The sequence below is a fragment of the Sus scrofa genome, chromosome 2 (genome assembly GCF_000003025.6).
Source record: "Sus scrofa isolate TJ Tabasco breed Duroc chromosome 2, Sscrofa11.1, whole genome shotgun sequence".
NCBI classification, from domain to species: Eukaryota; Metazoa; Chordata; class Mammalia; order Artiodactyla; family Suidae; genus Sus; species Sus scrofa.
The window spans coordinates 62,671,658-62,815,836 of NC_010444.4; the positions used below are offsets into that span (position 1 = coordinate 62,671,658).

The 144,179-nt window shown below is 37.0% G+C and overlaps 4 protein-coding genes and 5 pseudogenes across 4 annotated transcripts; 1 reads left to right on the top strand and 8 right to left on the bottom strand.

The window, feature by feature from the left end:
- LOC100522064 lies at positions 14,983-15,598 on the bottom strand (annotated as a pseudogene).
- On the bottom strand, positions 26,421-27,156 carry LOC110259620 (annotated as a pseudogene).
- LOC110259621 (olfactory receptor 7C2-like) lies at positions 40,614-41,570 on the bottom strand. The gene has a single exon (XM_021085101.1). The coding sequence runs from the start codon at positions 41,568-41,570 to the stop codon at positions 40,614-40,616; it is 957 nt and encodes a 318-aa protein (XP_020940760.1).
- Positions 51,852-52,808, top strand: LOC100521001 (annotated as a pseudogene).
- On the bottom strand, positions 69,769-79,994 carry LOC100520664 (annotated as a pseudogene).
- On the bottom strand, positions 85,363-90,203 carry LOC100520481 (olfactory receptor-like protein OLF4). Its single transcript, XM_021085102.1, has 2 exons — positions 90,125-90,203; positions 85,363-86,108 (listed from the first exon to the last, which is right to left on the bottom strand). Exons 1-2 carry the CDS (start codon positions 90,201-90,203, stop codon positions 85,363-85,365), a joined length of 825 nt encoding a protein of 274 aa, XP_020940761.1.
- Positions 95,803-96,822, bottom strand: LOC100520295 (annotated as a pseudogene).
- On the bottom strand, positions 113,228-113,815 carry LOC100520124 (olfactory receptor 7A17-like). The gene has a single exon (XM_021085103.1). It carries the CDS (start codon positions 113,813-113,815, stop codon positions 113,228-113,230), a length of 588 nt encoding a protein of 195 aa, XP_020940762.1.
- On the bottom strand, positions 122,907-123,707 carry LOC110259622 (olfactory receptor 7A10-like; the record flags this gene model as incomplete). The annotated part of the gene is made up of 1 exon (XM_021085104.1): positions 122,907-123,707. A coding segment is annotated over one exon (801 nt), but the record flags the coding sequence as incomplete, so codon positions are not given.

Genomic DNA, 144,179 nt, shown 5'->3' on the forward strand with positions numbered 1-144,179 from the left:
TGGTTTTTGTTTCTCAGGATTGCTTTGGCGATTCTGGGTCTTTTGTTGTTCCATATAAATGTTTGGATTGTTTGTTCTAGTTCTGTGAAAAATGTCATGGGTAATTTGATAGAGATTGCATTGAATCTGTAGATTGCGTTGGGTAGGATGGCCATTTTCACAATATTGATTTTTCCAATCCAGGAACATGGAATATCTTTCCATTTCTTTACATCTTCTTTGATTTCTTTGATTAAGGTTTTATACTTCTCGGCATATAGGTCCTTTACCTCTTAGGTCAGGTGTATTCCGAGGTATTTGATTTTGTGTGGTACAATTGTAAAAGGTATCGTGTTTTTCTCTTTTTTTTTTTTTTTTTTTTTGTCTTTTGTCTTTTGTTGTTGTTGCTATTTCTTGGGCCGCTCCCGCGGCACATGGAGGTTCCCAGGCCAGGGGTTGAATCGGAGCTGTAGCCACCGGCCTACGCCAGAGACACAGCAACGCTGGATCCGAGCCGCGTCTGCAACCTACACCACAGCTCACGGCAACGCCGGATCATTAACCCACTGAGCAAGGGCAGGGACCGAACCCGCAACTTCATGGTTCCTAGTCGGATTCGTTAACCACAGCGCCACGACGGGAACTCCGTATCGTGTTTTTGTATTCCTTTTCTAATGTTTCATTGCTGGTATACAGAAATGCAACTGACTTCTGAATGTTAATCTTATATCCTGCCACTTTGCTGAATTTATGAATCAGTTCAAGTAGTTTTGGGGTTGAGTCCTTAGGGTTTTCTAGGTATAGAATCATGTCATCTGCATACAGTGACAGTTTGATCTCTTCTCTTCCTATATGGATGCCTTTGATTTCTTTTGTTTGTCTAATTGCTGTGGCTAAGACTTCCAAAACGATGTTGAAGAGCAGTGGTGAGAGTGGGCATCCCTGTCTTGTTCCAGATTTGAGGGAGAAGGCTTTCAGTTTTTCCCCATTGAGGATTATATTTGCTGTGGGTTTATCATAAATGGCTTTGATTATGTTCAGGAATGTTCCCTCTATACCCACTTTGGCGAGGGTCTTGATCATGAATGGATGTTGAACTTTGTCAAATGCTTTTTCTGCATCTATTGAGATGATCATATGATTTTTGACTTTTTTTTTGTTAATGTGGTGTATGATGCTGATTGATTTGCGTATGTTGAACCATCCTTGTGAACCTGGGATGAACCCAACCTGGTCATGGTGTATAATTTTTTTGGTATGTTGTTGGATTCAGTTGGCTAAGATTTTGTTGAGAATTTTTGCATCTATATTCATCAATGATATTGGCCAATAGTTTTCTTTTTTGGTAGTATCTCTGCCTGATTTTGGAATGAGGGTGATGGTGGCCTCATAGAGTGTCTTTGGGAGTATTCCTTCCTCTTCAACCTTTTGAAAGAGTTTAAGGAGGATGGGCACCAATTCCTCTTTGTATGTTTGATAGAATTCACCTGTGAAGCCATCTGGTCCTGGACTTTTATTTGTAGGGAGTGATTTTATGACCTCTTCAATTTCATTTCTAGTGATCGGTCTGTTCAGTTGGTTTGTTTCTACTTGATTCAGTTTTGGCAGGCTGTAAGATTCTAGAAAATTGTCCATTTCTTCCAGATTGTCAAACTTGTTGCCGTATAGTTGTTCATAGTATTCTCTTATGGTTTTTTGTATTTCTGCTGTATCCGCTGTGATTTCTCCTTTTTCATTTCTAATTTTGGTGATTTGGGTTCTTTCTCTCCTCTTTTTAGTGAGTCTGGCCAGGGGTTTGTCAATTTTGTTGACCTTTTCAAAGAACCAGCTCTTGGTTTTATTAATTTTCTCTATTGTTTTTTGAGTCTCTATTTTATTGATTTCTTCTTTGATCTTTATCATTTCCTTCCTTCTGCTGACTTTAGGACTTTTTTGTTCTTCTTTTTCTAATTCGTTTAGGTGGAGGGTTAAGTTGTCAATTTGGGATCTTTCTTCTTTTTTGAGAAAGGCCTGGATGGCTATAAATTTCCCTCTGAGCACTGCTTTCACAGCATCCCATAGATTTTGAGAGGTTGTGTCTTCATTATCATTTGTTTCAAGGTAGTTTTTAATTTCCTTCTTGATTTCCTCATTGACCCATTGGTTTTTTAGTAGCATGTTGTTTAGTCTCCATGGAGTAGGTTTTTTCTCTTTGCTTTTCCCATGGTTGATTTCTAATTTCATGGCATTGTGGTCAGAGAAGATACTTGAGATAATTTCTATGCTCCTAAATCTGTTGAGGTTCGCTTTGTGTCCCAATATGTGGTCGATTCTTGAGAATGTTCCATGAGCATTTGAGAAGAATGTGTATTCTGCTTTTTTTGGATGTAGTGTCCTGAAGATATCAATTAAGTCTACCTTTTCTATGGTTTCCTTTAGGATCTCTGTTGCTTTATTGGTTTTCTGTCTAGAGGATCTGTCCATTGATGTGAGGGGGGCATTAAGGTCTCCTACCATGATTGTATTCTCATCAATATCTCCCTTTATGTCTGTTAATATTTGTTGTATGTATCTGGGTGCTCCTATATTTGGGGCATATATGTTGATGACAGTAACATCCTCTCCTTGGATGGATCCCTTAATCATTAAGTAGTGTCCTTCTTTGTCTTTCTTTATGTCTTTTGTTTTAAAGTCTATTTTGTCTGATATGAGCGTTGCGACTCCTGCTTTTCTGTCATGTCTATTGGCGTGAAATATTTTTCCCCACCCTTTCACTTTCAATCTATATGTATCTTTTGTCCTAAGGTGAGTTTCTTGTAGGCAGCATATTGAAGGGTTTTGCCTTTTTATCCACTCAGCCACTCTGTGTCTTTTGATTGGGGTTCAGTCCATTGACATTTAAGGTGATAATTGAGAGATGATTATTTATTGCCATTTGCACCTCGTGTTCCAGTTGATTCTATGCTTCTCCATTCTCCCTTCCTTTTTTTTTTTGGTTGGATGGTCTTCTGTTATTATCTGCTTGAGTGTTTTTTTTTTTCATTTTTTGCAAATGCAATATTTGGTTTTGGCTTGTGGTTGCCCTGTTTTTTAAATGTGCTAACCCCTTCCCGTAATTGTGTGTTTTAGCCTGATGGTCCTGTAAGTTCAAACACTTCATTACTATATTAAAATTAAGGAGAGAGACATACATACAAACAAAAAGGGTTATTTACCTCCTAACATCCCTTGCCCACATTTTATGATTTTGATGACTCTTTTTTATTTTTTTCTTTTTAATTTTATTTTGTTTGAAGCATGTTCATGATTAAATCTGTATGCTGGCTTATTTGAGTGACTGCTCTCTGATTGCGGTTTCCTCAGTCCTAGTTCTTCCTCTTCTTCTTCTTCTTCTTTTTTTTCTTTTCTTTTTTCTTCCCTTTCCTTCCTTTCTTTTTGGTTTAGAGAAGCCCTTTCAATATTTCCTTTAACCTGGGTTTTGTGTTGCTGTATTCTTTAAGTTTTTGTTTGTTGGGAAAATTTTTTATTTCCCCTTCTATTTTAAATGATATTCTTGCTGGATAGAGTATTCTAGGTTGCATATTTTTTCCTTTGAGCACTTTAAATATCTCTTGCCATTCCCTCCTGGCCTGTAGTGTTTCTGTAGAGAAATCAGCTGATATTCTTATGGGGGTTCCCTTGTAGGTAACATTCTGTTTTTCTCTTGCTGCCTTGAGGATCCTCTCTTTATCACTAACTTTTGCCATTTTTATTATGATGTGTCTTGGTGTGGGTCTGTTTGGGTTCAGTTTGTTTGGGGCCCTCTGTGCTTCTTGTATCTTCAATCCAGTATCCTTTAGATTTGGGAAGTTTCCAGCGATAATTTCTTCAAATATATTTTCCATTCCCTTATCTTTTTCTACTCCTTCTGGAATTCCTATTATGCGTAGATTGGCCCGCTTTATATTATCCCATAGGTCTCTTATATTGCTTTCCAGTTTTTTGATTTGGTTTTCTGTCTGTTGACCGGATTGAGTGATTTCCATTATTCTATCTTCCATATCACTGATTCGTTCTTCTGCATTATTCATTCTGGTTTTTACTGCCCCTAGTTCAGTTTGCATCTCTGCAAATGAATGTTCTAGTTTTTCTTGGCTCCTCCTTATATTTTCTAGTTCCTTTCTGAGGGTATCTGCATTACTGTTCATATCTTCTCTGAATTCCTTCAGTATTTTCACTATTTCTCTTTTGAACTCCAGGTCTGTCAGAGTGCAGAGGTCTGTTTCATTGTTGACTGTTTTAGGTGAGTTCTCCTGTTGGTTTGACTGGGGGTGGTTTCTCAGCTTCTTCATCTTGCTTGTTGTTTTCTTTCTCCTGAGGGAGTTGTACTCTCCGTGATCGGGTAGTGTTTGCCTTGTCACTGCCGTGGAATATTTCCTGAGGGCTGGCGTTGTTGGTCAATCTCTTTTGAGGCAGTGTGGCTTTTCTGGAGTGTTGATGGGGCTAACAGTGTTTCTTTGAAGCAAAGGAGGACTTCCTGAGGGCAGACAGGACTGGGAGGTCCACACCACGATGGTAGCAGATTTCACTGGGTCATGCAGAGCTTGCTCTGGTGTTTTTAGGCTGTGGGGTTCTTGCAGGGAGTTGGCGGTGTTGGGCAGCTGCTCTTCAGGGGTGCATCACTCCCTGGGGGCTGGAGCAGCTATCTGGGTCACTGAGAACCTAAGAAGCTGAAGGACAGCCTGAGAATGTAGGCGGATCTTTTCACAGTCTGGCCGAGCTTGTTGCAGCTTTTCTGGTCTGCAGGGGCTCTTCCAGGGGGCTGGTGGTGCTGAGCAGGTATTCCGCGGGAGTGGGGCACCCCCTGGGAGCTTGGACAGGTAGCAGGGCCCTTGGAGACCCAAGAGGCTCCTCCCCAGGGCAGCCCGACTCAGAAAGACCATCTGAGATCTTTTCCCGACTCGGCCAGGCTTGTTGCAGCTTTTCTGGGCTGCAGGGGGTCCTGCCTGGAGCTGGCAGTCCTATGCAGCTGGTCCACTAGGTCTCAGCACCCCCTGGGGGCTTGGGCGGGTAGCAAGGCCCTTGGAGACCCAAGAGGCTCCTCCCTGGGGCAGCCCGTCTCAGAAAAACCGTCAGAGAATTAGGCCGATCTATTCACGGCCTGGCTAGGCTTGTTCTAGCTTTTCTGGGCTGCAGGCCTTTTCTAGGGGGCTGGTGGTGTTTGGTGCTGCTCTGTGGAAGTGTAGCCCCTCCAAAGGGCAAGCAGGCCTATGCAGGGACAGCCCCTGCGGTGGTAGGCTTCAGGCAATTGTTGAGGCCAGCCCTCCTGGATGGCAGGCAGCCCCAGGTCCGGTGAGAGCATAGGGGGTGGTGGGGGTGGGGGGAGGGGATGCACTGGGAAGCACAGCTTTCTGCTAGCTAGCGGGCCTGTAAGCTTGCTGTGGTGTGGGGGGTATTCTAGGGGACCCACCCCTTCTTCTCTCCCCTCCCCAGCACGGGCGCAGGCCAGGCTCTTCTCCCAGCTTCCCTCTGAGGCGGCTTTCCACTTCCCCATCCCTAGAGTGTTGTTCCCTTCCTCTGCGACAGCTTTGTTTTCTAGTCTCCCAGGCAGTCTCTGCCCCGTCAAATGGTTTAGAGACCTCCCAAGCAGTTTCCGCTCTGCCCTGCCCCCCTAGCCCGGGGACTAATCTCTGGAGCCGAGGTCTCGGTGCCCAGCCCCCCCCAGATGTCCCCCGGCCCTTTCTCAGGGATTAACCTTTGGAGGTGAGGTCTCGGTGCCCAGCCCCCACCCAGGCGTCCCCCGGCCCTTTCTCGGGGACTAACCTTCCGAGGCGAGGTCTCGGTGCCCAGCCCCCACCCAGGCGTCCCCCGGCCCTTTCTCGGGACTAACCTTCCGAGGCGAGGTCTCGGTGCCAGCCCCACCCAGGCGTCCCCCGGCCCTTTCTCGGGGACTAACCTTCGGAGGTGAGGTCTCGGTGCCCAGCCCCCACCCAGGCGTCTCAATTTTTGGTGAATGTGCCCGTAGTTCAGATGGTCCGTTGGGTTCTTGATCGGCTTTTCCATACTCCAACTTACTGCTACACTCTTCTCTGCATCTGGGGATTCCTCCGGTTCACTTGATCTTTCCCCCGGTAGGTGACTTTCCAGGGTGTGGGATCCCTTTCTCCTCCGCAGTTACCTTTCTCCTCCGCAGTTCCCTTTCGGGAGCGCCCGTCCTGCTCGGATTCACCTTCTCTCACTCTCCTCTTTTCTCCCGTTCTGCCCAATAATGTCACGAACTTCTTGCCGTTATTGGAGTTTAGGTTCCTCTGCCAGCGATTGGTTGCTGTTCTGTGCGAGTCATTTATTCTGTAGATGTGCTTTTTTTTGTTGTGTTTGTGGGAGAGGGCGAGCGTGTCCCCCTACTCCTCCGCCATCCTGTCCTCCCTCCTGATTGACCTTTTTAACTTAGCATAATGCCCTCAAGCTCCATCCATGTTGTTGCAAATGGCAAAATTTCCTTCTTTTATTATGGATGAATAGTATTCCATTATATCTATATCTATACATACACTAACTGTTTTTTATCTATTCATCTGTTGATAGATGCTTATGATGCTTCCATATTTTGGCAGTGTAAATAGTGTTGCTATGAACACTGAAGTGCATGTATCTTCCCCAATTAGTGTTTTCATTTTTTCCCAAATATATCCCCAAAAGTGGAATTGCTGGCCTATATGGTAATTCTGTTTTCAGTTTTTTTTAGGAACCTCCCTACTATTTCCATAGTGGCTGCATCAGTTTACATTCCCACAATGTCCAAGTGTTCCTTTTTCCCCACATTCTCACCAATATTTGTTATTTGTGTTCTTTTTGATGATAGCCATTCTGACAGGTGTGAAATGATATCTCATTGAGCTTTAAATTTGTATTTCTCTGATGATTACTCTTGAGCTTCTTTCATGTGTTATTGTCCATCTGTATGTCTTCTTTAGAAAGATGTCTATTTAGATCTTCTCATTTTTTTTTTTTTTTTTTTTTTTTTTTTTTTTTTTTTTTTTTTTTTTTTTTGTTTTTTGCTATTTTTCGTCCGCGCATATGGGTTCCAGTAGTTAATCGGAGCTGTACCACCCCCCAGAGCCACACCAGACCACCGCCCTGCAACCTACACCACAGCCACGCACCCGATCGTCACCCACTGAGCAAGCCAGGATCGACCCGCAACCTCATGGTTCCTAGTCGATCGTTACCTGCGCCACGACGGAATCTTCTGCTCATTTTTTAATTGTTTTTTTGAATGTTGAGTTGTATGAGTTGTTTATGTATTTCATTAATATTAACACCTATTGGTCATATATCCTTTGCAAATATTTTCGACCTCATTCAGTAGGTTCTCTTTTTGTTTTGTTACATTCCCTTTTCTGTGCAAAATCTTTTAAGTTTAATTATGTCCCAATTGTCTATTTTTTTGCTTTTCTTTCCTTTGGTTTAGGGGGAAGATCCCCCAAAAATATTGCTATGATTTTCATAAAAGAGTGTTCTGCTTATGTTTTCTTCTATGAGTTTTATGATTTTTGGTATTACATTAAGGTCTTTAATCTCTTTTGAGTTTATTTTTGTATATAGTTTTAGAGAATGTTCTAATTTCATTCTTTTACATGTAGTAGTCAAATTTCCACAGCACCACTTACTGAAGAGATTGTTTCATCCACATTACATATTTTTGCTTCTTTGTCATAAATTAATTGACCTTAAGCACATGGGTTTATTGCTGGGCTATCTATTCTTTTCCATTGATCTTTATGTCTGCCCTTGTGCCAGTAAAACTCTCTCATGTTTATTGTGGCTTTGTAATATAGTGTGAAGTCAGGGAGTGTGATTCCTCTAGATTTGTTCTTCTTTCTCAAGATTGACTTTCCTTTTTTTTTTTGTCATTTTTTAGGGTGATTTTTATGGTCACACCATGGCATAAGGAGGTTTTCAGGCTAGAGGTTGAATCAGCTGTAGCTGCCAGCATATGAAGCAGCCACAGTAATGCAGAATCTGAGCCTCATCTGTGACCTACACCACAGGTTCCCTGGCTAGGGGTCAAATCAGAGCTATAGCTGCCAGCCTAAGCCACAGCTCACGGCAATGCCAGATCCTTAACCCACTGAGTGAGGCCAGAGATTGAACCTGTATCCTCATGGATACTAGTCATGGATACTTGTTTCTGCTGAGCCACATTGTGAACTCCAAGATTAGCTTTCTATTTGGTGTCCTTTTTATTTCCATACAAATTTTAAAACTATTTGTTTTAGTTCTGTGAAAAATATCAGTAGTATTTTGATAGGAATTGCATTAAACTAGTAGATTGTCTTGCAAAGTATTGTCATTTCAATAGTTAATCCATCAACATAGCATGTCTTTCTACCTGTGTCACCATCAATTTCTTTCATCAATGCCCTGTAATTTTCTGAGTAAAGGTCTTTTATCTACGTTAGTGGGATTAGTCTAGGTATTTTATTCTTTATGATGAGGTAGTAAATGGGATTGTTTCCTTAATTTCTCTTTCTGGTAGTTCATTATAAGAATATAAACAAAAAGGAAAATCCCATTAGGAAAGACAAATATACAGTCTGTATTGAAGATCAATTAAATGAATCTCTACATAGAATAAAATATAAAAATTGTTGGAGTTCCTGTTTTGGTTCATCAGGTTAAGAACCTGACATAATTTCTGTGAGGATGCAAGTTCAATCCTTGGTCTTGCTCAGTGGGCTAAGGATCTGGCATTGCTGTAAGCTGTGGTGTAAATCACAGATTTGGCTTGGATATGGCATTGCTGTGGCTGTGGCATAGGTCAGCAGCTGCAACTATGATTTGACTTCTAGTCCAGGAACTTCCATATGCCACAGGTGTGGCCTTAAAAACACAAAAAATTGTGAAAGCAACTACAACTATACTACTTGGTAAGAGACATCAAAGCCACAAAATGTGGTGAAGGGAAGTAAAAAATATAGATCTATTAGAATATGTTTGAGGTTAAATCACTACCAGTTTAAAAGAAGTAGATGTAATTAATGATTCAACATATAGGAACACCATGGTAACTACAAGTAAAAAACCTCCAATAGATACACAAAACCCAAAAAGAATGTAACAAAAGCAACATATCAATGAAAATCATCCACCCATAATGGAATAAGAAAAAAGAAAAAAAGAAGTAAGGAACACATTAAAAACTACAAAACAACCAGAAAACAAGTACTATAATAGCATCAGGAACAGACATATAGCTGACTTGATGAAAAAACAAGACCTTTCAATGTGCTGCCTACAAAGCACTCACTTTAGGGCTAAAATTCCAAAGATCCTGAAAGTGTGGGGATGGAAAATGATATTTTATGGAGAAGGAACTGGTGAGACAGTGAGGGTAGCAAAACTCATATCAGACAAAACAGACTTTAAAATAAAGGCTATAACAAAAACAAAAGAAAGCTTATATATAGAGAGATAGTAGATAGATAGATAATCTTACCAAAATAAGAAGAATGAGTTCCTGTCATGGCTCAGTGGTTAATGAACATGACTAGTATCCATGAGGATGTAGTTTGGATCCTGGCCTCGCTCAGTGGGTTACGGATCTGGCATTGCCGTGAGCTGTAGCTTAGGCTGGCAGCTACAGCTCTGATTTGACCCCTAGCCTGGGAACCTCCATATGCCATGGGTATGGTCCTAAAAAGACAAAAAACACAACAAAACAAAACAACAAACTAAAAACAAGAAGAAGGTGTTACACACACACTATTATATATATATATATGCACTCAATAGAGGAGTATGTAAATATATAAAGTAAATACTCATAGACATTAAAAAAGAAATTTTCAATAATACAATGATAGGGGACTTTAACATTTAACTTACATCCATGGGCAGATTACTGAAATAGAAAATCAATAAGGCAACTGTTGTCTTAAATGGCACAACAGACCTGCTGAACTTGGTGTATATAAACAAGACATTACTTCCAAAATCTGCATAATATACATTCTTTTCAAGAGCAAATGGAATCTTTTCCAGGATAGATCACATGCTAGTCCACAAAACAAGCCTCAATGAATTTGAGATGACAGAAATTATATCAAGCATTTTTTTCTATGAGCACAACATTATGAAACTAGAAAACAGCTACAGAAAGAGCAACGTGAAAAGAATAAACATGTGGGACCTAAATATCATGCTCCTAAAAAACTAATATGTCAATGAGGAAATCCTAAAGAAAATCAGAAAATACCTTGAGAAAAATTAAAGTGGAAACACAAACTCCAAAATCCACAGGATACACAAAAACATTTCTGAGAGGAAAGATTATAGTGATATAAGATTGTCTCAAGAAATAAGTAAAACTCAAAAAAAAAAAAAGAAATAAGTAAAACTCAAATTAACAATCTAACCTATTGAATATAAGAAATAGATGAAGGAGAAACAAAGCCCACTGTCAGCTAAAGGAAGAAAATAATAAAGATCAGAGAGGAGATAAATACAATAATGATTTAAAAATAATAGAAAAGATGAAGGAAACCAAGTGCTGGTTTTTTATAAAAGATAAACAAAGTACATAAATCTTCAACCAGACTCACCAAGAAAAATAGAAAGAGGATCCAAATAAACCAAAGGAGAAATGAAAGAGGAGAAATAACAACATTACAGATACAAAAAAATCATTAGACAATACAGGGAACATATGTCAAAAAATTGGACAAACTAGAAAAAATGGACACATTTCTAGACACATGCAACTTGCCAAGACTGAATAAAGAAGAAATAGACAGTGGAATTGAATTTGTAGTAAAAAAATCAGAGCATCTCTGTTTACAGCAGCACTATTTATAGTAGCCAAGATGTGGAAACAACCTAAATGTCTATTGACAGATGAATGGATGAAGAAGATGTGATTCATATACGCAATGGAATATTACTCAGCCATAAAAAGAACCAAATAATGCCATTCACAGCAACATCGATGTAAGTGAAGATTCTCATACTAAGTGAAATAAGTCAGAAAGAGAAAGATAAATACCATATTATACCGCTTATAGGTGGAATCTAAAATATGCCACAAATGAACCTACCCATAAAACAGAAATAGACTTACCAACATAGAAAACAGACTGTGGTTGCCAAGGGGGAGAGGTAGAGAGGGATGGACTGGGAGTTTGAGGTTAGTAGATGCAAACTATATTACATTTAGAAAGGATAAGCAATGAGGTCATACTGTACAGCACAGGGAACTATATCTAATCACTTGGGATAGAACATGATGGAAGATAACATGAGAAAAAGTACATATACATATATATGACTGGGACTCTTTGCTGTACAGCAGAAATTGGCACAACATTGTAAATCAACTATATTTTAATAAAAAAATTTTAAAAAAGGACAAAAAAATCACAGCAAACGAAAATTCAGAATCAGATTCCTTGACAGGGAGTTCTGCAAAACACATAAAGAATCTTTCTATCCTTCTCAAACAATTCCAAAAATTTGAAGAGGAGGAACACTCCCAAATTAATTTCTGTGAGGCCATTACTCTGATACCAGAACCAATGAAATTATGGAAAAGTTACAAATCAATAACTTTGATGAATATATATGCACAAATCCTCAACAAAATATTAGTAAGCCAACTCCAACAATATATAAAAAGGATCATACCCTATAAACAAATAGGATTTATTCTGCCATCACAGGATGGTTCAACATTCACAAATTAATCAGTGTGATACATCACAATAACAAAAGGAAAGCACAGCAAAGGAAACCATAAACAAAATGAAAAGACAACCCACAGAATGGGAGAAAATACTTGCAAATGAAGCCACCAAAACTGGATTCATATCCAAAATATACAACTAACTCATGCAGCTCAATATCAGAAAGTGAATAACCCAATCAAAAATAGATAATATCTAAATATACATTTCTCCAAAGAAGACAGACAGATGACCAAAAAGCACATGAAAATATGCTTAACATCAATAATTATTAGAGAAATGTAAATCAAAACTACAATGAAATATCACCCCACACCAGTGAGAATTACCATTATGAAAATGTTTAAAAGCAATAAAGGCTGGAGAGGGTGTAGAGAAAAGGAAATCCTCCTATACTATTGATTGGAATGTAAGCTGGTGCAAGCACTATGGAAAAGTGTATGGAGATACATCAAAAAACTAAATATAGAACTACTGTATGATCCAGCAATCCCACTCCCAGGCATATATCCAGGGAAAACCATAATTTGAAAAAATATATGAACCCCAATGGTCTTTGCAGCCACTATTTACATTAGCCAAGACATGGAAACAACCTAAATGGCCATCAACAGAGGAATGGACAAAGAAAATGCGGTATATGTGTACAATAGAATAGTTTTAGAACATAAAAATGAATGGAATAATGTCCTTTGCAACAACATGGATGGACCTAGACATTATCACACTAGTTGGAGTAACTCAGACAGAGAAAGACAAATATGTGAGATCATTAATACCTGGCACCTAATAAAAATGATACAAAGAGATCTTATTTACCAAACAGAAACAGACTCAAAGATTTCAAAACCAAACTTACAGTTACCAAAGGTGAAACATTAGGGGGAGGGTTGGATTGGCAGGTTGGAATTGTATACACGTGTTTTTCAATGTTTCAGTGAAGCACATCTATGAGGAAGTAGAGTCAGTTTCCTGTTCCATCTGGGCTGGATGTGGGATTTTGAAATTTGCTTTGGCCCATGGAATATGGTAAAAATGATGAGGTATCTTAAGGGGACTTGATGCATTTCTTCTGATCTCTTCTGGAACTCTGCTGGAGAAATGTGAACCAATCCAAGTGGGCCACCTGGAGGATGAGAGGACACATGGAGCAGAGCCTGAATGTCCCAGCAAAGGCCATGACATATCAGCCTACAGATAGCTGAGCCCTCAGTATGTTAGAATTCTCACCCAATATCAAGATCTCTCCTGCTTACCTACAGGTGAATAAAGGCACATGAGGATCTCAGCAGAGATCAGAACAATTCGACAGCGTATAATTCGATTTATAATAAAGGCATAATATTACATTACATCATTTATTTTGGGGATGGCCTGTAATGCAGCAATAGCTTACTGATTCAGCAATAAGAATAAAGAAATTCAAAGGCAATTACGATAATATCCTCTTTCTTATTTTTGGCATCTGTTTTGATACTTGAGACAACATTCATAATCATTTGTTTTTTCAAGTTTATTTCAAAAATTTATTTTAAAATGTAACTTGAGACAACATTCATAGTCATTTGTTTTTTCAAGTTTATTTCAAGAATTTATTTTAATATGTAAGCCCATTGACGTTCCCTACCAGATAACCAGGATAGTTTATAAGAAACTGTATGTTAGTTGAGAAAAATTGGTGAATATGAATCACATATTGGGGAAAAATTAAATGCCCTTGTGTGTCACCCTTTGATCATAACCAATAAGAGAGTCCTGGTCATAAAGAACAGATATTATGGATGATATTTTATTTTTAAATTTTTTTATTAAGGTATGATTGATTTACAGTGTTCCTTCAATTTCAGCTGTGCAGCTATATACATTCTTTTTTTTTTTTCATACTATCTTCCATCATGTTCTAACTCAAGAGATTGGGCATAGCTCCCTGTTCTGTATAGTATGACCTCATTGCTTATCCATTTTATTTTATTTTTTTGTTATTATTTTTTATCATCTTTTCTAGGGCCGCTCCCATGGTGTATGGAGGTTCCCAGGCTAGGGGTCTAATCAGAGCTGTAGCCGCTGGCCTAAACCAGAGCCACAGCAACACAGGATCCGAGTCATGTCTGTGACCTACACCACAGCTCAAGGCAACGCCTGATCCTTAACCCACTGAGGAAGGCCAGGGATCAAACCCGCAACCTCATGGTTCCTAGTTGGATTCATTAACCACTGAGCCATGGTAGGAGCTCCCTGCTTATTCATTTTCAATGCAATATTTTTTCATCTACCAACTTCAAAGTCCCTGACCATCCCACTGCCGCCCACCACCACCCCTGACAACCAATTCAAGGCTCCTTTTATTATTGTAACAAATGTTAGGAAAGAGGGAGATATGTCATTTAGAGCAACGGAAGGATTCACAAAGTCAGCAGCACTGGAAGTTTTCAAGCAGAAACAGGAAGATAATCCAGTAAAAACCACTAAAATAAGTCATCAACTCCTTCACTCCAAAGTATAAACCCCTTTTTACATGAACATTGATATCCATAATTAAAGGAGATATACAGCATGAAAAAGAAATGTTTTGCACATTAATTCTAAATGTGCTTTAGAAATTTGTTACATTATATTTAAGACATATTATGTCAAACTGTGTATTTACATTTGTGTTACTTTGCAGACTCCACATGGTGACATGTATTACATAATCTATTTTTGCCAGTGACCATGGCATGAATTGTGGATACAGATCTGCACAATAGGAAGAATAACTTTCAATGACACATTACAAAATATACCCTATGTTAAAGTCCAGATGTCATCAAGAGCAGTTAATGTAGTGATAAACAAAGGAATTATAAAACAACTTGAAATTCTGTGGTCTGAGATTTTCCTTATAATTAACATATAAACAGTCATGGGTGCCTAGAGTAGTTTGTTCCAGAGAAGCACAACAACTCATGACTATTCTTGTAATAAAACAGAACAAAAAATAATGGTATTATATATTTTATTTAAGAATAAGATTCTCAAGAAATCCATCAAGTCCTATGAAAAAAATAGCATTTCTCAAATTTTCAGATTGAAGAAAGAATAAATTTGAGAGTGTGGGAAAACCATGAAATGGGAAAAAACACTCGATTATGAGCGAGATCACAGGAGAATCAAGTGAGTGACGTAATTGTACAGAGAGTTGGGAGTCAAGGAATGAAAATTCCAGGCAATAAATAGAAGGAGCAAGTTCTATTTCCACAATGTGATAAAAAAATTGTAGCTTTCTGGCTTCGTGGCTTTGAACCCTTCAGCCATGTGTCCTTCCTCAGCCAAAGGCAAGTGGCCCTTTTATAGCTATGGTTCCAAAGAATGCTTTCAGAGCCCTGTGTATGTTTTTGTTCCTCAGACTGTAGATGAAGGGGTTCATCATGGGTGTGACCACAGTGTACATCACCGAGGCAATTACACCTGAGTGTGAACCTTGGGTGTCTCAGAGCTAAGGTACACTCCTAACATCGTGCAATAAAATAAGGAGACAACTGAGAGGTGAGATGCACAGGTGGAAAAGGCTTTATACTTGCCCTGAGCTGATGAGATTCTACGTATGGAGGAAACTATTTTAGAGTAAGAGTAAATGATACCAGCAAAGGGACCACCCCCCAGCAGGACAGCTGCAAAATACATCACTATGGTATTAAGAAAGGTGTCAGAACAGGCAAGTTGGACCATATGATTGAGTTCACAGAAAAAGTGGGGGATTTCAAAGTTTTGCAGAAGGAAAGTCGCAACATCATCAAGCTTTGTAATAAGGAATTTAAGATATTTATGATCCACGACATCAGGACCAGCAGTCCACAGAGCCGAGGGTTCATGATGACTGTGTAGTGTAGGGGGTGGCAGATGGCCACAAAGCGGTCATAGGCCAACAAGAGAAGTGACATGCAACAAATTTTCAACCAGCCGCCTGGAAATTTACTCACACATTTGAAATATTGCAACCTTATATTTTGTAGTCATTAAAACAAAATATTTTACACTATGAATATGGTCTCCATGAACACCACCAATATAGAATTTTTGTCCTATCAACTCTTTCCCTAAAGGGTGATGTATTCTTTAGATTTTTTAGACATTTTTCATGTATTTAGGAATAAAATTGAGATTTGACCATGATACCAATGTCTAGGCAATGAGTGTAGACTGCTGAAGAGCAAAACAGGGAGAAAGAAAATACAAGAAATAATGAATTCATAGCATTTCAGATGGTGACAGGTATGTAGAAAATGTGAGCTGGTATAAAGGAGAGGGTGACTATGGCTTCCGTTTTTTTATGGATATTTGCAATGCTATCTGCAGACAAGGTGACATTTCTACATTGACCTCAAGTAAAAGAGGGAGGGAGATGCAGGATTATGTGAGGTAGTGTGTTCCCAGCAGGGGGTAATGTCCAGTGCAAGGAAGATGGTCATTTTCAATGTTCAAGTCAAAAAAGTGAAGCAGGTGTTGCAAGGTGATAGAACATGAGAAAGTGATGAGAGATAGTGTCACACAAATTGAGGATGGAAATGCTTTGCTACTGCTGAACCAGGACAGGACTTCTATTTCATACTACATATTGCCTTATTAATCTTTTGTAATCAAGATTGATACTGATTAAGACTTTGATTGATTCTGGTTCCAGCTTTTAAGAGTCACCTGGAATATGTGAGACTGATATCTCTGTTCTTATGATGCTTATGCCCCTACAAGTAATCAACACACACACAGAGTGCACTGTGCCTCCTGCATTGTTATTTCCATGTCTTTCTCAGCGTAGTCTTATTGTTACACTAAGAATGTCTAAACCCAAGTTGTCTCATAATGATCTTTCCTTTGTACACTGCAAAAATAGTTCACAGAAATTCCAATTCTTAAGCTTCTCATGGACAAAAAAACCTGGAGCCTTATACTGAGATGGCCATTTTTTTGTGTTTAAGCAAACATAAAATATCTGTTCAATAAAAGAGAGAGAGTGGGTGAAAGAGAGAGGGAGAGGGAGAAAGAGAGAAAGTGGGAGAGAGAGAGATGGGGAGAGAGAGAGAGAAAGAGGGAGAGAGAGACTGTGAGAGAGAAAGGGAGAAGGAGATAATGAAGAGGAGGAAAAAGATCCAACAAGCTCAGGTGGTCCCTAAGATGCTATGAAGAGGACAAATTTTTGTTATTCCTGGCAACATTCCAACCCTGATTACATTCCCTTGATGCCCAGCAAAAATAATGAGAACAAAAATTAATTTGTCCAAAAGACAAAAATAGTGATATCTTTGTGGTGTCAAACATCTTACATATTGTATATCAAGGATAAAATGAGCAAAGGGGCTAACCAACACTTCACAAAATAAAACATATAAGGTATCACTCAAAGTGGGTACTTTTAGTATCAAGCAACAGAAAGACTTGTTTTTCCTATGTCTACCCATAATTATATGACAGTTCCTTTTTTATATGGTCAGATAGGGGATATGATTAGTTTCCTTTCTCACTTTTCTTCTGTAGAATCTTGCCTTTGCTGTTCTTGGGCTTTGGGTTTTTATCTCTCTCACTCTCTTTTTTTCTTTTTTGGCTGCACCTGTGGCATGTGGAAGTTCCCAGGCCAGGGATCTAACTTAAACCTCAGCAGTGACAATGCCAGATCCTTAAGCTGCTGTGCCACCAGGGGATTCCTTGGATCTCTTTTTTGACAAACATGATGGGCTCACTCTAATCCTGATTCTGGACTTCATATGACATGCAAAGTCATCCCAGGACCGTGTTCTATCAATCCTTCCCACACTGTGACAATTCTGTATTCTTATACTGGTTTTCTCATATGATTGTGCCTGAAGACATGGTCAGAGCACATCTATCTCACTGTATTCTGTTCTCATTGTTAGTTTGGATGAACCAAAAGGTCAGGGACCTCACCTGCTCTGTTTACTTTTGTACTCTTCACAAAACTATGGGGCTATATGTGCTCTTGTATAGAAACACATCTTAGAGTATGAAAAGTTATAAAAAGAGACTAAAGAAAAATTAAAGCAGATAAAAATTAAAAAAAAACTAGTGAGCAAAATTGACTAAAGAACCAACACTAACTGAAACATGATATAACATAAAAATAATGATATCAACATGGGTTAATATTTAATTCAGCAAAGACCTTGATAGAAGAGAATATCACATGTAATGTACCTAGAAACTTCTGACGCATTTCAGATGTTCCATTATTTTTTTATGGAATGATCAGGAGTTAGGTCTCAGTAGTTATGAATGATTACCACATGGCATATTTGTGTTTCCTTTTAGTTGGAAAAATTTGAATTGTTAAGTAAAATCTGGCATAGATGGGTATTTACCCAAAAGAATATGAAATTGGTTTCCTCGGTTACCCAGCTTACCCAAAAGAACAGAGGTAGTAGGTCAGTGTAAGAGTAACCAGTACATTTTAGATGGACATCTGGAAAACTACATATATAATTTACAAGTTGCAAGACCCTCTCCAATAAAGCAAGAAGCTCAGAAGTAGGAAGATAAATATATTTAAATAAAATAAATATGTAATATTTTATATAAAAATATCCTCCAAAACTCAAATAAGAAACAATAATCTGTAGAAATTTTTGAAATGTTTATAATTGTGGAAAATTGGCAAATAATACAGGGGCTTATAATAATAATACTTACAATAAGCAAATCAAAATGGTGATCAAATACGCAAAATTTGCTGAAACTGAAAAAGAGTTTAAGAAAACAAGAAATGTCCTTCACACCCATCAAACTGAGAAATAAATGTAAAGAGCGGACACACTGATTGGGCTTCACATTTTTAAACTGGTAGCAAGAAGAGCATTCTTAATTTTGTCACCAGAAAAATAAAGTCTTACAAGTTTGGGAAACAACCCAAAGACAGCTATCAAAATTATGATAGAGACATTCTCTTAAGTTTTCTCAGTCTCAGTGCTACTGACATTCTGAGCCACACCATTCTCTCTTGATGGTCTGTCCTGTGCCTTGCAAGATGTTTAGTTCATGTCTGGCCTCCACCCACTCCTCTCCAGTATGACAGTCAAATGTCCCTGAACATTGCTTTGTGGCTTCTGGGAGAAAATCCCCCCGATCTGAACCGCAATTTAAACTTAAAATCTCAACATATTTTTCTATCATTGATATAATAGCAATTTAAAAGATAGACTATGAAATACTATCAACAGTGTGAGTAGTACAGCCACACTGAATATTATGTAGCCACTGATATAATACTTTAATTAATCAAGCAAACAAGCAAACACAGTGATCTCTTGTCTCTGGACTGAGTTGAATTGGCCTCTCTGATCTTCTCGCACATGGTCATCTGGGTTACCGGACTCACCTGGATGGGAATTATGAGAGAAAGGCCACTGATGGGAGTCTGAATTCTTCCCCAGATGGCTGATGATGGAGACTAAAGCCTTATTCCAAGACAAGACAGCAGGAAGGAGTGAAGCATCAGTCCCCTAGCCAGAGTTAGGGCTTGAAACAAAGAAAAAAAAAAAAAAAAAGGCCCTTCCAGCCCAAGACTACACACATGGAGATAGGCAGACATGGAGCTATTTATAGCTCTCTATATCTGTTCATTAGGCACGTTTTCCTCTTGTTATTACAACCTCTAAGCACATAATTCCCCTGTGGAAAACTGTCTGGAAGGAAGGAAAATTTCCTAATTATTCTCTATTCACAAGGGACCAGGGTTGAAGTCAAGAGAATCCAATTTTTTCCCCACTTCTCCATGAAATTGTCTCCCATGCAGATTTCATGAAGATTTCTAAATATCCCAGCACCTTGTCTCAACTCTGAGTTAGAGTTTTCTCAAAGTCTAACTGAGGAGTCTGTCTGGATTAGATTTATTGTATCTTCAAATCTTTGACTTGTGACAATCCAAACTCTGAATCTCCAGAAAATTTCTCTTCCTTTCAACAAGGGAGGAGAAATGAATTTTTTTTCTTAATAAACCTTGGGCACTACACCTATTGTCTCCATGACACTTTTCCCATAACATTTAGGAATTCCATGCTTACATCTCTAGTTCAGAGCTTCCATTTAGTCCTTCATTACAAAATGTTTTTAATGCAAAGGGATATATTGAGATTTTAAAAAAATACTTAAACTTAAGCTTAGCACCTTATAGGGACTGATTTAATATTTACAAATGTCTTTATGGAAATACATTGAAGAACTCTGTCCTCAATACCAGAAATGGGGCTTGGAGTGGTTTATTGATCTGGTCAAAGTTAATAGCTGACCTGCTATGGGCCTTATGTTATGGGCCTTAATCTATCAGGGTGCTTCTAGTTTTCAAACTCTAGGCCAGTATTTCTCAACCAGAAATGATTTTTCCCCTGGGATGTTTGTCAGTGTCTGAAATGATGCTGCTAAATATCTAAAATCCATAGAAAGCAACCTCATGATAATATAATCCTGCCCCAAATTTCAACATTAAAGAGTAGGAAACATCTCATAGATCAGCTCTTCTTTAACCTCAGTGTACCTACAAATCAATAACAATCCTACTATAAATGAAGACTAATTCAGCAGGTCCTGGTGGGCCCAGGGATTCTTTATTTCTAACAAGCTCCTGGGTGACATTGATGCTGGAGGTTCTGGTCTTTGAGTAGTAGGGTTGTGATCCTGTGATATAGTTAGTTGTAGATAGTTTTAAGTATTCTGAACCAAAAGCTGTCTTTTTATTAATTTTGTGGGAATATTTCCTTATTTCAGAGGTTATGGAAAATTCTTTTTTAAAAAAATATGCATACTTTATTTGCATTAAAATATGGTTGATTTTTATTGTTGTGTCAATTTCTGCTATAGAGCATAGTGACTGTCATGTATATATTATTTGCCTTTCCTATAAGGGAATATACACTTTATAAGAGAGGGAATATATTATATTCCCTTATATATTAATATTCCCTTATAATTATAATTATGTAATATATCATTTTACCTTATAAGAATAAGTCTAAACTACCTACCCTTAACTCTATCACAGGATCACAGCCTTGCTACTCAAAGAGTGATCCACTCTGTTCTCTATGAGAGTCTGTTTCTATTTTGTAGGTAGATTCATTTTTGCCATATTTTAGATTCCACATATAAGTGATATCATATGGTATTTGTCTTTTTTCTTTCTGACTGACTTCACTTTAGTGTGAGAATCTCTAATTGCATCTATGTTGCTGCAAGTGCCATTATTTTGTTCTTTATTATGGTTGTGTAGTATTCCATTTTCTATATGTACCACCTCTTCTTAAACCATTCATCTGTTGATGGTAACTCTATTTTTAGTTTTTTTAAGGAATAGCCATACTTTTTTCCATAGTGTCTATACCATTTATTTCTGTCTTCTTCATTTTCTTTCATTAGTGTTTTATAATTTTCAATGTATAGGTATTTCCCCTCTTTGGTAAATTATACCAAGATATTTTGTTATTTTATGCCATTGTAAATGAGATTTCAAAAAAATATTCCCTTTCAGATAATTCATTATTAGAGTATATAAATGACAGAGATTTCAGTATATTGATTTTGTATTTGTAATTTTGTGAAATTAATTTATTAGTTCAATTAATTAAATAAGTTCAAAAAGTTCTTTGGTATAATCTTTAGGATTTTAAAAATATAGAGTATCATTTTATCTGTAAATAGGGACAGTTTTACTTTTCCTTTCTAATTTTGACTTTTTAAATTGCTTTTTTTTGCCTAATTGCTGTGGCTAAACTTCCACTACTATGTCGAATGAAAGTGGCATGAGGGGCATCCTTTTCTTTTCCCTGATCTTAGAGGAAAAGCTTTCACCTTTTTCACCATTGAGGATGATGTATCTGTGGCCTTGTCCTATATAGCCTTTGTTATGTGGCAGTACATTTCCTCTATGCCCACATTATAAACAAATACTGAATTTTCTCAAGTGCTTCTTCTGCATTTATTGAAATGATCATAGATGTTTATCCTTCATTTTGTTAATTTGGTGTATCACTTTGATTGATTTGAGGATGTTTAACCATCTTTGCATCCCCAGAATTGTGTGGGTGTGAGGCAAGTTCTCCAGTTTTTGTGTTGCATGAGAATATGCAAGTTCAAGGAAAGCCTTCTGGCTCCACAAGGCCAAGGAGAAGCACTGGGTTATGGCATTCCTGTGAGGTCTAGAAAGGTAGTGGAAGTGCAATAATGGCATCTACCAGTGGCAGTGGTAGCACAAGGTGGATTGAGAGCACGAAATGTTGCCTACTAGTGCCCTGTTCACTGAGAAAAACTTAACGAGCCCCTGCACCCCAGAAGATGCCTTAAAACTAATTAGTATCCTTTATGTATGGTCTATTTACAAACTGCTGCTTTTTGCTGGGTCCTGGGAGTCAATCTGTGCATGAGCTCTTTCAGAGAGTACTTTCCCCTCCCCACTGGCTTTGAGCTTTCCTGTATATAAGCCCCACTGGTTTTCACATCCTCACATTTTGGTGACTTGTCTCTCTGGCACAGGTCCCAAGGGTTGGTGTGCCTGATGTAAAAAGGGCAGACCTATTGTTCCTCAGGGAAAAATCTCTGTAAATGTGAGATCCTGCCCATTGGTGGGTCACTGATGCCAGGAGTGTGGTTTTTTGGAGAGACCTTTTCTCTGCCTCTCCTACAATCTTCTTGTGGTTCTATCATCCTTTGCTGTGGAGGAGATGTTGAGCTAGTTTTTCTTTTTCAGAGTAAATTCATCCATATATAGCTATAGATTTGGTATGTCCATGGTCAAAGTAAGTTGAGGATCTTATGCTTCTACTTGAACTGTTGCCCTATTTGATGTTAGCCAGGTAAGACTCATTTATATCAAGCTTCTGTTGTCTGGGAATGTAAGGGCATACATATTTTTTTTTACTTTAAGCAAATAGTGTGTGGGAATATTTTACAACTACAGCAATAGAAATATAATATAGATATTTATGTAATGAAATTTGCAAAAAATTGAGTTTAAACTTCTCAATTTATTCATTAGCTGACCTTAAATAAGGGTTTTTTATGTTGAAAACCAACAAAGTGGAAAAAAGCTTCAGTTAATTTGAAGATATTCCATCTTGTTAGCAGATAGAGTGATTTCCTCATTGCATACATGTGAATGTTGCCTATGACACTTCGTGACATTAAGTTAGGAAAAGTAATTCATTATCAAAATTGAGGTCACTTACTCTGTTTAAAATGTTTGTGTCCATATTTCTCTATTCATTTATTTCATGTTAATTGAAATTTTCGTTCTTTTTATTTCTATTCCCTCCAAATTTCTCTTAAGTTTCCTTTCAATATAAAAGATGTCTCTGTGTGTACATATATGTATGACTGTGCTTATTTGAAGGAAAAAATGTATATTAACACACACAAATAAATATATACAACTTTTACCCTTCAATGTTTTCTTTGGATTGAAAAATGAATTTCCATGCGTTTTATTTATTTCTCACAGCATCCCTATGAAGTTTTGTTTAACCCCATATTACCTTCATACATAATGAAATTAAGGCCCAGGAAGCTTAAATTTTTCACAATTACATAACAAAGCATTTAAAGATATGTGCATTGTCAATTGTACACAACTTGAATTATGGTGTATTATCTTAGTTTTTCTATAGCTTATTTCATCAAATTGTACACTTTAAATATGCAGTTTATTGTGTGTAATTTTACTCAGGTAATTAAATGGAAAATACCTAATGGTTCATGGCTAAGGGCAGAATCTAGAGGACAGGTAGTTGATTCCCACTTAACTTGGGAAGAAGAAGTGTTATTTATGGATGTAGGGCCAGTGAAATTAATTTTAAGTAATTCATATGATAAACTCTTTTCTTGTGTAAGTAGAAGATAAACCTAGATACAGAAATGACCATAAATTGATTCAAGACAGAAAAGCACTACAGCCTTACCCAACATCATGGATAAGACAAAGAAACACAATGTAGAGACTGAGAGCTGACTACACATTCATGAGGAGGACAATAGAATCAGTACAACTTCCCATTAAATAATTTCATTTGGTAATAAATGCATTAGGTTATGCCATTTGCCATAGAATGACTTATTACGCAGTAATAGCTAACTGATACAAGAACCCAAATAAACAGAACTGAGGGCAGTTATAACAATCTGTACATTTTAATTTTTGACATTTGTTCTGATATTTGAGGAGAACATTCATAATCAAGTATATTTAGGGTAACTATAGTAATGAGTGACCACCTTGAGGCTCCCTATTAAGTCGGAGAGGTAGATGGACATACATGTTTGTGCAGAAAACTGGTGACCCTGAATCTCATGACTGGGCAGGATATCAGGCTCTCTTGTCAATCATCCTCTGATCACCAAGAACGAAGTGATTCCTGAACATGAAGGAGATGTGAAATTGATAAATTGGCATTTTTCATTCACCACTCCTTTTGTATTTATTATATATGTATATTAGGAAAAGGGAGTTTTTTTTTTTTTTTTGTAGAACAATAGAAGGAGTCATGTTTGTAGGGAGTCTTAGAGGTTTTCAAGCAGAAATGGGAAGATACTTCAGTAACAAAATATAAAATACAGTAACCAGGATTCCCATCATGGCGCAGTGGAATGAATCTGACTAGTACTCATGAGGACCTAGGTTTGACACCTGGCCTTGCTCATTGGATTAAGGATCTGGTGTTGTTGTGAGCTGTGGTATATGTTGCAGACACAGCTCGGATCCGACGTTGATTTGGCTCTGGTGTAGGCTGGTAGCTACAGCTCTGATTTGTTCCCTAGCCTGGGAACCTCCATATGCCACGGGTGGGTCCTAAAAAGACAAAAAAAAAAATACAGTAACCAATATTTACACCAATGAATAAATCCCTCACCTGTGGGCACTGATCTTCCATGTTTTAATAAATAGATGTATAGCATGAAAAATATCTTCCATAGTAACAAATATGTGATTTGATATTTTGCTTCCTCATATTCATAGTCTTCTCTGACATTAAGATCATATTAGGTCAATTTATTCCAATTTGTCTTTCTATGTAGACTTCACTGGAGATATATATTTGATAATCAGGTTTTGCCAGTCACTATGGTAGGCATTCTGGACACCAAAGTGAATAGTAAAATAAACCAACAAAACTAGAAGAACAGTTATGAAACTGTGGCATGTTTGCAGTGTAATTATCTGACATTAAACTTTTTGCTTGTGATGTAAGTGACTGAAATTCAACTTTGGTTTTTTGAAGCATCCACTTCAAGATAATCATGTCAAATAACCGAATTTCCAGTTGTATGAACAGATAATATGTAAGTACCAAGGGCCACTCCCACCCATAAAGTTCTTGTTTTAGAAGCCTTGAGTAAACAGATACCAGGTCACCTGTGTGAACCTACTACCTACTTTCCCCTTGCCATACCCTAATTCCATGCATATATATTTTTTAATTTTTGTAAAACTATAGTTGATTTATAATATTCATTCAATTTCTGCCATACAACACAGCAACTCAGTCATATATGTATATATATACATTTTTAATTTCTTTTTTTTCATACTTTCTTCCATCATGTTCTAACCCAAGAGATTGGACATAGTGTTTTAAATTCACCAATAAAGAGAGAAAGAGGAGTTCCTATTGCAGCTCAGCAGTAATGAACCTGACTAGTATCCATGAGGATGTGGGTTCAATCCTTTGCTTTGCTCAGTGGGTTAAGGATCTGGCATTGCCATGAGCTGTTGTGTAGGTCACAGATGTGGCTCAGATATGGTATTGCTGTGACTGTGGTATAGGCTGGCAGCTACAGCTCTGATTCAACCCCTAGCCTGAGAACCTCCATATACCATAGGTGCGGCCCTAAAATGACAACAACAACAAAAAAGAGTGAACTAGCAGAATCCTAGCCTTCACACCTGCACAACTCAATAAAGGCAGAACCCCCAGTTGGTTCTCTCTTTTCTCTCTCTCTACCAGAGACCTACCTGCATGGCCCATGGACATGCTGTGTACCCTCTAGGACTTGTGAATTTATTTTTTTGAAGTTCCCAAATAAATACGCATTCATAATAAGAACCAGAGGGCCAATCCAGCTATAGCATAGATTTAGGAAAATGTCTGTGAGATCTTGCCATGTCCAGGTGAGTGCTTCAGATATTCCTAGCCAATAGCATTACTATCAATACACTAAGAATTAAATGGAGCAATGTTACAGTCTTCATTGTGAAGAACAGAAGTTAAAATAATAATGAAAGAAGTGATAGACTAAAGTAAAATCTGAGCTTCGTATTTTCTTCTGCAATGAAATTACATAAATGGCCTTAGCTGTCAAGTCTATCTTCCCCCCCATATGAGTAAAATACCTAATGATCATTGCTTCAGAAAAACTAGGGGAAAACTACTTGGCATGATGTATGTCATTTGAGAAGTTATTTTTAAGAAACTCCAGTTGTCCGATGTAAGATATGGACATTTTCAAATATTTCTGATTCCAGCCTGGAAAATCTTTGGGAATATATGAATGTGGACATAGGGAAAAACTATCTATAGATTAGGCACAGCAGAGCTTAATAAAGTGAGATCCTTAAATTTTGTGGAGGAGTTGAATCCAAGAATATGGGAATTACAGTAAATAAAGAGGGGGAAAAAGTTTTTCAACAATCTGATTAAAGATTAGCAATTTCTGGCCCTGAGGCTTTGAGTCCTAAAGTCATGAGTATATTTTTGGCCCCAGAACAATGGGCTCTTACATAGCTGCCATCCCAGTGATTCTTCTCAGAGCCCTCTTTATGTCTTTGTTCTTCAGGTTGTAGATGAAGGGGTTCAGCATGGGTGTGACCACAGTGTACATCACTGAGGCAACTGCACTCGAGTGTGAGCTGTGGGTAGCAGAAGCACTAAGGTATACGCCTAAGACTGTGCAATAAAATAAGGAGACAACTGAGAGGTGAGATGCACAGGTGGAAAATGCTTTATACTTTCCCTGCACTGATGAGATTCTTCTTATGGAGGAAACTATCTTAGAATATGAGTAAAGAATTCCAGTGAGGGAAGCTCCAGCATACACCCCAGCTGCAAAATACATCACTTTGTCATTAAGAGAGGTGTCAGAACAGGCAAGTTGGACCACCTGATTAATTTCACAGAAAAAGTGGGGGATTTCAAAGTCTGTACAGAAGGACAGCCACAACACCATTATGCTTTGGAACAAGGAATTCAGGGCAGTCATGATCCAGGATGCCAGAACCAGTAGTCCACAGAACAAGGGTTTCATGATGACTGTGTAGTGTAGGGGGTGGCAGATGGCCACAAAGCAGTCATAGGCCATCACTGTCAGGAAGAGCATGTCCAATGTTGCAAAGAGTATGAAAAATACATTTGGATGATGCAACTTCATATGCGATAACTTTGTTCTGTGTCCAGATGTTCTGTAGCATCTTTGGGATGGTAGTGGTGGTGAAACAGATGTCTACAAAGGACAAGTTGGAGAGGAAGAAGTACATGGGTGTTTGGAGATGGGAGTCTAGGCTGACAGCCAGGATGATGAGCAGGTTTCCAAACACAGTGATCAGGTACATGGAGAGGAAAAGCCCCAAAATGAGAGGCTGCAATGCTGGTTCATTTGATAATCCCAGAAGATAAAATTCTGAAATGCTTGTATATTCTCTGCTTCCATGCGGTAGAGGTGACTACCAGGAAATGAAAAAAACAATAGTATGACTAGTTTCTTAAAAATTGGCATTGCATGGATTTCCCCTGTGGTGCAGTGGGTTAAGTGTCTGGCATTGTCACTGCAGTGGCCCCGGTCACTGCTGTGCTGCAGGTTTGATCCCTGGCCAGGAACTTCCACATGCTATGGGCATGGCAACAAAATTGGCATGCAAATTTGCTGAAATTCTACAATTTGTATTTTGCATTCAAAATCGATACAGTAATTTTCCTATGGAAATTTCTCTTTCAAGTAATCCACCGAGCCATCTCTGAATAGAACGTCTATCCCACATTCAGCTTTTTCCCTGCATTGTCATGCATTCTACACTTTTAATAAGGAATTTATCTTACATTTGGGAACATAATTGAAGAATGACCAACTCGTGGACAGAGTAGAGGGTTTTGAGGGACAGTAGTCCCTGTAGTCTTTATAGAAGAGTATCAGTAAGTAAAAAACATACAATTATTAGATGGTAATGGATGCTATGAGAAAAATAAGTCAAGTATGAAGAACAGAGTTAGCAGGGGCATTCTTTTTAACTGCATCTTTAAGTAGACTGAAAAACACTTGAACGGAGACTGTGTGGAAAGAGAACAGGAGACATGAGTCTATCTGGGTTAATACATTCTCGCCAGAGGGACAACAGGGAAAATGCATTTCAGAAAATCAGGCCTGAAATGAGCCACTGAGTCTAGAAGAAAGTACAGAGGGAGAGTGATGATAGATGGTGTCAGAGAATTTAGAGAATGAGGAGGCTCTCTGTCAAGCTGAACTTCAATTCACAGTGGCCCTAGTTCCCATGTCCCTCTAACTTTATTAATTTTGTTTCCAAGAAGTATCATAGCCATGAATCCATTACAGGAAACTATATCCAGTCTCTTGGATAGACCATGATTGAAGACATGTAAGAATGGAATGTGTATGTGTGTACATGTATATGAATACATATGACTGGGTCACAATGCTATGCAGCAGAAATTGACATAACACTGTAAATCAAGTATACTCTAGTAACAAGAGAACAATAAATAAAACATAAAAAGTAAGTCCTGTGGATAGAAATGTGTCCTTCCTTATTTTTATTTGTTGATTAATATTCTGGCAATGTATTTTAAGGGTCTCACACTGGAGAATATGGGCTCAGTTGCTCTTCCTTGCCTTGAGACTTATCATGTCTCACAACCACGACACACAGTCACAGACAGATGGACAGACAGACACACACCCACACACCCCCCACACTCACCCCACACACACACCCATACTGTGGCCTCCTGGGTGATGCTGCTACTACTGGGGTATCTCACCCTCATTCACATAGTTAGGAAATAAGGATACAAGACAGTATTAACATTAGATTACTTTTGTCTAAAAATGGAGAAGCAGTACCTAATTCCAACTGTTAATTCTCCTATGACATGTAACATGTGGTTCTATCTTAATATGACCATTTCATGCTCAGTATTAAAAGAAAAAATAAAATGCCAATTAAAAACTGGAGCAAACCAAGCAGGCCTGTGGGTTCCTGGTACACACGCTTCCTATGTCCCATTTCTTGTTTTTAGGGAATAATTTCAGCCTCCATGACTTTCCTGAGTTTCAAGGGCAGGTTCAACAGTTGCTAATCAGGGAAGGGAGGGGGTACAGTGACCAGGGAGGGACAGTCCAGAGATAACTGCAGCCTTGGGGCAGTGTCCTCATTCCTTCTTAAGGATAGATATCATATCTTTGAGTTTTTCTGCAGCACTAAACTCACAAAAAATGGAAGATGTTAATGAAGCATTCTTCATTATGGAAGAAGCCATCAACACTGAATACCAGTTTGAAAAATGCCTTTACCCTGATCCTATCTGAGGCCCTATTTTTCACTCCCCAACATAAAACCACCTCCCATCTTACCTAATGGGGGGACATTCTTAGTCATTAGCTTGATGGACCCTCCTTTGCCTGGCAAAGCAAATGAATCTGTTTTTTCTACTTTTCCCAATACTGTTTCCAAGTTTCTATTTGGCCAAGTTCTGGACACAAGAGGGAAAAAAGACCATGTGGGGAAAAATATCTAATAAGCTCTGTGATCCCTAGAGTTTTGTGATGAGGATAAAACTTCCTAGGTTCTGGCAACTCTTAAGCCTAGTTATATCCCATGATGCCCAGAGTAGTAAAGCAGCAAAAAGCATTTTATCCAGAAGAGCTAGGATGGATATATTTACTTATCAGCTACTGAAAGATGGAACATCCTACTAGGAAAAGGGCAAGCAAACATAAATCAAAACCCAAAAGGGAAACACACAAAATAAAAAAAATGGAGGTATAAAATGATTTGATAAAGATATGTTATTTAGATATACAATATAAACTGGTAGTTTGAAATGCTGGCTTTGAATTTTGGATCTGCTCACTTTATTGTTTGAACTTGGAGAACAAATGAAACTTTTGGAATATTATATCCTCCCCAAATGTAGCTGTATCATCTCTCAGGTGGTTGATGCAGTCATTACATATAAAATCTTTTTTTTTTTTTTTTGTCTTTTTGTTGTTGTTGTTGTATTTCTTGGGCCGCTCCGGCATATGGAGGTTCCAGGCTAGGGTCAAATTGGAGCTGTAGCCACGGCCTACCCGAGCCACAGCAACGGGGATCCGAGCCGCGTCGCAACCACACCACAGCTCACGGCACGCGGTCGTCAACCACTGAGCAAGGGCAGGGACCGAACCGCAACCTCATGGTTCCTAGTCGGATTGTTAACCACTGCGCACGATGGGAATCCTAAAATCTTAACATAGTTTCTTCCTGTTAGTAAATGAATGGTTACCTTGGGCAATGAGATTTCACTGATGTTTTTCTTCTTCCTCTTAACTGTTCCACTGTTTTCCCACCCTTGGTCCCAGTTCCACATACTTATTTCAGTTCTTGTCCTCTTGCCATCTATGATACCTGGCACCCTCTTGACAATATTCATAATGACCAAGAGAATATTTCTTATTAAAAGCAGGTTGTCAACTCCTTAGCATAACCATCTCCGGCTGGAGAATGAGCCCAAATTCCACAGCTTTGATTCCTAGGCTTGATTTTCCTGATTGTGAGGCAGGATAATAACTTGCTAGTTAGTGTAGGAGCATGGGCTTTGATGTATTCTTTGATATGGCTATTTATTACATTTGTGGCTTAAGGCTCCAGGAATATCATCCCACAGGCCTTGTTTACTATTTGTATCTGTGTCAGGTGGACATTAATCTCTAACCATCCTCAACTGATAGAAAAAGAATGAGAGGAATGGTGACTCTCAGTCTAAGGAAGAGAAGGGCAAAGAAACATAAATTATGGGGCATTTCCACTCCTAAGACCCTACTGGAGAAAGATAGGATGGAGTAGGCACAGGTAGTTGTAGAAGTCCGATAAAGGACATACTTAAAGAGGGAAACTTAGGGACATTGGGAGGTCACTGTAAGTTAACCCTGCTCAGAAAGCATCAACACAAGGCAGCTTGCTTGGCTAGTGGAGGCATGAGTCTTGCTCAGGTCATTGGGTGGGGGATGGGATTAGGCCTACATCAGATTCTGACCAAGGGCAAGATTTGAGGATCACCCTTCTGCTGATTTGATAACACTTATGGGATACAAGGAGCAGCTATTATTCCGAAAGAATAGGCAGGTTGTTCCAACCCCCATTCCTTGGATGATAAACTGTAGCCACCAACCTGGGCAGAGCTTTGGTACCTGCCAGCTTGCACTCTCACAAGTGTCCATCTAATACACGATTTCTTGCTTATTTCTTTGTCTCTCACTGAATTCCTTCTGCATGGAGGCATGAAGAACTTGAACTCCAGTAAGTCCAGAGATAGGGTGAGTGATTCTAATTTAAACATGGGTTTAAGTCCATTTTGAGTTTAGGCTATGTTTGAGTCCAGCATGTGGGTTAAGTCCAATCTGGTTTAGGCTGGGTTCGAGCCACTTTTGGGTTCAAGTCCAGTCTGAGTTTTGGTGATTTGAGTCTGGCACTTGGGTTCAATCCAGTTCAGGTTTGCTAGGTTCAGGCATTAGCGCTATGTACAGAGAGTTTAAAGAAAGAAATTGAGAGATAACTGAGAGGTAAGTTGTCATGTGAGATTAAGATATTGAGCCATTATAGACAGATAAAAACTCGGCCCTTTAAGGTAAAGTGGAAATGGAGATTTCTTTCCCTTCCAGTAGTCTGGGAGCTGTTAGTTTTCCTATAATGAAGCTTTGCTTGCTTGCTGCCTATGTGTTCTTGAGTTCATTCTCAGCTCCGTGAACAAGAACCTGGATTCGATAACATCTTTCTGGCATCAATTGAACATAATTTACCTCATGCTACCTCATCCACAGCAATCTCAAAAATATTGACCTTGAGTCTCAGCTTTACTTGTTGCCTCAGCACAAGACTCAGGATATATACACTACTTGCCTCTGCTTTCCAAGTCAACATGGCTTATTTTGAATTTTTCACCTTCTCTACCTTTAAAACTCCATCTTACTTTTCAGATTGCTTAGGTCATCTCCTTATGACCCTCCTTTTAACATTCACAGAAAACATTTTTCTTATAATAATTTATTATAGTGCTATCATGTGTAATTTTAATTCATACTTTTATTCTTGCTAGACTGTGAATGCTTGAGGCATGTGTCAATATTATACACACCCCAACCTCAGACTTTTTTTGGAAGAGTATAAAAATATATATTTGCTGAATGGATGACAAATGTTTTCACAGAATGCTATGATGAGAAACAAATGAACAGAGAATATTAACATAGGTTGGAGAATGCGGAGGATGTTTTCCTATTCTGAATCAAGACTATTTGAAGATCAGGAATGTGCTTTGTAAGAATAAATAGATAAAATAAAACACAAATGCAAATATCAGAGTGATATGCCAGAGGAAGGTTTTTTTTGTTCTTTTGATTTAGCTGGTGTGTTTGTGTATGTGCACATGCAATGTGTGTATTTTAAATTGCAATGACCATTTGGATCAATGTAAGAAGTATTTAAAGTAAAAAGTTTTATCATTGCATACTCAGTAAGTTTTTTTTTTTATTTTTCTGTATGGAGAATCAAGATTCAGAAGGTTAAATGCTAGTTCGGCATCTGATGCATTTTCTGCCTTCCATAATCATTATGTGAATTTTTTTATATATCTATTTGCTATTTTTTTTATTTCTGATTGGTAGTTGTCTTTTCATTTTTTTGTGTTTTTTTAATAGCGTTCTGAGCTGGCAAGCTTTGCCCATTTTTGTTTAATGGTCGGTTCCGCTTGACTTCTGATTCGGAGTTAGGTTGTTTAAGAAGGAAGGGGATGCAAAAAAAGAAAAGTAAGAGAAGTCATCCTTGTCAAGATCTGGTTCTTTGAGGGATCACTATAATAGACTTATGCTAAGAGAAATTATATTAAGGTTTTTAGAAATGAATAATTAATTGAAAGTTAGAGCCTTCCTGTCCCCCTCACAATACAGTAAAGATACGAATACTTCCTGTGTTAAGATTATTAGCACTGATATTTAGGAACTTCCTTGTTTATTTGTCATTTTTTCAAGGCTTATCAGGCAATACTGGGAGACCACATAATATAGGATTCTGATCAGTTGATGAAAATCCAAAAAAGAAATCTGTCTTTGATTCATCTGAAATGTTTTCCTTTTGCTGTAAAACCTTACAATTATTCCAAAGAGGGCTAGTCTTCAGGCATTGCCTGCTATGACCTCCTTGCTGCAAAGCAGTAAAGTTATTTGTTCTCTTTACCAACATTGTCTTGATTTCACTCGCACAGCAACAGAAGTTGAATTTAAGCAACATTATTTTGGCTGAGGTATTTTTGTTTGTTTGTTTTGGTCAAAGCTGGTCACACTATTGTTTGATTTTGTCTCATGCATGGCTCCATAATATATCTATAAATCCTACATGCACAAAACTTACCTCTCCTTCTTATTTATAGAGGATATTTTGCCCAATTGCATTTATTTATTTAATCTTTTTTATTAAAATTTAGGTCCAAATGGACAGGGACTACTTTTTTTTTCTTATGTTCAAAAGGTGTGAATTATTTGAAAAATAAGAAAATGGATTTAAAATGAAAGATAGGAAATACAGCAGATTAAGCAGTGATTCAAAAAAAATTTTGAATGAATAAAAATTTAAAGAAAAAAAAAAAATAGTCATTGCATTATTTAAATATAAAAAATGCAAAATTAAAAAATAGGAAGAATTTTAAAAATAGTTAAGCAATTATAAAATAATTTCATACAAAATATCAACAGCTAAAAATTTTAAGACAAAATTTAAGTTAATGCAATCAGGTTCACAATGGCAGAATTTCCATTTAGAAGATGGTCAGAAAGAAAAGTAGAAAGAAAGGATAAGATATATCATTATGTATATATGGGCAGAAGATTTAGTGAAATGAGAGGAAAATACAACTGATGATTTGACCCTCAGATTTATAACTTTCACGCAAAATGCATATATACACACTACATAATACATGATACATATAAGAATTAAATGGCAATAGAAACTCATCAAATATAATTATTTGTTTGGAATAATGCAATAAATAAAAATAGAATAGAATAGAATAGAGGTTGGGAAGGAATGGTTGTAGTAGGATTTTGGGAATGGGACAAAGGGCTGAAGATGAAGTCCTGACTGGAAGCTTCTGTGTTTTAGGTGACCTAGTATGTTTAAGTTTCATTTCTGACTTCCCTGAGTCTATTGGGTTTATTCACAGATGAGAACTGAGGGGTTTGTGTGGATTCCAATCTCTTGTAGTTAAAGAAACGAATTTTGGCAAAACAGGAATACTGAAGAATGGGTCCTGGGCTAGACTAGGTACAAATAATACCTTGCCCTCTAGCTAGCATGCAGGCATGACAGCGGGTATTAATTCATATATTGCTGATCTCTCACACATTTCTGTTAGGCCCACAATTGAACAATCAGGGAATTGCTGTAGAAAATATCTGCTGATTGTATCCAGGGCAGGATAGATTAGGTGTATCCAATTTATCTATCAGAGTCAAGTCTAATTTCAACCATAAAGTTTTTTCAACTTAAGCGAGAAGCTGTCTTGAAAGTTATTGAAGAGTTGAATATATAGACTTGGCTAGGAATTCGAACATTTCTAAGTTCTGACCACCACTCATGCTACAGTTTACAATCCAGCATAGATGCAGGGAAATATGTGACTGCAGGCTGCATCTGATAGGAGCCAAAGATGCCTACATAGTTAGAGCATCAGAACCTTTGTTACACACATGTTCTCCTCTTGCTTCAGTGCTTCTCTTTTTTTTTTGGACACAGACCCCAGGAGTGGAAAAAAGAAAAACACACTGAAGGGAAAAAAGTCACCTCTAGCCTGAGGCTCAGGGGTTCCAGTGCAGCAACTTGGGAGCAGACCCTAACCCTGACAGAGTGGTGATGGCCACGGAGCAGAGATGAGGTCTTGCCTCACATCCTATGTAGGTGTTAGGTCCTCCAGCACAGCCAACCTACTACCAAACGACTGTAGTCAGCTTCTCCATTTGGAAAGATGTGACTGGCATCCACATCAAATCCAGCCCTCCCATAAAGGCACATGAATTCTACATAGAGGCACTGCAATATGAACATTCCTTCAAGACTACAATAGGTAACTGTTTCACCTAAATCGAGACGGAGAATTTAAGTAAAATAAAAGGTGGAGGAGTACTTTTAATTGAAAGAGCAACATAAAACATTTAAAATATAATGAACATAGGTAAATGTCATCAGCCAAAAAATTCGAAACATTGGTAATAAAGTGCTAACTGAATTAGGGAAGAGAATTGATCTAAACAGAGATCATTGAAACTAGAAAATATAAAAAAAACACAATAAAAAATAGACATATCTGAAATAAAAGCACTGTAGTAGCAATAACTAGCAGGCAAAATGACTGAAAATAAGGAATAAATTATCCAAAGGATAGAACAATGGAATCATCCAATCAGAAGAGTAGACGAAAGACACATTTAAAAAATCAAGTGGGAGGGGGAGGGAGTGGGAAAGATTGGGAGCTTGGCATTAATAGATGCAGACTATTGCTTTGGAATGGATTAGCAATGAGATCCTGTTGTGTAGCACTGGGAACTATGTCTAGTCACTTATGACAGGCACAATAATGTGAGAAAAAGAATGTATACATGTATGTGTAACTGGGTCACCATGCTGTACAATAGAAAAAAATAATGTATTGGGGAAATAAAAAAAAATTAAAAAATAAATTTCACATGTAAGTGATAGCAAAAAAAAAAAGAAGATGTTATTGTTGCCTTGAAGATTTCATAATTACTGGCATGTATAAATGAGAAAGTTGAATTATATAATACATATAGGTCATTCTAATTTTAAGATTGTGTGATTGTAATATGGATCACCCAAGTTATTTAATTCATTATTTTTAATAAAACATTAGTATTCCAGAAACTTTAAAAATAAAAAAAATTTAAAAAATCAGTGCAACACATGAGATTGCTGGGCTACTATCAATGTGCAATATTTATATTATAGTGTTTACAGAATTAAAGGGAGAGAAGTAGATCAAAATGTATAAGAAGGAATTATGGCTAAATACTTTTCAAACCTAAGGAAGCAAACAGATATCCAAGTGTGGGAAGTACAGAGAGTCCCAAACAAGTAGAACCAAATAATCCCAGGACAAGATATATAATAATTAAAATGGCAAAACTTAAAGAGATAATCCTAAAGGCAGTAAGAGAAAAAGCAGGGTCATATATGTGGGAATCTCCATAAGGCTATCAACAAATTTCTCTACAGAATTTTTGCAGGCCAGAAGGGAGTGACATGATATATCCAAAGTGCTGACAGGGAAAAGCCTACAACCTAGGATATTCTACCCAGCAAAATTGTCATGTAGAATAGAAACAGATATAAAGAACTTCTCAGATAAGCAAAAATTAAAGAGCTCAGTCATACTAAATCTACCCTAAAATAAAATTTGAAAGATCTTCTCTAAATGGAAAAGAAGTAAGAATCTATAAATCTATAAATAACAAGTGCTGGAGGGGCTGTGGAGAAAAGGGAACCCTCCTGCACTGTTGGTGGGAATGTAAACTGGTACAGCCACTATGGACAACAGTTTGGAGATACCTTAGAAATCTATCCATAGAACTTCCATATGACCCCACAATCCCACTCTTGGGCATCTATCCGGACAAAACTCTACTTAAAAGAGACACATGCACCTGCATGTTCATTGCAGCACTCTTCACAATAGCCAGGACATGGAAACAACCCAAATGTCCATCAACAGATGATCAGATTAGGAAGATGTGGTATATATACACAATGGAATACGACTCAGCCATAAAAAAAGAATGACATCATGCCATTTGCAGCAACATGGATGGAACTAGAGAATCTCATCCTGAGTGAAATGAGCCGGAAAGACAAAGACAAATACCATATGATATCACTTATAACTGGAATCTAATATCTAGCACAAATGAACATCTCCACAGAAAAGAAAATCATGGACTTGGAGAAGAGACTTGTGGCTGCCTGATGGGAGGGGGAGGGAGTGGGAGGGATCAGGAGCTTGGGGTTATCAGGCACAACTTCGAATAGATATACAAGGAGATCCTACTGAGTAGCATTGAGAACTTTGTTTAGATACTCATGTTGCAACAGAACAAAGGGTGGGGGAAAAATGTATACATGTAAGGATAACTTGATCCCCTTGCTGTACAGTGGGAAAAAAATAAATTAAAAAAAAAGAATCTCTAGAAAAGGGAAAATCCCACTGTGAAAGACCAATATACAGTAAGGATTAAAGATCACTGAAATAAGCCAGTACCTAGATTAAAAGAAAAACATTGTAAAAGCAAACATAACTACAGTAAACAGAAAGGATATAATCATGAAGATATAAAATATGACAGCAGAAACACAAAATGAGGGGATATAAAATATAGATATTTTAGAGTGTATTTGAATGTAGATGACTATCAGTTTATTCAAGTAGAATAAAAAAAGTAACATAAAAAATTTTTTTAAAAATCTATGGTAACCACAAATGAAAAACATACAACAGATAAAAATAAAAAAGAAAGGAACCCAAGCATACTACTAAAGAAAATCAGCAAGTGAAAACAGGTGAAACACAAAGAAGAAATTACCAAAGAGCTACAAAAACAACTGAAAAACATTGAATAAATTGGCAATAAGGATGTACCAATCAATATTTACTTACCTATCAATGGTATAAGTGTTCCAATCAAAAGGCACAGGTGGCCGATTGGATTAAAAAAAAAAAACAAAAAACCTTCAATATGCTGCCTACAGAGTTTCTTTTTTTGGGCTAAAAAAACAGACAAAGTGTAGGGATGGAAAAAGATACTTAATGAAAATCAAAACAACAAGAAAGCAGAGGTAGCCATACTCATGTAAGACAAAACAGACTTTAAAACAAAGGCTATAACAAAAGACAGAGAAGGGCATTCTATAATGATAAAAGGATCAATACAAGAAGAGGATATTATATTCATCAACACATATGCACTCCATTGATGATTTTCTAAATATGTAAAGCAAATGTTAGCAGATACTAAGAGAGAAATTGAGGTGAATAAAATAATAGGGGACTTTAACACCCCACTTACCTCAACTGAGAGATCATCCAGACAGAAAATCAATGGTACTAACTGACAAAATGGATCAGTTGAACTAAGTTGATATCTACAGGTCTTTATCTCCCAAAACTAGCAGAATATATATACTTTTCAAAAATATATGGGATGATCTCCAGGACATATCACATACTAGGCCATAAAACACCCACAACAAATTTAAAAGGATAGAAATTATATTGAGCATTTTTCCATACTATGATGATATAAAACTAGAAAACTGCAGAAAGGAAAGCGGGAAGAGAACAAACAAGTGGAGACTAAAGAACATGCTATGAAAAGAAGCAAAGAGGAAATAAAAATACTTAAGCAAATCGGGAAACACAACACTCCAAAAGCTATGGGATGCAGCAAAAGAAGTTCCAAGAAAGGAATTTGTAAAAATACAGGGCTTCCTCAAGAAACTGAAAAAAAAAAAAAAACCCAAAAAACAAACCCTCAAGTAAGCAATCTTTTGTACTTCTAAATAGGATTAGAAAGAAGAATAAAACCAAAAATTATCAGAGGGAAGGAAATAACAAATATTAGAGAGGAAATAAACAACTATAGGTAAAAAGAGAAAAGATCAATGAAACCAAGAGTTGGTTTTTTTTGAAAGGATAAATAAAATCAATAAATGTTTATCCAACCTCATAATAAAAGAGAGAGGATACAAATTAAGAAAGTAAGAAATGAAAGAGGAGAAATAACTGATGCAACAGTAATAGAAAAAATCATAAGAGTATATGATGAATAGTTTAGAAAACCTAGAAGAAACACAAATATTTCTAGAAAGATACAACCTGCCAAGACTAAGCCAAGAAAAAGAGATAATTTGAACAGACCAATCACTATAAGTGAAATTGTATTTGTAATTTAAAAAATCTCTTAGCAAACAAAATTCAAGGACTGGATAGCTTCACATGGCAATTCTAAAAAATATATATATAATGGAGAACTATTAATTATCCTTCTCAAATTGTCCAAGAAACTCAACACTCCAGAGTTCATTCTATGAGGCTGCCATCACCCTGATATTCAAATCAGACAAAGACATTACACAAAAAAGAATATTACCAGCCAATATCCATGCCTTCAAAAGAACTAAACCAACCATGGGCATTGTAGAATTAGAATAAATAAATATCATTTTAATATTGAGAATTGTCCAACAATGGAATGGATTCCCCAATCACTCTTTCTGGTAGAGATAGTAGGATCATTTCCAGGTCACATAAAATGTTGACATATATAGCCAATCATTCCCATCATAAACAAGTCCACTTAGAGCTGATAAAATAGCCTTTGCCTTAACGTGTGCACAATGGCAAGTTCATAATATTTCAATAAAGCTTTCACATATTAGCATTACTCCTAATCAGTAAAGTTTAAGTACACAATACCTAAGAGCTTTACTAGGTTCAGGACCTTATTAATTCCACTTATTTATTCAGTATTTGCATAGACTAGTTTAGAACTATTTATTCAAAGGTTTATTGCACTTTCCTTCTATGTAAGATTTCTTTTCTAGGCAGGCTCGGAGATACATAGACTAAGAAAATCACTGTTTATATTATTAGGAAGAGGCTCACTTACATTTGATTAACATCTCATTTAAAAAATCCAACTTCTAAACTAAAATAACAGCAATAAGGTAGTTTTGTGGAGAATTTCATGTTAACATTAGGGAATTCTTAATGGTGTGCTGAGATGCCTACACATCTAGCTACTGAACTGAAGTGAAAGTAATAATTTAATTCAGGGACAAGTGAATTTTTTACAGTGAAAGGCCAGGTAATAAATATTTTAGGCTTTTTCTATAACTACTCAAATCTACTTTTGCAGCATGAAAGTGACTATGGAAACTATGTACACAAATGAGTATGGCTATATTCCAATAAAACTTGATTAAAAAAAAAACAGAAAAATTTCCTAGTATGTTGGTTGACCATACATTGCATTTGAAGCTAGCCTTGATGTAGCTCTTTTTTAATGGGTCGATTTTGCTTCCCAGGAATTCATATGCTAAACTCCTAACTTCCAGAACTTTAGAATTTGCCCTTATTTGGTAATAGGTTTATTATGGATATAATTGGTCAAGTTAAGATTAGGTTTACAGTAGAGTAGATTATTCCTTTAAATAATATGATTGGCATCCTTGTGAAATGGGGAAATTTGCACATTGTCACACACAGACATGCACAGGTGGATCAATTCTGGGATCAGGGTGATGCTTCTATTTGCTAAGGAATGCCAGAGATGACCAGCAAGCCAAAAGAAACTAGATATTGAACAGATTTTTCTTCACATCCCTCAAAAAGAACCAATCCTCCTAGCACCTTGATTTCCAAATTCTAGTCTCTAGAGCTGTGAGACAAGAAAGATGTTTTATTTAAGCCACCTGGCTTGTGATTCTTTGTCATGGCAGCCCTAGAAAAATAATACAGTGTATTTAAACATGATCAAATCAAGGCACAGTAAGATATTTTGATTACAGGAGTAGGAGAGAATAATGTTTGGAAGAATTCTAGATCCATGAGGAATACCTATCAATCCTTTGAGGCTTGCTCCTTATGAGAATCCTGCTACGACCCCATCACTGAGAGATGCTACTCTGCTGAGGAGTCTTCCCAGGGCCCTCTTCATGTCCCTGTTCCTCAGACTGTAGATGAAGGGGTTCAGCATGGGGGTGATCATGGTGTACATCACCGAGGCCACCAGACTTGTCCTAGAGGATGAAGTTGCTGCCGAACTGAGGTAGACCCCAAGGCTTGTGCCGTAGAACAAGGAAACAACTGAGAGGTGAGACCCACAGGTGGAAAAGGCTTTGTGCTTGCCCTTGGATGATGAAATTCTCAGGATGGAGGAGAAAATCTGAGAATAAGAAAAGAGGATCCCAGAGAGAGGAAAAACAGCTAGAACAACAACAACAAAATATACTACTATGTTATTGATGAGGGTGTCTGAACAGGCAAGCTTTAGGACTTCAGGAAGATCACAAAAGAAGTGTGGAATGTTCATGTTCATGCAGAAGGACAGCCTCAAGAGGGTCAAAGTATCAAGCAGGGAGCCTGTGACACTGATGCACCAGGACCCCAGAGCCAGCATCCTACACACCTGGGGGTTCATGATGACTGTGTAGTATAGGGGGTGACAGATGGCTACAAAGCGGTCATAGGCCATCACAGTCAGGATTAAATTGTCCAGGCATCCAAACACAAAGAAAAAAAATACCTGGCTGAGGCAGCCTGCATAGGTGATAACTTTGCTCTGTGTCTGTATATTCATCAGCATCTTTGGGATGGTAGTGGAGGTGAAACAGATATCAGCAAAGGACAGGTTGGAGAGGAAGAAGTACATTGGCATGTGGAGGTGAGAGTCTGAGATAATGGCCAAGATAATGAGCAAGTTTCCAGTGAATGTGGTCAGGTACATGGACAGAAACAACCCAAAGAGGAGAGGCTGCATATCTGGCTCTTCTGTGAATCCCAGGAGGAGAAAGTATCTTGTTTGGTTTCTTATTTCCATGTAGCTGTTGTGTTTGTCTAGAATGCAGTAAAAAAAAAATCAGCATTTACTCCAAATAAGAATTCATCAGAATGATAGAAATATCCTTAATCCAAACCCAGGGAATTCATTAAGTCATTCATGTGAGCTAACGCTTTTTATCCCTCAATGACAAATTGTGGTTACATTGGGTACCTGGAAAATCTTTTTCTAGGTTCAGTGGTTGTCTCTGAATAAAAAAATGTTTGGTAGATATAAGGAAAGAAAAGATAATTGATTGGGCCATATGAGAAAATGTGCCATGTAGAAAAGTATGGCTTAAAAATGATCTACTTCATTGATAAAAATTAATGTTTTTAATCTATAAAGACTTAATTGTAACTCATAGCAAGACTAACACCTTAACTTAGAAAAAGGCATAAGATAATAAAGGGTAATGACTGAGAAAATTTTGTTCCTGCTACTTATCTATGCTGCAATTAAAACCTTTTAAAAACTATTAAGTATGCAGATTTCCAACATGTGGAAAGAAAAATGAAACCTCAAAATCTTATAGAGAAGGTAATTTACTTGGTTTTTAGAATGGAGAAATTAAATCAGCATACCTGTCCTTTATAATCTGACACATATTTGCAGAAATCCAAGGGAAAATTGCCCATAACAACATGCACCTAAACATGGACAGGGGTCATCTTTGTGTGTTAACATGAATTCTGATTTTTAGATTCATTTTTTTCTACTGTATCTTTCAGAAAGTGTGACTGGACATACATGTAATCTATCCTTAAGAAACCAACCCTTAAAATTTGAAAATATTGTTAATAAAAGTTCTATAAAACATAACTATTTAAAACAGAAAATTGAGCTAAATCAGGGTTAATGAATGAAAAAGAAGGATGGGGAGTTTGATTTAGGTAGATTCAAATTATTACATTTAGAATGGATAGGCGAAGTGACTCTACTGTATAGTACAGGGAACTGAATACAATCTACAGTCTCTTGGGATAGACCATAATGGAAATATTATGAGAAAAAGAGTATACTGTAATAAAAATAAGTAGAAGTATACAGGAATAAAAATAAAAAAGAGAATAAAAAATTATAACTGAGAAATACATTTCAGAGCTAATTCTTTGACAAAAGTCAAATAGAGAGAATCATATATTTAATGGAAACAAGAAAGAAAAAGAACAGATGCCTAAAATTAGGAAAGAGAACAATGAAAAATATATATAAGAAAATACCTTGCAAGACAATATTTCCAACTTCATGTTAAAAATCTGAAAATCTCTAAGAAATGAATTTATTGATTGTTTCACTGGTTGGTTCCGCATAGGGGACAACAGATCAATAATTAAGGAAGGAATTAAATAAACACCAAAACGTATTTCCAAAAGTGCCATGGTGGAAACACAGTAAGTGGCAGGAACATTAGAAGACTTTTTTAAGTATTCCAGAAGAAAGGAACATCTGCCATCAGTAACATTTATTTATCAACATCCTGGAAGTTCTAACCAAAATAGCCAGAGAAAAAGAATTATGAGTTCTAAATTCCCATGTTTGAAGATGGTAGATTGGGCTGCAGATAATGAATTGTTAGCTGAAAATCTCTTGTCACTGGATATAATTTTTGTAAGGCAGTTGATATAAAACACATGTATAAAAAAACCCATAGTGATCTAAAAGTGACATTCAGCCATTTCGTCTACCTAGTTTTAAAAAGTTTTCATCACTACAGGATTTCCCTGTACCATCTTTGTAGCTTTTCTGTAAATCTCAAATTATTCAAAAATTAAAATTAAAAAAGTGTGTGCAAGAGCAAAGAACAGTAGTGTTCATACATAGAGTTAATCTCTTAGAAAAAAGATCACGATCAATTCAAGTTTTAACAAAAATAGAAATCTCTAGGGACAGTGACAGGAAAACTGCCAATACCCAGTTAGTGAGTGATAAATTTACTAAATAAGCTAAGATTTATTCCTTTTGACCCCCTTAAATCACTTCACTCATCACTTCTGGCAGCGACTGAATATCACGTTTTTTTTTTTTTTTTTTTTGCCATTTCTTGGGCTGCTCCCATGGCATATGGAGGTTCCCAGTCTATGGGTCAAATTGGAGCTGTAGCTGCTGGCCTACATCACAGCCACAGGAATGCAGGATCCAAGCTGCAACTGCAACCTACACCTCAGCTCATGGCAATGCCAGATCCTTAACCCACTGAGCAAGGCCAGGGATTGAACCTGCAACCTCATGATTCCTAGTTGGATTCATTAACCACTGAGCCATGACAGGAACTCCCAGTCTTTTTAAAATTTAAATAATGAATATGAGTTTGCAGTAATGCAGTGATAATGATTAATATGTGTAGATGCTCTTTAGCTCTTAGGACCAATTAAAAACTTAAAATACATTATCTCCTTAAATTTAACCCTCATGCTAATGCTATCAAGGATACTACCATTTCCCCCATTTTATAAAAGTTGAAGCTGAGATACAGAATCATTAACTAATATCAGAAGATGTATGAATGAACTTGTAAGTGATAATTTTGTGGAATCCCAGGGAATATTGCTTGTTTGAATGAATGAATAAATAACACTTGATAGGTAAAGGAATAAGGAGCATCTTTAATAGAGAATAGAGGCACCAGCATGGCTCCCGAAGAATGACTAAGATGTCTGTATACTGGATAAGAAACTCTGGAGAGATGTTGGGGTCTGAGAGGTCAGTTTCCCTTAGGAAGATGAGAGCTCCTCAGAATTTGGTTTAAGAAGAGAGGGGAAGAAGCTGAGAGGAAGAGTGATTGAAAGAGACTCAGGAATTGAAGTCTGTAGAATGCTTTAGCAGATAGAATCTCACCATCACACTATCCCCATTTGTGCCATTGAAGTTAATACTCTGAGAGTTCTGCCTGCCTCCATACCTGTTTCCTGTAGCAGTACGGTAATGTTACCAGTGAACCTCTAGTTCCATGGGTGTTTTCTTCATTGGGTGATAGATGTTCAACTCAGCTCCAAGGAAGGGCAGGGAGGTGGCACCAGGCATCAAGTCTCTGAAATGGCAGAGTTGAACTCCTTTCTTCCTGGAAAAGTGGAGATGTAGACAAGAGGAGTAAGGGGCATATTTACCATTTCTGTGTCTTCAGAGGTTGAAGTCTCACAAATATTCATTAAATTAATTATTCCATTGATACTTGAGTCTCTGAGCAATTTGGTTCCCATGAGTGGGGGAGCCAAAATAGAAATGAAATTTCTTTCTGCTACTTTTGTACCCATAGGAGCATCTTGAATGTGAGATATGTGCTTCCCTTCCCAGGCCCCTTAATCATGATGTGCTTTTCTCCATGGATATCATCTCCACTGTCCTCTCCCATGAGCATTTCCTTGACATTTCAGATGGAATTTCTTTGACTATCAAGGACATGATGACATGTTGTTCAGTACTTTGTGAGTCTCAAAGACTCAGAGTTGTTATTAGGGATCTGGGACACAACCAACTCCCAACAAAACCATTTCCAGTGACAGCTATTCACACTCAGGAGGGTGCAATCTACAGAAAGTTCCAGTCATGTAGTGAGAGAAATATGGTGGGACATGGATTGCTGGCTCTACAAGCAGGACTCTACAGGTATTTATAGTTTTACAGGGTCAAAACAAGTGCATTGAGCAGTCCACAGTACTCTAGTTCAGAGGAACAACCCATCCTTACTAATTCAGAAGAGACTGATTTTAAAGTAATAATCAACATTATAAAAGCTCTGTCAGAAAATAAGAACAGACAAGCACTTAGTTTGACTGATTTTTTTTTATGTACTCCCCATGGCATTTGGAAGTTCCCAGACCAGGAATTAAATTTGAATCCTGATACCAAACCCAAGTTCTAACCTTCACAGTGGATTCTTTTCTTTTTTTACATTTATTTTTATTAAAATTTACTTGATTTACAATGTTTCATCAAGTTCTGTTGTACAGCAAAGTGATCCAATCACACACATTTCCCTGTACTGTGCAGTAGGATCCCATTGCCCATCCATTCCAAATATAAGAGTTTGCTTCCAAAAACCCCACAAAATGCCCATCCATCCCAACCCCTCCCCATTCCCCCTGGTGAACCCCAAGTCTGCTCTCCTTGGCCATGATCTGTTTGTTTGTTTGTTTGTTTTTAGATAGGATCATCTATTCCACATTTTAGATTTCACAAATAAGTGATACATGGTATTTGTCTTTTTCTTTCTGGCTCATTTCACTTAGTTGAGAAACTCTAGTTCCATCCATGTTGCTGCAAATGGCATTAGTTTGTCTTTTTATGGCTGAGTACTATTCTATTGTGTATAAGTACTATATCTTAATAATTTATCTATCAATAGACATCTAGTCTGCTTCCATGTCTTGGATTTTGTGAATAATGCTGCTATGCCCATAGGGGTGCATGTATCTTTTGCAATGAAGGTTTTGTCTGGATATGTGCCCAGTAGTGGAATTGTTGGATCACATGGTAACTCTATATTGAGTTTCCTGATACTGATTTCCATACTGATTTCCATAGTAGTTTTACCAATTTACATTCCCACTAACAGTGATGAGGGTACATTTTTCTCTACACCCTCTCCAGCATTTGCTATTTGTTGAACTTGTTAATGATGTCAATTCTGACTGGTGTAAGGTTGTACCTCATTGTAGTTTTGATTTGAATTTCTCTAATAATTAATGATATTGAGCATTTTTTTCATATGTTTCTTGGCCATCTGTATGTCTTCTTTGGAGAAATGTCTATTTAGGTCTTCTGCCCATTTTTTGATTGGGTTTTTTTTTGTTGTTGTTGACTGACATGGGTTCTTTGTATATTTTGGAGATTAGGGCCTTGTTTGTTGCATCATTGGGGGAGATTTTGTCCCATTCTGTGGGTTGTATTTTCTTTTTTTTTAAAAATGTTTTCCTTTAGAAGAAAATGCTCTTCCTTGCAGGAGAAATCTAATCAGTAAAGTCAAAAATACTGATGGAATTAAAAAAACAACATTTTGGCAGCCACTACAATAATAGGTGTTTTAGGCAAAAATCACCAATGACTCAAAACCAGAGGGTGAACGTATGATGTAAAATGAAATATTCACCTAGTTTCAAAATATCTCCTTATGATATACTTATTAATTTCAAAGAAAAAAATAGTGTCTTGACAGTGGAGAAACCTGACAGAAATCATCTTAACCACACAAAGTTAACAGGCTTACAAATGGGACACATGGATGCCCTGTGCCTTTTGAGAAAGACATAACATGTACATGATATTTCTACAAGAATGCTTAACTGGACTCTAATCATGAGGGAATATCACATACAAAAGAATAAAATACCTAGGAATAAACCTACCTAAAGAGGAAGAAGAGCTTTACTCTGAAAACTATAAGATGCTGAGGAAGGAATTAAAAGACACAGAAGGACACAGAGGGAATGATACACCATATTCTTGGCTGGGAAGAATCAGTACTGTCAAAATTACTATACTAATCAAGTCAATCTATAGATTTGGTGCAATCTCTATCAAATTACCAATTCACAGAACTAGAAATTTTTTTTTTGCAAATTTGTATGGAAACAGAAAAGACCCCCAAATTGTCAAATCTTGAGAAAGAAAAATGGAGCTGGACGGATCAGGTTCCCTGACTTTAGACTATACTGCAGCTACATCAAAAACCATATGGTACCAGCAAAGAAGGAGAAATATAGATGAATGAAACAGCATAGAAAGCCCAGAAATAAATCTATGCACATACAGTCAACTAATCTATGACAAAGGAGGCAAGAATATAAATGGAGTAAAGATAGTCTCTTCAATAAGTGGTGCTGGGTAAACTGGACAGCTTCATGTAAAAGAATGAAATTAGAACACTCTATAACACCATACACAAAAATAAACTCAAAGTGGATTAAAGACCTAAATGTTAGACAAGATACAATAAAATTTCTGGAGTAAAACAGTATACTTTTTGATGTAAATCACAGCAATATATTTTGGATCAAACTCTTAAGAGTAATAAAGTAAAAAAAATAAATAAGGGGGACCCAATTAAACTTAACAGATTTTGCAGAACAAAGGAAACTATTAATGAAATGAAAAGACAACCCACAAAATGTGACTAAATCTTTGAAAATCACGCAACTAACATTATATGAATCACTAAAATATACAAACCTACCAAACATATTTATATAAAAAACCAACCCGATTAAAAAATGGTCAGGTGATCTAAACCAACGTTTCTCCAAAGTAGACATACAGATGTCCAAAAACACTTGAAAAAATGCTCATCACTAATTATTAGAGAAATATAAATCACAGCTACAATGAAGTATCACTCACTCCAGTCAGAATGCCTATCATCAAAAAAGCTACAAACATTAATGCTGGGGAGGGTGTGGAGAGAAGGGAACCCTCCTACACTGTTGGTGGGAATGTAATCACTATGGAGAACAGTATGGAGATTCCTTAATAACACTAAATATAGACTAACATATGATCCAGCAATTCCAATTTTGGGCATCTATCTGGAGAATGCCATAATTTGAAAAGATGCATGTACCCCAGTGTTCACTGCAGCACCATTAACAATAGCCAAGATGTAGAGGCAACCAAAATTTCCATCGACAGAAGACTAAATAAAGAAGATGTGGTACATATACACAATGGAACATAACTTATTCATAAACAGCATGAAATAATGTTTGCAGCATCATGGATAGACTTAGAAATCATCATACTAAATAAAGTATTGTCAGAAAGAGAAAGACAAATTTTATATTTGATCAATGATATGTGAAATCTAATAGAAATGATAAAATGGAACTTAAAAAACAAAAAAGGCTTAAAGATTTCAAAACCAAACATTTTTATCAAATAGGAAATGTGGGGGAGATTGTAAATTATGGGGTTGGGATTGATATATACACACTGCTTTATATGGTATAGATGGTAATGGGGACCTACCGTTTAGCACAGGGAAATTTACTCAGTACTGTGTGGTAGCTTGTATGGGAAAAGAATCTGAAAAAGAATGGCTATAGGTACATGCAATAATGATTTACTTTGTAGTATACCTGAGATTAACAAAAATTTGTGAGACAAAAGTATTCGGATACAATTTAAAAAATTTAAGTATTGTTTAAAAAATATATACATATATAAAGGAATTCAATCACTAGAAACTTGTTTAATTAAAACTTGCATTTGAACTACAAACCTTGATGATTTGTATGCATAATGAAGTTGGACAAGTGCTTGTCTAGAACAGGTTTTTCTTACCTTCTCAATGTTGACATTTGGGGCAGGACAATTATTTCTGTTGGGTGTGGTCCCACGGTTTAAATGAAATTAGCCACATTTCTTCAGGCATGGACAAATATTCCTGGGGAAAATCATTTCCAGTTGAGAGAACCATTGCTCCAGATTCAAGCACTGGGAGCATCCTGACAGATTCCAATCAAGATCCCATCCCTTCCTGGGTGAATACCTTACAACGTTAAGTAACTCTAAGTCTCATTTCTATAATAGAGAATGGAGTCCATAAAAGCAGTACCTCTCTAAAAGAATTCCAAAGGAATGCATTATTTTAAAATTAAATTCGTCAATCCCTATCATATGCTAAGCTCATTTATGGTGTATAAAAATATCTAAATAGGTCTCTTTAATTACAAGCATTTAACTTTCTCACTTATAATTAGAGACCAAATGGCAGTCAACTTGTGTAAGTATGAAATCCCTGATTGGCTTGGAAAAAAATGTCATAAGTCCAAGTAGTAAAGAACACATGCTTTTATATTAATGTAAGAGCAAATAATAAGAGCAAAGTTACCCTCCTTTTTGAAGAGGAGAGCATTTTTTTTAAAGAGATTTCAGGGGTTGTGACCTCCATAACCAAAGCTTTGAATATCCAAGGAACATATTCAAGACCAATCCTCAATATACTTTTGAAAAAGTTTGAACTCAATAATGAGATGATGTGATGGGAGGCTTAACGCTTTGGAACCAGGAAAGTTCATGGAGAAGGGGCAATACAAACTGAATTCACTAGCTTATAGTGTAGTCTCCTAGGGATAGAGAATTAGCAGAAAAATTCCATTCTGTCCAGACCAGTGTCTCTAATGGAACTCATATAGTTAGTGGTTGGAATAATAACAGGAAAACAGGCCTAATGAGCAGATGTAGGAAGCTGTAGATATACAAGCTGCTGCAGTCCCTCAGCCTCTGCAACTTTTGCTTAGATAGGACATGGCCTTTAATGTTGCAGTCAAAATCTGTACGGGAGACCAATACTTGATCTCCTCCTATTGTCTCATTTTAAGGGAAAACATGGTCTGCATCATCAGACAAATTCAACGAGAAATTTTGACTTCTGCATGGAAGGCTTCCTTTCAAAGTCTGCATGTAGGTGAGTCCAAGAGCTGAGCAGACACTGTAGGACAGGATCAGAGAGGATGGAAGCCAAGAACATGTACTTGAGGTCTCCTGAGCACCACCCCAGCATAGCCCAGAAGCCAGAGGTCACTAGTTGTTTTACTTTTCTAATTATGTATTTATTTATGATGCTGAAAAAGTGAACATTGCACTCGGTGATGTAAGCATCAGCATAGACAATTAAATGGTATTCATGGAAGCTCAATTTGAAAAAGGAATGAGAGGCATACCTTGCTTCCAGTAAAAGTGGAACCTAAGTCCAAGGATCTTATTAATTAACTGGAACAGACAAATAGGGAAAAGGCTCAGGAGAAAAGGAGACTTCTAACATCATCATATCCCTGATTTCAACTTTTCTCAAAAGTGTGTTGAGAAAATATACCCAGTATTATTGTATTTTGTATCTTTCCATTCTGAGTTGTTAGTTTATACCTGTGATTATTTTTCTCTTGGGATATTCTATCTGCAGAAAAAATTTTCTATGTGTAGAAAAAAATTTCATTATTATTTTTTTCTAGGCATCAAGAAGATGTCACTGGAGTTGGAATGCTGTCAAACTAAGGAAGCTTTTCTTCATCACACTCTGTCGAGGGTCATATGAGGTTATTCACTTTATTTAGATAATTATCTCCCCCCCCCAAGTCCATACGTTCATTTTGTGCCTCTCTCTCTCTTTCTCTTTCTTGCTCACACTTAATTTTTCTTCTTTCTATACTGAGCAGAAAGTGTCACTACCAAAAAGTAACAAGTTTATTGCTGCATGAGGACCTTGTGAACTGGAACTTTTATGTACCATTTATACATTCTTTAGGAGTAAAGTAATATGATATGACCAGTTGGAGCTGTAAACTTTCATGGCCTAAGGAGGGTGTTTCTGGATGAGAAATGAGTGGTACTAACACAGCCCAGGAGGCCATGCTGTTTGGTTGTGTGCCTTGTGGGTGTTAGTGCAATTCTCCAAGCAGAGGCACCTGTATTCATATATTAAGGTGAGTTCCGAGGTCTGAATTCAATCAACAGATGGTACTGAAGGATGGGAACTGCTTTAGCTCATACAATGACTTTGCACCAGAATTAATAAATTACAGGGGACATCATGTGAACAAGGGATTCTCTTTGTACTGAAGTTGAGGCTGTAGCAGGGAGGCCACAGTGTCTCTCAACATCCTCTGACACCATCTCTCATCACTCCTCTTCTTGCTCATTCCTCTGTCCCACTGGCTTCTTTGCTTGTATTTGAATGTATGAAATAAGTCTCTTTCTCATGTCCTTTGCAGCAACCATTCGCTCTACTAAGCACATATGTCTCCTGACATCATACTAGCTCTCTCTCTCTCTTTCCTGAAGTCTGTGTTCAACTATCACCTTGTTTTTTGGCCTTACCTGAATGTTCAGCACAAATAATATCTCCAAACACTCTCTCCTCTACACCTGGTTTTGTATTCTTCATAGCATCTGTCACCTTCTGACACAGTGTGTCAATTTTTATTTGCAGGTCATTTTTCATTAACCTTGCATTTCAGGAGATTTTTTTTTGAGTACTATATTTATTACCTATATGTTCTTGGAACATGGTTTATAACTCAATATATATTTCTCAAGTGTATGGAAGAATTTCTCATTAAAATTACAAACACATCAATAATTCTGGCATATGTTGGGAATGGGACAAAAATTCCTAGTCAGAGATGAAATGGGACATAACTCAAGGGGAACTTATCTGTATACAAAATGTTAAAATCAAATTCTTGATGGCAATAGGGACATTTCCCTACTTCAGCTTTGTGAGTTAGGCCCAGCTGTGCAAAAATTAGTCATGTTATTTTCCTTTCTCCTGGCAGTCACATCCACCATATGGAACCAGGGAACAACAATACACACATTTCAACATTTCTTCTTCTGGGACTTTCAGAGGAACCAAAACTGCAGCCTCTTCTCTTTGGATTTTTTCTCTCCATGTACCTGATCACTGTGTTTGGGAACCTGCTCATCATCCTGGCCGTCAGCTCTGACTCCCACCTCCACACACCCATGTACTTCTTCCTCTCTAATTTGTCCTTTACAGACATCTGTTTCACCTCTACCACCATCCCAAAGATGCTTTTGAACATTCAGAATAAGAGCAAAGTCATAACCTTTGATGGCTGCATCACCCAGATATATTTTTACATACTCTTTGCAGGATTAGATGACATTCTCCTGAGTGTGATGGCCTATGACAGGTTTGTGGCCATTTGCCACCCCCTGCACTACTCAGTTATCATGAATCCCTGACTCTGTGGGCTGTTGGTTCTGCTGTGCTGGATATTGATGGCCAGGTATTCCTTGTTACACACCTTAATGGTATCAGGATTGTCCTTCTGTCCAGATTTGGAAATCCCACACTTTTTCTGTGAACTCAATCAGGTGGTACAACTTGCCAGTTCTGACACATTTCTCAATAACATGGTGGTGTATTTTTCAACTGTCCTGCTGGCTGGTGGTCCTTTTACTGGTATCCTTTATTCTTACTCTAAAATAGTCTCCTGCATACATAGAATCTCATCAGCTCAGGGGAAGTTCACAGCCTTTTCTACATGTGTATCTCACCTCTTGGTTGTCTCCTTATTGTATTGTACAAGCCTAGGGTTATACCTCAGCTCTTCTCCTACCCAGAGCTCACACTCAAGTGTGATTGCCTCAGTGATGTACACTGTGGTCATGCCCTTGCTGAACCCCTTCATCTATAGTCTGAGGAATAAAGACATAAAGAGGGCTCTGAAGAGATTCTGTTTGATGCCAGATACAAAGGCCCAGTTTTCCCGGGGGTGATGTAGTGCTCTTGCTGAATGGCTTAAAGTTTTGGAAAAAGCAATTGTGATTCTTTGATCATTGTGGAATAAAATTTGCTCCTTTTATTTATTTCCTGGGATATTCATCTTTTTAGTATTCCACTTCTCTATACAACTTCAGTATTTCACTTATTAAGTTTTATTTTTCTGTTTGATATTTTAGGCAGCTCGTACTTTTTCCTACCTCAAAGTTTTCCTAACTTTGGTTTAGAAATGTTTGTAAATTCCTTTTCTTTGGTAGGACATCCTAGATTTATGTGGAATAATTACTTTTGAAAAAAAATTCATCCCAAATACCTTTCTCTTGTTTTTATGAAAGAACAATCATGAGTTGCATTACCCATATGAAGAACTTACAGATGACAACCAAGGCAATTTATTTATTTTTAATAAGATTGGTTGTATCAGTGGATATGGAGAAATGACTGTAAAGTTATATGAGGATTTTTGCTTATGCAATGGGTTGATATCCCAATTCTTTGTATTTTTTAATGGTCAAGTTTATATGTATATATAATTTTATCATCCAAGGATGGCTCACGGGAGAGTTTGAATGCTTGTCCACTCATGTAGTTCAGGGTCACAATTTATACCAAAAAACAGGTCTTCCAATTTCATGCTTACCTGGAAGGCAACGTCAGTAGAGTCACTTTTTAACTCAATTATCTGAAATTAGTTGTTTGGGGTTTGTAGATGCAAACTGTTGAATTTGGAGTAGATAAGCAATGAGATCCTGCTTTATAGCACAGGGAAGTCTACCTAGCCACTTGTGATGGAACATGATGTAGGATAATGTGAGGAAAAGAATATGTGTATACACACAGACACACAGACACACAGACACACAGACACACACACACACACACACGTATATGTTCATGTCACTTTGTTGAATAGAAGAAATTGACAGAACACTATAAATTGACTATAATAAAAATTTAAAAAGTTAAAAAATAGAGTAATCATGAATGTTTACTTTAAATATGAGAATAAGTGCCTAGAATGAGTAGCAAATTCTTGTAATTGCTCTCAGTTCTGTTGACTTTTATTTTATAATAGTTAGCTATTGCTGCATTTGAACTTATCCTAATAATAAATATTTTATTATAAGGCATCTACTATCAAGTGAGACTGTGCTGAGGAGTTGTTCTGATCTTTGTTGGGTTGGGTGCCTCATTAATCTATATGTACCTGTAATCCTCTATGTTTTAATTCTAAAATTCATCTCTGATGTTGGATACAGCTTTTTTTATTTCTTTCTTCACCACTATATGATGGTTGGCTCCACTTATATATGTTTAACTTAGATTTTATGGAATAAATAGTTTACCATTTATGCTCATGGTGGAGTAAAACTCCCTTTAATCTCACACCTTCAATATACTATTAGTAAAATATTCACTAGTAAAGAAGAGCTTCTCTGACCAACACCTAAGGACACCAGAGATTCATACAGTTATGCATCTGAATATGGGTGGGTTGTAACAGATAGATAAGGTGGAATCAGGAGAACAGCAGAAACAGTGCCCCTAGGCTCAGATCCACAGCTGAGAAAGGTGAGCTAATAGCACCAGAGAATGTGATCATACCAGTAGAAGTGGCACACATGACTCTGGCCTCCTGGATGCAGCAGCTTCTACAGCCACGGGGAGTCATGCAGAAGGGGTGTTGTTGCCTTCAACGCAATTCATCCTGTATTCAGCAATATTGCCCACTATCCTGGCAGTCCCTTCTCTACTCCCAGAAGAGATGCCAGCCACAGTATGGACTCTGACAGACAGGCTGAGACTTGGGACCTGGGACCCTTTGCTGCAGTGCTTACACCTGGATGGAAGTCTCCTCCAGCAACAAAATGCAAAGACACTATAAGGGACTAAAAATAACTGAGTGTCTGAATATTTGGGGCAAATTTTGAACAAGATACAAAAAGACCAAAAAACCCACTGCCACTTCTGAAGACCTGAGAGGTAAAGCAGGGCGCTGTGCATGAACTTTGCATACAGCACCACCAAGGGGGTGAAAAGACCACCTAAGTCACCCAACAGGCCCAACACCTAGATCTGTCCCTATCCTCATCCTATATAAGGAATCAGCTCATGCTCCAACCCACACAGTGAGTGAGAAAGGGAAAGTTTTACTTTCTTTTGCTCTCTCTTGGTGCAGCAGGAGCCCTAATAATGACTTGCCTGAATTTCCTGTTTGTCCACTTGTCAATTTCTATTTATTAATGAGGCCAAGAACCCTGGTTGGTAACAGCAGTAGCAAGTCTCCAGTGAGCCTGGAGTCACAAACCATGATGCAAAGGTCACTGGCAACACATTTGGCAGAGGCCATGAAATGCAAAAAATGTACTTTCTCAAATAGAGACAGCTGCAGCTCAGGTAAGAGAAAACAAAAATTTGTTCTACAGAGTCATCTAACTGAATCCTAGAAAGGCCTCTAGTTATCAATATGTTATTATTAGAATTAAAATAAACAAGGATTTACATAAATAAAAATGGCATTCGTTATTTCAAATGCACTGGGAGAGGAGCATTGATCATTATGAAAAAAAACACATTAACATGAAATCACAAAAAAGAAAGGGCAATTATCCAGAAACCCATTTTAAAGTCACAGAGGATTGTGATCAAACACGTAGAGAATTCAAAATAGTGTCAGAATGGAGTTCCCGTCGTGGCGCAGTGGTTAACGAATCCGACTAGGAACCATGAGGTCGCGGGTTCGGTCCCTGCCCTTGCTCAGTGGGTTAACGATCCGGCGTTGCCGTGAGCTGTGGTGTAGGTTGCAGACGCGGCTCGGATCTCTCGTTGCTGTGGCTCTGGCGTAGGCCGGTGGCTACAGCTCCGATTCAACCCCTAGCCTGGGAACCTCCATATGCCCCGGAAGCGGCCCAAGAGATAGCAACAACAACAACAACAAAAGACAAAGGACAAAAAGCCAAAAAAAAAAAAAAATAGTGTCAGAATGAAACTTGACAAGCGATAAGAAACCTCACAAAGGGACTTAAATAAGCTCAGGGATAAAAATAATGAACATAAGAAAAATTTCCCAAAGAGATAAAAACAAATAATGAAACAAATTCTGGAGCTGAATAACTCAATAAATGAGATGAAGAATGCATTTGAAATCACTGGAGGGAATTCCCTTTGTGGCTCAGCCACAAAAGAAAATAAAGCACTGGAAGTGAGTAGCATAAAGTTGGCCAACAAGTACATGAAAAGAGGTTCAACATCTTTAGTCTATTTTGAATTTATTTTTATGTATGGTGTTAGTGAGTGTTCTAATTTCACTCTTTTGCATGTAGCTGTCCAGTGTTCTCAGCACCACTTACTGAAGAGACTTTTTCCATTGCATATTCTTGCCTCCTTTGTCATAGATTAGTTGGCTACAGGTGTATGGTTTTCTTTCTGGTCTTTTACCTTTTCCTACTGATCTGCATCTCTGGTTTTGTACCAGCACCAAACTGTTTTGATGACAGTAGCTTTATACTAGTCTGATGTAAGGAAGCCTGAGTCCCCCAGTTCCATTTTTCTCTCTCAGGATTGTTTTGGCTATTTGGGGTGTTTTGTGTTTCCATACAAATTTTAATTTTTTTTGTTCCAGTCTTTGAAAAAAATGCCTTTGGTCATTTGTTAAGGATTGCGATGAGTCTGTAAATCACCTTGGGTAATACAGTCACCTTGAAAATATTGATTCTTCCAATCCAAGAGCATGGTATATCTTTCCATTTGTTTGTATCATCTTTGATCTCTTTTATCAATGCCTTACAGACCTAAATATAAGAACAAATAGCGTAAAACTCCTAGAAGAAAGCATAGGCAGAACATGCTCTGATATAAAATGCAGCTATATATTCTCAGATACACCTGCTAGAGGAATGAAAATAATAACAAAAATAAACAAATGGTGACATAATTATACTTAAAAATATTTGTATAGCAAAGGAAACCATAAATAAGCCTCAAAAGTCAATAGACAGACTGAGAGAAAATATTTCAAATGAAGTGACTGACAAGGAATAATCTCCAAGATACACAAACATCTTATGCAGCTCAATACCAAAAAGACAAACCACCCCATCAAAAAATGGGCGGAAGATCTAAACAGACAGTTCTCCAAAGAAGACATACAGATGGCCGAGAAACACATGAAAAGATGTTCAGCATCACTCATTATTAGAGAATGCACATCAAAACCACGATGAGGTACCTCCTTACACCAGCCAGAATGGCCATCATCCAAAAGTCTACAAACAACAAGTTCTGAGAGGGTGTGGAGAAAAAGGAACCCTAGTACACTGTTGGTGGGATTGTAAATTGGTGCAACCACTGTGGAAAGCAGTATGGAGATTCCTCAGAAAACTAAACATAGAACTACCATTTGATCCAGCAATCCCACTCCTGGGCATCTATCCAGAGAAAACCCAACTCGCAAAGACACATGTACTCCAATGTTCATTGCAGCACTATTTATAATAGCCAAAACATGGAAACAACCTAAATGTCCATTGACAGAGGAGAGGATCCAGAAGATGTGGTACACATAAACAATGGAATATTACTCAGCCATCAAAAAGAATGAAATACCAGTACTTTTAGCAACATGGATGGGCCTAGAAACTATCATGCTAAGTGAAGTCAGCCATACAATGAGACACCAACATCCAATGCTTTCACTGACATGTGGAATCTGAAAAAAGTACAGACGGAACTTCTTTGCAGAATAGATGCTGACTCACAGACATTGAAAAACTTATGGTCTCTGGAGGAGACAGTTTGGGGGGTGGGGGGAATGTGCCTGGGCTGTGGGATGGAAATCCTGTGAAATCAGATTGTTATGATCATTATACAACTACAGATGTGTTAAATTCATTTGAGTAATAAAAAAATGAATTTCCTCCCCCCAAAAATGAATTCCCCCCCAAAAAAAGCACATGAAAAGACACTCAGAATTGTTTGCTTGCTCTTCTATATGCTAACAGATAGAGAAGTTAGGGAAACAATTCCATTTATCATCACATTGAAAAGAATAAACTACCTGAGAATAAACCTACCTTAAGAGACAAAAGAACTGTACCCTGAAAAATATAATACCCCAATGAAAGAAATCAAAGACAACATAAACAGATGGAAAAATATACAATGCTCTTGGATTGGAAGAATAAATATTTTCAAAATGGCAAGCAGTTCTGAGAGGGAAGTTTGTAGGAATACAATCTTCTCTTAGGTAAGAAGAAAAAACTCAAATAAACAACCTAACTTTACACCTAAAACAACTAGAGAAGAAAAGACAAAGTGCAAAATTAGTAGACAAAAAGAAATCATAAAAATAGAGCAGAAACTACTGACATGGGGGAGAGATCAAGATGGCAGAAGAGTAAGATGTGGCACTCAACTTTTCCCACAACACATAAAAAAAAAATCTACCTGTAGAACAATTTGCACAGAATATCTATTGCATGCTGGCAGAAGACCTTAAAACTCCAAAAGGGGCAAGAAACCCTCAACATAACTGGGTAGGACAAAAGAAGAAAAAGAGAGAGAGAGAGAGAGAGAGAGAGAGAGAGAGAGAGAGAGAGAGAGAGAGAGAGAGAAAAGGAATCAGGATGAGACTAGCACTCCTGAAAGGGAGCTGTTAAAGAGGAAAGGAACCCACACCCTGGGAAGCCACCTAACTGATGGGGAAATCAGCCAGGATGGAGGGACCTCAACATCGCTGAGAAAAGCACAGCAGCTGGACTGAGGAGGGCAAAGCAGGGGGAAAGCTGCACAGATCATCTGCACCACTGTTCTGGACACCACATATTGAGTTGCTGGGGTGGGGCTGGGTGATGAGACTCAGGCTCCAGACGTCAGTTCTAGGGAGAGTACTAGGGTTGGCCATGAGGAGACAGCCTGGGCAGCTAGGGAGCAGTGTGCCATGGGCTGGGGAGCAGAACACCACAGCTGAGGGAACCTGGGAGGAGGTCTGGGCCCATAGGTGGAGCAAGGTACCATTGTTGGGGAGGGAAAGAGGAGGAGGGGAAGACCACCATAGCAATCTCTTTCCCTGTGCACATGGGAACTCTCAGATAGGGGAGCACCTCTGGTGCAGGCACCACTTGTTTGGGCTATGGGAGACCCGACTCCTCTTGTGTGGCCTAAGCAAGTGGGGGGCTAAGCATGACATGGTGTCTCTTGTGTGATCTACAGGTGGTGGGGACAAACCACAGAAGTCCTCTCAGAAACCAAAAGATGGCATGGCCCACCACCACTAGAGGTCTATGAACAGCTTCCACCTGCAGCCCCAGGCACCTCAGAAGACAGAGAAGAAGAGGAACTGCAAACAAGCACCAGCTGTTGTTGCTCTCACTACTCAAGGAACACACTTGCCCTGCTGCAGACATTGCTAAACACTCCAGGCACCATCTAAATCTGCCTGAGGTTCGTTACCACTTCCCAAGGCCCTGAAACTAGGAATAGACTGTGCCACCTTCTGTCAGATCCTTGCTACTGTTAAGAGCCAGTAACTAAGCACTGACTACTAGCCCAGCCCATTGCCTCCTTTTCCTTGGAAACACAAGCAGCATCCTATCACAGCCTATCAGTTCAGCAAAACTGAATCAAAGAAATAGATCAATTGAACAGATAGATCGCTAGAAATGAAATTGAATGTAATAAAATACTCCCTACAAACAAAGCCCAGGACCAGATGGCTTCACAGGTGAATTCTACCAAACCTTCAAAGAAGAAATTATACCCATCCTTCTTAAATTTTACCCAAAGTTTGAAGACGAGAGGAACACTCCCCCCAAATTCCATGAAGCCACTATCACCCAAATAACAAAACCAGACAAAGATACTACTAAAAACAAAAATTGCAGGCCATTATATTTGATGAATACAGATGCAAAAATTCTCAACAAAATTTTAGCCAACCTAATCCAACAACATATAAAAAAGATCATACACCATGACCAAGTGGGAACCACCCCAGATTCACAAGGATGATTCAATATATGCAAGTCAATCAACAGCATACACCTCATTAACAAAAGTGAAAAACCACATGATCATCACAATAGATGCAGAAAAAGCATTTGAAAAAGTCCAACATCCATTTATGATAAAAACTCTAACCAAAGTGGGTGTAGAGGGAACACACCTTAACATAATAAAAGCCATTTATGACAAACCCACGGAAAATATAATACTCCATGGAGAAAAGCTGAAAACCTTGCTAAAATCTGGAACAAGACAAGGATGCCCACTCTCACCAATTTTATTCAGCATAGTATTGCAAGTCCTAGCCACAGAAATCAGACAAACCAAAGAAATAAAATGTATCCAAATTGGAAAAGAAGAGGTAAAATTGTCACTCTATGCAGATGACATGATGATATATACATATAAAACCCTAAGGTCTCCACCCCAAACTATTCAAACCAATCAATGAATTCAGCAAAGTAGCAGGATACAAGATTAACATTCAGAAATTGGCTGCATTTCTGTATACTAACAATGAAATACTGGACAAAGATTATAAAAAATATCTTTGAAAATTTCACCCCCCAAAATTAAATACCTGGGACTAAACATGACTAAGGAGGTGAAAGACTTGTATGCTGAGAACTATAAAACATAAATAAAGGAAATTAAAGATGATTCAAAGAAATGGAAAGATATTTCTTGCTCCTGGGCTTGAGGAATTAATATCATAAAAATGGCTACACTACCCATGGCAATCTGCAGATTCAATGCAATTCTTATTAAATTACCCATGACATTGTTCACAGAAGTAGAATAAACAATCCAAAAATTTATATGGAACCATAAAAGACCCAGAATTGCTGAAGCAATCCTGAGGAACAAAAACCAAGCAGGAGAAACCAAGCAGAAAACAGTATAGAGTTACATTAGAAAACTAAATATAGAACAACCATATGACCCAGCAATCCCACTCTTGGGCATATATCTGGACAAAACTTTCATTGAAAGAGATACATGCACCCCTATATTCATTGCAGCACTATTCACAATAGCCAAGACATGGAAACAACTTAAATATCCATCAACAGATGAATGGGTTAAGAAGACGTGGTGTACATATGCAATGGAATACTACTCAGTCTTAAAAAAGAACAAAATAATGCCATTTGCCTCAACATGGATGGAACTAGAGACTCTGTGAAGTAAATCAGAAAGGGAAAAACAAATACCATATGACATCACTTATATCTGGAATCTAATATATGGCACAAATGAAACTTTCCAAAAAAAGAAAATCATGGACTTTGAGAATAGACTTGTGGTTGCCAAGGGGTAGGGGGAGGGAGAGGGACTGGGATGGACTGGGAGTCTGGGGTTAATATATACAAACTATTGCATTTGGAGTGGATAAGCAATGAAATCCTGCTGTATAGCACCGGGAACTAAATCTAGTCATTTATGATGGAACATGATGGAGGATAATGTGAGAACAAGAATGTATGTATATATGTGTGACTGGGTCAGTTTGCTGTACAGTACAAATTGACAGAACACTGTAAACTAATTATAATGGAAAAAATAAAAATCATTAAAAAAGAAAGATCTTATACATTTCAAAAACACCAATTGAGGAACAACTCATCAAACACTGGCAAGAACCAGTCTAAGGGTTCATCTCTCATGAGCAGATTTTAAAAATATTTTTAGCTATAAAAAGACATAAATCCTGCTATATGTGACAAAATAGACAGACTTTGAGGACATTATGCAAAATGAAAGAATTTAGACACTGAAAAACTAATAATATATTTTCTCATACATATGTAGAATCTAAAGAAGGCAAACCTTAAAAACAGATAGTAGAATGGTGGTTTCCAGGGGCTGGTACACTGGGATACTGCACAGTAACACTACCACAAGAAAAGAAACCAACAGCTTTTTTAGAAACTAAAACTAAAAGCATGGAATCTTTCAGTCTAACTGATAGATAATTCAAAAGAGATTTTGTGAAGAAACTCAATGGAAGAAAACTAAGAAGGGCAAGGACCTAGGAATAAAATTAATGAACAGAGGAATGCTTTACCTAAATATTGAAACTTTAAGATTGAACCAAACAGAAATTCTGGAACTGAAAAAAAATCAATAAGCCGGATGAAACATGCACTAGAAATCACTGGCAACAAAGAAGAGAGAAAATATGATACTGGTAGAGGGGAGAGAAATGTGATATTTTTGAAATGAGGAACTTTAACAAGAACTCTCTCTCTCTCTTTTAGGAAGGTCAATGTTGGGGTAATGGGCATCTTAGGAGGAGAAGAAGAGAATAAAAATGTGGGGAGTTTACTTAAATTATAAACTTCCCAAACTTGGGGAAGAAACTGGATTATGAGTCCATTGAACTAAAAAACAACTAATTACCTAAATGTAAAACAATTTTCTCCAAGATGTATTAAATAAAATAGTCAAAAGTCAATTAAAAAGAAAGAATTTTAAGGCAATAAGAAATTTTTTAGAATGGTATCATACAAAGAAACCCCCATTAGAATTTTAGGAGAATGCTTAGAAAAAACTATATAGCCAAGAGGGTAAGGAAAGACTTTCTCAAGTTATCGAAAGAGAAAAACTGTCTAGAATATTCTATCTAGCAAAATTACAATTCAGATCTGAAGGAGAAATAAAAGGCTTTGCCAGATTGCTCCTGGGCAAATGGTGAAGGGGCCCATCATTGCTAGACATATCTTGAAAGATCTTCTGCCAGAAACCGAGTGAAAAACACAAAACTTTGGGTATTATGATAAATAGTAAGAATCAAACAACTGCAAAACCCTATCAGAAGAGTTTAGAAATATTTTGTTATAGCATAAAGTTTAAAGGGAAGATAAAAAATATGGCTACTTCAATTTAGTACCAAACTCAGAACATAAAAAGGATAATTTGAAGAAATGAAAATACAAAAGGGAAAAAATGGAACCCATATATAAATGAAGATAAAATGCTATCAGCAGAAAAAAAGGACTATTTTTATCTGTTAGATGCTTAATATGAACCCCTTGGTAAGCTTAAAACATAAATCTAGATGAGAGGCTCACAATACCAAAAAAGAGGAAACAGAGAACAACTCAGAAAACCACAGAGAGAATCAAAAAGCAAAGGAAAAACAGAGGAATAAAGTGACAGAATAAAAAGAAAAAATGGCAAATCTATCTCATCTATTAATAATTACCATAAATTTAAATGGATTATATATATCAATCAATAAATCAATAGATACAGAGTGCCAAGATGGATTGAAATACAAGATCAAATTGCATACTGCCTCCAGGAGAATCACTTCAGTTTTTTTCAAAAAAAATTTTGTCATTTTGTCTTTTTAGGGCTGCATACAGAGCATATGGAGGTTCCCAGGCTATGGGTTCAGTCAGAGGTGTAGCTGCCAGGCTACACTGTGCCACAGCAATGCAGGAACTGAGCAGTGTCTGAAACCTACACCACAGCACACGGCAACACCAGATCCTTAACCCACTGAGTGAAGCTAGGGATCAAACCCATGTCCAGATCCTTAACCCACTGAGTGAAGCTAAGGATCAAACCCATGTCCTCATGGATGCTAGTTGGGTTCTTTAACCGCTGAGCCACAATGGAAATCCCATTTTAGCTTTTCTAAAAAAAATCAGCTTTAAGCTGTTTCTATTTTGTAGGGTTTTTTTTGGTGTCATTTTCATTAGTTTCTACATATTAGTGATATTGTTTGATATTTGTCTTTGATTTCTTTAGGATAATAATTTCTAGATCCATCTATGTTGCTGCAAGTGGAATTATTGCATTCTTTTTTTATGGCCAAATAATACCCCATTGTACCACATCTTCTTTATCCAATCCTCTGTTGATGAACATGCAGGTTGCTTCCATGTATTGGCTATTGTAAATGGTGCTTCAATGAATAATAGGGTGCATATACCTTTTGGTATTATGGTTTTCTCCATATACACACTACTATATATAATAGATGTGTAACAAGGACCTACTGCATAGCACAGGGAAATCTTAATATTGTGTGATAACCTATATGGGAAAAGAATCTGAAAATGAAAGTCAGATATTTGTATATGTTCATCTTATTTATTTTTTTCATCCCTGAAACTAATACAACTTTATAAGCCAACTATGTTCCAATAAAATTTATTTTAAAAACATAGACTTAAAATGAAGTGATGGAAAAAGATACTCCAAAAATGGCAAACAAAAAGGGTATAGCCATATTCATATCCCCCCAAAATATATTTCATGTCAAAAGGGAAACAAAAGACAAAGATTAACAGAATATAATGATAGAGGGAAATATTCATCAAGAAGACATAATAGTTTTTAATGTATATGCACCTACTATACAAGCACCAAAACATATAAAACTTTGATTAAAAATTAAAGGGTGATTCCCTTTTAACCACACCCTCTCCAGCATTTTTTATTGGTAGACTTATTAGCGATGGCCATTCTGACAGGTGTGAGGTGGTACCTCATTGTAGGTTTGATTTGCATTTCTCTAATAATTAGTGATATGGAGCATCTTTTCATGAGCCAATTGGCTATCCATATGTCTTCTTTGGAGAAATATATATTTAGGTCCTCTACACTGTTGGTTGAAATGTAAATTGGTACAACCACTATGGAAAACAGTATGGAGGTTTATCAGAAAACTAAATCTAGAACTACCATATGATCCATAAATCTCATTCTTGGGCATATATCTGGACAAAAATATCATTAAAAAAGATGCATGCACCCTTATGTTCATAACAGCACTATTCACAATAGCCAAGACGTGGAAACAACCTAAATGTCCATTGATGGATGAATGGATTAAAAAGATACGGTACATATATACAATGGAACTACTCACCCATAATAATGAAAAACTAATGCCATTTGCAGCAACAGGGCTGCAATTAGAGTACTCATCCTAAGTGAAAGTGAAGGAAATCAGAAAGAGAAGGACAAACACCATATGCTATCACTTATATGTGGAATCTAAAACATGGCACAAAGGAACCTATCTACAAAACAGAAACAGACACAGAGACATAGAGAAGAGAATTGTGGTTGCTAAGGGCAAGAGGGGGAAGGAAGTAAGATGACTTGGGGGTTTGGGGTTGGTAGATGCAAACTATTACATTTAGAATGAATAAGCAATGGGTTCCTATTGATTAGCACAGGGAACTACATCCAGTCTCTTGGTATAGACCATGAGGGAAGATCATGTGAGAAAAAGATTGTACTATGCTGTGCAGCAGAAATTGGCACAATTCTGTAAATCAACTACACTTTAATGAAAATAAAATTTAAAAAATTAAAAAAATTTAAAAGACTAAAGGGAGAAAGTGACAGCAAGAAAATAATAGCTCATGAATTTAACACACCTGTTACCAATGGCTAGATCATCTGCACAAAGTAAACAAATACACAGCAGGTACATGAAACATAAGACCAGTTGGATTTGATATATTTTTACAAAACATTCCATCCAAATGCAGCAGAATACATTTCCTCAAGTGCACATGGAAGAGTCTCAAGAATAGATCATATTTTGGAACACAAAGCAAGCCTCATAAATTTAAGAAGATTGAAATTACATCAAGCATCTCTTCTGATCACTAGGGTGTGAAACTACAAATCAAATAAAAGAAGAAAGCTGTAAAATACAAAAATACATGGACACTGAACAATATGTAAGAAAATGGCAATTATGTAAAGAAGACACCAAAGGAAAAATGGAAAAGTACCTGAAGACAAACAAAAATTAAAAGTATTATATACCAAAATCTATGGGATGCAGAAAATCTGAACTAGGTCAGAAGTTTATGGCAGTAAATGCCTACCTAAGAAACCAAGAAAAACACAAATAAACACCTTACACTTAAAAGAACTAGAAAAAAAGGACAAAGTCTAAAGTAAGTAGGAGTAAGGAAATAATAAATATCAGAAAAAAATAGGTGAAAAAGAGACTAAAAAACAACTAAAAAGATTAATAAACAAAGAGCTAGTTCTTAAAAAATAAACATAATTCTCACATTTTTAGTCATACTCACTAAGCAAAAAATAGAAATGACTGAAAAATAAAATCAGAAATTAGAGAGGGTAAATAACAAGATATGAGAGAAATACAAAGATTATAATAGAATATTGTGAATAACTACACACTAACAATTTGGAAAACCTAGAAGAAATGGATAAATCCTTAATCATATGAACTCAGAAGATTGAATCATAAAGTAACAGATATTATGAGTAGGTGACCACCAAAACAAAGATTGTAACAGTTATCAAAAATAACTCTAGAAAAAATGTACAGTTCCAGATAAGTTTACAGGCAAATTTTTATAAAACATTCAAAGAATTTAATACTTACCTCCTCAAAAATCTTCCACAAAACTGAAGAGGAGGTAATGCCTCTGAATATATTTTCTGAGGGAAATGTCATCCTGATTAAAAAAAAAAACAGAGAAGGACAATACACACAAGAAATGAAAATTTCCGGCCAATGTCTCTGAGGAACATAGATGGCAAACCCAATTTAGCAATATATTACAAGGCTCATACACCATGATCAAGTCAGATTCATTTCAGGGATGCAGCATTAACACTCCCAAGAGAGGGATGCTAATTTTTTGAAGGACCTCTATAATATTTTCCAGAGTAGTTGCACCTGTTTAAATTCCTGCCAACCTAAGGCACATATTTTTGTCCCACTGTCTTTTCTGAGATCATTCATCTGCTGAAAGTGAAAGGAGACATACAACCTAATTAAAAGTTTTACTTGTATTAGACTCTCTGTAAACCTGGCTCCAATTCAGCACTTTTCTCTGTATCCATGTATTTGGCAATATGACACTGAAACACCTTCCATCATTTCCTGGAATCTGTTTCTCCACTTTTGCATCTATTCTGGGCTCAGGAGTTTTTATTTCCTCTGGCCCATGATATATGGTGAAAATGATGATGTGCCTTTAGAAGACTTGCTCCATTTCTGTTGATGTCTCCTCAAACTCTGCCTCAGAAATATGAAAAAACCCAGAACTAACCAGAGGACAAGATAACATCTGGAGCAGAGCCCAACTGTCTCAGCCTAGGCTGCGATATGCAGCCTACAGGTAGTTGAGAACCCAGAATATTTGAATATTTCAATATGTGAATGAATTAGAGGTGAATAAAGACACACGAGGATCCCAGCAGAGATCAGAACAATTCAGCTCCATATTATCCATTTCAATTATTAAATCAATGTCAAATCATTGGCTGGCAGGATGGCTTGTTGTGCATCAATAGCTTACTAATACAAAAATCGAAATGAATAGATTTGAAGGCAATTATAATTTGCTATTTCTTTTTTTTTCTGCCTTTTCGTCTTTTCTAGGGCTGTACATGCGGCATATGGAGGTTCCCAGGCTAGGGGTCTAATCAGAGCTGTAGCCTGTGGCCTATGCCAGAGCCACAGCAACTCAGGATCTGAGCCACGTCTGTGACCTACACCACAGCTCACCACAATGCCAGAGCCTTAACCAACTAAGCGAGGCCAGGGATTGAACCCGCAACCTCATGGTTCCTAGTTGGATTCGTTAACCACTGAGCCACGATGGGAACTCCTATTTCTTATTTTTGACATTTGCTTTGATATTGAGACATTAGTGATCACTCTATTATTCAAGTTTATTTCAGAAAAAATGTATTAACATGTGACTCTATGGAGGTTCTCTTCTAGGTAACCAAGAGGGTTTGGAAGGAAATGAATGTTTACAGAGAAAAATTTCTGACCCTTGACCAGAGGAATAGATAGCGATTCTACTTCTCTTATGAGTCTCCCTTTGATTATACTCATTTAAGTGACTTGATTACAAAGAGGACATATAATGGATGGTATTTATTTATTTATTTGTTTGTTTATTTATTGTCCTTTTAGGTCTGAACCTATGGTATATGGAGGTTCCCAGGCTAGGGGTTGAATCAGAGCTGCAGCTGCTGGCCTATGCCACAGCCACAGCAATGCAGGATCTAAGCCATGTCTGAGACCCATACCACAGCTCAAAGCAATGCTGGATCCCTAACCCACTGAGCAAGGCCAGGAATTGAACCTGCAACCTCATGGTTCCTGGTTGGGTTTGTTTACTACTGATCCATTACAGGAACTCCCTAATGGATGATATTTATGTACATTCATCTATCTTTTTATTTTTTTTTGGCTAACTTTAGAAAAGAGGGAGACATTTCTTTAGGCAAATGTAGAATTCATGTGTAGGTAACACTGTAAATTTTCAAGCAGAAACAGGTGATAATCCAATAAAAACACATGAAACAAACTATCAACTCCTTCACTCTAATGGATCAACCTCCTTTCACATAAATGTTGATCTCCCATAATTGAAAAAGTAACTGTATAGCATGTAAAACACTATCTTGCTCAGTAACATAAGGCATATTTAAGGTTTTTTCTACTTCCTATTTCACTTTATTATATCAAACTTTTTATTCTTATTTGTTTTACCTGTTATCTGATTTATTTAAACAACTGGTATCATCTAAGATCAGCATTCCCTTATTGATTTTCTGTATGGATGACTCATCCACTGATGTAAGAGGGAATGTAAATTGTTACAGCCACTATTGAAAACAGTATGGAGGTTTCTCAAAGAAATAAAAGTAAAACTACCATATGATCCAGGAATCTACTCCTTGGAATATATCTAAAAAAACCTCAAACAGAAATTTCAAAATATATATGCACCTAACTGTTCATTGAAGCACTATTTACAATAGCCAAAATATGGAAGCAACCCAGATGTACATCAAGATTAATACATAAATAAGATGTGGTATAAATATCAACAACAAAATATGACTCCTTTTCCAAAAAAACAGTCATTTTCAGCAACATGGATGACCAAGAGGTTATTATGCTTAGTAAAATAAGTCAGGGAGAGAAATATAAATACTGTATTACATAATTTCTATGTGGAATCTTCAAATAATATGAATAAAAGTATATGCAAAACAGAGATTTACAGATAGAGAAAACAAAGTAGAAGTTACCAGAGAGTTGAGGGAATTGACGATGTGCAAAATAGGGGTATAGGATTAAGAAATACAAACCACTCTGTATAAATTAGACAAGCAACAGGGATATATTGTATTGCACCGTGAATTATAGCCACTGTTTCATGATAATATTTAACGGAGTATAATCGGTAAAAATAGTGAACTGTTATTCTATGACCTGAAACTAATAAAACAATAAGGAAAAAATTCAAATATCGTGCTACCTTGGAGTTGCCACAGGGACATGTATTTGATGATCTGTTTTTGTAAGTGAATATGGTAGGTATTGCGGACACAGAGCTGAATAAGACAGTAGGATCCCAAGAGGAGAAAAAAATTCAATGGCACATTACAAAATACACAGTAAGTTAAAATCCAGAACACCAGGAAGAGCAGTTAAGGGAGTGACATTCAAAGGGATGATATAACAACTTGAAATTCTGTGCTCTTAGATTTTTACTGTTAGGTACATATAAATAGCCAGGGATGCCTAGTTTTTCCATAGCAGCAGTACAACTCATGACCATACTTTATCAAGACAAAAGAAAAAGTACTTGGTACTGTCTGTGTTATTTGAGAATAAATTATCCTTAAGAAATCCATCCATTCCTATTTAAAAAAATGGCAATTCTCCTATTTTTCAGATCCAAGGCTGAGAATAAATGTGAGAGTGGGAAAATGGTTAAAGGGGAAAACACTTGCATATGAGAAGATCATGAGGCTAATCTCAAGTGAGTTCCATAAATTATATCAAGAAGCAGATGTCGAAGAAATGAAAATCCCAGAAAATAAATAGAAGCTCAGATTCAAATTCCAAAATCTGGTCAAAGGTTTGCAGTGTATGGCCACGAGGCTGTGAACCCTTCAGTCATGTGCTCTTCTTCAGCCCAGGTCAACTGGGCTTCTGATGGCTGCCATATGAAAGAAAGCTTTCAGAGCTCTCTTAATGTGTTTGTTTCTCAGACTATAGATGAAGGGTTTCAGTATGGGTGTGACCACTGTGTACATCACTGAGTTGATCTCAATTAAGTAGGAGCTGTGGGTAGCTGAAGAGCTAAGGTATACTCCCAGGCTTGTAGAAAAAAATAGGGAGACAACTGAGAGGTGAGATGCACAGGTGGAAAAGGCTTTATTCTTCCCCTGAGCTGATGAGATTCGACGTATGGAGGCAACTATCTTATAGTAAGAGTAGAGTATACCAGCAAGGGGAACACCACCCAGCAACCCAGCTGCAAAATTCATCACCATGTTATTAAGACATTTGTCTGAACAGACAAGCTGGATTAATTGTTTGAGTTCACAGAAATAGTGAGGCATTTTCACCTCTCTACAGAACGACAGCCTCAATGTCATTAATGTTTGCAACAAAGAATGCAGAACACTGATAATCCAGCTAACCATAACCAGAATTCCAGAGAGTTGGGGTTCCATAATGACCCTGTAGTGCAAGGGGTGGCAGATGGCCACAAAGCGGTCATAGGCCATCACATTCAGGAGGAGGTCATCCAACCCTGCAAATAGTAGGAAAAAATACATCTGGGTTATGCAGCCTGCATAGGTTATAACTTGTCTCTTGCTGTAGATGTTCCACAGCATCTTTGGGATGGTGGTGGAGATGAAACAGATGTCTACAGAGGACAGGTTGGAGAGGAAGAAGTACATGGGTATGTGGAGGCGGGAGTCTGAGCTGACAGCCAGGATGAGGAGCAGGTTTCCAAACACTGTGATCAGGTACATGGAGAGGAAGAGCCCAAATATGAGGGGCTGCATGGCTGCTCCCTCTGAAAATCCCAAAAGAAAGAATTCTGAAATTCCTGTTATGTCTTGGTGCCATGTGTTGAAGGTGACTAGGAGGAAAGGGGAAGAAAACATGACTCATTTTCACATAATCAGAAATAGCTCACATTGTTTTCATTGGCTGTCAAAAATTAATTTCAATATTTTGTGAATGGATTTGGCTCCCTTCAGTACATTCCCTCTGTCATACCTAATTAGCAAGTTTATTCTACTTTCATCTTGTTCCCCAGTATGCCATGGGTTCCACCTATTTAATGAGAAAATTTTTCATTCATGTAGGGAATATAAATTGAATGCTAATAATGTTTTAGTTTCTCTCCAGGCAATGACTATAGCATACCAGAAAACAAAAGCTCCTAAATTCCAGTTATGAAGAAAAAAATGTAAGAAAATAAAAAATTGTACACATGTCAGACAGTAAGTGGTACTACAAAGAAAACGAAAGCAAGAATGAGAGAAAGAGTAAAGAGGAGTGCTACTTTTTATTGGCCTTGAGGAAAGACACACAAATAAGTTAATATTTGAACAGAGACTTCAAGGAAGAGACGGCATGAGTCATGAACATATCAGGAAAAATGAATCCCTGGCAGGGAGACAGCCAGTGCAAAGATTCTAAGAAGGTGCTTGTTTAAGATAATTCAAATTTTTTTTTAAAAGAAGTCAGTGTGGGGAGGGTAATGGACCGGAAGGAGAGTGAGGAGCGATGGTATCCAGGATTGTTGAGGAATAAGGTGACCTCCGTGATCCCGCTGAAACTTAAAGTCAAAATGATTCCCTCATCCATATTACGTTCCTCTAGCACATCATGAAATTGTTGCAAAGGACATCTGAATGTTTAAATGAATTCTTTCAGTTGATTGAGTTCTGGCCTCTGAATATAAGAGTCACCCTGGAATATATCATAGCTCAGTACCCATTCTCTGATGACTTCTCATAGTGCACAATCCATAGACAGACACAGACACAGACACGGACATGGACACAGACACACAGACACACAGACACACACACAGAAATCCTGTTTTCTTATACTGTATTTTTTCCATGTCTTTTCCACCCCAACCCATCCTGATTAAGTTACAATTGATAAAACTCAGATTGATCAGATTATATTATGTACAAAGGTCACTCAGAAATTCCAATTTGAAAGTACCCTGGGTACCAAGAGGCTTTTTGTATAGCCACTTGATGTCTCACAAGTAAAGAACTAAGCTTAAGGTAAGCTCATTACCACCTCCCCCCTTGCACATCTTAATTTCTTTCTTATTTTTCACAGAAAATAGTGCAAAAAATATATCTTTTGCTACTGCTGTTTCTAGGACATATTTGTAGTTATTCATTGGTGTGGATCTTTTTCATCAATATGGAAACATGGTCAAACATGCCCCCCCCCCTTTTTTTTACATTTTTAGGGCCACAACTGCAGCACATGGAGGTTCCCAGGGAAGGGGTCCAATTGGAGCTATAGCTGCCAGCCTACGCCAGAGCCACAGCAACCCCCGCCAGATCTGAGCCACGACCGTGACCCACACCACAGCTCATGGCAACGTCGGATCTTCAACCCACCGAGCGAGGCCAGGGATCCACCGAGCGAGGCCAGGGATCCAACCCGTAACCCCATGGCTCCTAGTCGGATCTGCCTCCGCTGTGCCATGGCGGGAACTCCACATGCCCCTTCTTAAGTGTTAGAAAGAAATACCTTCTTTTCATTTTATATCCCTTTGTAAGGAATATCCTATCTACTCCAATTAATAAGATACTTCTACATACGTTCAACTTTTAATGGGAGCATTTTATGCCTCTCATTCTTCTTCTGATAGAGCTTCCATTTTTATCATCACTGGCATCCCCACATCCTGCGGAACTTTCAAATTGGAATTTCTGGGTAGCTTTTATACAAAATCTGATCTGATCTATTTAAGTTTTATCAACTCTAACTTAATCAAGATGGGTTAGGGGTGCAAAATACATCGAAAAAAAGAGTAGAGTAAGACAAGACTACTCTGTGTGTGTGTGTTGCCTTACTGAGTTCAGTGTTCACTTCTCTTTTTGGCATCATAACAATACATTGACACTTTAACCAAGCAAGCAAAACACCACTGTGGTCTCTAGGCTCTGGACTAGGCTGAGTTGTTTCTGACATTACCGCAATTAATGTTCTTAGAGTTCCTTCTTTCTGACCTTTTTATGCAGTAGTTTTTGGGCTCTTGGACTTACCTGGATAAGAACTCTGAGAGGAAGTTCTCTCTGTGAAAGTCTGAATCCCTTCCTGGGTGGTTGATGGTGGAGACCATCTGTTTCCCCAGACAAATGAATAGGAATGGGTCAAACACTGGTCCTTTAGCCAGATTTAGGACTCCAAAAGCAAGAACCTGTCTCATCCCATGTCCACTTTGTACAAGCTCAGGGACTGAGCAGAGGAGATATTTACAGCTCCCTATGTCTGTTCGTTAGGTACACTTCCCTCAGGGTACAATGACCAAAAAGCACCTGATTTCCCTGTGCGACTTGGTCTGGACAGGAGGATTTTTTCCCAGCTGACTGTGTTCTCGGGAGATCAGGTTAAAAGTCAGGTGAATTTAGTTTTTATTAACTGTTCTTCATTAATTCTTTGGCCTTCCAAACACATTGTCCCAAACCTCCAATCCATCCTTCCATGCCTTTCCCCCTTTAGTAACCATAAATTTGTTTTCAAAGCCTCTGAGCCTGTTTCTGTTCTGCAGATAAGTTCATTTGTGTCACATTTTAAGATTCTGTGTATGAGTGATATCTTATGCTGTTTACTTTCTCTGTCTGATTTACTTCACTTAGTATGATAATCTCTGGGTCCATTCACGTTGCTGCAAAAAGTGGTTGAGTAGCATCCCATTGTATATATGTAACACATCTTTATCCAGTCCTCTGTTGATGGACATTTAGGTTGCTTCCATGTCTTGGCTATTTTAAAGAGTGCTGCGATGAATATTGAGGTACATGTATCATTTCAAATTATGATTTTTCTCTAGGTATATGTCCCAAGTAGGATTACGAGATCATATGGTAGTTTTATATTTAGTTTTGTAAAGAATCTCCATACTGTACTTCATAGTAGTTGTACCAATTTGCATTCCCACCAACAGTGTAAGAAGGATCCCTTATCTCCACATCCTTTTCAGCATTTATTGTTTGTTCATATTTTGATGATGGCCATTCTGACTGGTGTTAAGTGATACCTCATTATAGTTATGATTTGCATTTCTCTACTTATTAGTGAGGATGATCATATTTTCAAGTGTTTTTTGGCCATCTATATGTCTTTGGAGGAATGTCTATTTAGATCTTCTGAACATTTTTGATTGGTTTTATTTTTAAATAAAAATCTGCATGAAATGTTTGTATATTTGGAGGATTAATCCCTTGTTGGTTGCTTTGTTTTCAAAGATTTTCCCCCATTGTTTGGGTTGACTTTTGTTTTTGTTATGATTACCTTTGCTGTGCAAAAGCTTTGAAGTTTAAATAGGTCCTATTTTTAAAATATTTGTTTTTATTTTTATTACTCCAAGAGGTGGATCCAAAAATATATTGCTGCAGTTTATGTCAAAGTGTTCTGCCCATATTTTACTACAATAATTTTATATTATCCAGCCTTATATTTAGAGTTTCATTTTGAGTTTATTTCTGGGTGTGGTTTTAGAGAATTTTTTTTTTTTTTGCTTTTTAGGGCAACACTTGTGGCATATGGAGGTTCCCAGGCTAGGGGATGAATCAGAGCTGTAGCCACCAGACTATGCCAGAGCCTCATGCCATATCAATGGGGGATCCCATGTCTGCAACCTACACCACAGCTCACAGCAACACCAGATTCTTAACCCACTGTGCAAGACCAGGGATTGAACCAGCAACCTTGTGGTTCCTAGTTGGATTCATTAACCACTGAGCCACAAAGGGAACTCCTAGAGAATGTTCTAATTTAATTCTTTTATATGTACCTGTCCAGTGTTCCCAGCATCACTTATTAGAGAAACTATCTTTTCTTCATTGTATATTCTTGCCTCATTTGTCATTGTTTAAATGGACACAGATGTGAGGGTTTATCTTTGGGCTTTCTATCCTGTTTCATAGATCTATTTCTGTTTTTGTGCCTGTACCATACCATTTGGAAACTGTAGCTGTGTAGTAGAGTTTGAAGTCAAGAGATTCCTCCAGTTCTGTTTTTCTCTTTCCAGATTAATTTTGCTTTTTGTAATCTTTTGTGTTTCCACGTGAATTTTATTTTTGGTGTGTGTTTTTATTCTATGAAAAATGCCATTTGTAATTTGCTAGGAATTGCATTTAATGTGTACATTGCCATGGGTATTAGAGTCATTTTGACAATATTGATTCTTCCAACCCAATAACATGGTATATCACTCTATTGTTTGTGTCATCTTTGGTTTCTATCATCAGTGACTTATAGTTTTCATAGTACAGTCATTCTTGCTGTTTTGGTAGGTGTATTCCTAGGTATTTTATTCTTTTTGATGTGATGGTAAATGGAATAGTTCCATAATTCCTCTTTTTGATCATTTATTGTTAGTGTATAAGACATCAGGAGATTTCCATGTATTAATTTTTTTATGCTGAAAATTTACTGAATTTATTTATCAGTTCTAGTAGCTTTCTAGTATCATCTTTAGGATTTTCTAGGCATAGTACCATGTCATCTGCAAACAGTAATAGTTTTACTTCTTTTCTGATTTGGATTCATTTTATTCCCTTTTCTTCTCTGATTGCATTGGCTAGGACTTCCCAAACTATGTTGAATAACAGTGGTGAAAGTGGACATCATTGTCTTATTCCTGATCTTAGTGGAAATGTTTTCAGTTTTTCAGCATTGAGAATGATGTTAGTTGTGGGTTTGTTATATACAGCTTTTATTATGTTGAGGTAAGTTCCCTTTATGCCCACTTTCTGGAGAATTTTTTCATAAATAGGTGTTGAATTTCATCAAAATGTTATTCTATATCTATTGAGAAGATCTTATGATTTTTATTCTTCAGTTTACAATGTGGTGTGTCTCATTGATTGTTTGCAAATATTGAAGAATTCTTGCATCCCTGGGATAAATTCCACTTGGTCATGGTATATGATCTTTCCTTTTAATTTATTGCAGGATTCATTCTGATATTTTGTTGAGGATTTTTATGTCTATGTTCCTCAGTGATATTGTCCTTTAGTGTTCTTTTTTGTAGTTTCTTTTTCTGGTTTTATATGAGAATGACAGGGGCCTCATAGAATTAGATTATGTGTTCCTTCTGCTGCACTTTTTTTCAAAGAGTTTCAAAAGAGTAGGTGTCAACACTACTCTAAACATATGATGGAAATCACCTGTGAAGCGATCGTCCTGGACTTTTGTTTGGTGGAATTTTTAAAATCACAGTTTCAATTTCAGTACTCATGATTCATCTGTATTTTCTAATTATTCTTGATTCAGTCTTAGAAGGTTGTACCTTTGTAAGAATTTTCCATTTCTTCTAGTTTGTCCATTTCATTGGCATATAGATGAATATAGTAGTCTCATATGATCCTTTGTATTTCTCTGGGGTCAATTGTACTTTTTCTTTTTGCATCTAATTTTATTGATTCAAACCCTCTCCCTTTTATTTTTGATGAGTCTGGCTAAAGCTTTATCAAACATGTTTGTATTTTCAAAGAATCAGCTTTTAGTTTCACTGACCTTCATTGTTTTCTTCATCTCTATTTCATTTATTTCTGCTCTGATCTTTATGATTTCTTTCCTTATACTAACTTTGGGTTTTTTTTTCTTTCTCTATTTGCTTTAGGTGTAGGGTTATGTGTTGTTGGTTTATGACATTTCTTGCTTCCTGCAGTGAGACAGTACAGCATAAACTTCCCTCTTATAAGAGGTTTTACTGTGACCCATATCTTTTGGATTGGTTGTTTTCATTGTCATTTTTCTCTAGGCATATATTTTTTAAACATGTGCATTTATTTATTCTTCAGTTATATTGAACTAGGAAGATTTGTATCTCTCAATCCTTAGCAAATAAAACAAATAAATCATTACATATATACAATTGTAGAAGCATTTGTATAAAATTGAATGTGCATGATTTTAAATTTTACAAATATTGTCAGGTAAAATGCTGACTGTCATACTGAGTTGACCTCTCATTCAATGTTCAACCTGAAATATGTTTTACATAAGACTCTAACAAAAAGGGTTATATAAATATGTCACTAACACTGCAAATCTGACCACTTGATTAGATTGAGGTGGAACAGAATAATATCTAATACCATATGGTGAAACAAGCAATCAAACACAGAATTCATGTCTGAAAAAAAACTGGTTTAGTCTTAATTGGTCAATACCAGCACTTAAAGGGAGGCAATTCTGTCACTTCTCTTTAAAGCAAATTACTCTTTCAAGCACACTGTATCTCTCTCAAATAAATAATTCTTCAAGGGACATTTGTTTAAGCAGATCCTCTTGTACTAAAACAAAACAAAACAAAACAAATCCTTGCACTCAGTAAAAGTGCAAATGCATGGTAAAATTATCCACACTGCTATTGTAAAAGTCAGGACAGAAAAATTTTGCACAACCAACCAGGGATTGTGGATGGCAGAGAAATCAGTGCCTGAGACTTGGAAAAACCAATAGGAAGAATGATTTTTATGTTAGGGTGAAAACACAGTCCTTATTTATTTGATGTCTCTATATCCCTCACAACCATCATACTGGATATTTTGTGCAACAGGAACACTTTTAACTTGCAAGAGGCCAGTAAGATAACACAATGCCTATTTGTCAAAAAAGCTTTTAAATACTGGTTAAAATGGAAAATAACCTACCGGGCTAAATTTTTATGTGTTTTATGTCAATATCATAGAAAAGAGTAATTTTTCTAAAATTGCAATATTTTACATATGCTAAATTGAATGTCAAAATTAGATAAGATCTTTGAAACTGTGGTGTCAAAAATATGATAGCAAATTTGTTGCTCCATCCCACCTGTACCATTATACGACTTGATGAAGCATTCCAGTCATGGATATGCACTAATTTTTACTCCTATAGGACAAAACATATCCATAATCATATCCATAATTTGCTGAAGATTATCATTGACTAGGACTTATGAAGCTGGAATCTGGAAGAATTTTTCAGAATCCATGATATAAACTTCCTATATTCCTGTTCCATCATCATACCTAATACTTCTGCCACAGAAGACAGAATCCACGATGTTTTATCAGTCAGGGAATTTAGCTTTTGTATTGATCTCAAACTAGAACACTGTTTACATCCATAATTATGAATTTTTCCTTGTCTAAGAAATGGTGTTGAAAGTTCGAGAAATTCCAGTTCTTAGCCAGATCTCACAGGCCAAGTCTTTCCAGTCTCACTACTTGTTTGAGAGTTTCCAATTTCATTGAGTGTACCTCCTTCTATCAAAATTAAGCAATCAGGAGTTCCCGTCGTGGCACAGTGGTTAATGAATCCGACTAGGAGCCATGAGGTTGCGGGTTCGATCCCTGCCCTCGCTTAGTGGGTTAAGGATGTGGCATTGCCGTGAGCTGTGGTGTAGGTCACAGATGCGGCTCGGATCCCGTGTTGCTGTGGCTCTGGCGTAGGCTGGTGTCAACAGCTCCGATTAGACCCCTAGCCTGGGAACCTCCATATGCCACGGGAGCGGCCCAACAAATGGCAAAAGACAAAAAAAAAAAAAAAAAAAAAAAAAATTAGGCAATCATTTGAAAGTGAGAGAATAGCATAATTTTTCAGAAAATGAATTGCTACTTTTCATTCTCCTTGATCTTTAGTGGTCCAGATTTTTGAATCATATAGTGATGTGTTTTGTAGTTTAGTATCTGGGGTTTGTTTTCACCCTCTTGAAAAATTATATCCAAATTGCCCTCATATGGAACTTGTTGCAGTGAATGACACTTAGGGCAATAAAATCTAACAGACTGAAAGAGTCTTCTGGGCCGATATGACCTTATTTTTGCTTGGACATGATCCTGTTTAAGAGTTTTTTGTTTCAGAATGGGACATGGTGGGGTTTTCTCCAAACATCTGTAAGTATTGTAGCTGACAACTGTTGACATCTTTTTAAAAAATTATCTTTATTTTATTTTATTATTTTTTTAATAGTTATTTCCCCAATACAATTTTTTTTTCTACTGTATGTCATGGTGACCCAGTTACACATACATATACACATTCTATTTTTGCACATTATCATCTGTCAACCTCATAGAGTGAGATTGATCTAGAGCTTTAAATATTTGAAAAGGTGTCCTCCCTTTGGGATTGACATATATTATCTGCAGATTTGAAAACCTTTTTTTCAGTTGGTCCACATCACTTACTTTCTGGCAAGACTCTGATTTCCTGACCATAACTGCTACCTCCATGGAGATGAAAATCTAGGGCCAAAAATGTTGCCGTATTCTTTGAATTGACTTATTGAAGCCTTGCAGGGAGGCTCTAAATTCTAAGAAAACTTCCAACCTTCAGAGATTTGGCCACTTGAACATGGTTATCATAGACTAAAATGTCTATTGTCAGATTTTGAAGCCAATGGAAGTTATTTAGATCACCTTCAAGAACAAGGTCTTGTGTCAAGACTCTCCAAGATGGGAATGGTGTCCTGGTGCCATCCCATACCTTTAGAAGATATCATGCTCCATCCACTTCTGATTTGCCCAAGAGCTGACAGGTCAGGTCAAACTACTGCATTGGCTGAACATCACATAATTTCACTAATGTTGAAGAAGGTGGAATATGAATAGATTCCCAAACACGTAAAGCCTCTACCATTTTGTGGTCCTCAGTGGTGAAGTTACAACCCTTGCTTGAAGTACAAGGTATAATGGGAGATCCTAATCTTCCCTCAAATGTCAAAGACATAAAGCCAGAACTGGTGATACCTTGACTCTCATTTTTTACACTTGGATCATCCACAGAACTGAAAATCCTCTTATAACTTATAGTCAGCCCTCTGTATCCTCAGTTGAGCATCCAGAGAGTCAACTACCTGTGGAATCATATAGCACTGCAGTGTTTACTACAGCCTGTGAAAGTGAACAATGTCTTCATTTTTATAAATTATTGGAAGGGCTTCATAATTTCCACTAAAGAATAGGCAGGTTAACTTTACATTTGTCAGGTCCACAACTGTTACAACCAAGCAATAAACACTTCCTTTGCTTATGGAGATATGGAAGCTTAAAGAACATCACAGTACTACAGATGTTGACATGCCACCCTTAGGTTGATTCAGGGGTATGTATTTATAATGCATTGTTGGAACCAAAGACATTGATTCTGTAGAAAAATCTCTTACAGAATTAGCATAAACATAAGCAGTTGATTTGAAATCATCAGATGCTTTCAAAAATAAGCAGTGTTTAACATCTTTGCTTGTTGATGCTGCTGACAAATCAACAAATCCAGCCACTGCAGTGGTGTCCCCATCTTAGAAAACTTTAGCACAGTCATTCTCTAGTTTTCCAGAAAATAATACATTGATGTCACCATCTCTGAACTTGACTTTTCTTGTTCTTGCCATCCAATCTTCAAAACAGCATTTTTGTTTTCACCATAAGTTAAAGAAGAGATAAGTGAGAATTTTCCATTGATATATTTCTTGCTGTAATCACAATCTGGCTGTAAGGATCTAAAATATACTGTGTGTAATTTACTTAGCAGATCAACTTGAGGCACTCCATTGACTTCTTTTATTAATTCAAGTGGCATATCAGATTTTCACAGCGCCATTGAAAGCAAACTCAGTTATGGAAATTAATAGATTATGATTTGTACATTGCAGTTTCTATCTTTTCCCTCAAAGTTCTTGCCTGAGTCATGCCCTAGTAGCAATATTTAATTTTAGTGTGTGCACGCCAACTTTCCCCAAAGCAGTGGAGCAGTGTGAGGGCAGTTACGTGGGCTAATTCGTGTCAGCTGCTTACAATGTGCCAAGATGTTTGACACACTAGACTCCTGAGAAAGACAACTGTGAAGAGATTCTCTTCAACAACTCCTCCAAGTTTTTATCTAAACTAAATCAGCCTTCTCATAATATTATTCTGTCTGGGACTCACCCTGTACACTTTTCATAATATTGATTCAGATTGGGACTATCTGGGTATATTTCGATTTCCACATTAATTTCTCCAGTGATCCATTTGTTTTTTAGTAACATAATGTTTAGCCTCCAGGTGTTTGTGATTTTTTCCTTTTTTTTCCTTTGTGGTGCATTTCTAGTCTCACAGTGTTGTGGTTAGAAAAGATGCTTGACATGATTTCAATTTTCTTAAATTTACTGGGGCTTGCTTTGTGGCCCAAGATATGCTCTGGAGAATGTTCCATGTGCACTTGAGAAGAATATATATTCTTCTTTCTATAGAATATTCTGTAAATATCTGTTAAGTGTATCTGGTCTAATGTGTCTTTTAAGGCCTCTGTTTCCTTGTTGATTTTCTATATGGATGGTCTGTCCATTTCTATAAGAGGGGTGTTCATTTCCCCCACTATTATTGTGTTTCTGCCGCTTTCTCATTTTATGGCTGTTAGTATTTGCCTTACATGTATTGAAGTGCTCCTATGTTGTGTGCATATATATTTACAATTGTTAAATCTTCTCGGATTGTTCCTTTTATCATTACGTTGTGCCCTTCTGTCTCTCTTGTAACAGTTTTTATTTTAAAGTATATATATGAGTATTTTTTATATTTACATCTTTTGGTTGGAAGATTTAATCCATTTAAATTCAATTTAATCATATATATATTTATATTAACTGCAATTTTCTTATTTTTTTGCATTTGTTATTGTTGGACAATTTCCTTGTATTTGATGATGATCTTTAGTGTTATATTTGGTTTGCTTTTGGTGTGTATGTGTGTGTGTGTGTGTAAAAGTGTGTCTATTGTAGTTTTTTGGTTTTCTCTTCCCATTACATTTTAATATAGCAGTATCTACATATACAAAATTGCTTTGGGTTGCTGGTCTCTTAATTTCAAATGCATTTTCAATATTTTACATTTGTACTTTCCTCTCATGATTGCTGTTTTTTCTCTTTTATTTTTTTTCTACTGTACAGCATGGTGACGCAGTTACACATACATGCATACATTCTTTTTTCTCACATTATCATGCTCCATCATAAGTGACTAGACATAGTTCCCAGTGCTACACAGCATGATCTCATTGCTAATCCATTCTGAAGGCAATAGTATGCATCTATTAACACCAAGCTCCCAGTCCCTCCCACTCCTTACCCCCACCGCCACCCCTGACAATGATAAGTCTATTCTCCAAGTCCATGATTTTCTTTTCTGTGGAAAGGTTCATTTGAGCAATATATTAGCTTCCAGATATAAGTGATATCAGATGGTATATCTTTCTCTTTCTGACCTATTTCACACAGTATGAGAGTCTCTAGTTCCATTCATGTGGCTGAAAATGGCATTAGTTTGTTCTTTTTATGGCTGAATAGTATTCCATTGTGTATATAGACTACATCTTCCTAATCCAATCATCTGTCAATGGACATTTAGGTTGATTTCATGTCTTGGCTAATTGTGAATAGTGCTGCATGAACATGAGGTGCCTGTGTCTTTTTTAAGGAAACTTTTGTCCAGATATATGCCCAAGAATTGGATTGCTGGGTCATATGGAAGTTCTATATATAGTTTTCTAAGATACCTCCATACTGTTCTCCATAGTAGTTGTACCAGGTTACATTCCCACCAACAGTGCAGGAAGGTTCCCTTTTCTCCACACCCCCTCTAGAATTTGTTATTTGTGGACTTATTAATGATGGCCATTCTGACTGGTGTGAAGTGGTATCTCATGGTAGTTTTGATTTGCCTTACTCTAATAATCAGGGATGTTGAACATTGTTTCATGTGCTTGTTGGCCATCCATTAGATAGAACCATCAATAGAATTGATGGTTCTATTCTGAGGACTTAACATAGCAGTAGTAATTCCTATCAAATTAGGGTTCTATATTCTACTTTAAATTTTTTGTCTAAATTTCTACACTCCTTAAATTTTGTGCTAATTCAAACATTCTTCATTTTCATTTCTTTAATATCCAATTTTTGGTAAAGTTTTCCTTTAACCTAAAAGATGGTATTATAAATGAGTCTGTTTTCATGTACATGTATGTGTGTGTGTCTATTTAAGAGAGAAAAAATATATAAAATTAATGCACACACATATATACACTTTCTTTTACCCTTTAATATATTCTTTGACTTGTACATGTGTTTTTACAGATTTCAGTTCTTCACACAGCATCCTTCAGAAGTTATGTATATAATTCCACATTACCCTCAGAAGTAAGGAACAGAATCTATGGGGATTACATGTATAACCTTTATATAATCAAGCAGTAAATCTTTCATATCCTTTTTCCAGTTATATATACATGGAACCAGTTATATATAGTTTTTAGTTTTTATCACCTTTAAGTTCTTCAAATTTTACACTTTTTTTTAAAATTTAATTTTATTGAAGTATAGTTGACTTACAATATTGTATTCATTTTAGGTGTATAGAAAAATGAATGTCATACATACAAATATTTTCCCACATAGTTTATTACAAATATACTAACTATATCCATTATTTTCCTATATGGGTTATTACAAACTATTGAGTAGATTTTCCTGTGCTACACAGTAGGTTCTTGTCAATCATTTATTTTATACAGTAGTGTATATATTATTCCCACGCTCCCAATTCTTCCTCCTTCCCCAATGGACTTTGCTTGGCACAGTTTATTATATGTAATTATGCTTTAATAAATATATTGGAATTAAAAAATTCTGGCCTGTATGCAAGTGTCAGGAGCACAGGGAGCTGAGTTACACCTAACAGGGGTGGGAGATGTTTCTTCCAACTAGGGAAAAAACAAAAAGTTTTATGTGTGGATATTGAATTAGTAGGATTTAGAGTAATTAACTTTTAATAAACTCATTTTCCATGCACATTAGAAGGTTAGTCTACACAGATTAAAGGACTCAAATGGCAAATGTTGGCTCAAGTCAGGAGAGCAGTACAGCCTCATAAAACTTCATGGATTATCCTTAGAAACTCAATAGAGAGACTGACTCATGAGAGGTCCTGCAGAACAAGTCTCCACTATGTGATCCCACCTGATAAGAAAGATGTTATCTTAAATAATTTTATTTCATAAAAGTACATGTAACAATAACTGTTAAAATAATCAAATTGGACAGAACTGGGGGCAATTTTAATCATCTGATTGTTATGTTCTAGGCATTTTTCTGATATATTCATAAGCAATGTTTTTCAAGTGTATTTCATATAACTCTATGAAAAAGTGACCCAAAAATAAATAAATAAAAGGAGTTCTGTGTATCTAGCATTGTCATTGCAGTGGCTTGGGTCACTGTTGTGGTGTGGGCTCAAACCCTGACACTGGAAGTTTTACATGACCCAGGCATGGCCAAAAAAAAAAAAAAAAAGAAAAAAGAAAAAGAGATGAATCTATTGAGGTCCTTTGAGGTCGCATGGAGAGTTTGAAAGGACATATCTGTTTGTACACACCTGTGACCCTGGATCACACACTTAAACGGGAAGCTGAGCTTTCTAATGAGTTTTCCTTTGATTATGAGGATGATATGTAGTGGATGATATTTGTCTTGCTCATTTGCTGCCCCCTTATTGATTATGACAAAACATTGAATGATAGGAGATATTCCACTTGGGGAAATTGAAGCAATAATATTTTCTGTAAATATTGGAATTTTTCAAAAAAAATCATAAAATAATTTAATAAAAGCAAAACTTGTTTCCAGTCCTTCAGCTCAATGAGTGCAGCTTGCAAACAGACACTAATATCCCATATTACAATGATTAGATGAGCTGCCAGAAAAAGTTGCATAGTAATAAATGCATGATTCAATATTTTGCTTCATCATACTGGGGATTAATAATAATAATCTAAAGCCATATTATATCCACTTTTGAAACATTTTTCTTTCTCTGTGGATTGCACTTGGAGACATATATTTTATTATCAATTTTTGCCTATAATTATGGTAGACACATAGATGACATAAGTTGTGTAGAAGAACAGAGAACCTAATGAGCAGGAAAAAAAACCATGTGATAACGACAAGTACGTTAAATTTTGTACTATCAGGGAGAGAAATTAAGGTAGTGATATGCAAAATGATATTCACAAGAGTGAGAAAAGGAGGTCTCAGATTTTTCTCTGTAACAATGTTTTATAAGTAGCTGTGATTGCTAAGAGGAATTCTCCCCCACCACAGTTCAGCTCCTGACTATTAAAACAAGAGAAAAAATACTCAGTATGATATATTTCATTTGAGAAAAAAAATTCTTAAAAGATCCTTGTATTCCCTTGAAATAAAGAGGAATTTACAAACACTTCACATCCAAGGTTGGGAATCCCATTTGGAAAAAGGAATGTGGAAAACTCTTGGATACTAGAAAATTCACAAAACTTAAAAGTGAGTTACATAAATTGTGTAGAGAAGTTGGAATTAAAATGAAATTCCAAGAAAATTAGAATTGGGAGCTCTACTTCCACAGTTTGATCAAAAGCTGTTTGAGCTTACATTCAAGGACACTTCCTAAGCACCAGAACAAGAGGACCTTTTACAGTTACCTTTCTATAGAGTATTTTCAGAGCCTTAAGTCCTTATTTCTCAAACTGTAGATGAAGGGGTTCAGCATGGGGGTGACCACAGTGTACATCACCGAGGTTGTTACACTTGAGTGTGAGCTGTGGGTAGCAGCAGAGCTAAGGTACACTCCTAAGCTTGTACAATAAAATAAGGAAACAACTGAGAGGTGTGATGCACAGGTGGAAAATGCTTTATACTTCCCTTGAGAACATGAGATGGCATGTATGGAGGAAACTATCTTTGAATAAGAGTAAAGGATACCAGTAAGGGAAGTACCAGCCAGCAACACAGATCCAAAATACATCACCAGGTTATTGAGAAAGGTGTCAGAACTGGCAAGTTGGATCATCTGATTGAGTTCACAGAAAAAGTGGGATATTTCTAAGACTGGACAGAAGGACAGTCGCAACACCATTAAGCTTTCTAATAAGGAATGCAGGGCACTTATGATCCAGGACACCAGAACCAGCAGTAGACAGAACCAGAGATTCATAATGACTGTGTAGTGCAAGGGGTGACAAATGGCTACAAATCTGTCATAGGCCATCACAGTCAGGATTAGGCTGTCCAGTCCTGCAAAGAGTATGAAAAAATACATCTGGATGATGCAGCCTTCAAAGGGGATAACTTTGCTCTGCGTCTGGATGTTCCACAGCATCTTTGGGATGGTGGTGGAGGTGAAACAGATGTCTACAAATGACAGGTTGGAGAGGAAGAAGTACATGGGACTGTGGAGGTGTGAATCTGAGCTGACGACCAGGATGATGAGCAGGTTCCCAAACACTGTGATCAGGTACATGGAGAGGAAAAGAATAAATATGATAGGTTGCAATTCTGATTCATCCATAAATCACATAAGAAGAATTTCTGAAATTCCTGTTTGATTCCTTGGTGCCATGTGGTATGGTAAATACTAAGAAAGAGGAAAATAATATGACCAATTTTCACATAAATGAGCATTATCTCATTATTAAAATATTACCATTTATATATTGCCATAAAAATTAATTTCAATATTCTGTTCATGGATTTTGTGCTCTTTAGGGAAACTGCTGTGTCAGCTCTAGTTAGCAACCATTCTACCTGTCAGTATTTTCCCCAAGATGTCATGTATTAACAGTTTGATGAGAACTTATTTTATGCATTTGCAAAAAAAAAAAATGAATTGTGGCAAGGTTCCAGGTACCATTTATGCAGAGAGTATAGGGTGCTGAAAAATAAATGCTCCTAAAATCCAGTTATGAAGACAGAATATAAGCAAATAAAAATTATATACAATGTAGGTGTTATAAGAAAAATAAAGCAGGTGTAAAGTATTGGGTAAAATGGTAGCACTTTTAATGCATGTTGGGGCAAGACTTGCCAACCAGATGACATTTGAACAGAAACCTCAATGTAGAGAGGTCCTTGGCCATGAGCATACCTGGGAAGTGTGTCTTGTGAAGGAACACCTAGTGCAAATGTCCTGAGTGAAATATTTGTTTAAGATGCTTCAGTCCAAGAAAAATCAGGTCTAGCAATGGAAATCAGCAGTGAGGAAATGTGGATTCAGAGAATGTTGACAAATGAGCTGATCCCCTGCTATTGCTGAAAATGCAGTGCAAAGGGGATCCCTTTTCCATATTAGATATCTGTTGCACTTTGGACTATTCAATATTAAAAAAAAACTATATGAAACAAAATTGAATGAAAATCAAATACAGATTTCTAAAAGAAAAGAGATATAGTATTTACATATAATGAAATATATATATCATAATATATATAATTTAATGAAGTCAGTGTGGATCACTAATTCACTTATAGATTACCCAAGATTTGGACATAAAAGAATATGAGAGAAAGTCTTTTAAAATGTGTGTGGACTAAACAGTATCTAACTTATATTTTCCTCTTACATAGAGACATATGGATTCAAATATGAGTACAAAAGCTAAGGTGATCATTGGTCAAAGGTAAAGAAGAATGCCTTCCAGATAGGGGTTGAACATGATGCAACTTTCATAAATAGATCTGATCACAATAGAATAAATCAAACACTAAGGGATAAGAGAAGGAAAAAGTATTTGGAAATACACATAAAGCATGATTTATTAGCATCACATAGGCAGAAGAACATTCATTTTCATTTCTGTTTAAAGCAAGGATTGGCAAGTAAAGAATATTTAAATAACAACACTGATCATTCAGATAAAAAAATTACAGCACAGAGAGAGCACAAGATGACTGACACAGAGTTTACCTCCCCAAATTTATAAACTCTCAGACATTCTGTAAAAATATCTGTATACATTAATAAATAATGTAAAACCACAAATTTGAGGGAAATATCCCAATTTTTTGTTTGAAAGAATATAATCAAAAATAGGAATAGGAGTTCCCATTGTTGCTCAGAATGTTAAGAACCCTACTAGTATCTAATCTGATGTGGATTCCATCCCTGGCTTCACTCAGTGGGTTAAAAATTCCTGCGGCATTGCCTTGAGCTGTGGTATAGATCACAAACACAGCTCAGATCTTGCATTCCTGTGCCTGCAGCACAGGCTGGCAGCTGCAGCTCCAATTTGACCCATATCCTGGGAACTTCCACATGTAGCAGCTGCATCCCTAAAAGGCAAAAAGAAAAACAGAAATAAAAGCAGGCTGGAATCACTATACAAAAGGAACTGAACTGGCATGTCTCTACTTTTTTGATAGAGAAAGTAATTGGCTAGCTAACCTACAAATAAATTCAGTCATACGAAATGAAATAATTACAAAGTTAGCTCATTAGCTTCTTCACGCAGTAAATTTTTTTTTTCACTTTAATGCTGTAGAGAGGAGTTACTGTGAAATATATGTCTCATGAACTGTTGTTGCAAGGAAATATTTGTCATCATTCCTTGGTCTGGATATTCACATCATAGTCAAACATGCTCCAAGTTAAAAAAAAAAAAAAACTTTCATCTCTACATCCACCACAGCTAATACCCTATTACTCTACCAGTTAACTGCAAAGGTCATTGGCCTTAGGTTCTACTTTTACTGGAAGCATTTATACCTCCATTCCCTATTCTAATTGGGCTCCCATGTCTGTCATTTAACAGTCAACATTGATCTTTGCATTGCTGTGTTCATATTCACTCTATAGTTGGCATCAAAAACTAATACATTAAGTAATTAATAAAAAACCCCACAGTTATATTGGCTCCAATTTAGTCTGGACTAGCTCTCAGGTGAACTCAGGTAAATAGTTCTTGGTTATCACCCCCAGTGACTTGATCCTGTAGTATTTATTGGGCTCATTGACCCACCTGGGTGAAGTCTCCGAGAGGAAGGTCTCAACATAAATTCATCTTGGATGATTGATGTTGGAGAGAGAAGTTCTGTTTCCAGAGAAGATGGTGGAATTAAACCAAGCTTTGTTCCTCCATCCAGAGTTATGACTGAAAAAGCAGCAATTATATCCTAACCAGTCCACGGTTGCTCAGGTTGAGACATTGCAGCAGAGGGGATATTCACAGCTTCTTATCTCTGATAATTAGCATGTTTCCCTCTTGTTACTACTACCTCTAATAATTGATTTCCTGAGGGACACTGGTCTGGACAGAGAGAAAAATTTTCCTGCTCATTTTCTGTGTCTAGGGGACAGTGGTACAAGCCAGATGAATTCAGTGTTTATTATTTCACCCCTTGACCTCTTCTGTGTTCCAGAGGAATAGACATTAATGTCCCAACCCTGACTTCAACTTTTCTTTAGAGCCCATGATTGGGATTCTATCTGGATTTGGTCCCTAGTCAAGCACTGGATCTGTTGCGGAAACTGCAAAAACTGTGGTATTGGAAGGAGACAAATGACACTTGGAGATATGGAAAAGCAAGATTTATTCAGCATGGGTATGGGCTCAGAGGAGTCACCTCCAGAGTCTGAGCACCAGGTCTTTGCTCTCAGCAACTGTTTTTTTTTTTTTTTCTTTGTCTTTTTCCATTTCTTGGGTCGCTCCCACGGCATATGGAGGTTCCCAGGCTAGGGGTCAAATTGGAGCCGTAGCCAGAGCCACAGCAACTTGGGATCCGAGACCTACACCACAGCTCTTGGCAACACTGGATCCTTAACCCACTGAGCAAGGCCAGGGATTGAACTTGCAACCTCATCATTCCTAGTCAGATTTGTTAACCCCTGAGCCATAACAGGAACTCCTCTTAGCAACTTTTATACATTACAAGGTCTTGATTTTCCCATGTAAGCATCCCGGACCTCCCCCCTTCCCCGAGCAGACAGTATTCCTCCCTAAGAAACTGAGCAAGCAAGGTTACAGAAGCAGAACTGATAAGCAATGCTGGGAACACAATTAGCAGGGCTGCTGGCTTGGGCATAGGGTGCATAGATGCTACATTATTAAAAGAGAAGTGGTAGGAGGTGAGCATAGCTGAAAAGACTTGCAGCTGCCTTTTTAGCCAAGGGGTGGTGTGTGTGGGGGTTATTCCTTAGTTAAAACTTTTATTTCAGATCTAGTGGGTCACAGCCCCTAAGAGACTACCCCCATCTTCCAGAAGTGAGTTTCCATTGTCCCTTGAACATAAAACCTTTGGCAGCACACTGCTTGGATTCATAACAATTTTGCAGATACAATTAGGAATTTCATAATTCCAATACAAGTTAAGAGCAGGTATCTTGTCCCTCATTAGAAAATATTTGTTAATTATAAGAGATATTTAGATCTTAGCACCTTCTAGGTTTTTTTAACTTTAGGAAAAAAATCTGTTCTCCGAGGCAGTACTACTATGAATTCCGCTTTCCTTTGCAGAGATGGGGTTCTTGGGATTAGTGATCTGCCAGTTATAATCTGAGTAAGGCATAGGACGTTTATTGGAATTCTGTCAAGTTTCTTCTAATTTTAAAACTGTGAATCAGTGGCTCTTAACTAGAGTTGTCTTTGCCCTGAGTGATATTTTGTCATGTTGAAAGCATATCGCTAAAAATCTATGCACAAGACAGGATCCAACACAACGATCCTGCCTCCAAATATCAACAGTGAGAAAATGAGTAGACCTCTTCTGGACCAGCACCTTCCCCACTCCACTGTGCATACCAGTCACCCAGATGCTGGTTCCAATGCAACATCTAATTCAGGACATCCTGCCTGGTGAGCCAAGAGGTTTCTGGGTGGTGATGTTGGTGAAGGTACTGAATTGGGGAAAACATTTTGAGTGAGCTAGGTGTAGTCATTTTATAGATTACTGTGTCCATAGGTTTACATTTTTTTTCTACCAAAAACCATCTTCATATGAAGCTTTGAACAAAAACTGTGTGCATTTATTCCAGAGGCTCTGATACATTGTGTCCAGCTCTTTAATGCAAAGGCCATTGAATCACCTCAAATCATCTACTTTTTAAAAAGCCTTTGTAATGGCAGAATGAGAGAATGAGAGCCCCCACCAAAGATGTCCATATCTTAATTTCTATAACTTTTGAATGTATAGTCTATGTCTAAGGGACTTTAAGGGACATTTTATACAGCATATGGAATAAAGTTTATAGTAATCTAATTTTAAGATTAGCTGTGGTTACCAAGGTGTGACTAACTTAGTCACAATAATCCTCTAAATGTGGATGAGAGGTGAATTAGAGTTGGAGTCCCAGAGAGATTTGAAAATGTAAACTGCTAACTTGATGATGTGGCTCTTAGCCAAGCAATGCAGATGACCCCTAGAAACTGGAAAAGGAAAGAAAGAAAAAAAGATTCTGTCCATCCTCCAGGAGGAACTCAGCCATGCTGATGTCATTACTTTAGTTCAATAAAAACAATTTCAGGCTTCTGACATCCAGAAAAGTAAGAGCATAAATTTGTTTTATTTTAAAAAATTTTCTTGGAGTATAGTTGACTTACAATGTTGTCTTAGTTTTAACTGTACAACAAAGTGAATCAGTTTTTTTAATCAATTGTTCAGATTCTTTTCCCATACAGGCTATCACAAATATTGAGTATATTTCCCTGTGCTATACAGTAGGTCCTTGTTACTCATCAATTTTGTATATAGTCGTGTGTATATGCCAATCCCAACCTCCCAACGTATCCTTTTCCCCAACATTTAAAATAGATATTGTTGTAATTTAGTTCAGTAGAAGTAAAAATCCCATAATGATATATATACAATAAAATTTAGTTTGAGGAAAATGAATTTCAACTTAATTCAGTCATTTAGCTTTCCTTAGTTATAGCGGTTTTGTGTTGATATTTCACCTGAGGTAGAAGTATAAACTAAAGTCAATTTAGAGATATTTGGTCCATTTGCTGACACAGAGAACTTTCCATTATATAAATTGAAATATGTTTCTGGTTTTGAAGCCTGTGACAAATTAATATAGTAAAATTAATTCATTATTAATCTTAAGTTCATCTGTTCTACTTTAAACTATGTTTAAATTTCTACAGTCCTTCTATTTCATATTAATTAAAATTTCATTCTATTTTTTAACCCTCTAACTTCCTTTCAGTTTTCCAGGAAACATAAAAGATAGCAATGTAAATGTGTTTGTATGTATCAGCATATTTAGTAAAGAAAATGTATGCAACACAGGCACACACACACACACAAACACATGCACCTTATTCTTGGACATTTTAATCAGACTCGACAAAGTATTTCCACACATTTGCTTTATTTCTCCACACATCAATCAGAAATGCTGCTTAGTATCCTACATTATGTTCATAAATAAGTTTACTGAGCCTTAGGGAAATTAAACTGTTCACCATTACATACAAAACATAAAAGATTATTTTGCACTGTAGTGAATTGTGTACAAATAGAGTCAGGCAGTATATACTCATATTTATGGGGCTCCTTTATTTCTACAGATGGTACATTTTATTTTATTTTTTTCCAGGTCCATTGAGATGTAATTGACCTATATAGCATTGTGTAAGTTTAAGGTGTAAAATGTAATGATCTAATATATATATTATATATATATATATACACATATATATATTCCAAAATGATGATCAAAATAACTTCTCTTTTGTCTTTTTAGGGCTGCACCTGTGGCACATGGAAGTTCCCAGGCTAGGGGTCAAATTGGAGCTGTAGCCATAAGCCTACACTACAGCCACAGCAACTCAGGATCCATGCCGCATCTGCAACCCACACCATAGCCCACAGCAATGCCAGATCCCAACCCAGTGAGCGAGGCTACTGATCGAACCTCTGTCTTCATGGATACAAGATGTGGCATAGGTTGCAGATGTAGCTCAGATCCCATGTTGCTATGGCTGTGGCATAGGCTGGCAACTGCACCTCTAATTCCACCCCTAGCCCAGGGAACTTCCATATACTGCAGGTGCAGCCCTAAAAAAAAAAAAAAAAAAAAAAAAAAAAAAAAAAAAAAAAGGAAGAAGAATATGATGAGAAAAGTGTAAATGTGCATGGCTAAGGTCATATGTAGAACACAGGTAGATGAGTCACACATTCTTTAAATGACAAGAAACCAAAGTGTCCTATAGAGATAAAGGAACACTGATGGTAAAATTAGTAATTCATATTTGATAAGCTCATTTTTGCATGAAATAAATTATCCTAGATATAGAAATGGAGTAAATTGATTCTATATGATTGAGACCTCTTTAATACTGTATTGCATATTTATTTATTTATTTATTTATTTTCCATTTCTTGGCCACTCTCGTGGCAGGTTCCCAGGCTAGGGGTCTAATTGGAGCTATAGCCGCCTGCCTACGCTAGAGCCACAGCAACGCGGGATCCGAGCCGTGTCTGCAACCTACACCACAACTCATGGCAACACTGGATCCTTAACCCACTGAGCAAGGCCAGGGATCGAACCTGCAACCTCAGGGTTCCTAGTCGGATTCGTTAACCACTGCGCCGTGACGGGAACTCCTGTATTGCATATTTAGACATCGCCAAGAGAGTAGATCTTAAAATTCCTCATCACAAGAAAAATTGTAACTATGTATGGGAATGGATGCTACCCAGACTTAGTGTGGTGATTATTTTGCAATACACACAAATAACAAATCATTAGGTTGTACATAACAGACTTATGCGATGTTATATGTCCATTACACTTCAATTTAAAAAGAGGGAGAAAACACAAAGGAAGTCATGTGAGAGAGAGAGAGAGAGAGAAAGAGAGAGAGAGAGAGGTCACCCCAACCACACAAAATATCATAGATAAGTCTTAGACACCAGTTATGTACAGTTGACTACAGCCAGAGGAGACCAGCAGAACTCCAAATAACTTCTCACCATACAGTCTCGTTTGATAATAAAGATATTATGTTAAAGTGCCTGCCTTTAAGAAGGCGTGTTATGCAGTGGTGCAGAACTAATTCAATAATCAAAGCTTAATAATCTGCTTCTGCTGATTCTCAGCATTTGTTCTTATATTTGAAGACAGCATTCATGGTTATGCTGTTATAAAGTTTATTTCAGACAACTGTATTAAAAAGTAACTATGCTAGGGCTCCCTTATAGGAAAGGAGGAGAGTTTGAAAGGGTATGCATGTTTGTATAAGATAGATGGTGACCTTGAGTCATACGACTGTCCAGGAATTTAAGCTGCCTCATTTGTCATTCTATGTCCATAGCGACGAATAGCTTCATGAGCATCAAAGAGATATAAAATGTAAGATATTGATAATTCACTAAATTCACTATTCCTTTAAAGGTTATGTATACATTTTAAAACAGGGAGATACTCCATTTAGAGCAATGCAGGGTCAAACTATAAGGAGTATTGGAAGTTTTCTAACACAAATAGAAAGATAATTCAATGAAAAAAATGCTCAATATCACTAATTATTAGAGAAAGCAAATCAAAACTACAAGGTACTACCTTACACCAGTCAGAATGGCCATAATTAATAAGTCTACAAATAATGAAACCTAGAGAAGGTATGGAGAAAAGGGAACCTTCTTTCACTGTTGGTGGGAATGTAAATTGGTACAACTACTATGGAAAACACCTAAACACATGCTGAATATAGAATTATCATGTGATCTAGCAATCCCACTCCTGGGCATATATCCAGACAAAATTTTCATTCAAAAAAATACATGCACCCTTATGTTCATTTAGCACTATTCACAACAGCCAAGACATGGAAACAACCTAAATATACATCAACAGATGAAAGGGTTAAGAAGGTGTAGTACATATACACAATGTAATACTACTCAGCCATAAAAAAGAACAAAATCATGCCATTTGCAGCAATATGGATAGAACTAGAGATCCTCATATAAGTGAAGTCAGTCTGAAAGAAAAGGACAAATATCATATGATATCACTTGTATATGGACTACAATATATGGCACAAATGTACCTATCTACAGAAAATATACAAACTCATGGACATGGAGAACAGAATTGTGGTTGCCAAGGGGGAGGGGGAAGAAGTGGGATGGACTGGGAATTTGGGGCTAGTAAATACAAACTATTACATTTGGAGCGATAAGCAATGAGATTCTGCTCTGTGGCACAGAGAATTATATCTAGTCACTTGTGATGGAACTTGATGGAGGATAAAGTGAGAAAAAAGACTATATACATAGTTTATGTATATATAAAACTGGGTCTCTGCTGTACAGCAGAAATTGACCGAACAGTATTAATCAACTATAATAAAAATTTTTAAAATATTTTAAAATGACAAGGAATTCTTCATCCATATGTATAAACACATGGACAACAATACTTACAGATTGACAAAAATTCTTCATGTTTAAATGATTAAAATATATTTTTGCATAGGGATATATTGAATGATTTAAAATCTTGCTCCACTGTACTTAAGGTCATCTCTGGCTCTAAGATCATATTAGGGTCATCTATTTATTAAATGTTGTCTTTTAATGAAGAATCATCTTGGGATGTTGTATTTAATGATCAGTTGTTTACAGGGACTATGTTTGGTACTGTGGACATGCAGCTGAATGAGAGAACATGGTCCTAGCACCTAAAGAGAAAACCGGGTCCTAACGTGCATAATAAAACCCAGTGACTGTCTATAAAATGCTATATCCTAAAAACTACATTTTCTTGAAGCGCACTTAAGGCTGATACACAAATGATTGATATACACATGAATAAAAATCTGTGGTGTATTATACAATTTTATAAATTGCCTTTGTTGCCAAGTGTTATTTTTCATAGCATAGATCAACCCATGATTATTCTTTTAGTCAAATAAAAGAAAAAATATTCAGTATGATATTTATTGATAAGAAATTATTCTTTAAATATCTACTTTGTCTCACTTGGTAAATGGAAATAACCAAATATTTCCAGTCCAAATCTGAGAATAAATTTTGAAAATAAGAAAATCAACAAAGGGAATTTAAAGAATGAGAAATCTTAATTGAATTACTTAATTTGAATAGAGAGGGTGAAATTAAAACTACAAGAAATGCATAGAAGGGCTAAGTCCTATTTTCACAGTCTTATCATAGGATTACAATTTCTGATGCTGAGGGTTTGATCACTGCAATTGTGGCAATTCCCCACCATAGGAAAAATGGCCCTTTTACACTTTTCCCAAAAAAATCTCTTCAGAGCCCGCTTTATGTCCTTGTTCCTCAGACTGTAGATGAAGGGGTTCAGCATGGGTGTGACAACAGTGTACATCACTGAGATAACTGCACTTAACTGTAAGCTGTCAGTAGAAGCAAAACTGAGGTACACTCCTAAGCAGGTACAGTAAAATAAGGAGACAACTGAGAGGTGAGATGCACAGGTGGAAAATGCCTTATACTTCCCTTGAGAAGATGAGATTCCATGTATGGAGGAAACTATCTTTGAGTAAGAGTAAAGGATACCAGCCAGGGGAGAAACACCAAGCAGCCCAACTGCAAAATACATCACTATATTATTAAGAAATGTGTCAGAACAGGCAGATTGGATCATCCGATTGAGTTCATAGAAAAAGTGAGGGATTTCCAAGTCTTTGCAGAAGGACAGTTGCAACACCATGAAGATTTGCAACAAGGAATGCAGAACACTCATGATCCAGGAAACTAGGACCAGTAGTCCACAGAGCTTTGAGTTCATGATGACCCTGTAATGCAGGGGGTGGCAGATGGCTACAAACCGGTCATAGGCCATCATGGTCAGGAGGAAGTCATCCAGCCCTAGAAAGAGTGTGAAAAAATATATCTGAGTGATGCAGCCTGAATAGGTGATAAATTTGCTCTGCATCTGGATGTTTCACAGCATCTTTGGGGTGGTGGTGGAGGTGAAACAGATGTCTACACAGGACAGGTTAGAAAGAAAGATGTACATGGGTGTGTGGAGGTGGGGGTCTGAGCTGACCGCCAGGATGATGAGCAGGTTTCCAAGCACAGTGATCAGGTACATGGAGAGGAAAAGCCCAAATATGAGAGGCTGCAGTTTTGGTTCCTCTGAAAATCCCAGAAGAAGAATTTTGGAAGTTTTTGTGCTTTTGCCTGGGTCCATGGGTGGAGGTGACTACCAAGAAAAGGAAAAACAGCATGATTAGATTTATAGAAATGAGAATTACTCTCATAGTTGAGATGATACATTTTATATTTTTCAGTCAAGAATTAACTTCAATATTTTCTGTGAAGACGTGTTTCCTCTCAGGGGTTTCACTGTTTCATCTATGATTAGGAATCTTCCTCCAAAATCAGCATTTCTCTTAGGAGATTATATACTCAACAGTTGAATGAGAATTTTTTTCATGAATTTGAGAGACATATGCTCAGTGTAGACTGTTTCTTAGTCTAGTCAGTATTTTCAAGTGGAAAAACAAAAATGGCTACAATTTAATGATGGTGAAAATATACAAGTAAATATAAAAAATTACATAAGTACATCAGATGGTAACAGGTGCTATGAAGTAACTAACCAATGCAAGTATAAAGCAGAGTGTGGCTATAATGTATTCTGTTTTGCTGGGTGTTGTGGCAAGACAGTCAAATAAGGTGAGAGGTGAACAGAGACCTCAAGGATGAGAAGGTAGAAACCTGAGCATATGTGGGGAAGTGTGTGCCTGGCAGAAGGAATAGCCACTGAAAAGGCCCTCAGGAAGATGATTCTTTGAGATGTTCAAAGCCAAAACATGATATTAGGGTGGAGAGCATAATAAGAAAGTGAGAGAGTGATGAGTCATGGTGTTTGTGAATTTTGAAGAAAAAGGGGATCTCAGTACTGCTTAAATTTCAAGACACAGGGAATCTCCTCTTCACACAAATTACCTTTTGAACTTTATTACAGGGTTGCCACAGAATTATGTCCAATGAAACAGATGTCCTCCTTGGTACCATGTGTTGATTGTGTTCCAGTTCCCTGTATTATAGGCATGACCTCAGAATAAATGAGCCCATATACCCCAGTCTGAGGAGTGTTCTCACTCCACAAAGTTTACACACATACACACCATAGCACATCATAGCCTCCTGGTGTGTGTTACTTCCATATCCTTCTAACCACAACACTGTTTAATATCTGAATACATAGAACACAAGTTTGATCATATTAACTCTCTCATAAATTATGGTGAAATGGTACCTAGAAATCCCTATCCTTAAGCTTCTCATAGACAGGTAATTTTGGGGGTCCATTTTGGTTTGGTCATATTCTGTCCTGTATATAAAGGAGTGAGAGAGAGAGAGAGGTGGGGGGAGGGAAAGAGAGAGAAATTAAATGGACATGGAAAGCAATAGATCTAATAAGCTCAGTTGTCCTGAGAGACTGTGAGGAAGGAAATGCTTTGTTCTGGTGCCATACAATCCAGATTATGTCTCACTGATACCCTGGGAAAATAAGAATGGAGGGACAAATATGTGCCAGGGAAATGTAATGATAACTTTATGGTTTATACCACCTTACAGATTGAACATCAGGAGAGAAAAATGAGTAAAAGTAGTAAACTATACTTCACTCTCCAAACTTCACACTTCACTTTTTAAAAGTTGGGCACTTGGGGAGTTCCCATTGGGGCTCCATTAGAGAGTGGAAGACTTGACTTTCTTGTGCTCATTCCACTTAGCCAGCTGGTCTATACATAACCCAATACAGGATGAGGCAAACCCCTTCCTCATGTTTTATAGGTGGCACATTTATTTGTTATTCTTGGGCATTGGGGGTTTCTGTTGTTGTTATTATTTCCCCAATACAATTTTTTTTCTACTGTACAGCATGGTGACCCAGTTACACACACATATATATATACATTCTTTCTTCTCCCATTACCATGCTCAATCATAAGTGACTAGACATAGTTCTTGGTGCTATAGGCATTGGGTTCTGATCTCTTTTTTGACAAGTCCAATGGACACAACTAGTCATGGGTCTATTCCTTGTTCAACATTCAAAAGCCTCCCCAGACCATACTCTATAAAATCTTGCAGCCTCCATGCCAATCCATGCTCTTATCTGATTAATTTTCTTCATGTTATTCACCTGAGGACATTACTTCATACTCACATTTAATTGAGGTACTGTCTTCCTCACTGCAATGCAATCCCAAAGAAGCCAGGATTTTAATTGCTTTGTTCACTTTTATATTTTATGAAAATTACGTGAATGTATGTACACTTATATAGAAAATAATGTGAGAAAACAAGAATTTATGAATAAAAAATGAGACATAGGATATAAACATAGGTTAAATAGAATGCTTTTCAAAGAACTGAATCAAGCAAAATTGAATTGAACATTAAAACTAACTGAAACATGATATACAATAGGGAGAATTGAACAAATCATTCTGATTAATAATTAAATTACCTAAGACCTTGACATATAATAATTTAACATATAAAAACCCTAGAAATTTCTGATATTTGGCAGATATTATGTTATCATCTGGTGAGTGAATCAGGAAATTAGGTCTCAGTTTAATATATGACATAATTGTATTTCAGTTCATTTGGAAAAGTTTGGATTGTTAAATAAAAGCTGGCATAGATGTCTCTCTATGCGGAAGAAGGTGAGTGGTTCTCCATCTCACATCTAACAAAAAATCAGAAGGCATAAAGCCTCAGTGTAGGAGTAACCATTACATTTTAGAGGCAAATCTTGAAAACCACATGCAAGATCTATAAGAGGGCAAAGCATCATAATTAAGGCAAGAAACTCAGAAGTCAGAAGATAGGCATACTTTACAAAATAAAAACTGAAACTACTTTATGGCCCCAAATACCTAGCCAAAAGTTAACAGAGAAACAATTACCTGTTAGAATTATTTTAATTGATGATTTCTATAATTACATGAAAAAGGGCATATAATATGTGGACTTAAATAATAAGAAGAAAATGAATGGGGTGACGAAAGATGTGAGTACTTGCTCAAACTGGTTAAGAAACAAGAAGAATTTTCTTTCACACCCACATTCCTGAGGGGGTGGGAAACTTAGAGAGTTGCTGCCTTGATGGTATTTGGAACTTTTAGACTGGTAGTATATGCAGTCGTCTCTCATTTTTCTAGTTGAGTTGTCAAACTGTAGTAAATGGAGTATTCTCTAATTTTTCTAGTCGAATTGTCAAACATCTTGGGGAAACATTCTGAAGACATCTATAAATGTTAACTATACAGGTATTCTTTAACTCAGTATTTCTCAATCTTGGCCCTATTGCTATCCTGGGCCAGATTATTCTCTCTGTTGGTTTTTGTCCTGTGCATTGCAGGATGTTTAACAGCATTTCTGCCACCACCCACCCCACTGCATTGTGACACCTAAAAATGTCTCCCAATATGGCTCAGTATTCCCTGGGGACAAAAATCACCTTCAGGTGAGAAATATAGATGTCATTTAACTATCCTGAAAATATTTTCTAGCATTGATATAATACAAATTTATAACAAAGAATATGAAGGCCCATCAAAAATATAACTAGCATAGGCACAGCATGGAAAGTTATGCAGACTTTGAAATAGGGAGTCATTGCTGCAGTTGATTGGAAGGATGTCTATAAGGTAGTACTGAGAAAGGAGAAATGAGGGGGAAAAGCTAGGGGATGAAAAGATTGCTGCTAAAAATTAGGAGCATTTATGTTGATGTGCAAAGTGTTGTTATCACAATCACACACTTGAATTTAAAGTGTGTAAATGTATATGTGTGTATAAGAAAATTTTTGAAAGAGACAAAGATTTTTGGAAGAAAAAACGAAAATGAAATGCAATAAGGTTAAGTACAGTGGTTCAAAACAACTGTGGAAGCAAAAATTGAAAGAAATTCAAAATCAACTTCTGAAGGAAGATATTTAGAATGACAATGTAATGACAAACATGGATCACTAACATAGATGAAATTGTCAAAAACTCAGAAATTAAAAAAAATATATTTAAAATTTCTTTCAAAATGTGGGAATTAAGTGATATTTTAACTTTTAATTTCATCTTATGTAATGATATAGGGATGCACATATGGTTAAGCAGGATAAGTGTGATCATTAGTCAAATGTAAAACATGCTTTCCAAATGGTGACTAAAGGTGATGCAACTTTTAGAAATAGATCCAACAGCAAAAGTCCAAAAATAACAATAAGGAAAAATAGAGATGTGAAAATTAGTTAGAAATATGGATATTTTCCCCTTACTATTGGGGGATTGGTTCCAGGACCCCCCAGGGATCCCAAAGTCCATGCATGCTCAAGTCCCATAGCCAGCCCTCTGTATCTGTTATTTCACATCTGCTGATTCAACCAACCACCAATTATGTAGTATTTTTTATTGAGTAAACTCTGCATGCAGTTCAAATCCGTATTGTTCAAGGGTCAACTATATAATATTGATTTATTAGTAATAAGTGTGTAGAACAGAAGGGCATTCACTTTCATTTGTTTTGAAAGCAACACTAAAGTGAAGAATATTGAATGCTAAATTTCTTCAGATACAACAACTTAAAAAGTAATATAATAATGACTGTCTGATATTACTACCCAAAACTTATAAACTCTCATATAATCATCACAAACATATTTACAATACATTAAAAAAAAGACTAAATGGAAAATTGCAAAGTCGGTGAAAAAAATCTCCAATTTTTTGTTATGAAAGAGTGTAATCAACAGAGGAAGAAAAACACTCTGACCCCGCTATCCAAATACCAAAGATGCCACAGACAATTTTCAATAGATAAGGTAAGTGGATAAGGAACCCACAATTACATTCAGCTTCAAGGGTAATGAAATAGTTGAATGTAAGCTCATTTGCATACCCTTTCTCACATAATAGATTGTTAAAATTTCTTTTGAATACTCAAGAAAATTAAGATGTTGTGATATGAAATAGCCCCTACTGTGCTATTTCAAGGATTTAATTGCAAGTACTCTTTCCTCTGGTTCTTTCTCATTAAATGGAAATGTTGTTTGATACAACACATCTTAAAAGTAAAAAGAAAGGCCCTCACTTCACTTTATATCCCTCTACAGCTAACAGTTTACTTTTCTCCTCTAGTTAATAGCAAACACCCTTAGTCTTATGTTCTACTTTTACTGGAAGCTCTTTATGCTTTTCATTCCCCATCTATTTGGGCTTCCGATATTGTAAATTAATTGTTAACCCAGACACTTGCCTTGCTGAGTTCAATATTCACTTCTCTGTTTAGCACCATAAATAAATAAATACATTTGTTAATCATGCCAGTAAACCATCACAGCAAACCCTAGGTTGTGCACTAGCCTGGAATGGCCTCAGGTGACCTCAGGTAAACATTATTAGGTTTCATCCTCTTCATCTTCTTCTGCAGTACCTACTGGGCTATAGAACTCACCTGAATGGAGTCTCTAAGAGGAATATCTCCACTTGGAAGACAACAATCTTCTCTGTATGGTAGTTGATGGAGACTGTAGCAGACAGGAAGTGTAAGAAGAAGTCAAGCTTCAGAGTCCCAGCTAGACTTAGGACTCCAATGGCAACAACCATGTCCTGTCCAGTCCAAGGCTGCATGGCTGAGGGGATGCAGCAGAGGGTTATTTACAGCTCGCTCTGTCTGCTCATACCACCACTTCTACGTAATTGGTTTTCCTGAGGGAAATTGATCTGGACAGAAAGAAAAATTTCCCTGTTGACACTCTATTCCTATGAGACTGGACTATAAGCTGGGTGAATTCAGTTTTTATTAATCCTTCTCCATTACTTCTCCTGACTTATAGAGGTCTAATCCTGAGCTAGAGTTTTCCCACTGTAGAATACTGAGAAAACCTGTCTTGATCAGGTTCTGTGGATCTTCAAAGCCTTGACTTGTGGTGGGAATACAACCCCTCATATGAATAGAAAATTAATTTTCCACCCTCAACAAAGGAAATGGTTTTCCTTTAATAATAAAACTTTGTTCAGTATACTCCCTAGCTTCATAACACTTTGGCTAAAACAATGAGGAATTTCATATTTGTCTAAGAGTGTGGAGCTGTCATTTAGTATCATATTATGAAATGTCTGTTAGGGAGTTCCCGTCGTGGCACAGTGGTTAACGAATCTGACTAGGAACCATGAGGTTGCTGGTTCGATCCCTGGCCTTGCTCAGTGTGTTAAGGATCCAGCATTGCCGTGAACTGTGGTGTAGGTCACAGATGCGGCTCGGATCCCACATTGCCGTGGCTCTGGCATAGGCTGGTGGCTGTAGCTCTGATTAGACCCCTAGCCTGGGAACCTCTATATGCCGCGGGAGCGGCCCTAGAAAAGGCAAAAAGACAAAAAGACAAAAAAGTCTGTTAATTATAGACATTATTTATTTATTTTTGGCTTTTTTTTTTCTTTAGGGCTGCAGCCATGGCATATGAAGGTTCCCAGGCTAGGGGTCAAATCGGAGCTATAGCAGCTGGTCTATGCCACAGCCATAGCAATGCCAGATCCAAGTAGTGTCTGCAACTTATACCACAGCTCATGGCAATGCTGGATTGTTAACTAACTGAGTGAAGCCAGGGATTGAACCTGCATCCTTATGGATACTAGTCAGATTCATTTCCATTCAGCCAGAATGCAAACTCCACAAGATGTATACATAGATCTTAGCCCTTTATTTGAATTGTGTAATTTAATTTTTGAAAAGTCCAGATTGGGAATTATTACTATTATGAACTCTGTTTTTCATTGCAGAAATGGGCTCTGGAAGGGCTTAGCGATCTTCCCAAGTTACAATCTGTGTAAGGGATGGAGTCTTGATTGGAATTATGTCAGGATGCTTACCCTTCTCAACCTCTGGGGCAGTAGTTGTCAATCACGTATGATTTTGATCCTGGGGATATTGGCAATGTCTGCAGGGGTGGACTGATAAATACCAGCAATGCACAGGATAGCACCAACACTAGTAATTATATGACCCAAAGGTTAACAATAAGAAGGTGAGAAAATTTATGTTAGACCAGACACTTTTCCAACTTTTTAATGTGAACAGTAATCACCAGGGATTCTAGTTCAAATGCAGATCCTGATTCAGCAGGTCCCCCATAGACCCAGAGACTTCATTTCTAACAAGTTCCTGACTGTTATTGGTGCTGCAGATCCTCATATGTGGAGTACTGTTTAAGTAGCAAGGCTGTGATCACGTGTTTTATTAGAGTCAGCTGTAATTATTTTTAGGTCTTTGTCACCATAACTTTTGTTTGTTTAGGGTTTTGAATGAAGAGTGCATTCACACAGTTCAGAGGCTATGATAAATTCTGGGTATAATTCTTTCATACTATGACCTTGAATGACTTCATAAACCTCTGAAAACTATTTTGTAGTAGATAGAAAAAGGGCCTCCAAAAGATGCTCACATCCTAATCCTAAGAGCCTTAGAATATGTTAGTTTATATAGCAAATTGGGATTAAGAAGCACATGGGATAAAGTTACTAATCTGTTGATTTTAAGATTGGCTACTTGGGGGAAAAAACTGTAACTGCAATGTATACATCTAAGGATAACCTGACCCCCTTGCTGTACAGTGGGAAAAAAAAAAAAAAAAAAAAAAAAAGATTGGCTACTATTTTCCAGGTGGACCTAATGTAATCACAAGTACATTACAAATCTTTTATACTTACACAATTGTACAAAATGAACAATCACAAAATCCTATAACTATGGAAGGAATGTGGTAGAGTGAGAAAAGTTTCTGAGTCATGGAGAGATATGTGTATTTTATGCTTCTGGCTATTAAGATGGAGGAAAGGCTATGAGACAAGGAATGCAATTGCATCATAGAAACTGAAAAAAAGAACTAAATAGACCCTCCCTTGGAGGGCATAGAAGATCCCAGCTCTTTAGAAATCTGGAGTTTTAGTCTAATGAAATCAATCAGGTTTCTGACCTGACTAAATAGATTCATAAAAGTGTTTAAGCTGCTTGTGTGATAATTTTTTAGCCCGCAAATAAGAATGTATAATATAGACATTTATTAAATGTTATTTTATTTGAGGAAAGTGAGTTACACCTCTCCATTCAATCATTTAGCTTCCCATGGGTAAGGGCATTTTAACTTCAAATTCTATCTTAAGCAGAAGTCCGATATTTTAAGTCATTTTGCCCCCAATCGGTTGGTCCCCCATCAGTGTGCCCATTCACAAAGGTAAGCATGGCTCTAATTTTGAAGTCTTTCAGCAATAAATACAGGGGAAATAATTTATTATTAAAATTATAGTCACCTATTCTCCTTTCAATTTGTGCTTGTCAATTTTTACATTTAACAAATTTATGTTAATTTGAACATTCGTTCTTTGGTTTCTAGCCTCTCTATTTTCTCAAATTTTCTTTAAACTTAAAAAAAAGAACTCACACAGAGTTGCCATTGTGGTTCAGCATGTTAAAAACTTGACTAGTATCCATGAGGATGCAGGTTCAATTCCTGGCCTTGCTCAGTGAGTTAAGGATCTGGCATTGTCATGAGCTGTGATATAGATTGCAGACCCAGGCTCGGATCCTGTGTTGCTGTGGCTGTGGTGTAGGTCTGCAGCTGCAGCTCCAATTCAACCCTTAGCCTGGAACTTCCTTATGGCACAGGTGCAGCCATTAAAAAAAAAGAAGAGCTCATACATGTGTCTCTATGTTTGTACATATATATGTGTGACTGTGTTTATTTGAATGAACAATGTGTACAAATGTACATGCATAAAACACTTCCCCTTGAATGTTTTCTTTGGATCCAATGATGTGTTTTCATAACTTTATTTATTTATCACATGTCCTTTTAAAATTATGTTTATTATCCTGCATTATAGTCAGAAATGATGAAACTAATGTTAAAGGAGTTTAAACTTTTAACAAATACATAATAAAGAAGTTACAACTTACTCTTCACTCACTTGAAGTATACACAAATGCAACCACGCAATATGAATGCTTGATTTTGTATAGCTCCCTTAATCCATCACTTTGTATACAATTTATTGTGTTCATAATACCCTAATAAATTATTGGGAAAAAAACCCCTCATGGTCCATGCCCAGGTTGTTATCTTGATAAAGCAAAGGTACTCGATGCACATAACATAGGTGAAAGATACATTTTTATGACTATGAAGAAAGAAAAATATATTATATACATCTATATATATGATATATGTATGTTTATACATAATATTCATGGGATGAAATTAAAGTAATTTATGTGCTAAATGAAATTTTCAGTAAATAGAAGGTTAAACTAAACACAAAATTGAAGTAAACTGACCATAAATTGGTTCAAGCAGAAGGATAATATAGACACACCCTGCATCTCGGATGAGTCTTAGAAACACCATGCAGAGATGGAGAGTTGACTACAGACTCATGAGGAACTCTGTAGAAGTCAGAATAATATGTTCCCTTTTGATAATAAAGGACTTACATGAAACCATTTGATTTTTGGATGACTTGTGATATAGCAAGTTAACTGATGTAACAATCAAACTGACCTATACTGAGGACAACTATAACAATCTGCAGCATCTAATTTTAGTATGTGTTCTGATATTGGAAGACAGTGTCCATGATTACTCTGCTATTAAATTTATTTCAGGTAACTCTTCTAACAAATGACTGTATGAGGTTCTGTTCCAGGGAACTTGAAGAGGTGGGAAGGACTTGAATATTCACACAGAAAAACTACTGTCCCTGAATCATATAATTGGGAAGAAATTCAAGCTCTCTTGTGAGTCATTATTGATGATGAAGACTGAAGAAATATCTTTTCAGTAGAGGAGACATAGAATGAATACTATGTTTATTCACCACTCCTTTAGCAGTGATGATGCAATTTGGAAAGATTGAGGTATTTCCTTTGGAGCAATGGAAGGATTGATATATGTAGGTAGCAATGGACATTTGTAATCAGAATCAGAAAGACAATCAATGTCAATCAAATCTGTAAAACACTCCATCCGATCCCTCACTGCAATGTATAAACCCTCTTAACACATGAACACAGCTTTTCCATAGTTCGATGAGTAGATTTCCAGCATGAAAAAGAAATATTTTATACAGTAATACAATGTATATTTTTAAATTGTATTGCAGTGTAGTTGTTTTAAATATTGTGTTAGTTTTAGGTGTACAGCAAAGTGATTCAGTTTGTACATGTACATATATTCATTCGTTCTCAGATTATTTTCTCATATAGGATATTAAAAAATACTGAGTAGATTCACTGTGCTATGTAGCAGGTCCTTGTTACTTATCTATTTTATATACAGTAGTGTGTATGTGTTTATCCCAAATCCTAATCTATCCTTCCCTCTTTTTCCTTTGGTAACCATAAATTTGTTTTCAAAATCTGTGAGTTTTGTTTCTGTTTTGTAAATTTCATTTGTATCATTTTTATTAGATTTCATATGTAAGTGATATCATGTGATCTTTGTCTTTCTGACTCACTTCACTTAGCCTGATGATCCATATTGCTGAAAATGGTACTATTTCATTCTTTCACATCTTCTTTATCCATTCTTCTGGTGATGGGCATCTAGATTGCTTCCATGTTTTGGTTATTGTAAATGGTGCTGCAATGAATACTGTGGTGCATGTATCTTTTGAATTATGGTTTTCTCTGAATATACACCCCAAAGTGGGATTGTTGGATCATAGGGTAGTTCTATTTCTAGTTTTTTTAAGGATCTCCAAAGTGTTCTCCATAGTGGTTGTACCAGCTTACATTCCTGCCAACAGTGCAGGAGGGTTCCCTTTACTCTTCACCCTCTCCAGCATTTATTGTTTGTAGACTTTTGATGATGGCCATTCTGATTGGTGTGAGGTGATATCTCATTGTAGTTTTGATTTGCATTTCTCCAGTAATCAGTATTATTGAGCATATTTTCACGTGCTTTTTGGCCATCTGTATGCCTTATAGAAATGCCTATTTAGATTTTCTGCCCATTTTTTTTTCTTTGTAAAAATGTTTTTAATGACATTTAATTTCTGTAATAGATTTAAGGACATTCAGTTCCCATTATAGAGCGTTAGCAGTTTGTGTCTTTCAAGGAATTGGTCTGTTTTATTAAAAAATGATCAAAATTTTTGACATAAGATTATTCATAGCATCTCATTATCCTCTTAATAACCATAGAATTGGAGTTCCATGGGTTTAGAATCTGACTACAGTGGCTTGCCTCTCTGTGGAGGTGCAGACTTGATCCTGGCTGGCTGGTCCAGTGGGTTTAAGGATATGGTGTCAGCAGAACTGCTGCATAGGTCAGAGCTGTGACTTGGATCCAATTCCTGACCCCAGAACTTCCATATGCCACGGGTGTAGCCATAAATATGTATTTTATATTTATATATAAATATATATATATATCCATAGAATGTGTAGTGATGCACATTTGTCATTGCTAATATTGGTGGTTTGTGTCCTTTTTAATTGATCATTATGGCTATGGACTTGATTAAATGTATTGATCTTCTTAAAGAAATAGCTCTTGGATTTATTGGTTTTTCTCTATTGTTTTTCTGCTTTCCATTTTATTATTTCTTTTTGCTTTAATTTTTATTCTATATTTTCTTCTGCTTACTTTAGGTTGAGCTTACTCTTCTTTCTTAGTTTTATAAGACAGAACTGAGATTTATCTGAAACTTTTCACCTATTCAAATAAAGGGACCTCATTGTATAAATTTCTTACCTAGTATTGCTTTATCTTCATCTCACAAATTTTATATATTTTCATTTTTATTCACTTAAAATGTTTATAGATTTCATTTTTATTTTTTTTGACCCGTGATTACTTGATGCATTATTTACATTTACAAATTGGTAGTATTTTACAGAGATTTTTTTTATTGATTTCTAATTATTTTTATGGTGATGCTCATTTTCAGAAGTTTAATTATGAGGTGACTGTGGTTTTCTTTGTCTCTTATGTAATTGGACTTGATATTCTGGGTGAGCATGTGTTTATGTATTTAATCAATTTGGAGAATTTTTTGTCTAATGTTTTCTCAAATAATTTTCTACCCTTTGTCCTCTCTTTTTACCTTTGGACACTTGGATTACACAGATATTAAGTCACCTGAATTTGTACCACAGGTATTTATTTATTTATTTACTTACTTACTTATTTGTTGTCTTTTTAGGCCTGCAGCTGCAGCATATGGAAGTTCCCAGGCTAAGGGTGGAATCCAATCTATAGCTGCCAGCCTAAACCACAGCCACAGCAATGCAGGAGATCCAAGCTGCATCTGTGACCTACACTGCAGCTTGGTTCTGCCCATTTTTTGATTTAGTTTTTTTCTTTTAATTTAGAGTTGCATTAGCTGTTTGTGTATTTTGGAGATTAATCCTTTGTTGGTTGTTTCATTTTGAAATATTTTCTTTTTTTGGGGGGTCTTTTTAGGGCCACCCCCACAGCATATGGAGGTTCCCAGGCCAGGGTCAAGTTGGAGCTGTAGCTACCGACCTACACTACAGTTACAGCAATGCAGGATCTAAGCCATGTCTGTGAACTAAACCACAGCTCATGGCACTGCCAGATCCTTAACACATTGAGTGAGACCAGGGATCAAACCTGCATCCTTATGGATACTAGTAAGATTCATTTCCACTAAGCCATGATGGGAACTCCTCTATGGGTGGTCTTTTAATTTTGTTTATGGTTCCTTTTGCTGTGCAAAAGTTTTTGAGCTCAATTAGGTCCCATTTATTTTTGGTTTTATTTTAATTAGTCCATGAGATATTGCTGCAACATATACCAAAGAGTTTTCTGCCTATGTTTTCCCCCAAGGGTTTGAAAGCTGGACAGCTACGTATAAAAGAATGAAACTAGGAATTCTCTAACACCATACACCATAAACTAAAATGAATTAAAGACCTATAAAGTATAATTTTAAAATTTGCTTTATCATATCTAAGGTCGTCTGTAACTCTAAGGTCATATCAGGTTAATTTATTTATACAAATTTGTGTTTCCTTGTAGATACCGCATGAAAGCTATATTGGATAATTTGTATTTGCCAGTGACCACGGTAGGCATTGTGAACATAGAATTGAATAAAAGAATAGAAGATAATAAGTTCCTAAGGAGAAGAATAAAATTGAATGAATTTTTGTAAAGCGCAATATATGTCGAAGTCAAGATTATCAGAAAGGGAAGTTAAGAAAGTGATATAGAAGGAATGATGAGCCCAAAAGGGAAGACAAGTCTGAGATTTTCCTATGACATACACATAAAACAGGAATGATTTCCAAGACTAACTTTTTAAAATAAGAATATACAATTTAAGACTATTCCTTTAGTAAAACAAGCAAAATATGACTTGAAATAATACACTTTATTTGAGAAAAATTTATTTTCATAAATCCATCTAGTCACAACATAAATGGGAATTATCCACATTCTCTCTTTAAAGGTTGAGAATAGCTAGAGGGAGTAGGAAAATGATAAAAATTAAAATTTGGGGAATTGCAATATCTGGCTCCAAAGAATGAACCCTGCATTTTTGGGCCCTTGTCCTGCCTCAGCGCAATTGCCCCTTTTATAACTGCCATCCCAACAAATCTTTTTTAGAGCCCTCTTTATGTATTTGTTCCTCAGACTGTAGATGAAGGGGTTCAGTATGGATGTGACCACAGTGTACATCACTTAAGGCTGTTGTACTTGAGTGGGAGCTGTGTGTAGCAGCAGAGCTGAGGTATATTAAGGATGTGGGTTTGATCCCTGGCCTTGCTTAGTGGGTTAAGGGTCTGGCATTGCTGTGAGCTGTGGTAGGTTGCTGACATGGCTTGGATCTGGCATTGCTATGGCTGTGGCATAGGCCAGCAGCTGTAGCTCAGATTTTACCTATAGCCTAGCAACTTCTAAATGCTGCAGGTGCAGCCCTAAAAAGCAAAACCAAAAATAAAAAGGCAAAAAAAATTGAACCTAATTATACTTGAAAGTGCCTGACATCAAAGGAAACCATAAAAAAAATCAAATGATGACCCATAGAATTGGATAAAATATTTGCAAAAGAAGCAACCAATAAGTGACTAATCTTCAAAATAGACAAACAACTCAGGCAGCTGAATATATATTTATAAAAAATGACCCAATCAAAAAATGGGCAGAAGACCTAAATAGACATTTCTCCAAAGAAGACAGACAGATGGCCAAATTCACATGAAAATATGCTCAACATCACTAATTATTAGAGGAATGAAACTCAAGACTAAAATGAGTTTTCTTTTCACACTGGTCAGAATGGCCATAATCAAAAACTCTACCAGCAATAAATGCTGAAGAGAGTGCAGTGAAGTGGGAACACTCTTACACTGTTGGTGGGAATATAGAATGGTATAACAAATATGGAGTACTGTATGGATGTTCCTCCAAAAAACTTAAAAATAAAAACTACCATATGATCCAGGAGTTCCCATCATGGCTCAGCAGTTAGCAAACCCAACTAGTGTACATGAGGATGCAGGTTTGATCCCTGGCCTTCCTCAGTGGGTTGAGGATCTGGCATTGCAGTGAGCTGTGGTGTAGGTTGCAGATGTGGCTCAGATCTGGCGTTGCTGTGGCTGTGGTGTAGGCCAGTGACTGAAGCATTGAGTTGACCTCTAGCCTGGGAACCTCCATGTGCCACAAGTGCAGCCCTAAAAAGACAAAAACAAACAAGCAAGCAACTACCATATGATCCAGCAATACCTCTTCTGGGCATATATATGGAGAAAACCATAATTCAAAAGGATACATGTGCCCCAATGTTCTTTGCAGCAAAAATTATTTATTTATTTATTTATTTATTTAATTTTTTATTTATTTTTTGGGGGGGTTCTTTTTTTTTCTTTTCTTTTATTACTCAATGAATATACACATCTATAGTTGTATAGTGATCATAACAATCTGATTTCACAGAATTTCCATCCCACAGCCCAAGCACATCTCCCCACCCCCCAAACTGTCTCCTCCAGAGACCATAAGTTTATCAATGTCTGTGAGTCAGCATCTATTCTGCAAAGAAGTTCAGTCTGCCCTTTTTTCAGATTCCACATGTCAGTGAAAGCATTTGATGTTGGTGTCTCATTGTACGGCTGACTTCACTTAGCATGATAGTTTCTAGGTCCATCCATGTTGCAAAAAATGCTGGTATTTTGTTCTTTTTAATGGCTGAGTAATATTCCATTGTTTATGTGTACCACATCTTCTGGATCCACTCCTCTGTCGATGGACATTTAGGTTGTTTCCATGTCTTGGTTAGGTTGTTTCCATGTCTTGGCTTTGTAGCAAAATTTATAATAGCCAAGACATGGAAGCAAAATAATATCCATCAACAGAGGATTGGATAAAGAAGATATGGTAAATACATACATTTGAATATTATCCATAAAAAACATGATTATGCTATTTGTAACAACATGGATAGATCTAAAGATTACCATAGTAAGTGGAGCAAATCAGACTGAGAAAGACTCATGTCTCTTATACGTGGAATCTTAGAAAAATGACACAGATAAACTTAATTACAAAACAGAAAGAGAAACACAGATTTCAAAAACAAAATTATGGGAGTTCTCTTGTGCCATAGTAGGTTCAGGATCCAGCATTGTGACTGTAGCAGTTTGGCTCATTGCTGTGGTGCAAGTTTAATCTCTGGCCTGGGAACTTCCATATGCTGTGGGTTAGGCCAACAACAAAAAAGAGAAAACAAACTTGTGGTTACAAAACGGCAAAGGTGGTGGGAGTTTGGATTAATATATGCAGGCTACTATACATAAAATAGGTAATCAACAATGACTTAGTGTATAGCACAGGAAACTGTACTCAATATTCTATGATAACCTACGTGGAAAAAGAATCTAATAAAGAATTGATATGTGTATATTTACAAGAGAATCACTTCATTGTACAGCAGAAATTAACACAGCATTGTAAATCAACTATACTTTACTAAAAGTTTTTAAAAATTGAAAAAGAGAACAATAAATAAGGAGGTTAAAAATTATGACCAGCTATAAAACATACAAATTGTTAAATCCTCATTATCTTGAACAGCAGTTAAGTTAGTGATACATAGTGAAAGCTGTGGTCTCAAATTTTCTCCTCCTATAAACTTGTATTTGTGGCAGTGGTTACTAAATATGTTTTTTTCCCCATAAGGTTGTACAAACTAAGACTATTTTTTTAGAATACCTAGGAAATATTACATGGTATGTTATTTTTCATGAGAGAAAAATAAATAAAAAATTTATGTGGTCCCAGAGACATATGGAAATATCCTAATATTTCATATCCAAAATTGGGAATAAAGTTGGTATAATAGGAAGGAAACAAGGGGAAAATTTTGAGTATTAGAGATAGAAAGGAAAGCTTAATAATTTAAATTGTACAGGGAAACAGAAGTCAAATAAATAATACCTCCAGAAATTAATAGAAAGAGTAAATTTTTACTTTCAAAATCTGATTAAATATCACAACTTATGGCTTTGGAAATTTGAGCCCAGAAATCAATGCCAGTTCTTCAGCCCCAAAGTAATTATCCCCTGTATTTCTTCTTCCCAAATAATATTTTCAGAGCTTCCTTTATGTCTTTATTCCTGAGACTGTAGATGAAGGGGTTCAGCATGGGTGTAATCACACTGTGCATCACCGAAGCTGTTGCACTTGAGTGTGAACTGTGGGCAACAGCAGAAATGACATACACTCCCAGGACTGAACAATAAAATAAGAAAACAACTGAGAGGTGAGATGCACAGGTGGAAAACGCTTTATACTTCCCATGAGCTGATGAGATTCCTTTTATGGAAGAAACTATCTTAGAGTAAGAGGAAATTATTCCAGCAAGGGAACCACCACCCAGCAGCACTGCTGCAAGATACTTTACCATGTCACAGATGAAGGTATCAGAACAGGCCAGTTGGACAACCTGATTGGTTTCACAGAAAAAACTGGGGATTTCCCTGTTTGTACAGAAGGACAGCTGTACCACTGTTAAGCTTTGTAACAAGGAATACGGGAAACTTATAGTATAAGATGACAGAAGCAGAAGAACACAGTGCCAAGGATTCATGATGACTGTATAGTGTAAGGGGTGACATATGGCCACAAACCTGTCGTAAGCCATCATGGTCAGGAGGAAGACGTCAGATCCTCCAAATAATAAGAAAAAAAACATCTGTATGATGCATCCCTCATAGGTTATGACTTTGCTGTGAGTCTGGATGTTCCACAGCATCTTTGGGATGGTGGTGGAGGTGAAACAGATGTCTACAAAGGATAAGTTGGAGAGGAAGAAGTACATGGGTGTGTGGAGGTGGGAGTCTGAGCTGACGGCCAGGATGATGAGCAGGTTTCCAAACACAGTGATCAAATACATGGAGAGAAAAAGCCCGAATGTGAGGGGCTGTAGTTCTGGTTCATTTGATAATCCAAGAAGAAGAAATTTTGAAATGTGTGTATTATTATTGGTTCCATACAGTAGAGGTGGTGGCTAGAAAAGAACAAAAATAAAATGACTAGTGACTAATTTTCATACAAATGTGCATTAATAAAACAAGTGGAAAGTTACAATTATTTTGAAGTTAAGCAATTAATATATGTTTTGTGTAGATCTCACCCCCTTAAAGTAGTCTCCATGACTTCCCTGTCTATAAATTTTTAGCTCAGGGTTTTCCATACAATTCTACAATTAGGTTATAAAGAATGTAAGCACATAACTCCATATAAGGTGTTTTCAGGTCCTATGAAGGGAAAAAAGTGCACTACGAAAGAGAAGATAAGGTGTTATTTTTTATTGGATGTTCTGGAATTTTGCAAATAAAGTGACATTTGAAAAGAGACACCAAGGAAGGCACTGCAGGTGACAGGAGACCATTGAGGGGATATGGGTATCCCATAGGGGAAAAGAACCAGGGCAAAAACACTGAATGTCTTTTTTCAGATATCCAAAGCTCAAAAGTAAGCCAGTATTTGTGGGAAGGCAAGAGGAAGGGGATGAAGATTGTGTTAGAGGATGCTGAGGAATAAAGTGGCTGAGGAATAAAATAAATAAAATAAAACCCATGATGTGAAAGGATACATGCACTCCAATTGCAGCAGTATTTACAATAGTTAAGACAAGGAAGCAACCTAAATGTCCATTGACAGAGAAATGGATAAATAAGATATGATATGTATATACAATGGAATATTACTCAGCCATATAAAAGGATGAAATAATGCCATTTGCACCAACATAGGGGGATTTAGAGATTAGATTATCATACTAAGTGAGGTACATCAGATAAAGATAAAAATCATACAGTATCACCAATGTGTAGAATCCAATAAAAATGCTACAGAAATATTTAGTCATAAAACTGAAACAGATTCAAAGATTTTGAAGCCAAACTTCTAGTTACCAAAGGGGAAATATTAGGGAGAGGGATAAATTAGGTTGGGATTAAACATATATACACACCAGGTAGGCAAAAAAGGCCAACTGAATAGCACAGGGAAATCTATTTCCTATAATAGCCTATATGGGGAATCTATGTGAAAAAAGAATACATATATGTATATGTAAAATTGATTCACTTCACTGAACTCTTAAAACTAACAAAACTTTGTAGGTAAGTTATATGGCAATAATTTTTAAAAATAAAAATAAATTAAAAAATTTAAAGTTGTTACTTAAAAAATTTAAGAATTTTTGCCTAAAATATGTATGGAATATCAACTGGGAAATAGTCATTTTAAAAATAATTTAAAATATTGATAATGTATAAAAATGGGTATATGATATGTGAGCACATGATAATAGGCCAATTAAAAAGGTGCTCAAATGCATAAATCTTTGATCAAACTCAGTAATAGTTTACAAAATCAACCAGAAATCACTTTTCACACCCAGCTTAAGAAAATATCAAAAGTGCGTCACACTGATTGGTTATAAACAGGTATAAAAGGGGTACTCACTCTCTAATTTTGCTGATTGAAATGTGAAATGTAATGAGGTTGGGAAACAATCTGAAAACAGCTATAAATATTAAAAATAGATCTTTACTCAGACTGTCTATTTCCTGGCACTTTTGACATTCTGGCAGAGATTGTTTCTTGTGGTGATATAATTCTTGGATATTATAAGATGTTTACTGCATCCCTGGTCTCTGCTGACAACTCCCCACATGACATGCAAAAGTCTCTGGACATTGCTCAGATTCCCCTGGGCTGGGGCTGAATAGTATTGCTTCTGTGGGGTCTAGAGTTTTATAGTAAAAATCTCAAAATATTTTTGTATAATTATGGTAAAGCTTTCAAAGCATGAGTAGCAAAGCTACACCATGAAATATCAAGCAGACATTGAAGTAGTGAATGAACACTACACTACCAGATTGGAAGCAAGTCCCTGAGGCATTATTGAGTAGGAAGGAAAATTGGATACAAGGTAGAAAAAAAAAGATTGCACTAAAAAATCAATAGCATGTATGATTATATATAGGATTTTATTCATGCATAAAAGTTATGAATATGTGTATGTGCATATATAGGAAGAGAACTTTTAAAAGAAGCTTAGTATTTATAGAAACAAGAGTGTCAGTAAGAATAAAATTAAGTTAGGATTAGGTTTCAAAACAACAGTGTGAAACAAAATTGAGATAGTATCCAAAACTAACCTTTAAAACAAAATAATATAATAAAAATGAATAATATCAACACATATCTCTAACAATAGATAAACTTCCAAAGACTTGGAAATGTAAGGATATAAGGTAAGTGATTTTAAATTGTGGAAGAAGCAGTACCTAAAGTATACTTTCATCTTATATAAAGATATACAAGAGTTCCTACTATGGTGCGGTGGAATCAGTGGTGTCTCTTCATCCTGGGATTTGGTTCAATTCTGGACACAATGGGTTAAGGATTCAGCATTGCAGCAGCTGTGGCATAGGTCACAACTGTGACTCAGATATGATCCCTGGCCTGGGAAATCCATATGCTGTGAGAGGGACCAAAAAAAAAAAAAAAAAAAAAAAAAAAAAAAAAAAAAAGATGTATGATTCAATAAGTTTATGGAATGTAGCTCACCTTTAGTCAAATGTAATAAGATGCTTTCCAGGTCCATCCCAGATGATGTTTGAAGGTGGTGAAACTTTTATAAATGAATCCAACCACAAAAGCCCAAATAAACAGTAAGGAAGTAAAGAGATTTTTTAAAGACAGATCATATCCATAAAGGGTGATTTATTAGCAGTAAGTATACAGAAGAGCTATCACTTTCATTTTGTTCATATAAAAAATTTGCAAGTAAAGCATACTAGAAAGATAGCTCAATTTTCAGTAAGGAAAAATGTAGAAAACACAATATGAATAAGTGATAGCATGACCACATGCTGTGATAAACACAATTCTATAATATACATCTATATATACATAAAAGAACTCAGTATCAAATAGAAAAGTTAATGGGAAAACTCCAATTCCTTCTTTAGAAGAATATAAGCAAAAATAAGAATAAATACACTCTGACCACACTATGGGAATGTAAAGGGTTTTTTACAGATCCTTTACAGAGAATATAATGAGTAATTAGGAGTTCCTTCTGTGGCTCAGCAGTAACAAATTTGACTAGCATCCATGAGAATGTGGGATAGATCCCTGGCTTTGCTCAGTGGGTTAAAGATCTGGCATTGCCCATGAGCTGTGGGGTAGGTCACAGACATGACTCAGATCTCACATTGCTGTTGCTGTGGTATAGGCTGGCAGCTGAGGCTCTGATTCAACCCCTCGCCCAGAAACTTCCAGATTCTGAAGGTGAGGCCCTAAAAAGAAACAAAACAAAACAAAACAAATGAATAACCCACAGATGTACTCAGCTTCATAGGTAGGAAATATTTGCAAAATAAAGCTATTTATCATACTCCTTTTTATTTATCAAATGCTTTTTAAAATGTGAATATGAAGAATGAAAAGAGAATCAGTGAAATAAATGTCTCATGAGATGTTGCAAGACAATAAATTGATTTGAATCTTTCTCACAAATACATATACATTGTTGTAAATGCCCCATGTTAAAAAATAAAAAGAAATTCTCTCAATCACTGAAGAGACCTCCACACCTAGCATTCTGTTTTTATTCCCTTTAACTACAAAACTCCTTGAATATGTTCTCCCTTTACCAGAAGCACTGTATGTCTCCCATTCATTTCTCTGATGGACTGCAATCACTTAACTGTCAACCATCACTCCTGTATTGCTGAATTCAATGTTCTCTTCTCTTTTTAGCATGATAAATAAATGCATTAATTAGTTAATCAGGCAGACAAGCAACTGTAGAAATCTCTTTGCTTTGGGGTCCAGCTTGTGGGAATCAGGTGATCAATGGTTTCTGTGTTGGGGAAAAGTGACTGGCTTGGATCATCAGTGTTAGAAAGTAAGACATAGGAACAAGGGGAGATCTCGACCAAGGACTTCTGCGGAAGGGCGCCAGTGCCCAAAAAGCGTGCATGTGAAGAAGCCCCTATTTATCCCTAACACACGTGGAATATCTGTCCCCTTCTCAATGGTCAGGTCAGGGCACACATTCTTCTCAGTTGGCTAATTTGAAACAAATTTGTTACTGGGAGGAGAGGTAAAAGGGGAGGGGTGAAGGAGGGTGTCTCAGACGAAGCAGGAACAAAGTGGAGTAAGATAAGACTTCCTTTGATAGAAAAGACATATGTTAAATCTCACATATGTGCTCATCTTTGATTCTCTCTGACCCTTTCCTACAGTACCTCCTGGGCTCCTCTACTTACCTCATTGGGAACTCTGAGAGGAAAGGTACTGGGTGGAAGTCCAGATTCCTCCTGGATTGTCGATGATGGAGACTGAGGCTCTGCATCCACACAAGACAGCTGGAAAGAGGCTAGCATTAGTCTCCCAGCCAAATTTAGGATTCCAAAGGCAACAACTGTGCCCTGTCCAACACTAGCCTAGACATTCTGAGGGACTGTGGCAGTGGAGATATTTATAGCTCTCTGGGTCTGCTCATTAGCACATTTTCCTCTTTTTACTCTAACCTCTAAGCACATTATTTCCCTGTAGAACGGAGATTTCCTGGAGATTCTGTGTCCCCAAGAGACCAGGTTAGAATAAAGTGCATTCAGTGTTTATAATACCTCCCTCAGGAACTCCGCTGGCTTCTGACTCTAAGCTCCCAACACCTTATCTCAAGACTTAAAATTTCCTCCAAATTTAACATTAGATTAAATCCCTGCCTGGGTTAGACACCTTGAATCTTCAAACCATTGACTCTTAGTGGAGACATAGCTAGCAAAATCTACAGAAAATTGCTCTTCACCTCTTCCTTTTATATAAACTTTGAGCATTGCACACCTCAGCTTGATTTGACAATTTGCCAAAATCATTAGGAATTTCATATTTATATCACAAATTAAGAGTTCTCATTCAGTTCCCTCATATTGAAATGTTTATTTATTTATTTATTTATTTATTTATTTATTTATTTATTTATTTTTGTCCTTTGTTGTTGTTGTTGTTGCTATTTCTTGGGCCGCTCCCGTGGCATATGGAGGTTCCCAGGCTAGGGGTTGAATCAGAGCTGTAGCCACCGGCCTACGCCAGAGGCACAGCAACTCGAGATCCGAGCCGCGTCTGCAACCTACACCACAGCTCACGGCAACGCCAGATCGTTAACCCACTGAGCAAGGGCAGGGACCGAACCCGCGACCTCATGGTTCCTAGTCGGATTCGTTAACCACTGCGCCACGACGGGAACTCCTGAAATGTTTATTAGTTGAAAGAATCTATTTAGATTTTTTTCTACTTCAATTTGAGCTTGAACTAGTAAAGTAAAAAGATTATTCCTTGCAGCTTCCAGAGGAAATCCAGCCCTGCAAACATCTTGTTTTCCCATTTTTATAGTTTAATTGAAGTATATTTGGTTTAAAATTTTGTGATAATTTCTCCTGGACAGCAAAGTGATTCAGTTATATGTATACACATATCTATTTTTTTTGAGGTTATTTTATCCTGATTTTGGCCCAGTGAGACCCATTTGAGGCTTTTGACCTCCAAAATTATAGGAGCATAAATGTACTTATTTAAATCACTTGCATGGCAATTTTACATTAGTATTAAGAATTGAATACATTTATCCAATAAAATTTTGTTCAGGAAACTGTGATTACATTTCTAAATTCATTAGTTAGCTTCCCTTGGGTGAAGACAGTTTGTGTTGTAATCCCATTTTAAGTTGAAGAAGAAATTTAAATTCAGTTTGGAAATATTTAGCCTCTTCAACTGATAGGGATTTTCTTTTCTTTTTTTGATTAAAACAATTTTTTTTATTATTTCCCCAATAAAATTTTTTTTCCTACTGCACAGCATGGTGACCCAGTTACACATACATGTATACATTCTTTTTTCTCACATTATCATGTTCATCATAAGTGGCTAGACAGAGTTCCCAGTGCTACACAGCAGGATCTCATTGCTAATCCATTCCAAAGGCAATAGTCTGTATCTATTAACTCCAAACACCCCATTCATCCCACTCCCTCCCTCTCCCCCTTGGCAACCACAAGTCTATTTTCCAAGTCCATGATTCTCTTTTTTGTGGAAAGGTTACTTTGTGCCATATATCAGATTCAAGATATAAGGGATATCGTATGGTATTTGTCTTTCTATTTCTGACTTACTTCACTCAGGATGACAGTCTCTAGTTCCATCCATGTTGCTGCAAATGGCATTGTTTTGTCTTTTTTTTATGGTTGAGTAGTATTCCATTGTGTATATATATCACATCTTCCTAATCCAATCATCTGTCGATGGACATTTGGGTTGTTTCATTGTCTTGGTTATTGCGAATAGTGCTGCAATGAACTTGCAGTGCATGTGTCTTTTTCAGGGAAAGTTTTGTCCAGATATATGCCCAAGAGTGGGATTGCTGGGTCACATGGTGGTTTTTTGTATAGATTTCTAAAGTACCTCCATACTGTTCTCCATAGTGGCTGTACCAGTTTACATTGCCACCAACAGTGCAGGAGGGTTCCCTTTTCTCCACACCCCCTCTAAGCATTTGTTATTTGTGGACTTATTAATGATGCCCATTCTGACTGGTGTGAGGTGGTATCTCGTGGTAGATTTGATTGGCATTTCTCTAGTAATCAGGGATGTTCAGCATTTTTTCATGTGTTTGTTGGCCATCTGTATATCTTCCTTGGAGAAATGTCTATTCAGGTCTTTTGCCCATTTTTCCATTGGGTTGTTGGCTTTTTTGCTGTTGAGTTGTATAAGTTGTTTGTCTATTTTAGAGATTAAGCCCTTGTCAGTTGCATCATTTGAAAGTATTTTCTCTCATTCTGTAAATTGTCATTTTGTTTTCTTTTTTGATTTCCTTTGCTGTGCACAATCTTGTCAGTTTGATTAGGTCCCGCTGGTTTATTTTTGCTTTTATTTCTGTTCCTGTGATTTATGTTGAAGAGTGTTCTGCTTATGTTTTTCCGTAGGACTTTTATAGTAGCTGGCCTTACCTTTAATTATTTAATCCATTTTGAGTTTGTTTTTGTGTATGATGTTAGAGAATGTTCTAATTTTATTCTTTTACATGGAGCTGTCCAGTTTTCCCAGCACCATTTATTGAAAAGACAGACTTTTATGCACAGTATGTTCTTACCTCCTTTTTGTAGATCAGTTGACCATCAGTGCTTGGGTTTATTTCTGGGCTTTCTATCCTGTTCCATTGATCTACATTTTTGTTTTTGTGCCAGTACCACACTGTTTTGGTGACTGTAGCTCTGTAGGCAGAACATTTTGACATAAACTGCCACAGTATCTTTTTGGTTCCACCTCCAGAGTAATGAATATAAAAATAAAAAAAAAAAACAATGGGACTTAATTACACTTAAAATCTTTTGAATAGCAAAGGGAACCATTAAAACAATTAGAAGAAAATACACAGAATGTGAAAAATTTTTGCAAATGAAGCTATCAACAAGGGATTAATCTCCAAATATAAAGTATCTTAAACATTTTTATATTTAAAAAAATAATCAAAAAGTGCACAGAAGACATTTGTCCAAGAAGACATATGGATGATCAGTAGGAACATGAGAGGGTGCCCAATGTCACTATTATTAGAGAAATGCAAATCAAAACTATAAGGGGATATGTCCTCACACCACTCAGAATGGCCATCATCAAAAAGTGTATAAACAATAAATGCTGGAGAGGAGGTGGAGAAATGGGAACCCTCCTACACTGCTGGTGGAAATTTAGGATGATGGAACCACTGTGTAGGCCAGTATGGAGGGTCCTTAAAAACGAAAAATAGAACTACCAGCAATCCCACTCTTGGACATATACCTGGAGAACACAATAACTTGAAAGGATACATGTACCCCTATGTTCATGGCAGGACTCTTCACCATAGCCAAGATATGGAAACAACCTAAATGTCCATCAACAGATGAACGGATGAAGAAGATATGGTAAAAGGTACATACAATCGAATAATAAAAAAGAACAAAATAATGGCATTTGCAGCAATATGGATGTAATTAGATATTCTCATACTAAGTGAAGTCAGAAAGAGAAAGACAAATACCATATGATATCACTTATATGTGGAATCTAAAATATGACACAAATGAACCTATCTACAAAACAGAAACAGGTTCATGAACATGGAGGAACAGACTTGTGGCTGCCAAGGGGGAGTGGGATGGACCAGGAATTTGGGGTTGGTAGATGGAAACTATTATATTTAGAATGGATAGCAATGAAGTCATACTGCACAGCACAGGGAAACTATATTCGAACTCTTGGAAAAAAATGTGATGGAATATAGTATGAGAAAAAGAAGCTGGGTCATAATAGCAAGAACTGACACAACACTGTAAAAAACTCTATGCTAATAAAAATAAGTAAATTAAAAAAATCAAAACAAAAAGAATAAATTATTTTTAAGAAACTCATCTTCCCATGAAAAGTATGGAAATTTCCAAACATTTCTGATCCGAGGTTGAGAAAAACTTCTGGAATGTATGAAAATGGACCAAAAGAAAACTGCCTATGTATCAGACAGAGCAGAAAGCTTAAAAATGAATAGTTGAAACTATATGGAAAAGTTGAATTCAAAGAAATAGAAACCCCAGGAAATAAATGGGAACAAATTCTATTCCACAGTGATAAAAATAAATCACAATTTTTGTTCAAGGCTTTGAGTCCTATAATCAAGGGCAGTTCGTCACCTTCAGGACAGTTGTCCATTTTACACCTGTCATCTCACAGAATCTCTTCAGAGCCCCTTTTAGGTCTTTATTCTTCAGACTGTAGATGAAGGGGTTCAGCATGGGTGTGACCACTGTGTACATCACTGAGGCTACTGCAGTCGAGTGTGAGCTGTGGGTAGCAGCAGACATAAGGTAATCTCCTAGGACTGAAAAATAAAACAGGGAGACAACTGACAGGTGAGAGGCACAGGTGGAAAATGCTTTATACTTCCCTTGAGCTGATGAGATTCTACATACGGTGGAAACTATCTTAGAGTAAGAATAAAGGATACCAGCAAGGGGGCCACCAGCCAGCAGCCCAGCTGAAAAATACAACACAGTGTCATTAAGAAAAGTGTCAGAACAGCTAAGTTTGACCACTTCATCTAGATCACAGAAAAAGTGGGGGATTTCCAAGTCTGTACAGAAGGAGAGTTGTAACACCATTAGGGTTTGTAGCAGGGAGTTCAGGGCACCCAAGATCCAGGACACCAGCACCAGAGGTCCACAGAACTGGGGGCTCATTTTGACCATGTAGTGCAGGGGGTGGCAAACGGCAAAGAAGTGGTCATAGGCCATCACAGCAAGAAGAAAGTTATCCCAACCTCCAAAGAGTGTGGAAAAATACAACTGGGTGATGCAGCCTGTATAGGTTATAAGTTTATTCTCTGTCTGTATATTCACTAGCATCTTTGGGATGGTGGTGGAAGTAAAACATATGTCCACAAAGGACAGATTGGAGAGGAAGAAGTACATGGGTGTGTGGAGGTGGGAGTCAGAGCTGACAGAAAGGATGATGAGCAGGTTTCCAAACACAGTGATCAGGTACATGGAGAGGAAAAGCCCAAATATGAGAGGCTGAGATTCTTGTTCCTTTGATAATCCCAGAAGAAGAAATGTTGAAATTTGGTATCATTGTCTGGTCCCATGTGGTAGTGTTGATGATGACTAGGAATCAAAAAAATTTAATAATATGATTAATTTTTACATAAGCGGGCATTAATAAGATGCTGCAATTGCAATGCTATGTAGGGAAAAAAGCAGTTATATAAAAGAATGAGTGAGTGTGTTATTTTTTAAAAAGTATACTTGATTTACAGTATTGTGTCATTTTCTGTTGTACAGTATAGTGGCCCAGTCATACAGACATGGAGATCAGTCTTGTAGTTGATGGGAGAGGGGAGGAAATGGGATGGATGGGGAGTTTGGGGTAGAGAGATGCAAACTCTTACATTTAGAGTGGATAATCAATGAGTGTATTATTTTCATTGGGAGTTTAGGAAGACCTGAAAACAAGGGGACATTTGAACAGAGACCTCACGGAAAACTGAGTGGGAGACTGGAGGGAGTATGGGGGAGTATGTCCTCTGCAGGGGAAAGAGCCAGTGCAAAGGCCTGAAGAAGGGACTCATTCCCAGATAGTCCAGTCTCACAATGTAACTGGTGTGGTGAGGAATGACCAGGAGGAAGAGTGGTGAGAGATGGTGTCAGAGAATGTTGAGGAAAGAGGTGGCCTCCCTGCTACAGCTGAGACTTCAAGGCACAGGAAGTCCCTTGTTCACATTCTGCTCCTTGTACTTGATACATTTTTTTGGCCATGCCCATGGCAAGCAGATGTTTCCAGTTCAGGGATCGAACCTGAACCCCTGCAGTGACAAGGCTGGATCCTTAACCTTCTGAGCTACCAGGAAACTGGTTAATTTTAATTTCAAGGAATCTCATGAATACATATAGATCCACTCATTATTGACATGTGCTGGTTAACATTCCATAATGGGTCAATTTATTATTTTTTTTTTAAATTTTAATGGAGTATAGTTGACCTAATATGCTGTGTTAGTTTCAGGTGTATAGCAAAGTGATTCAGTTACACATGTGCATATATCCACCCCTTTTCAGATTCTTTCCCATATGGTTATTACAGAATATTGAGTAGATTTCCCTGTGCTGCACAGTAGGAACTTGTTACTTATTTATTTTGTATAGAGTACTGAATGTATGTTAATCCCAATCCCCTAATTTATCCCTCATCCCAGCTTTTCATTTTTGGTAACTAGGAGTTTGAGTTTGAAAACTTTGAGTCTGTTTTTGTTTTATGAATAAGTCCTTTTGTATCACTTGTATTAGATTCCACATGTTAGTGATATCATATGATATTTGTCTTTGGTCATTTTAGAATATAGAGGGAGAGGATGAGAGAGTGAGAGAGAGGAAACAAATTTTGACCTTCTGCAACCATGTGTCACATCAGGCTCTTCTCAGCTCTAGGCACAAGAATCAGAAAAGAATTGATACAAATTAAGTTGTCTACATTCAATTGTTTTTACCCCAAAGATACAAGGAAACTTCTTTTGTAAAACAGAAGCAGACTCAAAGTTTTGGAGGCCAGACTGATGGTTACCAAAGGGGAATTATTAAGAGGAGGGAGGGATTGGGACTTTGGGACTGGCATATATGCACTACTATACAAAAAATCAGTTGGTAATGGGGACCTGCTGTATGGCTCAGAGAAGTCTGTCCAGTACTCTGGATAGCCCATATGGGGGAAGAATCTGTAAAAGAAGGAATATGTATATGTGTACTTCTGTGGCTGATTCACTTTGCTGTGCACCTGAAACTAACACAACACCTATAGTCCAATAAAATTTATATTAAAAAATAAAATAAAATCCAGTTTCAGTCGATGACCCTCCCATGAACCTGTGAACCTGGTGATCCATTTTAACATGACCATTTTCTGTCTTGCTTTTCAATAAGAGTTAAAAAATAAACTCAGGAGTTCCCATCATGGTGCAGCAGAAATGAATCCGACTAGCAGCCATGAGGTTGCAGGTTCAATTCCTGGCCTTGTTCAGTGGGTTAATGTTCTGGCGCTTGCTGTTGAGCTGTGATGTAGGTGGCAGACATGGCTTGGATCTGGTGCTGCTGTGGCTGTGGTGTAGGCCAACAGCTACAGCTCTGATTGGACCCCTAGCCTGCGAACCTCCATATGCCACGAGTGTGGCCCTGAAAAGCAAAAATAAATAAATAAATAAATAAATAAAGCAAAAATAGAGACAATGGAAAGAAATGGACATGATGTGGAATAAAAGATCTAATTAGCTCCGATGTTCACTGAGAGATTGTAAAGAAATGATATCTCCCTTGATTTTGACAGCATTCCAACTCCAGTTACATCCATTGATTCTCAGAATAACTAATAAAGCAGCAATTAACAATTACCCCAAAGATAAAGGAGTAATATATTTCCTATGTCAAGCCATCTTAATGAATAGATATCCACTAGAAATATGAGCAAATTAAACACATCCATCATATACAAAAGGAAATACACAATGTACAAAGATTTTAAAGATAAAACATTAAAAGGCTTTTCTGAATAATGTTAAGTGCAAAATTTTGGGATCAGTAACGTAATGTTGAATCATGGATCTACCACATATTAACTGTTTGAGTTTACATAGACAACCAACATTCTAAATGTTAATATACTCATAGAAATAGTAAGAATAGTGAAATCCAACTTCCTAAGGTTGTTGATAGGTTTAGTCAATATATGTAAAAATTTATCATAATTCCTTCCTATTAGTTTATGTATGTTTATTACTGGTGGTTACTCTCCTTGTTTAGTTAGTTGTGTGTGAGTGTGTGTGTGTGTGTGTGCACATATGTGTATGTGTGTATACATATGTTTATTTGTGCATTTGCATGCATGTATTTTTGTGTTTGCATGCATATACATGATTGATAACTAGATAAAAGACATGCTAAAAATGAGAAATCCACTTCAGTAAAGAAAAAAATAGTTTTAAAAGAAGGCTAGTTTTTGCTCTGAGGGAAATGCAATATGAAGGAAGGGCCTATTAGAAGAGACAGGTTGCAGAGAGAAAGGCAGCAGTGTGGGTGCTGATGTCACCTCAAGCTCAAGGGACCACACACTGATGGCTCCACTAGTGCCATCACAGAACCCCACCTCAGGCTCCTGATCTGTTAGTCTTGTACTTGTTCCATGCTTGTATCACCACATTTGTTTTTATGTGTCCCAGTAGTGGAATAATCCTGGTCTGTCTCTCACTATTCTTTGTGGTGTTCCTTCCTCTCTTATTCTTGGGGGTCCTGATCTCTTTTTGGACAAATCTAATGGGCACAATGTAGTCCTGATTCTTTTCCTCATCCCACATGGCAATGATCCCATCAGATCATTCTCTATAAAATCTTGTATATTCCATGACAATACATCCCCTTTCCTTATATGAATTATCTCTGTCTACCTTATGTCATTCAAGCATTTAATCCATTGCTCTTTGCTTTCTCCATTACATGTATTATTCAAAAGAGCAGGAGCCTCACCTGCTTTGTTCATGTCCAGGATTTCACAAAATTTGCATTTATGTAGAAACAAATTTCAAGAAAATGAGAATCCAATAAATTAAAAGAATGGTAGCAAAAACAGAACTTTGGGAGTTCCCGTGGTGGTGCAGTTGTTAATGAATCTGACTAGGAACCATGAGGTTGCGGGTTCGGTCCCTGACCTTGCTCAGTGCGTTAACGATCTGGTGTTGCCCTGAGCTGTGGTGTAGGTTGCAGATGCGGCTCGGATCCCGCATTGCTGTGGCTCTGGTGTAGGCTGGTGGCTACAGCTCCAATTAGACCCCTAGCCTGGGAACCTCCATATGCTACAGGAGCGGCCCAAGAAATGGCAAAAAGACAAAAAAAAATAGAACTCTGTTAAATATAGTACATTCAAATAATTAAATAGATTGAATAAATATCTAACACAAACATCTATATATATATATATATATATATGTAAAATAATAATAAATCAATCACCCCAATGTGGGTCTGTAATTTAAAATAAAATGGACAAAATCTTGGAAATAGAATAGGAAATACAGTTTTTTTCCCTTTCTTATAATAAATTTATTCTTATTTAATTTTCTTCAAGTATGGTTGACTTACAAAGTTGTGGTATTTTCAAGTGTACGGCAAAGTGAATCAGTCATATATATAAATATGGTCATTAGTTTTTCCATGTAGGTTATTACAAATTATTGAGTAAATTTTCCTGTTCTCATTAATTATATATTTTATATAGTAGTGTGTATATGTTCTTCTCATACTCCCAATTCTTATGGTTTATTTATTTTTTATTTTCACCTTTTTTTTTTTAGGGCTGCACCTGTGGCATATGGAAGTTAGGGGTTGGATCAGAGCTATAGCTGCAGGCCTATGCCCCAGGCACAGCAATGCTGGATCTGAGCCATGCCTGGAACCTCCATCACAGCTCACAGCAATGCTGGCCTTAACCCATTGAGTGAGGTCAGGTGTTGAACCCACATCCCCACGGATACTAGTTGGGTTTGTTACTGCTGAGCCACAAGGGGAACTCCATTTGTTGTTTTTAATACACAGTGAAGAAAGTAGTATCTAAAATTATCAGTTCATTCCATATAAACAGAAATGGCCTCAATGATGCTTATAAAACAATATATGAGATCTTTAGTTGAATACAAAAGAATGTGCTCCATAACATTAGGGAAGATAATTGCTATTTGGAAAAAACAGACCTAATTGTAAAACATAAAATGGAAGATATTTCACATCCAATTATCCTTATAAGATAACAATATGCATAAAAATGTATTCCTTATCATTAAGGATGCAGAAGAACTTTCAATGTGTAAAATCAATCCAGAGAAAACCATGATTCAAAAAAATACATGGACCCCAATGTTCATTGCAGCAGTGTTTACAATAGCCATGACAGGAAAGCAACCCTAATGTCCATCAACAGAGAATTAGATAAAGAAAATGTAGTACATGCACATGATGGAATATTACACATCCATTAAAAAGGACGAAATAATGCCTTTTTCAGCAACATGGGTGGACCTAGAGATTATCATACTAAGTCAAGGAAGTTAGACATAGAAAGACAGATATCATATGATATTGGTTACATGAGGAATCTAAAAAAAAAAAAATATCTTGTTTACAAAGCAGAAACAGACTCAAAAATTTTGAATCCGAACTTGTTGTTACCAGTTGAAAATGTTGCAGGGGAGAGGGATAAATTAGGAAATGGAGATAAACATATACACACTACTACATGTAAAATAGGTAAGTAACAAGGACCTACTGTATAGCACAGGGAAATTGACTCAATACTCTGTAATATCTATGTAGGAAAATAATTTGACAAAGAATTAATATATGTATATGTATACACACACATATATATGTATACATATACATCTATATATAAAACAGATCCATTTTGTTGTATACCTGAAAGAAACAACACTATAAGTCAACTATATTCCAATAAAAAAATTTAAAAAGCCATGAAGTGAACACAATGTGACTGATAGATTTGACTACATACATTTTACATACTCTCACACAACCTATAAACATATCTATCCATACATACATACATATAAGAATTAATCATGGAAGATAATATGAGAAAAAGAATATATATATATATATATATATATGTATATATGTGACTAGGTCACTTTGTTGTACAGCCAAAATTGGCACAACATTGTAAATCAACTATAATTTAAAAAATAAATATAAAAAATAAAATAAAATTTAAATTGCATACAACAAACTTGGTGAGAAAATCCTATTTTTGAAAGAATGCAATAAAAAAAAGAAAAAGCACTCAGATCCCAGGATACAAAACAAAGCACTTGCAAAGACAATTTGTGTATAGAAAGCAAACAGCTAACAAAGACAAAATATATTTAGCCTCCCAGGTAGTGAAATAATTGCAAAGAAATGCTCCTTGGTATATGCTTTCATGTGTATTAAAGATTTTTTTTTTCATGGCAGTATCAACCTGGGAGACAATAACATGAAATGCATGTCTCAGGAACAGCTATTGTAAGGAAGTAGCTACTTCACTGGATCTGGATTCTTTGAATAAATACAGAACATGTTCATATACACCCCATCTGAAAAGCTTCACTAGTAGTGCTTCCAAAACTAATGCTTTGTTTTCCTATCCCCTGAACTGCAAAACTACTCATTCATTATGCTTCCCATTCCTGCATTCTCATCCAACTGGAATTCCATCCCATCATTAATTTTCCACAATGATCCTTCTATTACTGAATCCACAGATATTCATCTTTATAAATAGTAAATAAAATTATTTTGAATGTATTTGTCATCCTAGAAAAGTGTGGCAGCCTCTTAGCTCTAGGTTAGGCCGGTTAGGCTCCCAGGTGACTTTATAAAGTTCTCCACTTACATTCTCTTTGGATCTTTCCTGAAGTTTCTACTGGACTGTCAGAGTCATCTGGATGGGGGTCTCTGAGTGGAAGGTCTTGATGTGGAAATCCAGTTCCTCCCTGGATGGCTGATGATGAAGACTGAAGGACAGCAGGAAGTAGCAAAACATTTGTCTCTATCCGGATTGACAGCTACAAAGCAACAACTCTGTCCTGTGTCTCCAAAGTTGTACTCACTGTGAGAATACAACAGAGGAGGTACTCACTGTGAGAATACAACAGAGGAGATATTTACAGCTCCCACTATCTGCTCATTAGCACTGTTTCCATTGTTATCCCACCTCTGTGCATATCATTATCCTGGGGAACAGTGATATGGACAGAAAGAATTTTTCCTGCAGATTTTCTGCTCCCAGGAGATGAGAGTAAAAGAGAGGTTAATCCAGTTTTTATTACTCTTTGTCTTAGAACTCCTCTGCTTTTCAGAAGTCTAACTATATTGAACATAATCTCAAGTTAACAGTTTCTCCAAATCTAAGACTGAAGTACCTTCCTTTGGTAGGTCTCATGGACCTCCAAAATACTGTCTTGTGATGGGAACATCTCCTGAGAGCTCTAGAAAATTGCTAATCTCTTTTTTTTGGGGGGGGGGAGGGAGAGATATGTACTCCTTTGCTATAAGTACATGGGTAGTATAATCCTTGACTTAGCTATGCTTTTGACAAGATTTTTAGGAGATTTGTGCTTGGAACACATACTAAAAGCCATTTTCCAGTGCTTCATTTAAAAATGTTGATTATAAGGTATATTTAGATCTTTTTTTATGGACCATGCATGAGCTTAGAATCTTATGTGGATTGTCTTCTTTTATTTTCACAAAGTCCATTCTCTCATGTCTATGCTCTTATGTACCTTGTTTTACATTTGCAGAAATGCAGCTCAGAAAGGTGAAGGGATCTGCCTAAAGTTATGAACTGAACAAGGGCTGAGCTTTGATAGGAGCTCCAATAAGAATTTCTCAGTTTTCATCCTCTAGGCCAACAGGTATCAACTGGATTGATTTTCCCTCTGAGGAACACCTGGCACTATTGAAGAAATGTTGGTTGTCCCAAACTTGTATGTGCTACTGCCACCTAGTGGTATGAGGTCAAGGATGCTGCTGTGCATCCTATGATGCTCAGGATGGCTCTCACCACAAAGAATCATCCAGCAGGAATGTCAGCAGTGTGAATGTGAGAAAAACTATACTGTACCAGAATGTCTCCAACATCAATACATGTAGGAACCTCTTGGGGATTTTGTCGAGATGCAGATTCTGATTCGGCAGGTCTAAGATGGGCCCAGAGATTCTGCACTTGCAACTTGCCTCTAGTTGATGTTGATGCCACAGGTCCTGGCCTGTGGACCATTCTTTGAGTGTAAAGACTGTGGTCCAGTGTTACAGTCAGACATAGATGTACTGAGGTCTTCTCTACCAAGAAGCCTCCTGTCAACCTCAGACCTGACCTTGAGCTTAGGTGGTCAAATGATAGACTCAGTAATTTAGATTCTGTTTTTTTTTTCCTGGTTATTCCCATAGCATGCAGAAGTTCCCAGGTCAGGGGTCGAACCAGTGCCATAGCAGTGATAATGCTGGATCCTTAACCCACTGAGCCACTAGGGAATTCTTCAGCTTCTGTGTGCTCAAGTTTACACATGAGTTTTAAGTATTTCCTTCATGGCAGAAAATGAATGTTTTAGGCCTCTGATTCCTTATCTAAAATCAGAGAAATTCCACCTATGGTGTGGAGTTGGTGTGCAAAGTTAACAAAAATTTAGAGCTGGTAGGAAACACCTGGCACAGAGTAGCTGCTCATTCAAGAGGAACTGTTGGGACTGTGTCTCAGCTGTGCATTTACTAAGCTCAGTGTGGCATCAGAGAATCTCTAGGGTGTGAAAGTGAGTCCAAAATTGCCTTGTTCCTGGGAGACAGTGAGCTCTCATCTTGCAAGGACATCTTCTCCCAGGGTCTCACACATGGAGAAGAGTGCTTGGGAGGCCACCAATCTATGCTGTGTTGCACTCAGGGACATAACCTCTGACCCCCCCACATTGGCTCCAAAGGGCCACAGTAAGAAATTTTAGACTCAGAGTTCCCTGGTGGCCTAGTCGTTAAAGATTTGGCATTGTCACTGCTGTGGCTTGACTTTAATCCCTGGCCCAGAACTTCTGCCTGTAGACATGGTAGGCTGTGTTACTATGCTCTACTCTAGGAAATATCAGCAAATATCTTGGTGAATCAAATTTTTCCATCAACTCTTGGTATCTTCTTCCTTTTTGAAATTCTACAGCATATCATTTATAAATGTTTTTGTAAAAAGTAGTAGGAAATGCTTGTGTGTCTGCTTGTCCCACATAGAATTTTATTTTTTACAATGATTGATGCACTGTCCCATTCATCCAAGTAGGGTTATTTATTTATTTATTTATTTCTATTTATCCTTTTTGTGTTTTTGCCTTTTCTAGGGCCGCTCCCATGGTATATAGAGGTTCCCAGGCTAGGGGTCGAATCCAAGCTGTAGACACTGGCCTACACCAGAGCCACAACAACCCGGGATCCGAGCCATGTCTGCAACCTATGCCACAGCTCACAGCAATGCCAGATCCTTAACCCACTTTGCAAGGCCAGGGATCGAACCTGCAACCTCATGGTTCCCAGTCAGATTTGTTAACCAGTGTGCCACAACAGGAACTCCTGTTTATTTGTTTTTTTTGTTTTGTCTTTTGTCGTTTTAGGGTTGCACCAGTGGCATATGTATGTTCCCAGGTTAGGGGTCAAATTGAAGCTGTTGCTGCCAGCATACACCAGAGCCATAGCAATGCCAGATCTAAGCTGAGTCTGTGATCTACACCACAGTTCACAACAATGCTGGATCCTTAACCCACTGAGCGAGGCCAGGGATCAAACCTGCAACCTCGTGGTTCCTAGTTGGATTCATTTCCACTGCGCCACGTTGGGAAGGCCTCCAGGTAGGTTTTACATCCTCTCTCCTTGCTCTGAGATTTAAATTAAAATTTTCCAGCTTTATTGAGATATTATTGACATATATTATGTTTAATTAAAGCACACAATATGATGACTTGATACAGAATAATTGTGAAATTATTACCATAATAAGATTAGTTAACACATCTAGCACTTGCTATAATTACTTTTTGTGGTAAGAATGTTTAAAATATACTTTTGAAATGGAGTTTTAACTAAAGAACAACACCCCCTTGGCTAGGAAGGCAGCTGCAAGCCTTTCCAGCTGTGCTCATCACTATGCCACCCTTCTTGTAATAATGTAACAACTGTGTGCTTTCTGTCCAAGCCAGCAGCCCTGCTAATTAGGTACCCAGCATTGCTTATCAGTTCTGCTTCTGTAACCTTGCTTGCTCAGTTTCTTAGGGAGGAACACTGTCTGCTTGGGGATGGGGGAGGTCTGGGATGCTTACATGGGAAAATCAAGACCTTGTAGTGTATAAAAGTTACTGAGAACAAAGACCTGGTGCTCAGACTCTGGAGGTGACTCCTCTGAGCCTGCACCAATGCTGAATAAACCTTGCTTTTCCATATCTCCGAGTGCTGTTTGTCTCCTCTGTTGCCACAGTTTTTGTGGTTTCCGCAACACTTTCTCAGCAATTTTCAAGTATTTATTATAGTATTCCTAACCCTAGTCACCATGCTGTACATTAGATCCCCAGACCTTCTCTTCTTTATAGCCTCAAGTTTGTACTTTTTTTGGTCTATTTTTGTTTTTTTTTTTGCCTTTTCTAGGGCCACTCCCATGGCATATGGAAGTTCCCAGGCTAGGGGTCAAATCGGAGCCCTAGCCACTGGCCTACGCCAGAGCCACAGCAACACGGGATCTGAGCCGCGTCTGCAACCTACACCACAGCTCACGGCAATGCCAGATCCTTAATCCACTAAGCGAGGCCAGTGATCGAACCCTCAACTTCATGGTTCCCAGTCGGATTCATTAACCACTGTGCCACGACATGAACTCCTGCAAGTTTGTACTTTTGATCAATATCTCCATCTTTCCTTCACACCCAACCATCTATTTGTTCTATGAGTCTGGCTTTTTAAGATACATCCTTTAAGAGAGCTTGTAGAGTTTCATCTTTGTCTGACTTAGTTTATTTATTAAATGCTCTCCAAGTTCATCCATTGTTTGGCAAATAGCATGAGTTCTTTCTTTTTTAATCTCTAATGACATTATATGTCTATCACATTTTCTTTACACATCCTTTCATTCATGGAGACATAGTTTGCTTCTGTGTATGTTTTGGCTATTTAAAATAAATACTGGGAGTTCCCGTGGTGGCACAGTGGTTAACGAATCCAACTAGAGACCATGAGGTTACAGGTTCAATCCCTGGCCTCGCTCAGTAGGTTAAGGATCTTCCGTTGCCATGAGCTGTGGTGTAGGTCGCAGACACGGCTCGGATCCTGCATTGTTGTGGCTCTGATGTAGGCCAGTGGCTACAGCTCCAATTAGGCCCCTAGCCCGGGAACCTCCATATGCCGTGGGAGCAGCCCAAGAAAAGGCAAAAAGACAAAAAATAAATAAATAAATAAATACTGAAATGAACATCGAACATGAAGGTGCATATATCTCTTTGAGAAATGTTTTATTTTCTTTGTATATATATATATATATACACATATATATATATGTGTATATATATATATATATGTATATATATATTTGGAGTGAGATTGCTGGATCCTATGGTAATTATACTTTAATTTTTTAAGGAAACTCCTTATTCTTTTTCATAATGGCTGTGCCCATTTACATTCTCACCAACAGTGTACAAGAATTCATTTTTCTCCATATGCTAGCAAGCATTTATTATCTTTTATTATACCATTCCTAACAGATGTGAGAGGGTATCCCACTGTAGTTTTGGTTTGCATTTCCCTGATCAGTAGTGATGTTGCATATCTTTTCATGTGTTTGTCTTCACTGGGAAATTTTCTAGTTAAACCCTCACCATCTGCATATATATATATATTCTTTTTTTTTTTCTTCTTATGGTCACACCTGTGGCATATGGAAGTTCCTGGGCTAGGAATTACATTGGAGCTTCAGCTGCAGGCCTACACCACAGCCACAGCAACACCAGATTTGAGACACATCTTAAAGCAATGCAAGATATTTAACCCACTGAGCAAAGCCAGGCATTGAACTTATATCTTCTCAGAGATGATGTCGGGTTATTAACCCACTGAGCCACTATGGGAACTCCACTCCATCTATTTTTATTTGGGGTAGTATTAGCATTATTTCTATGGAGTTGCATGAATTTCTTATATAATTTGAATATTAACTACACATTAGATATTTCATGTCCATATAGTTTTCTCCCATTGTACAGATTTCCTTTTAATATTGATGTTTCTTTTGCCCTGAGGAACTTTTTAGTATGATATAATTCCACTTGTATTGTCTTGCTTGTGCTTTTGGTGTCATATCCAAAAAACATTTGCCAAGATCCATGTCAAGAAGGATTTCCCCTATAGTTTCTGTGGGAATTTTTATTGTTTCAGACCTTACATTTGAGTTTTTAATTCATTTCTAGTTAACTTTTGTGAATATTGTAAAATAGCTTTCCAGTTTTATTATTTTACATGTAAATATCCAGCTTTCTCAAAGAGATTTTCCTTTCTCCATTGAGTATTCTTAGTGTCTTTGTAAAATTTTAGTTGATTGTAATGCATGAGTTTATTTCTTGTCTCTCAGTTCTGTTCCATTGGTGTTTGTGTCTGTGTCTATGCTAGTACCATATTATTTTGATAGCTATAGCTTTGTGATCATTTGAAATCAGGAAGTGTCGTCTCCATCTTTGTTCTTATTTCTCAGAATTGCTTTAGCTGCTCAAGGTTTCTTGTGGTTCCTTATCAAAGTTAGAATTGATTTTTCTATTTCTGCGATAAGTGCCATTGATTTGTATAGGTATTTTGCTAGTCATTCTTCGCTGGGCTTCCTGAGGAAGATAGTGATGCAGTTGTCAGAATTTTCTTCAAAGAGTCCTGGCTGCTGTTCTTGCACTGTCTCTCTGGCACCTGTCGTAAAGCACACTTTGGTTTTCTGGCTGGGTATGAAAATTCTGGGTCTCTTTGGCAGTGTTCTGTATGGCTGAGGAAGCTATTCCTTCACTCTTATGCTCTCACTTTCCCCTGTGGTAAAAATCATGAGCCAAAGCATCTCTTGGCACTGAGGTGTTCTCCCTCAGGAAAAGCATGATGCCAGAGCAACCACCTAGCCTGAACCTAAAGAAAGTCTCCAATGAGAGATGTGGATTGAGAAACAGCTTGCTTGGAATAGGTCATGGAGGTAAGGCAGGACAATCATACAAGCAATGGTTTGGGTAAAATCTTAGTGGATTTCTAAAGGTCAGGTGTGGACTTGCTACATAAGAACATAGAAATACATTATAGAGGTTATTACTTCACCTATTAAATAGCCATGCAAGTTGGCAGAGGTTGATCATACGAGGTTGTTTGTCAGATAATGCTTTGGGCAATGGACTCCAGGAGTTGGCAGTTGGTATTTGGGCTGAGAAAGCACATAAACAAAAAGAAGTTAGGTGATATGTGTGGGACACAACCGGTACCTAATATAGAGATAGATTAGTGTGATTTATCTCCTGGGAACTATTGTGGAATTTATTGATGTGAGGTGAGCGCATTGGTGTGGAATGAGCACAATGGGGGGATAAGATTATACAATGTTCACAATGCAGGTGTATGGACTTATGACCATCTTAACAGGGATCAGAGCAAATCCCACCATGCAACTGCATTTGGTAGTAGAGGCACTCTAATAAACCACATGATTTAGGTCAGCATGTTATATAGCAATAGCTAACTGATACAATAATGAAAGAGAACAGCAATGGATGAAGGCATGTGTATTAATCTACTGCTTTTGTGGTCCTATGTTCTGATTTGGAGACCATATTCATGATTATTGCTTAAATTTATTTCAGGTAACTATCTTATCAATTGGCTACATTATGGTTTCTTTCCAGGGAACTTGGACCGGTTGGAGGACAAGCATGTTAAACAAGAAAAACAAATGGTTGTCTTGAATCACATGACTGGGTAGAAATGTAAGCTTTCCTGTGAGTCATCATTAGACCATGAATATTGAAGTGAGCTAAGCTGGAAGGAAGTATGTGATGGTTTACCATGATATTGTTCACCCACTGCTTCTGATTCTCTAGTGGTCGTGACAAAGTTTAGAAAAGGGGAGATAATTTGTTCAGAGCAATAGAAGGGTCATAATTGTAGGCAGCACAGGAATTTTGAAGCAAAGAAGGAATGATCCAGGAAAAAAACATAAATTTCACTCCAGTGTACAAGCCCCCTTCACACGTGGAAACCAATCTTCCATACATCAATAAATAGATGTACATATGGGAAAGAAATAATGAAATGTGAGGTGTAATGTGAGCCTAAAATTTTGCTATATTTAAGGTCATCTCTGACAATAAGACCACATTCATTCAATCTATTTATTCACACTTGCCTTTCAATGTAGGCTCCACTGCAAGGTATATATTCAGTAATCAATTTTTATCAGTCCCTATGTAGGCACTGAGGACCAGAGGCTGTATAATTGTATATCACTGGGAGACAAGTTATAAAACTCAGTGGCATGAATAAAGTCAATATTATAGGAAGAACAGTTAAGGTAGTGACACAGAATGACAGACCCAAAGTGAAAACATTGGTTTCGGATTTTACTTAGCTACTGAATTATACGTTACTTTAGCAACCAAATGTGGTTTTTCCATGTGAGTAATACAACTTGACAAGTCTTTAAGGAAATTGTAAAAGAAACATACTTGGAGAGATAAATTTTTTATAAGACAAAATATTGTTTGGCCACATCCTCAACATGTGGAATTTCCTAGATCAAGGATCGAGACTGTGCCACAGCCTGCACCATAGCTGCAGTAATGCCAGATCCTTAATCCACTGCATCACAAGGGAACTGTGCAGAAATCCAAGACTGGACAGCCGTGATGCAAGTAAGCATTGTAAGAAGGAATTCAGGGCAGCTATTACCCAGGAGATTAGAACCAGCAGTCCACAGAGAATAGGGTTCATAATGACTGTATATTGCAGGGGGCGGCTGATGGCCACAAAGAGATCACAGGGCATCATGGTCAGAAGGAAGTTGTCCATCTGTACAAAGAGTAGGAAAAATCCATCTGTGTGAGGCAGTCTTCATAGGTGATGACTTTGGTGTGAGTCATTATATTCAACAGCATCTTTGGGACTGTGGTGGAGGTAAAACAAATGTTTACAAAGGACAATTCGGAGAGGAAAAAGTACATGCGTGTGGAGATGGGAGTCTGAGCTGACAGCTAGGATGATGAGCAGGTTTCCAAATACAGTGATCAGGTACATGGAAAGGAAAAGTCCAAATACAAGGGGCTGCAGCTGAAGATTATACAGCCTGAGTGACTGCAGCAGAGGAGCTATTTACAGCTCCCTACGTCTGCTCATTCGTCACTGTTTCCATCGTTACTCCCACCTCTGAGCACATCATTTCCCTGTGGGACACTGGAAAGAAGGAAACATTTTTCTGCTGATTCTCTGTTCCCAGAAGATCAGGTTAGAAGTCAGATGAATACAATTTTTATTACTTCTTCTCAAGAACTCACCTGCCTTCCAGAAGTCTAAACTCCTTGAATAGATGCTAACTTTGAGTTAACATTTTCTTCTATGTGCAACACAGGGACCTGTCTTACCTATGTTCTGTGGACCTCTAAAGTATTATTTTGTTCCAAGGATCAACAGCTCCTGATATCTCCAGAACATTGGTAAACCCTCTTCAATTAGAGAGAGAAGTACAATCAGGGAGGCAAACAAAACTGACTGTTAGGATCAGTGAGTGCATAGATTTCTTGCTAAACATGATGAAAAACCATTGACTGTATTAATCACAATAAAATCACAATTTAATTCAAGTCTAAGATCCAGTTTAAATTGACTTTTTTTGTAATGGTACAATGTATGAGTAGATTTCACAGTCATTCAAACATTCCACGATAAACACACTTTGTAAGTAATTAAAAGAAAACCTAACTTATGTTCATTCTCTAAAGATTGGGAATGAGAACTTTCTAGAACTTATTGAGTTCTTTTAACAGTCAGTGGCAAACTCTATACTTGGTAATGCCTTTTATAGCATCTAAAAAACTTTAAGAATATCAAAATTAATTCTAGTAATTTATTGGTTTTGACTCCTACAATAATGGGATTTGATTCCCATGGATTGTCTTTTTCATTCAAGAAGAAGGTTTTAAAATATGTAATCATAAAATGACATTCAGAATCATATGAGAAGCAGAGTTCCCATCTGGCTCACTGCATAATGAACTCAATTAGTATCCATGAGGATGTGAGTTTGATCCCTGGCCTTGCTCAGTGGGTTAAGGAACTGGGGTTGCTATGAGCTGTGGTGTAGGTCACAGAGGCAGCTTGGATCCCATGATGCTGTGGCTGTGGCATAGATTGTCAGCTACATCTCCTATTTGACCCCTAGCCTAGGCACTTCCATATGCCACAGGTGTAGCCCTAAAAAGTAAAAAAGTAAAAAAGAATCATATGAGAAGCTTATTTATTATCAATATGTTGACTAAACTTACATTCTAATTTTCCTAAAGCAGTAAGTAATCATTGGCATTAGTAAAGATACATACCATACAATAGATGCCTTATCTGATTTAGAGAACGGCCATAAATTTCAAAGTGAGGATGACAATAAAATGGAACCAGGAGTGAAGTTAACAGTCCTGATCATTATTCCTAAAATTTGGGGGTGAATTTCATCTATATTTCTCTAAGTGTTGCAAAGCAGGGAAGATGATTTACAAGATTAAAATTCATCACAAGAGAGTCAACAGCATTTCAGTACTTCAGTGGACTCCTAGTCAGTCATAATAATAAAATTAAAAAAATGTATAAACAAAGGGCAAATGACAGAATAAACATTTTTAAAATGAAAGAAAAAAAAAAGAAAACTTGTGAGTAATGAGTGACTAAACATATAACCAAACAAGCATGAGTTAGGACTGTGCATTGAGGAGGAGATCAAATGAACAGATCAAATGAACAGATCAAGTAATAAATATCTACATGTATGTGTAAAATTTAAAATGGTTAACATAAATAAACTGTGTTTTGCTTCTATCAATTTTGAAGTAGAGACCAATTCTAGGTATTTCTCTTTGGGAGTTATTATCAAGGAAAAGACTTAATTATCAGCAGCACTATGAATTAAAACATCTTTAATACAAAAAAATACATAAATTTCATAACTCCCCCTGAAAGACCACTTAGAGTTGTGATGAAAAATTAACCTCAACATTTACCCTTCATTAATAATGAAGCAATAAACTGTATTTTTGACACACTGCTGAATAAAGCCTCAGTCTTCAAACAAAATCCAACTCAACACACCATGTCCCAGGTACATCTAGTCTGATTACTCAAAGGCTCTAACTAGAGTGGAAAATGCAGGGATTAAATGAGTATCAAGTGCATTCTTACCTCACTATTATGTGTTATAGAGGCGTAGGTAACAAACAATTATCAGCTTGAAGAACTTGTTTTGTCTGTGTTCTTTCACCATGGATGCACTCAGAGAGGCACCTTTTTATACTGATATAGTTTTCAAGACTCTTGCATAATAAAGATTCATTTTGCAGTTCCTGTTGTGGCTCAGTAGGTTAGGAACCCCACTAGTATCTGTGGGGATATAGGTTCAATTGCTGGCCTTGCTCAATGGATTAAGGATCCAGCTTTGCTAAAAGCTGTGGCCTAGGTCACAGATGCTGCTTGGATCTGATGTGGTGATGTAGACCTGTAGCTGCAGCTCTGAATCCACCTGTGGTGTAGACCTGTAGCTGCAGCTCTGAATCTAGCTGTAGCCTGAAAACTTCCATATGCTGTACGTGCAGCTGTAAAAAGAAAAAAAATGAAGATTTGTTCTGTTTCATCATCTAGTCTCATGCATTTGAGAATTTTAATCTGTTTCCTGAGATTTGGGACCTGAAGAGATGGAGGTGGGGTTATCTGTGATTTTCCAGAAGCCCAGGACATTGTCTGAGCAGGCTCTTTTCTAATCCTCTCAACCGAAGGACTTTCATTTTCTACAGTTCTTTCCTCCATTCGGAGAAGAGAAGTGACAGTGCAAATATACAGGTGGTTACCATTGTGATTAGGGGTTTACAGTGAAATCTGCCAGTCAGGCAGGCAGATAGGATGCTGTTGAGGAGGACCTAATCAGTCCTTCCTATATTCATTTGAGTGGAGTGAAAACCTCAGCTTACAGGGAAATGAATATTTCTCAGAATCCACAATGCAAAATGGCAGAGACCAAGAGAGAAGTCTGTGCTCCAGGGAGAGGGGGTACATTGGTTTGCAGTGTTTAATTTTTTATGTGCACTAATGTATTGTTTTAAAAATCATCTTCTTGAATTTTTTTAGATGACTTTAAAATTCAGTACTTGGAAAGTATATCTCGAGTGAGATATATCTCAAGGATGATGACAATAACAAGGGATGCTCAGAGAAATCTTAACATGTACTCAGTCATCTTAATTTTTAGTACTAATATTGGTATGCTTACTTTTTTTTCTACTTTAAGGCCACACTTGTGACATATGGAAGTTCAGGGGTCTAAACAGAGCTGCAGCCACAACCATGGCAACACAGGATCTGAGCTCCATCCGCAACCTACACCACAGCTTTTATGACAATGCTGGATCCTTAACCCACTGAGCGAGGCCAGGGATTGAACCTGTATCCTCATAGAGACAATGCTGGGTCCTTAACCCACTGAGCTACAGTGGGAACTCTGGTATGGTAATTTTGAAACTGCTATATAAATGTTCATAGATAAAGAAGATGAATAAGTATATTAATAAAAATTAAGTAAAATATAAGATCATCCTTTTCTTTTAGAGGGACATGCTGAAGTTGCCTAAATATGTATGGGTAAAATGATACTATATCTGAGAATTGATATGATACTATATCTGAGAATATATATATGCATTATATATATACATATATATATATATAAGAGTATACAATTTTCAAGGTGAAAGAGAAAGATAATTCGGTTCAAATATTGAAACATGTCAAATAAACCTTCACCCCAGTGAAAAGCTCCCTTATACAGGGACATCAATTTCCCCTAATTCAATGCGTGAATGTATAACATGACAAAGAAATATTTTACTTAGTAACACAAATTAAATTTAAAATATTACTTTATTATTTTTAAGTTCTCTCCTGACTCAAAATCCTATTAAAATCATTCTATTTATTCAAATTTATGTTTCTGCATAGACTCCATGTGGAGACATGTATTTGGGTATGATTTTGCCAGTCACTATAGTTAACACTGCAGACACTGAGCCGCTTAAGAGAATAGGATCCTAATGAGAAGAATAAAACTCAGTGTCTACCTATAAACACACTATTAGTAAGTCTAAATTATCAGAACAAGCAGATAAAGTACTGATATACAAAGGAATGATTTAAACAAGGGTGAAAAATTGTGATCTTTTACTTTCATCTACTATAAAATGGAAACAGACTCACAGACATAGAAAACAGACTTGTGGTTGCCAAGGGGGCCAGGGAAGGGAATTGGATGGACTGGGAGTTTACATTTAGTTTACATTTAAACTATTACATTTAGAATGGGTAAGCAATGTGGACCTACTGTAGAGCACAGGGAACTATATCCAAACTCTTGTGATAGAACATGATTAGAAGATAATATAAGAAAAGAGATGTGTGTCTATATATGTACATACATATATATACATATGTATATATGACTGGGTCACTTTGCTGTACAGCAGAAATTGGCACAACACTCTAAATCAACTATACCTTAATAAAATTTTCTAAATAAAAAATTTAAAAAATTATAGAAATTGCCTTGGTTGTCAGTCATATTTAATTTTTAAAACAAATAATATAGCTCATGACTATTTTTCCAGGAAACAAGAGAAAAATTGATTGGGTTGATATATGTTATTTGAGAAGAAATTATTTTTAAGAAAAGGATGTTGGAGTTCCCGTTGTTGCTCAGGCATTAATGAACCCGACTAGCATCCATGAGGATGTGGGTTCGATCCCTGGTCTCCCTCAGTGGATTAAGGATCCAGTGTTGCTGTGGGCTGTGGTGCAAGTTGCAGACACAGCTCTGATCCCGAGTTGCTGTGGTTCTGGCGTAGGCCAGCAGCTGTAGCTCCGCTTCAACCCCTAGCCTCGGAACCTCCATATGCTGCCAGTGTGGACATAAAGAGAGAGAGACAAAAAGACAAAAAAAAAAAAAAAAGAAATGAATGTCACATCATGAAAGAAAAGGGGACTACTAAATATTTCTGATCCAAAGATAGGAAAGATTTGTGACACCGGAAAAAATACAAATGAAAAAAGTCCCTATCTATCAGACAGAGAGGAATACTTTAAAAAGTGAGTGACTGGACTTCCTGTCGTGGCTCAGCAGAAACAAATCTGACTAGCATCCATAAGCATGCAGATTCAATCCCTGGCCTCACTCAGTGGGTTAAGGACCAGTGTTGCTGCAAGACATGGTGTAGGTCACAGATGAGGCTTGGATCCTGCATTGCTGTGGCTGCAGTGTAGGCCTGTAGCTGTAGCTCCTATGGAACCTCTAGCCTGGAATCCTCTATATGCCATGGGTGCAGTCCTAAAAAGACCAAAAAAAAAAAAAAAAAGGTGAGTTACTGAAACTGTATAGAGATGTTTAATTAAAAAATGAAAATCCCAGGAAATAAATGGAAGGAGAAATTTTATTCAACAATGATCAAATAATTGCAATTTCTGGTTCCGAGTGTTTGAGGTATACAGTCAAGGGCACTGCATCACACCCAAGATATTTGTTTCTTTTTTACC

Bases quoted from the DNA above. Each gene is read 5' to 3' on its own strand.
- LOC110259621 (XM_021085101.1), bottom strand. From the start codon at position 41,570: ATGGAAATAAGAAACCAAACAAGATACTTTCTCCTCCTGGGATTCACA.
- LOC100520481 (XM_021085102.1), bottom strand. From the start codon at position 90,203: ATGCCTTACTCAGATTATAACTGGCAGATCACTAATCCCAAGAACCCC. The intron at 86,109-90,124 runs GTACTGCCTCGG...TCGTCAGCTCAG, and splicing joins GGAAAGCGGAATTCATAGTA to ATTCACACCTCCACAGTCCC.
- LOC100520124 (XM_021085103.1), bottom strand. From the start codon at position 113,815: ATGGCTTACGACAGGTTTGTGGCCATATGTCACCCCTTACACTATACA.